Source organism: Pezoporus wallicus, unplaced genomic scaffold, assembly GCF_028554395.1.
Source record: "Pezoporus wallicus isolate ANWC-B61680 ecotype Strahan unplaced genomic scaffold, APGP_CSIRO_Pwel_v1 contig_593, whole genome shotgun sequence".
Taxonomy (NCBI): Eukaryota; Metazoa; Chordata; class Aves; order Psittaciformes; family Psittacidae; genus Pezoporus; species Pezoporus wallicus.
This window is the reverse complement of record NW_026642342.1, coordinates 2,043,323-2,187,003: the sequence shown is the minus strand read 5'-3', so window position 1 is coordinate 2,187,003 and position 143,681 is coordinate 2,043,323. Positions and strand designations below refer to the sequence as shown.

Below are 143,681 nucleotides of genomic sequence, written 5' to 3'. Positions count from 1 at the left end.
CCAAGAGCAGTGGGTGAATCACTCCCGTGAGGAATTTTAACTGTGAATCTGACAATTTAAAGAAAACATGAAACCACACCTTGTGAACAAAAACCTGTGGCTGCACGGCAACACCAAGCCGAAACCATTTGGGAACAATGGAAATACTCAGGTAGTGGGGCTGACTGTGAGAAACTGTTGTTTTTACCAAAATAGGGATATCTAAGACTGAGGGATAGTGTTCCTATGATGAACAAAGAAAGACAAATGGGTGTCAAATGATCATGGAATGGAAATGCAATGAGATAAGTCCGATACAAAAGAGCGAGGCAAACTGGGACTCTGGTGGCCTGTGGCCATTTTATCTCCATTTGAATACATGGCTAAGGCACCTTGGTGTTTTATTTGGGGTGGAACAACTTTTGCAACCTGGCCAAATGTAAAGGATAGGAGTAGTTCATGGTGAGAAAAGGAAAACTGAGTGTCTTGGTGGAAGTGTAAAAAGGTATCTAATTGTAATAGCACTGATATGGCGATCCAGGCTAGTCCTCCTTTAGCTGGTGCTTTAAAATATGGATGCTTGTGTAGGGGCCTTAGGAATGACTTCAAAGTGGCTGACACATACATACCCAAAAGAGAAGCAATACTTAGTTGCAAAGAAATCTGCACTCCAGAGCCCAGGACGCTTAGTGTGTACAATGAGTGATGGGACCTGGACAACTCATTTCCTTTAGATGGTAAAGGAAGACAAATAACATGAGGCATGACAACTCCATGTTCAATCTGGAAAAGAACTCCGCTTAGAAGAGCATTATGAAACTCAAATTGGAACGGGTGAAGAGGTCAGAAACAGATGAAGAATGGAATGAACCTTTAACTGGAGTGAAAGCTGGTTGGGCTCTGGAGTCTTTGTTGACTCCTTTAGCAATATAGGAGAACAGAGAATGCATCTGTCAACTAACAGGACAAGTAGAAAGGCTAGCAAATGCAACCAGTAAAGATTTAAGGACTTGAATTTACAATTACAGGCAACTTCAAGGATGTTACAAAATAGAATGGCTTTGGATATGCTCTTAAAGAGCATGGGGTTGTATAGAAAGACAGAAATGATCACTGCTGTGTACACATTCCGAATGTGACTCAAGTTGTGCAGCATGACTTAGACTTCTTGGAAAAGGTAGAAGAGAATACTAAAAGCTTCAATAGGACATACAAGAAAGTTGGAGAGATAAAATCTTCAAGGGGTTAGGATGGAATTTGAGCTCATGGATAAAATCACTGATGAGCACTGCATTAGCCATGTTGATAATCTTTTTAGTGATTACTTTGATCTATTGTGTAAAAACGCAAATATAGAGCAACACTGCATTTAATGGTATGACAATCCAAGCAGTGGCCAGGCAACATGACAAACAAGAAAAAATTTCAAAGACCCCTGCTAACATACAATGAATGATTCCCACCAGGTAATGAAAATAAATATTATGTTAGAATAAAAGTATAAATATATAATAAATAATTATAAAAAATATATAAATGCTAGAATGAAAGCACTGAAATTATTTTAGAAACTTTACAAGGGGGGAAACGCCAAGCAGGGTCGGGCTCGGGCTCGGTTAGCACTTGGATGGGAGACCGCCTGGGAATCCCGGGTGCTGCAGGCTTTTGCCAGCCCATAGGGGACCCTGCGAGCAATGTCAGCCTCGGTTTTGTTGGCGGCGTGGTGCAGAGGGTGAGGTTCGCGGGGGTCCGCCTTGCCTCGCCCAGCTTTGCCTTCCCATTTCTTCTTCAATCTCAACACATCCCGGCTCTCCAGCCCCTGCCGGTTTTGCTTGCTCTGAGCCTGAAACAGGGAGTCCGAAACAGGCAGCCCAAAACCACACCGAGTACCTAGATGTGACCAAGCACCTCAAGGTTCTTAGAGTCCCAAACCAAATTTGAGGGGGGGATTCGCCTTCTGGACCTCCCCGCTCTCGAGATGTGACAGCTGCGCAGCGCCTTCCCGTGCATGAACCCTCGTTATGCTGTAAAGGCAACGCGCTCCCTGACTGCCAGGGCCAGCCCGACACGCAGAGCCCTGCGCCTGCTCCCAACCTTCCTCCCGCTCCCCTCCTCCCCCTCTTCAGCACACCGTACCCACACAGTTACACCTCCCATGCTCCCGCGCGCCCCCCGGCAGCCCTCGCGCGGGGCAGGAAGCGGAAGCGGGGCGGCCAAGGCGACGTGTGAGCCATGGCGGGGACGCTGGAGCCGCATCTGGAGGCGCTGCGGCGGGAGCTGCTGGCGCCCGACCCCACCGTGCTCTCCGTCCTCCTGGCGCTGATCGCCGTTATCGTCACACTCCGTGAGTGACGGACCCCGCGGGTCTGTGTATCCCCCTCCCCGCCCTGATCGCGCCCTGTGGGCCTGCCCGGGAGCGCCCGACTGAGGCGGCGGCGGTGCCCGCGGCGGGCTGAGGTGCTCTGTGCTCTCTCCTGCAGTGATCTGGAGGCTGGTGCAGGGCAGGAGGAGCAGCCGGAAGGCGGTGCTGCTGCTGGGCCTCTGCGACGCGGGGAAGACGCTGCTTTTCGCGAGGGTGAGCGGGGAATGGGGTGCGGGGAGCTGCTGCGGATGGAGCCCCAGGCGGGGAACTGCCCACCTGGAGGAGGCGGAGCTGAAAGACTGGGAGGCACAGTCTTCCTTCTGGGCTTAGCAGTCATAGATTGGTTTGGATTGGAAAGGACCTCAAGATCATGCAGTTCCAACCCCCTGCCATGGGCAGGTACACCTTCCGCCAGACCATGTCACCCAAGGCTCTGTCAAGCCCAGTCTTGAACACAGCCAGGAATGGAGCATTTGCCACTTCTTTGGGCAACCTGTGCCACTGTTTTGCCATCCTTGCAGTAAAGAACTTCTTCCTTACATCTAACTTGAATTTCCTCTGTTTGAGTTTGAAACCATCACCCCTTATCCTGTGACTGCCGTCCCTGATGAGTCCCTGTCCAGTGTCCTTATAGGCCCCCTTCAGATACTGGAAGGCTGCTATGAGGTCTCCACACAGCCTTCTCTTCTCCATGTCTGACAGACCCAAATCTTAACAGCCTGTGTTCATATGGGAGTTGCTCCAGTCCCCTGATCATCCTCCTAGCCCTCCTCTGGACTTACTTCAACAGCTCCATGTCTTATGTTGAGGACACCAGAACTGTACACAATATACTTTATGTTTTTCTTTTAATTAGTGTTTTTTAGGAAAAAAAAAACCAAACAAACCCAAACCTGAAACTGTTTCATGCACATAAATTGAAATGGATGTCTCAAGTCTTGAGATATCAATGGATATCTCAAGCCCCTTACAGGTCATTTCAGTTTCTGAGTGGATGGAATGCGGTGCCAGTGTTCCTCCGGCCTCCTTCTCCTGAAAATGACTTTTTTTTTCCCCACAGCTGTTGACAGGCAGATACCGGGATACCCAGACTTCGATAACCGACAGCTCTGCAGTTTACAGAGTCAGCAACGACAAGGTGAGCAGGCAGGTTTCTGGCTGTAACTTGTGAAGGGTTGCTGCAGCAACTGGTGTCTGTCTTTTTCTGGTCTCTGTGCTAAACCTGGCTTGATGGGTTTTGTGCTGCTCAGGCTTCCCAGCTCGAAATCAGTCTCAGGTTTGGTCTGAGTGTAGGATAGGATTTTTCTGGGTGATCAGAACTGACAAGGCAGGAAAATACCAGGAGGTATTAGGGGCTCCTCAGCTCTGCAGGTGCTTTTTAATTTGCCAAATTGTGAAATTTAACTGAAAACCAGATCTGTGTATCATGTTTTGAAAGGGGGGCAGTGTGTGGTGGGTTTTCCTGTAGAAGAGCAAAAGGAGCTACTTTTATAAGTGGAATGAAACACGCAGCACTGTGGGGACAGTGTTGTGCTTTGGAGCAGAAGGGAGATGCATGAGGGAGCATTGTTCTGTCATATTTGGTTGGTTTACTTGGCAGTAATTTCAGTTTCTCCCAAGAAAATCTGAAATTAAAAGCAGGCTTAAAAAGAACCTTCCAGTTGAACTTCATGTGGTCTCAAAATTTCAGGTGATGGACTGCTACAGACCTAATCAGTTTCAGTTTATGGCAGTTTCTTTCATTTCAGAAGTGTTTCTTGTGCTGGGTGCACATGTGGCAGTGAAAGCAGCAAGCTGGCAGCACGATATGTGCTGGGGAATTGAAGTAGAGGATGGTTTTGTGGCTTCTCTATGGCAATCTTCAGTAACAGTGTTGATAATAAGAGGCTAAAAATTTAGTGAAGGGAAGTACAGGGTAATTTTTGTGTCTCTAAGATTGAGCAGAGGAGTATTTAGAGGGGGAGAGAAAGGGGAATGCTGCAAGGTGGACTCCTGCTTTTCTGATTATTAGTATTTTTTAAATAGTAGACAAGGTTTCCGTTACAGTCTGAGAGCAGTGGGTAGGTGGGCTCTTGGGTAGTGTTCTCTTCCCCTCTTGAGAACGATGAGCATCATCTTGAGAATAGTGACATGATCCTACTTGGCCCCATCTTGATCAGGAGTGTGAGAGAGGCATTTGTGCTCATAAATGTCCTTGCTGTGGCTGACATGCTGTGGAAAGGGAACCATTTGCAGCTTTCAATTTAAACAATCTCTTGCAAGGGCATTTTTGTGTTATTCCCATTAAAGTTTTGTGTGTTTAGGTAGACTTGCGGTAGGGTAGGTGGTGTGCATGAACAGATAACTTGATTAAGAGGCTGTAAGATCAGTATTCTGTACTGGGGACTTGCAGGACAGGAGTTCATGATTTTGCTGCACAAAGATCTACATGCTGTCACTCCACGGATGGTGTAAATCTGCTGGTGTACTGATGAAGCTTTGGCACTTGCACTGCATGCATTATAGTTGTAGTGGGATTGAGCATTATCTTTTCTCTGCAGTCGTGCTCTGTCCTCTCAGGAACTGTGAATGGTTTGCTGGTATTGGTGCCGTCCTTACTGAGTCCTGGCTGTGAATGTTGTTCCTCAGCATCTTTTTTGCCTGTCAGAATTGGGCTGGCTGTGTGTGTATGTGAACCATACATGGGCTCATAATGGGAAGAGTTACATGCTTCTGCCTGATATAGGGATTCACTCACCCCCTGCTGCCTCAACACCAGGCTAACTGGAATCCACTAGCAGACTGGTTTTCCCCAGTCTGCGATCACTGGGGATGTAGGTGCCCCTAGATTAGGTGTTGTTAATGCCTTCTTGCTTTTGTCCTCAGAGTGCTAACGTCACCTTAATAGACCTTCCAGGCCATGAGAGTTTGCGGCTTCAGTTCTTGGAGAGATTCAAGGCTGCAGCCAGGTAACTTGGAGGAGATTGGCAGGGAAGGAGGGAGCAGGTAATGTTTTGGAAAGGGATGGAAAATGATGGTGCAGGGTATGCTGTGAGCTGGACGGGATTCCCTCTGTGTGGTGGTGCCCTGAGGGACAGAGCTTTGTGATGGGGTAGCAAGGCTTAGTTATTGTTCTGCTTTCCCACTTACCTGTGTCTGTAGTGAATCAGGAGGCAGAGCAACTGCAGTGGGGAGTTTAGGGGATGTGGTATATTCCTGGGGCAGAGAGGAGAAGATTTTCTGCTGGGGCTGGACATCGGGTGCATTTCAAGACAGCACATGCTAACCTGCTCTTGACTTGGATGAGATCATGTGTGGAAACACATACCTTAGCTCAGGCTGGAATACTTGTAGGGGAAGATGGTTGCAGAACTTCACACCCAGCACATGTTCTTCCCTCTTTCTTCCAGAGCCATCGTGTTTGTGGTGGATAGTGTGGCCTTTCAGCGGGAGGTGAAGGATGTGGCAGAGTTCCTGTACCAGGTCCTAGTTGATAGCACTGTGCTCAAAAATGCACCCGCGCTCCTGATCGCTTGCAATAAGCAAGGTATGTGTGCTGCCTTGTAGGCTGGATATTGAATTCAGGCCTTGAATTGAATGAACCTTAGGGGTTCGTGCCATAGATGCTGAATTTCTGAGGAGTTGGGATTTCAGCAAAATGAAGGCTGGAATTTAGTTTTAAACTTGGACTGCTCAGTAGGAACGTTTCTACCAACCACTGGAAGAATTCGTAGGCCGGGTATATCTTAATAGCTTTGCAGAGAAGCATCACTTGGGAGAGCTGCAGCTTTTTAGATGAGCTGAAATAAGGCAGGTGGCTTTCTGCTTGTACAGAATTTACTGTCTTCCTGAATCAGCAGGCAGCTGAAAATGGGATTAATTTGCACATAATGAATTATTTATACACACTTCATATTTTCAGTGTTAAAATCATACAGCCATTTAGCTGGTGAGATCACGTATTATTTTCTTTTGACTGGGCGATTCTAAGTGATTCTTATAGATTCTAAGAGAATCTAAGAGAAGAGAATGTAAGGTAATACAAGTCCTGGTAGCTCTTAGGACTGCACAGTGTAAGTGTGCCTTACTGTGCCTTTAGGAAGAGGTACCAGGTACTGATTCCACACATAAAACCAAAGAGCTGATTTCCTTTTCTTTTCTCTGTCTAGATGTCACAATGGCAAAATCAGCAAAACTTATTCAGCAGCAGCTGGAAAAAGAGCTGTAAGTATGAAACTGGATCTTAAACCATGTGATTCTTTCTGTTTCTTACCTCAGGGCTCAGTGAGCTCCCTTTTAAGCTGCATCTAACTTCATTGTAGAAAATGAGCAGTCTATTTTGTCTGTTTAGGCATAACCAGGATGAGAGAAGATTGCTTCTTGTTAAATCATGCAAAAAAAAGCAGTAGGCATAGACAGTGTATGGCCTCCTAAAAGCTGTGGGTTGGGGAAACAACATCCCAGTCCTTTCCTAAAAGCTGCCATACCTAATTCAGCAATACCTTCCTTGCCTCAGGCACTGTCCTCTCTCCGGTACAGCCAGAGTTGGCTTCCAGATGTCAGACTTTCTGTGAGTGGTGTGACGATCTCAGTAGCTCTGCTCAGCTGTACTGGCATGGGTTGGATTTTTTTCAAGGCTGCTCTGACTCAAAAGGGCTTGGCATGCAAAGCAGAAAGCTGGGGAGAGAACCTCTAGTTTTCCTGTTGTAACAGGCATTGCAGGAGTCTGGGACCCCATATTGGTTCTGTATCCATCCTCTAGGAAGGACGTTAACCTGGGAAGAATGATATATGATCTATTGCTAATTTCAAGTTCTAAGAAGAAGTGGAAGGAGGAGAAAGTGGCTTATAGACTGTGCTATATTGTAAGCTGCCACTCTGCAGCTGTACTTTCTAGCAGGTACTTAAAAGAAGTGGCTACAGTGCCTGCCTCTGCCTGTGCCTCACAGGATAGAACCACGAGACCATCTACCCTTGGTGTAACTGGCGTCCTGCTGACAGAGCTGGGTACAAAACACCTCAGCAGCCATGGTGTAGGTAATGTTTCCCTGGTCCACAGTTCTTGACACTTTTTCCTTCTCTGTCTGCAGCAACACTTTACGAGTGACCCGCTCTGCAGCTCCCACAAGTCTGGATGGCTCAGCCATTGGGGGCCCTTCCCAGCTGGGGAAGAAGGGCAAGGACTTCGACTTCTCACAGCTACCCATGAAGGTGGAATTCGTGGAGTGCAGTGCTCGGGGCAGCAAGGGAGAGGAGGGAGATGCTGACTTTGAGGGTCTGGAGAAATGGCTGGCCAAGATCGCCTAAACAGAGAAGAGCAAGGCTGGAGGGGAGAGTCTTGGAGAGGCAGGACACTTGAGCACTGAAAGGAAAAAGAGGGCCTGAAGGACTCAAATCTGGTCTTGCTTTAGAAAGAGGAAACTTAACCTGGAAATCAGCATTGTGGTAACTTCCTCTGCTGCTCAAGGGCTTGTGAGCAACATGACACAATTGCTGGTGTGATTTCCTCTGTCTCCATACTGCACCATTGTTTTTTTCTCCCCTCTTCCTTTGTCTTGCTCTTGGGATGCTGACTGTCTGGGCTTCTGTGTTTCTTTAATCTTTCATTTGGTAGTTGCCAAGCAAATTAGGAAGGAGTGCATTGCCAAATGAGTTTTACAGATTGGAGTCTGCTTATTTTCTTCTTACTTGGTTTAGCATTGCGACCCTGCTACCTCTTGGAACTGCCAATAACCTCCTGATTCGGAATTCCTTCCCCAGCCTCTCACTCCTTAGAAGCACTGTTCACATTGCCTGTGCTGTCCTGGCAAAGGCACAGACTCTCAGTTAGGCAATCATTGAGTATAAAATGGTGTTTTCCTCTGTGTCTCCTACCTTGCTGTTCTTCCAAAATGGTGCAGTTCCATTTCTGTGGGACTGGAGTGGCCTGTCAGATACCACAGCGAGGCTGGCAGCTCTGCCTTTGTCACTGTGTTCTGCCTGTGTCCAGCTGTGGTGTCCATATCTTCAGGTGATTTCCACTGTTGGACAGTTCTTGGGAGTTTTTATTTAATGAGGGCTATGTCCTAAAAGCTTGTTTCACTCTGCTTCTCCTCCTCTTACTTCAGACATGTATGCACACCCTCCAAGTGGCAGAGTTTATAGTAAGGTGTTAGCTTGTAATCATGAGATGGGCAAGTTTTCACATTCATACCTACAGTATGTGTGAGATGTGGCATGACAGGCGTTTGCTGTGCAGTCCCCTGCCTGTCTGCTGCTCCAGTGACTGTAGCAAGATCTTTTCTTGTGTGTAATTAGTCAGTAGTCATGGCAAAGAGAGGGAAAGTCAAGGAGCTGCTAGTGAGGTAGTGTGATTCTTTCTCCTGAGGAAGATGCTCAATAAAGAGGGGAAAGAAATGTTTTTCCCAGTTAATTTTCATTTGTCTCTGGTGTTTAAAACCAAAGTGGCTGCTGAGTGTATGTGATCTCAGTCTTGCAGGGAAGATTCATGGAATGCCTGTAGCTGTCTTGATGGCTCTGGAGGCTGCTTGGAGCATTGGAGGGCTCTCATCCAGCATGCTTCTGAACTGTCCAAGAGACATTTGCACTCCTACTTCCTATGCTTCTGTGAGGAACATTGACTATCCAAAGGGAGATCTTCCCACAGCAGTGGTGGTAGTCAGATGTGAGACAAGAGCCTGGTGCTGTTAATTCAATTTCCCCTTCTTGATCAGCCTTAAAACACAGTTGCCTTGCTCAGCAGCTTCACAGAGCTTTCTGCTCTGATGGGGTATCATTTCTGTGCTGCACCTATGTGAGGATGATTGCTCTCCACACTGTGAGGTCCTATGGCATTGACACATCCCCTTTGTTCTTGATGCATCCCCTTTTGTTTTAGGGTAGGAAAGAGTGGCTGGCTCCTGGTAGATTCTTTTTGTCCTTTGCAGGTTCCTCTGCTCTGTTTTGGTGCTCCCTTCATCGCTCAACTGATCTATTGTGTTCATTTGCTTTCCGGGGAATTCTCTGCCTCACTGTAGCATTGCCAAGTGTTAGGAGTGTTTGGAAGAGCAAAGACAGTCTTCAGCAAAGACTTGTACTTGTAACAAAGCATTTCTAGTCTTTTGAACCCAGTGACTCTTCTACTATCCTTGCAGGAGGTGGGGAGGGTTATATTTACAAATGGGTTATATTTACAAACTGTTGTATTTCCTGCAGCCAGAATATTGTTGGAACATGTCATGCTTTGAATGCCTTTAGCTGGAGATCCTTTTTAGACTGCCTGCTTTGAATTCATGATGCTGAAGTGGCAGTATTGCTGTTTCTTTGAGTAGTTACTTTGCTTGCAAAGAAAGACCTGCATCCTTGAAAAGCAGAGGCCAAGCACCAGCCTCTGCTTGAGTGAAGTGGGAAGGTAGCATGAGGCCGTGGTTGCTTTTAAGTTATTAAAAATATTCCTTAAACTTTTTTGTTCTTAAGTGTTTGTTCTCAAGACTTGTTTTTGTCTGTATTTGCCTTGATTCTTCTGAGCTGTGTCAAATCTGCATGGATTGGGGCTTTCCTTCTGCTCAGCATTGATGATATTAGAGATCAACCTCCTGCTTGGTAGCCAGGTCTGTGTTATCAAAAAGCAATGTGTTATCCACATGCAGAGCTTTAGGTTTGTTTTGTTTTGGGGTGTGTATTTAATCCTTAGTCTGAATGTTAGATAGTTGATCTGTGTGGTGGTGTCAGCGTGCTGGAGGGCAAGGATGGGATCCAGCGGGACATTGACAGGCTGGAGAGGTGGGACCATGTGAATCTCATGGAGTTCAACAAGGCCAAGTGCAAAGTCCTGCACCTGTGTCAGGGTAATCCCAAACGCAGACTCAGGCTGGGTGGAGCAGCCCTGAGGAGAAGGACTTGGGGTATGGGTTGAGAAACTCCCCATGTCGCCTCTTGCCTGCAAATGGTGTAGGCAGGGTGCAGAGACCTGGGGGCTGGCACAGCCTGCCTGCTCTCTACAGCCCCTCATCACTTGTGGAGTTATGTGGAGGAACACATGCCGCATCTGCTATCGTTTCTTCACCTTGGCCAGTGAGGAATGCACTTAGCATCTGTCAGGATGTGACCAGCAAAGCACCACAGTTGGAAAAGTGACCTTTATTTAGAAAAAAAAATACAATAAAGAGCAACAACCCCCCCCTCCCCCCCCCCCCCCCCCCCCCCCCCGTAAACCCCTGGTGATAATTTCACATAACTTCACATGTGCACTGTCCACGTTGACCTCTGCGAGGGGTGTGGGCAGGGAGAGACATGGGGTACACTCAGGGTTGGCAGTTGTCTCCCCTGCTCCCATCCCAGCCAGGAGGGCATTACCTGGCTGGAAAACATCACACCGGAGCAGGGATCGTCGCCCACAGCAGGCACTTCTCTGAGTATATAGAATGGGGCTGTGATCCAGTCCCCATCTGCCTCCTGTTCCAAAGTGATGGGCAAGGTGCAGCTGAAGAGCCTGGGAGAAGCTGGTCCCAGGATGGGGCTGGGATAGAGCATCCCTCGCTGGGAGGATGGCCCTGTCACGGGCTGCAGGAGAGGAGCTCAGAGCTGCTAAGGTGAAGTTGCTCCCTTAGGAGGAAAAACAAACCCAAAAGAGACAAAGAAGTGGCAGTGGGTAATGGGAGGTGTACAGTCAGTCCTCGGGTGGGTTACACCAGCCCTGCTGCCTTCTCCTGCACGTTGTACTCCTTACTCCTCTTCACCTTCCAGCTGATGAGGGCCAGGAGGATAGTGCCCACCACCTTGTAGCCTATCTGCAAGCCCAGGTATCTGTTGGAAGAAGAGCAGGGAGACACCATGTCTGGAGGTGGCACCACCCAGCTGGCACCAGGCTGAGCTGGGGATCATCCCCGTGGCCATCCCTGCTGGGGACATGACATGTGGCAGGGGTACCTGTTGCGGAGGAAGTCGTTGTTGTAGTAGGCACAGAACCGGCGCTGGGTGCACTGCTTCTGCCAGTAGATGCAGGAGGAGTCGATAAGGGCACCGAACATGGCCGGAGCTGGCAGCCAGGCTTTGGAGAAGAGAGGATGGAGTCAGGCTGCCCATGCTGCCCCTGCCTGTGTGCTTTGCTTGCTGTCACCAAGAGGGTTCAACACCTCCTGGGGCTCAAGCAAGCCTCCGAGCATGCTGCTGCCTTCCCCCAGCTTCCTTAGGCTACGGACACTCACCCAGCAGTCTCATTAGTAAGAACTGGACTCCAATGGCAAATGACTTCTCGTCCTGGTTCACCACCCTGGAGGAGAGAAGCCATGGGAGGTCAGATCAGGCGGTGTATCTGCATTTAGTGAAGCATCTTTCTTTGCCTGTTGCATGTTAAAGAGGCCCCACTGATTGCAGCATGGGGAACCCATTACAGCATGGGCTCCCCCTGTGCCTTATGACTTCTCTGCCCATTGCTTACCTTAAAACCATCATGTAGAGGGGGTTGTGGGACAGGCAGGCTACCAGGGCAGCAAAGGAGATGAGGAATATGGCAGGAAGGAGCATGTGAGAGCAGCTGAGCGGACAGGAGCCTGTCTTGGCAGAGGACAGCCCACTCGCTGCAGGGATCAGGGAACAGTTCCTGTAGATCTGTTGGAAACATTTGGAAAAAAACAAAACATAGAACTCCCAAAGCCAAGAGCAAGAGTTTTAGTGATGCACCAGACCCCATCACTTTGCAGAACACTGACAAGAGCGTCAGATCCAATTTTAAGGCATGGCCATGGGATCCTGCAATGGGGTGTGTCTCCATCCCTATTTCTCCAAGCAGAACCCCAAGGCATGACAGCAATTCTCTATCGTGCCTTCTCAAGACCACAGCTCCTCTGGTAGACCTCCCTGCCTACTAGACTTTACCCTGTTACTGCTTTAGTCAGGTTCCTACAGCATTGCTGCAGCTTCCATTGCCACCAGCGAGCAAGACGTGCTCTGCTTTGCAAACCACTTATTTTACTCACCACTTGTTTGGGAGTGGAGGAATAAGCGGTGCTGTTTGTGCAGCCAGCAAAGCAGGGAGAGATGTACTCCACATTGTTTTCTCCACACACTGGGTGAAAGATGTGCTCAGAGCAGTGGCACCCTGTTGGCGTCTTAACCTGCTGGTGGGAACTCAATGTACTGCCAAAAAAGAGGAGAAAAAGAAGATCATAAAAAAAATGAAGAAATAGGACGTAAAGGATGTAAAATCCCCCTCACTGGCTGACCAGGTTCCCTGATCCTATTTGCGCTGGGACACTGCCAGCAGCAGGCTGGCCTTCTGCCAGGCCCTGATCCCCTGCAGGTACCTCTGCAAGTTTACATTGAACTTCTTAGCAGTAATTATGTTATGTCTGCAAACAAGCACTCACACACTTCTTATTTCCCCCCTTCCCAGCTGAAAACCAAACGTCCAAATGCCTGGAGAAATACATCTGGGCTCCATCCAGAACTGCACAAACAGATGTGCAAGCAGCCCCAGCTGGAAACACCATTCAGACAGAAACTGGAAGCGGGCTCATTTCCAAACAAGCCTGACAACAGCGTGAAAGTCAAGAGGACAAACTGAATTATCTGTCCTGTCTTGCCTTACTAGCTAAGGGAACGCATCCGCTGGAGCAGCACAGTCTGTCTTCTACAGGAAGCTGGCATCAGGGACCTGCCCTTGGGCATGGAGGAATGGGGCAGAACTTATGTTAACCCATCCACGTAGTCCTCAGCTACCTGGCAATTTATGCACTGCTGCCATTGTGGGGTGGAGGTTTCCAAAATAATATAAGGAACCAACCTTTTTCCATGCAATTGCCTTCTTGTTACTCCAGCAAAACCTATTCAGACTACTGCGTCCCAGAGGAGCTAAGGCACTGACACTGGTGGCAAGAGGTGAACACTGTAAGGCCAACATGCCTCCCAGAATTCATCATCTGCAGCACCTGATCTTGAGCTGAGGGTTCTCCTCACATTTGAAGCCCTGCTCTCTCATGGAAAGCTTGGGATGCCAGCGCCTCAGGGTCTTCCATATACTCCTGAGTTCATGGGGCATGCTGTGCGGATCTCAGAGCACGTATGCATTTGCAGAGTGCTTTGCTTTCCTTCACCATGGCTATTTAAGTGTTTTTTAAGTGGGAGAAGCACAGACTGCCCTGTTCCTTACCCCTCCACTGTGCCCCTGGGACAGGAGGCTTATTGCTGGCAAAGGGAAACATCTATACAAAATCCCCTTGCTGGCAGTGCATTGGGAAATGAGCGTGATGCACTTGGTGGAGTGGAGTCTAATTCTGGGGTGGAGCCTAAATGCAATATTTATCTTAAAAAAAGACATGGTAAGAGCCAAGTTTCCACCCTGGTGAGGAGAAAGATGATGTCCAGCTGGAACAAAGGGAGTGCACAAGATGCCAATGCGGACATAAGCACTAATACTACTTATTTCTCCCTAGAAATACAGAGTGAAAAATAAAACTTGTTTGGTCAGTACAGAAAATCAGGAATAACTTTCCTCCCAGTCTTTTGGTGCTGTATAGCACTTAGATCTCCTCCAGGCAGTGCAATCGAGGAGCAAGCAGTAAGTAGCATGGTTATGTCTACTGCTTCTTCCCATCCACTGGCATGTATCCCACCCCATGGATAAACAGGTCAAGAGCTGGAGGAACAATGAGCTAAGAACAACTGAATCACCCGCAGTCACCTGAGGGGATAGATCCCATCGATGCGCCCTGTGGAGCAGCCCATGAAGAAAATGGGCAGGCAGATGAGGATGGAGAAGACAAGCACCACCACAGCAAACCGGGGAATGGCCCGGAGGGAGAAGGCAAAGCGCTTCATGATGATTCCTCCTAAAAGCATCCCGAGTGCTGCTGCTGGCAGGTTCACAGCTCCTGCCGAAGAACAAAGGCATTAGCGGAGGGTCCTGCCTGCCAAGCACCTCTCTGTGGGCAGTGGGTGGCAGTAGAGGCTTTGTGGACATCGTGGTGGTTGGGAGAACTCGCAGACCCACCTTTACCCACAACAGACCAAACCCCAAGGCGGCTGGCACCGCCAGAAACCTCAGCCTCAGGAACTTGGCTAATCAAGCTGGGTGCATAATCGCTTGCTCTTGCAACATCAATGCCTAAAGGGGGCCTACAAGAAGTCTGGAGAGAGACTTTTACAAAGGCCTGTCATGACAGGACAAGGGGGAATGGCTGTAAACTGAAAGAGGAGAGATTCAGGTTAGATATGAGGAAGAAGCTTTTCCCTATGAGGGTGCTGAGGCACTGTCACAAGGTGCCCAGAGAAGCTGTGGCTGCCCCATCCCTGGCAGTGTTCAAGGCCAGGTTGGACGGGGCTTGGAGCAACCTGGTCTAGTGGAAGGTGTCCCTGCCCATGGCAGGGGGCTGGAACTGGATGAGGTTTAAGGTCCCTTCAACCCAAACCAGTCTGGGATTCTACAGGCTTTTAAGCATCTGAGTGATCCAGAGCTGCTTCACCATGTGAACTACAACTGTGGAGGGTCTTTGAGAGTTGCAAGATAGCCTGGCCTGCTGCAGACAGATCAGGAAAGTCATCAACCACCTTGAGGTGATCCCTAGGTCTCATCTGAGAATGAGTTTCCAGTGACTTCCTCCCGCAGGGTTTGGAAAGCCTGGGGAATACGGGGAGGTGGCTCACTGCTGATGGGTGTCCTCTACTGTGCAGCAGCTGCTCACCAATGAGGAAGTTGGCGTACGAGGAGGAGGCACCGTACTGCTTCTCCAGGAACTTGTTGAGGAAGGTGGCCAGACCTGCGATGACCGAGGAGAAGCTGCACTGCGCCAGCACCAGCAGGATGAAGAGGGGATTGAGGAGCAGCCTGAAAAAGATCTTTGGGAATCCTACAGGGAATCAGGAGGTAAAATGTATTTCAGCCATATGATCCTCACATCAGCCATTCATACTGTGAAAAAACACACACCCTTAGACTGTTCCCAGTGAGCTCATGGGGATGAATTTAGACAAGGGATGTCTAAGGCCATCCTAATGCGGCCCAGAGTATGGCCAAAGTGCCCTGAGAAGCGAGGTGGAAAATAGCTCTGCCAGCTGCCTTCCTCCCATGCTTTCCAAATGCACAAGCATCTGGAGCACTTAGCAGCCACAATGCCCTTGTTTGTCTGGAGCAGGGCCCATACCCTCAGGTGGTTCAAACAGACAAAGCCTCAAGGGTTTTGGCAGAGCTCTGCTGGCTGTGTAAGGGCAGGGTCTGGCTCCTGCTGCTGCTGCCGAACAGCGTGTTTTCCTGGTGGGACATTATGTCCCCCTGCCCTTTCAGCAGAGGCAGGCTGACTCCAGGCTCCCCAGGAGCAGTTCTGTTTATTTGGTCTCTAATTAGCCTTCCCCTCCTAGCAAAGACGGGATCGTCTTTGTTCATCAAAGCCCAGTGAGGCAGAGGGAGCTGACAGCTCCAGGATATGACTTCGGCGGATGGAGAGGGAAGGAGGGAGGGGCTTTAGCTGGAAAGAAACCATCATGGAGCTAAAAAAAGTCATTAAACTGGTCTCATTAGTGACATCCCTATGCAAGCCTGTTCCAGCTATGCATAAACAAACCAGTGTAAGCTGCAGTGCAATGACCTTCCCAAAGCAGCAGCTGGTGGTGCCAGCAGTCCCATGTCCTCTCCTGAAGCTGTGGGTTAAACCTAGTGTTTTCATGCCATTTTAAGAGCCTCAAACCAATTTTCAGGAATAATTCAGGCCCCACTGTCTTATGGCAAGAGGGAGGCTGTGTCCATCTTCCCATAGTCCTTAGGGAAGGGAATCATACAGCCCTCCTGGCACCAGAGCTGGCCCTGGAATCTCCACAGGACATGATGGATGGGCTCAGGGGCCCCTAAGAAGCACCCTCAGCTTGAAAACAACAGTGTGGTGATCTCCACCCACCCAGCATGGCCTGAGGCCCTGTTCACCCTCGCCTTTATGAGCCAGTCCTTTACTTTTTATGAACTCTAGCAGGGAGGTTTCTTCTGCCATCCCCTTCTCCATCTTCCTGAGCATGCCGGCCTCCATGTTCGAGTCCTGGGGAGGGAGCAAAGAGCAGCAACCCATGGTGAGAAGACGTGCATGGGTGGCACCATCCGGGAACGCAGCAAGGCTCAAGAGGAGCAGGGTCTGTCCCAGATGCATTTGACCCCCATTAGACCAAAGGGGTGAATTAGCTCAAAAATCACTGCAGCTCCTGAGCAGAGCTGAAAGGCAAAAGCTTGTCCTGATCCAAGACGTTTTAAGGACTTGAAAAGCTTTTCTCTCCTTAACCCTGATGAGATAGCTGCAAAAAGTCTAAAAATGAAGGCTGGACACAGGTCAGCTCAAGCCTGGAAAGTCGTCTACCTATAGTCATGAAATATTTTGGCTTTGATTTTGACCTTTAAAGAACTGATGATTAAACAATTTCAAAACAGAACAATTTTGAAACTGAACCAGTGGGACTTGGCATTGAAAACACTGAAATGAAACATTTTAATAATTTTGCATCTTTTAAAATGTGGTTTAATGGGAAATTTGTCCTTTTTCTGCAATTTGTTCCTAAAGGAAAACCCCGTTTGTCACACACACATGCCAGTTCTCCACCCAGCTTTAACCCAGTGCTGCTCCCATGTATGCCGCACTTCAGGATGCTCTGCTCTGAGCAGGGACTGTCACTGATGATGATGCTGGCATCAGGGGTGTGTGACCTTGCCAGGGGTGTTGCAGTGGATACAGCCATCACCAGCAGAACCAGACTTTTCCCTTGTGAGAATTTGTAACCACATCTGAGAAGGACTGAATGCTCCCTTTTCTCCCTCCCACACCTCTCCTCTGGGGACAGGTATTCTGTCCATGGGCACAGCCCAGCCATCAAGATGTTCTGGCCCTCTGGAGATGAGGTCTCACCTGTCCTTTCAGCATGTACCGAGGGAAAAAGAAATAAGGAATGGATGTGAGCACCAAGCAGCCTGAGGAGATCAGCAGCCCCAGCCACCAGGCTCCAATCCACCGCTGATCCCCTGGTGTCAGGGCCACAGTAGCTGCAAGACACAAGGACCTACCATAAGACTTTTGCTCCTGAACATCTAACGATGAAAGGGGCAAACATCCATAGCATATGGACTGGTGGGGCACAGAGACCATGTGGGCACAGTCCAAGGGTCTGTCCAGTGGCAAGGAAGAGCAAATGGATGGAGGTTGGAGCTCCCACCAGTGTTGGTAGCAAGCCCAGCCTTGGTTGCATTTTGCCACCTTCCCCCTGGCTAGGATCCTTCCCCACCACCCCCCCATCTGAACCGTGCTGAGCCTCCTGGATGACTGTAGGATGGATTTAGTCAGCACTGCCATATGCTCATGGCACATGCTCAACTCTTGCCCATTGAGCCAGCCAGCAAGGCGGCGACTATGGGAGCCTGATTCCATCCTCTTCTGCCTGGGGCCTATGGTAGGTTTCGACCATGCTGCCTGCCAGGGATGCTGAGCTAAGACAGTGGCCGGGAAAGGGCACAGCTACATTCCTGGAACAAACTGCACTCCCATTGTTCCAGGCTTGGTCACTCTCTGCTTGCAGAGATCAAGGGAAAGACCCATGCCGGCAGAAGAGTGCTGTTAATGAGCCTGGTTTCCGAGTGGATGAAACTCTAGGCGCCTTCTCCGGAAAAAGGAGGAGAAGGTGAGAGCCGCTCCGTCTCCAGTGCAGACATCCTTCAGCTGGGCCAAGCGATGCTCACGGGAGCTTGATGGATTGCTTGGCTTGGCATGGGGACTGCATCGCCCCATCGTCAGGACGTTAAGGCTGGGAAAGGAACCAGCAGCAGCCTCCGGGTGGGAGCCCTGTGCCAGGGTGCGGCAGGAGAGGAGCCCACACCCCACTGAAACAATCGCTCCACTTCCCCAAACAGGACCACTCCACTCTGCAGCTTGGACGTCATCATGGAGCGACCAGGCAGAGGCTGCTAAATCTGTCTGCCGCTGCAGGGAGCGAGCCAAGGCTTTTTGCTGTTTCCTGCCCCAGGTTCATTTATTATTCTTATCAGGCAGCGGACAAAAATGTCAGGCGAGCTCTGATCTCTCTAAGGAAACACAGGAAAAAGCCATGTTAATGATGGAGCTGGGGAGAATTCTTTAGTGATTAAGTTACCAGAAATAATAAGCACGCACCACAGATAAAGAAAATAAGCCTTGTGGTGGGGTTGGCTTGATCCCTCTCTTTGCAGATACCGGTGGGGAGGAGGAGAAGTAGACTCGAGCCTTCCTGTGTACCCACAGGGCAGTGGTTGCCCTGTGATTGCCTTCTCCATCCTTGAATGCTTCAGATGTCCCTACGCTTCTCCACCACCATGTTGGAGTAGTGTGATACTTCCTCAGCATGGTGGCAGTAGGTAGACCTCAGCAATGCTCACCAGTGTTTCAGTTCAGCCCCATGAGTAGGACACTGAAATGTCCCTACCACAGGGCTCTGCTTCAGGACCATCTGTAGCCTTCCTCATGGGGAGATGGAGTGGAGAAATGTACGAGGGCTCTTTCCAGGGGAGCCATTCTGGGGCTCATGGGACTGGTGGCTGAAGCTATCTCTCAGAGTGACCTTCTGCCTCACAGAGGACTTTTAGGAGGGCAATCGCTCCTTGAGAAATAAATACTCACCAATGTCAACTCTCCCAATATCCACAAAGAGCCGCAGCACCACAGATCCCAGCAAGTATCCAAAAGCAGGGCCAAACACAGCAATTGCAAAGAGAATGGCTGAAAAGAGGGAGCAGAGCCAGTGTGAGAAGGGAACAATAACTTCCGTGTGTTTTTTGTCTTCCCATGTGAGGCATGAATGGTGTTACAATATGGAGAGGAGAGAAACCCATCTTTTATCAAGCAACAGATGATGGGAAGATTCCCATTGCTCAGATACTAAACATGGTGTTTATCCAAAAGGATTAGGAGGAGGGCAGGCAGCTGCCTGCAGAAGTCCCTCTGCTCTGCTGTAATCAAGGCTTTGCTGATGTGCTAGAAGCTGTCAGCTACACCATGAATATCCATGATTCACTGTGACAAAAGGGGGAGCCACAGAGAGAGGCAGGATGCTTGCATCCTGGGCTCCAGCAGGTAACAGAGACCTTCATCTCCTGCAGGAGTCCAAGGAAACAAAGCCTTCTCAGTCCTTAGATCCAAGCAAAGACTCTTGGTGCAAACTTCAGGGGAGGTGGAAAATGCTGAGAGCAAGAAGGCTGGCAGATCCACCTTGGTTCAGCTGAACTATCCCTTTCAAAAAATAGATGACATGGACCTAACTTGTGAGGTCAAAATATTTCCTTTTGACTTCTTTGGAATGAAAGGATTTAAGATCCCTCCCTGAAAGAAACTCTCTGCACAATCTTCTTATGATCAAAGAGAGATAGTTTGCTTGAACTTCACTGACTATTCCTGTGTACTTTGGTGGTCAGGAGCCTTTGAGTATACTGGGTATGAAAGCACCTGATCCCATTGCTGTGCCCCAGCTGTGCACCTGTTTAAAAAGCTTTCTTATTTTTCCCCCCAGTTGGGAAGGCAGTGCTTTTGTTTCTACAACATAAATTGACGTATTGAAGGGCAGGGTCACGAGAGAAGGAGTATTTAACCTCATACATAGACAGTAGTGTTCCCTTTCATAGGAAGATGTAAAGACCTAAACCAAAACAAGACTGACGCAATTCAGACTCAGTAGCCATATCACCTGACACTGACATTCCCAGAGCCCCAGCTGTGGAATATGTGCATAAATATATATAAAATATATTTTTATATATTTGGAATCATAGAATCATATATATCCATATATATTCATATATATGTATATTTAAATCTATATTTTATAATTTATATTTATATATTTACATATAATATATATATTTATATATAATATTCTATATTACAAAGAACAAACCAGTTCCATTTTCCTTCGTCTTCAGGACCTGCAGGTTTGGGATTCCAAAGTGTGCTCAGAGGTCCTGGGAACAGAGACCACTCATTGCAGAGGGAAGACAAGGATGCTCTGTCCCTCCTTTTGCCAGCCCAGACTACTATATTTGAGCTGAGAGGAGCGAGTACTACCCACATGGAAGGCTTTCTGTAGAGCTCTTAGGTGGAGCAGCAGCCTTTTCCAGCACGAGCCTGGAGCACAGCACGCCTGGGTGGGTCTGGAGACCCTGCCAAGCACTTCAGTGCTTGTCCAAAACCTGTCCTTGGGAGTCCAGTTCCAAAGGCTTTCCTTCTCCTTTAGTGCTTACCTTATTTTGGAACATCTGCTTTCGATTCCTAAATCACTCTGATGCCTTTGGCTGCTTTAAGGACATTGTTTGGCATCAGGAGGAATTGGTGTTTTAAATAACTGATGGACTGAGCTCAAAACTCACATAGGCAGGCCAGCACCAGATGGGTTTTGCCATTCACAGGGAAAAAAGAGCAATTTAACATGGAAGCCAGCACACATCTGCAGTCAGGAAGTCCTCCTGAGGCTGGGAGTCTCCATAGGCAGGCACTGATCCCATGGCAAAAATGTCAATTTTGAAGCCTTGACGCAAAAGCTGGGTTAATTGGCCTCTGCAGGCTGTCATATCTCTGCTTAAACCATGATCAACTGATGCTCAGAAAGAGCAGGAGATGGCCTCTAAGGAGGTTTCCCTTCTACTCTTTACCCCTATGGATGACATGAGTTCTCGCAGACACAACATAGAAGCCCCAGCGCATCCATCTCATCTCCTTGCCCTGATTCTTCAGCTTCCTAATATCCACACCACAAATACAACCCTACAGAAAACAGCTGACTATGAAAGGGAGGGGGACACAGCCCAGCCTTTTGATGGGGAGGATCTCATCTGAGTCCCACTGGCTGCTCAGCGCTTGTCTGCAGGTTCCTCTCCAGAAAAGCATTCCTACCTGTCATCTCTACATCTCGCCTTTAAGGTCCAGTGGAAACAAAACAATATACAGCAATGGTCTCACTTACCAACGTACAGTGGGGAGTTGTTTGCTTCTGCAAAGTCGTCTACATAGGATATCCCAAAGGGCTGGATGGGGACTGTCCCGATTCCAGCCAGCAGCTGTGCAATGACCATCATTGCCCATATGCTGCTGGCCTCCTTCTGGGGATCCTGGGTGGTGTTTGGACACACAAACTTATTCTCTGCATAGCAGAGTTCAGCTTGGACCTGGCTTTTGTTACCTGAAAGGGAGAAGAGTGAGCATTATAATCCTGAGCACATCCCCTGCCTCCTCCCACAATAAATCCCTTAAACACTGGGGGATCTCCCAGAGCTGCTGAGTCGGAACACACTGATGGATTCCAGATGGGTTGCTCATTTTATTTAGCAGTTCTTACCACTTTTCCCTTCCTTTGTGAAGGTATCAAGGCCAGTGGGAAAGCCTAAATATTCACGGATGAAAAAAAACTGGTTTTCATGCAAAAAGAAAGCATTATGGAGCAAACAGAGTAAGTCCTGGACTTTTGATGCTATCTCTTGCCACTCTGACTTTTCTCTTTTTCTCTTTATTATTTGTAATTAGCTCATCATTCCTATCACATTTTTCTTATTAAGGTAATAACTGTGGATTTTCTATGCTTCTGAGCAAACAGACACAAATTTTTCAGGTGATGGGTGGTTTCCATTGGCATAGTGCAGGAGCACATTCCTAATAGCAGGTCACCACAAAAATCCCTATGTGAGTCCATTCCAAGCTGCATTGCCTAAAGGGTTCACATTGCCCATCAGAAGTAGCCTCATTTTCTAATAAGGATTATACTGCAGCCAAAGCAAGAGCCACAGAAGCCTCACACCAGGTTGCGTGCTGTACAGTGGGGCTGCTCTTTGTTTAGTGAGGACAAACCTAATAACCCATGGCTGATTTTGGTCTTTGGTCCCTAGTGGTACCTGGGCAGGAACAGAAAGGGATGTTACCTGGGGCAACCTGGCTGCCCCGAGCAGGACACCTTGCCCGTGAATCTCCATTCAGCAGCCCACCTCCTTCCAAAGCAAGGGCCTCACATCTTCATACTGTCCAGACATGTCAGCCTGCTCAAGGCTTCCATCCAAACTCTAACCACAACTGGAATATCTTCATGGGCTGTAAATACTGGGCCAAGACACCTATGGCTTCAGGCAGGGAGCAGGATGATACCTGCTCCTTTGACTTGTTTCCTTTGTGCTAAGAGAAGCCCCTGTCCTGAATCCTGACCAGTTTCTACCCCTGCAAATAAATTTAAGTTGTCGGAAAACTTGGCTTCTGATGCATGATCCACTCTCCAAACTGGCTGATTTGGAAAACATGGAGATTTATGAGGCTGTGTAGCAGAGAGGTGGCTGCAAGCCAGCACAGAGCTGGTCTTCATATTCCTGTGTAAGCCCTGGCACACTCTCAGCCCCACGCTGGGCCATCATTTTTAATAACATTTTCATGGGGTCTGGGCTTGCACATCAGCCATGGCGGCACCAGATTTCCCTGAGCTGATGGGGGAGAGCAAAGCCAGAGGATCTCTAACCCTTTGGTGGGAGCAGAAGTTGTCAGGCACCTGTGAACCTGTCCTCACTGCAACTGGGGTTTGCATTCTGTTGAGGTGCATCAAGGTCAGGACCTAACTAAAGGCAGCAACTAGCTTAAGGCCATGCAGCAGCTTCCTGGCTCAGCCAAGGCTCCCTGAGCCCAGAGTATCAAGCTAGGATGCAGTGCATGAGGCTCAAAAGGAGGAAAAAGCATCTTCTAACTCAGAAGTGGAAGGCTTTCCCTGCTGGCACTGCTGCGACCACTGCCATTCCCCTCAGTGGCACAGGTATGGGGGGAACAACTTGGTGCAGAGCCAATATGTTTTAGGGTTTTCAGAGGTGCCAATCCCCAAGGAGGCTAAGGCTCCTGAGGCATTAGGAGCCTGAGGCATTGGCATCCTGAGGATTTAGGGGCTGATGTTGCTTTGGGAAGTCCAAAGCCAGCCTTGTGGCATGTGATGTAGGCTCTGCTGCGTATTGCATGCTGCACAGAAAATGAGCTGCTGTCATACACACTGGTTTGTTCGCAAAGTCTGCCCAGTTACACCAGTAAAAATCTTCTTAGGACAGATCATAACGCTTACTGGCTAGACAGAACTGGCCCTGGGGACAGGAGATCTTAATTCTGCTCTATCACCCACATACTGCTCAGCAGCCCAGAGACGACCTCACTTCTCATACTGCAGCACCTCTGTGACTGATCTGCAGTGCCACAGCTGTTAACTTCTTGAGCTATCCAAATGAGACAGATATGGCAAGAACTGTTTGGGTATGAATCCAGCTCAGCATTCAGAAAAGCACAAAGCCTCAGTAGCAAGGTACTACAGAGCCTCTGAGTCCCTTCAAGAAACAGAACAGTGCCCCAGAAGAAGCAGAAGTGAAATTATTTGTCCACAGTCACACAGGGTATCAGCAGCAGAACCAGCATCTCCTGCATCCCCGGGCTTCAGGGTATCCCAAAGTCACTGCCCCATCAGCAGCACTCTCTACTCACAGTTGTTTTCACACTCTCTCCTTGGCTGTTATTTTTTGATAGTTAAATGACATTTCATCATTAATAACAGTGCTGTCATCATGCCCCTTCCCCGGCAGTGCTCAAGGCCAGGTTGGATGGGGCTTTGAGCAGCCTGGAGAGGAGATCCTGCCTGCTGAACTTGAAACACAGACTGCTCCCTCTGGAGGCCTCCGGGAGCCTCTACGGGGAATTTAAGTACGTTACCATGATTACAGCCCTCCTCACCTGAAACAACGGCTGGAACGCGTGCCCTGAAGAGGCAGAAGGGATCCCGAAAGCAGTTACTGCATTCAGAAGGAGTTGCAAAGCTATGCTGAAGTCAGGCATGAAATAGCAAATCTCTGCCCTAAGTTTTCCTTCCAAACCTTGTGTGGATACAATCCCTCCTTTTGGGTAGGCACGGGTAACCCAGCCCAGGACAGCTGGAGATGGATTTGTGCTAGAACGGCTGATGGTGATAAGGGGGAGGCACTTACCGGTGCTGAGCGTGGTGTATTCATAGGGGCCTGATAGGAAGTGGGGCAGGGTAACCAGGAATGCTCCCAGCGCCAGCAGCAGCCCCCCAGCACCAATCACCCGGGGGCGATGAACTCGGCTGCCGAAGTAGCTGACGAAGATGATGAGGACCACATTGCCAATCTGGAGCGGGCAGAGTGAAACAGGGGGGATGTCAGAAGGCATCGTGGAGGAGGTCAAGACCCTATAACTGATTCCCCATTGCTGTGTAAGAGCTCTCCTACCAGGTGGTGTTTGACCCCCACAAGAGCATACCCACCCTGCACACTCACAGCACGTCAGTGCTTGCTTCTCATCAGAAGCCGGCGGGCCAGCTCTTCGGCTTCTGTCACCTGTGCGTACCCTTTGTTGTCATTGACAGTCATCCACATATCCTCCCTGTGATCTAGTTGGGGCTTTTTCAGCACCCACACCTGCCCTCCCCCCATAGAGTGTGCCATAAACTAATAATTCCCCCAAACAGAGTCAGAAATGAAGCATATTGCCTCCATTCCCATGATTCTAAACAGACACAAGGCCAGCTACAAAGTCCAGCTCATTGCAAATGTTTGTAACTCTGGACATTTTCAACTGCAGATATAATCAGCCTAAAAGCTACAAAAACATGCAGCTTACTCAGGCAAGTGGCTGAACAGCATAAAATGACCATTACATGGGCTTAGACAGCTTGGGACAAGCTGGACGTTATTTTACCCTCGACATGTATAGCTAAGAATACTTTTAATTTATGTTTACATAGGCTCCCTTGTTTGTCTGTCTGTGATTCCTGTTGCTGAAATTGCTGCACCCACCAAGCAAAAAGACTGTGGCCCTGGACAGGCAGAGCAGCTCACACAGAACTGGAATAAGGCACAGAAATTGCTCTTATAAAGCAAAGAAATTGAGATGTGTCTGTTGTCTGCAAGCTGTTATTCTTTAACAGATGGCATATGTCCTATTCCAGCCATTTTCCCTTTATATTCTTACAGTAACAGACTATTCTACATGATGTTTGCTCTGGTATTACTTCTCCAGGCATTAATTCCTGTAAGTATATGTAAGGTTTCTAGTGGATAAGGAGCACATGGGTTACAGCTTTGAGACACTCTGCAGAGCTTAATTATGCCAGTTCATCATTAGCAATGTTACAACTGCCCATACTGGGTGTCTTTCTTTGCATGGTTTGGACCTAGTCACAATCACTGGGAAATCCTTCACTGTTGTCACTAGGCTTTGAACCAGATGTAAGTAATGGTTGTGGAAAGACCTGGGCATCCACTTCCCCAAGGACCTGCGAGGATTCACAGTGGCCAGCCTCTTGGTGAAGGATCGCATGTGAAAAGACCAGCTGCATGGAAGGTGAGCTGCCCACAAGCAATTCTTTCTCTGTGCCATCGCAAGAAAGGCTCTGGCAGCAAGTCTTTTCCTAGTTGGCCTTGAAGAGCTACCAGAAAGGATGCAGTTCATGACAAAGTGAGCTAGAAAACCTATTCAAGAGGAGTAAGTGATTAGAAAGTGCTCATGAGAAAATACTCAGCCAGCTCAGCAATGTGCCAGTGAAAGTCAGTCCTTTGCCATAACGCCGTCAGGAGCTGGGAGCACTGGAGAAAAAGGCTAGATCTTGGAGAGACTGCTGAACCGGTCTCCTTTTAGAGAAAGCTTGGAATGGCTCGGGCCAGGTTCATTTCTAAAGCCAATGAGAAACCTATGAAAACTGATACTTCCACTTGAAATTGCTCACAGAGTTGTGTGGATACTACTCACAATAAAACACTCTTCACAAAAGCTGTAAGAACTGTAATGAACAGAGAAGAATCATGTTGCATGTATTCTGCCTCCCAGTCTTGTCTCTGCTGGAGATGTATGTGAAATGGTCTCCTCTGAAGCAACCTGCTCTCTGCTGCCATTCTCCAAGGCCATGTTCTCACCACACAACCTTATGCTCAACCTCACACCATATGGTACAGTAGAAGTGAAGTGTGAAGAGGTGTCCAAGTGCACAGCAATAGTTGCTTCATCCAGAACATGTAGGCATAACCAATGTGTGAAAAACTCTGAGACCCTATTCTGGGAAGGTACTGGCCACCCCTCAGGGCCCCCACATAAGCTTCTCACTCAGTTACCTCATGCAGGCTAGAGATGAAACCTGAAGAGAGACTGGAGAGCCCAAAGCGTTTCTCGATGGTGGTGAGGCTGCTCTTGAAGTTGGCACTGTAGAGGAGCTGGGAGAGCTGGAGAAGCCCATGGCACAGCACAAACACCTGTGGGCAAAGGAAAGTCCCATCCCAGTTAGTACACAGATAGTGCCCCACTGGTGTGTAACTGCTGGTGACCATGTCCCATGCAAGGGATTTGACAGTCACGCACAAGTGGACTCAAGCTGACCAACATGGCTGCATCTCTGACATGCAACAGATCTACTTGAAGGGCTCAGTCCCTGGTTAACTTTGCTTTGCAAAATGAGTGATGCAGTGTTCAGAAGACAGGACAATGAGTTCTGCTTTTGCTTTCCTCTGTTTTACTGCTATTAACGTTCATTGGTATTGGCACTGTGGCAACTGTTGTGCAAACTTCAAGAGCCCTAGGAGGACCCATTGTACTGCTCTACGGTCTCCCCAGAACCTTCTCTTCTCCAGGCTGAGCAAGCCCAGCTCTCTCAGCCTGTCCCCATAGCAGAGGAAAGCATCTTTGTGGCCTCCTCTGGACTCGCTCCAACAGCTTCATGTCCCTCCTGTGTCGTACAAAGATAAATGAGACAGGCTTGACTTTGCATTGACTCGGTTTGTGCTCCATGTTAGAGCCAAGCCTGTGGCTGCTGTGTGACAGCTGAAAGGGAGCTGTACTGGTTTAGACTACCTGTGATCCAGTATTTCCAGTTGGTCCCTTGGATCCACTCAGCTGTAAAGCCAATTAACAGAACCTGCTCCAAGGCATGTTGCAAGATTAAGCTGAAAAGGGGCTTTAAAAGCCCCAGAGGGAAAGCATGAAGTATGCATAATGCAGCCTCACTACTGGAAAACCTCTGTAGTAGTCTAAAAACAGCATCTTTCCCTTGAGTGAGGCTATGAGCTGGGCCAGAACCCAAGCTGGAGGGAGGCACAGCCTCCCCAGAGCAGAGGAGAGAATACAGAGAGTTTATAGGGCAGGGCAGGAGAGTGGTCGAAAGAGCCCCGGTGGCCTGGGAAAGGGAAGTGCTCTCAGCCAGGGATGCAAGAGGCAGTTCACAAGTGTCTTTTGATCTATATTTAGCCAGAACAGTTCTCCTTTATTTTTCTTGGAATGGAATGCATCCACATGGTGCCAAAGGTATTTTAAAGTCATTTAAAAAAAAAAGGGGGGGGGGGGGGAGAAGATCTTTTAATTTTAATCTACAGGAAATCAAATATTTGCTGAATACCGGAAGCATGTCCCACAAAGATAACGGCTGGAAGCCCAAGATGATGAATGTAGGATCAAAGGTACTGCAGGGCTGACAAATTCCTTACGTCCTTGGCTAGGAGAGCAGCAATCTTCTGTATTAGTATTTATGTGAAACGGTGGTAGTGCTCAGAGCCATGACCCATTGTATGAAAAAAAAATCCTCAACCCAGAATAAGAACTAAATTGTCCATCCAACACAAGGGATACAAATGCTGTAGGTGGGTGAAGTGGCTTTTTGGAGAGTAGAGAGGATGCAGAACCAGCTCCAGCAATAGCAAGAGAATTTGGTTCAAAAATAGGGAAGAAGAGAGCTTATGGGAAGCTTCTCCAGTAAGGCAGGATAGCACCAGGCAGAAGACACAGACGGATATCTAAAAGCATAAGAGATGGGAGAGATGCTGACAGGCAGTCGGGGAGAAGAGGATGGAGATGAAAGAGCAAATGGAGCCCTGGTAGTGTGAGGGCAGGCTGGGAACAACTTGGAGACAAAATAAGAGGGAAGAAGGGTCTCAGGGACAAGCTGACATCTTGAACTCCCCAGCCACATTCTGGAGGGGTGTCAGCAGATAGGATAGCATCAGGCAGGTATCTGCCACCACAGCAGCTGAGCAGGAGAGGACAAAGTCCCAGGCCGGGACTTTGCCCCAGTATAAAGCCGCAGAGCAATGACGTGGAGTGTAACATGGGAAACTCACCCAGACTGGGACAAAGTGGAAGTGAAACATCTGAGAGTAAACTCTTGAAGCAGAATGACCTCTACACCCTCCAGCTATCGACTCCTACATAAAAAATACCCATCCTAGCACGTAGTCCTACAGGTGAAAGCTGGATCTACCACCTTCTCCTTTTATCCTGACCTGGGATCACCATGTGATTAGTCCAGCCAGGCTGTATCTCTGGCCAGACCCTATTTAAGTCATTCAAATAAAGAGGCACTGGCTAAACAGTGGAGGGCCAGGACACCAGAGATGCAGAGCAGCTGGAGGAAGAGTTCTCCCGTTATGAGGCATTAGCTGGAGAAGCAAAGCTGTTTACCAATGGGGAGGGAAGGAGATGGATCACTGCGACTGAATTTAGTGCATCAAATGGCAGCCGAATCCCAGGGCAGATGGGGACACAAGAAGTGTTGGGGGGAGAGGATGCTCTCAGGGAAGGAAGATGAGGAGAAGCAGCCTGACTCCCTGAAATGCTGGTGTTGGCAGGGGATGGGGAGAAGGTAGAGGCATCGAAGGAGCATGGGGAACCAGCACTGTCTGTGCTTTATGAGAGGATGGAGGGCAGGAGATGAGAGGAACAAGCTGTGGTCAAAGGAGCCAGGAGATGGCCTAGTGATACGCATTGGTGAGAACGTGGGGATGGACAAACAGGGCCACGGATTCCAAAATGCCTGGGAGCAAGCTGGGGCTGCCTGCTGTAAGGGTGGCATGGTGAGAGAAACAGCTGGAGAGTGGTGACGTGGGGAGAGAAAGACTTCAGGGGATGACTTTGCTGCAGGACTGTGCGACTGGAGCTTGGCTTTTCTAGATGTACTTTGTCTGCAGGTGAGAGATGTGCCTGACCTCAGACTTCCCCTGCATTCAGCAGATCCAACTCAAAGTACCAACTTCCCAAACCTTGGAGGCTCTGAGTACAAATAGCTGGGAGAGGGGCTTGCTTGGAGGCCCCCCCAAAAGGAGCCCCTGTGTTCATGCTGACCACCCACAGCCTGCTGGTGCATGGAAAGCAGCACTGACCTGGTCTGTTCCAGCTGCACAGAGCACCAGATGTGCTGCTCTGGCTGCATGTACTCACTGAGCAACACCAGGAGGGGATGGAGCTGCTATCATTCATCTTCCATAACACTTAACGAAGAAGGGGTTTTTAAACAAGAGCCAAGCTCATGTGAAGAGAGGTTTCGCTGATGCAAAGCCAAAATAACTGCACTGAACACGAAGGTTAAGGAGTCAGGGACACTCTCACAAAGTGCCGACCCTCCAGATCAGATGCCCCCATCAGACCCTGGTGTATTTTTGGAGCTGCAGGCAAGCAGCAATCACAGGGAGCAGCACAGAGAGGCCCGAGGCGTGCACCCACATGCACCCACACACACACATACGTACAAAATCCCCTCTTAATCATCCCCACGTTTCCTTTGGAGCGCCTGACCGATCCTGACTTCAGGCTGTTTATACAAGACACTTGACTTCTTTCCAAGATGTACTTCATTTAAAAGGGAAGCAAACACACGGGGGAAGGTCCCTCACAGACACGCAGTTCATGGGGCACCTCCCAGGCCATGCATTTTGGTAAGAAAGAGAGGGGACTGTTCCCTCCAGTCTGGACAACACTTCTCAGAGTTCAAAGCAAAGATTTGGCAACTATCCAGTCAATCCCAACAAAAACCTCCTCCAGAGGAGACATGTTCAACAAGTACTCGACCTGGTGGGGCTAAGAGGTGTGCAGGCTGGGCTGCCAGCAGCCCCCAGGTATGAGGATGCAGCAGCAAGGCTGAGGTCCAATGCTGACATCAAAGCATCCCTGTGAAATGTCGGGTATGGCCACAGTGGCTGGTGTGCACATGGGAGATGTCCGAGGTGATGTTTCAGCCCTTGCATCAGCCTCAAAGACCCACTTGCACATTTTGCACTTCCCTCAAGCTAGCAGGGAATAAAGTAAGGCTCTGGGAGGAGAAAGGGGGTCTCCCAGCCTTGTGCTGAACTTATAAAGCAGACAAGGGTGAGGAAGCGAGAGCCAGGGGGTAAACCATCTTTGAGGTGGGTGTTCTTGGGATCAGAAGCTTGTAGGGTCAGAGGGAGGTTGCTGCTCCGGGGGCTGGATGCGTGCTCTAGGAGGAGGCACTGTTGCTGGCAGTGCTGGTAGGCAGCAGGCACTCGCACTACCCCATGCCACATACTGGGGCAAGTGAGCTGTATTCCCTTATCTTGTGGCTCCCTCTTTCCCTATTGCTTACTTAAGATAATGCACTGTCAACACTGTCACTGGCATTACCAAACAGGCACACACAGACTGGATTTCAGAAAAGCCTATTCTGAAAGGTGGGCTGTTTCAAAAGAGGGTTTTAGGGGGGCATGCTGGAGGAGCATCCCTTGGTCACTGAGTCAGCCAGCAAAATGCTTGGCAAGTTGGGTTAAATAAGAAAGAAGCCCACAAAACAAACAAGAAATGCTTGATAACCCCAGCATGCATGTGCTGGCCTCAGGTCAGACCCAAGGTCAGGTAAAAAAAATCAGGTTTGTTTTTATTTCAAAGCAGTGAATTGCCTCTATGGAGCCTCCAGGATCTAGGACACTCCTCTAGGTGGGAGCCTGGCTTTGCTTTGCAGGAACCAGGGGCTTGGGAAGGTGCTACTATGCGTGATATGGTCACTTTCCCTTCCTCTCTGCCACCTGGAGGAGTGACTTGAGGGTTAACTCCTTGCTCTGCTTCCACAGCTTCATGCTGAGGTGGTGGCACTCATGTCCAAAGTCATCCCTACCTCGCTTTTCAATGTCTTCTACTTGGCAGCCCTGCTTGGAGATAGGGACGGCAAAAACATTGATGGTGCTGCTCACCTTTGAGGAGAAAGCACTGGCAGCTCCTGGCTCTGGCTTTCATGTACATGCATCTATGCTAACCCCTGCGCCCAACAGCCTTCCCATAGCAACACCACTGCTATGATGAATGGAAAGGCAGGGATGGAAAGAGACAGGGCTTAATTCCTGGAGTTCTTAATTAAACCCGCAGTCCTGCATCCAGCTGTGGGGGCAACAACCAATGGAAGGTATCCTTGCCCATGGCAGGGGGTTGGAACTGGATGAGCTTTAAGGCCCTTTCAAACCCAAACCAGTCTGTGACTTTATGATTAATTCATTAGATGGTCACAAGAGCTGCCTGGGGAACTGTAAAGAGGAGTGGAGATCCTCACAGAACCTGTCAAACAGCTCCTGTGTGACTGATGACAGTGAGGTAGGATGGGGCCAAGAGCAGTCACTGCAGGAAGGTGCAAAATGAATCTGTCTGGAGTAAATGTTTGGAGAGGCCTAGGAGTAAGGTCTCTATGTTAGCTCTTTCCCTCCACACAGTACTGTTACAGTTACATTTTGGGCTCCAGAGGGCCAAAGCAATATTGTTTGCCCATAGTGGAAAGTCATGGCCCCTAGCAGGAGACCCCAACCTGCCCACCTCTGAAGGCTTCTTCCACTTTACTCTCCTGAGCTTCCAAGGGGGGGGGGGGGAAGACAGGAGGGTGGAACTTTGGGAAGTAATAAGAATATCCCCAAAATCTTAATAGTCAGTGGAAGACAGGCTATTTATTTTAGAGCTTGTATATGACCAACACTCACTACACGAAGAGATCTTCCTGCAGGAGAATGGCTGAGATCACTCAGTCCAAAAGAAATACATAAGCTGGAAAAGTATACAGATGTGTATAGGGAAACACACCCCTCCTTCGCATCTCTTTCCTACATGCAGCTGCCTGGATTTATAGATCAAAAAACACTGTGAAAGATGTAAAAACCCCCAACATTTCCACAGGAGTAACCAAATCCTCTGCCACACAGTACATCCCTGAGCCCAGAACATGGTCCAGTGGCAGGAATTGGCTCCTAAATTATATTTCTACTAGAAAAAGAAAGAAAAGAAGGCATAAAAATGTTACAATAGTTGGGGATTGCCTGAAGCATGCCGCTGCCCAGGTTATGGGCTGCAATGATGACTGTCTGCTGCCAAGTAATCCACGCTTTACAACCCTCAATTGTCAAATGCAAAGACAATATTTGCTCTTTTTGCAACAAATGTACACAAGGGATTTCCCTACGCTGTATCCCGATGCCCTTGCAAGGTCCGTGCAAGCCCTGCTTTGCTCAGCTGTTGTAGAGGGAATGCTCCAGGACTTAATGTCCCTGCCTTAACATGCAGGTGTACATTGCAGATGTCAGACAGAACTGAGGGGTTTGGCTGTGGAGGACAGCTGAGACCAGACCCACAGCATGTGGGGTGCAAGGGTTTGCTGCTTCCCAAGCTGCTGATGAGAAAACTCTCCTGCCTGCAAACTACGAGGTGTGCTGTTAAGCAGCCTTCCCTCTTCCTGCCACCAGACCGAGCGTGCAGGTCAGTTCTGTGGTTGGGTCTTTGCTCTTTCAGTTTTTCCCCAAAGCTCTCTCTTCCTTATGGTACATCAGGATCCACCCGTGATTTCCTTGAAGGCAGCTTCAGCTTGACTGTGTTTTCCCTGACCCACAAGTGTATGCAAACACTCCTCCCGCACACCCGCAGCCCTGGCCATGCCTCCTGCTCCCTATCAGCGACACTCCTCTCCCACTTTGCTCATGGTAATCTTATCTATGCTGACCACTCCTTGGTTGTATTTGGGCACCGAACCACCTCGCCCCTCATAAAATTATCTTGTTTGATGTCTCCTAGACCTTGATCCCACTAAACTTTCCAACCCGTTTTACCGTCTGACTCTTCCCCATCTTTTTCCTTATCCCGCTGCTGGTGTTGGAGGTGAAGGACAAGCAGTTCTTCCTTCTTGAAACCCAGTTCCACCAAAACCAAACAAAAACACAGAGTCAGATCCATCCAAACCCAACCTTTGCTTTCTGATACCAGCACCATCACCAGGAATGCTGGAAGACCCTGGTCATAGCAGGTCCTTCTCCCCGTGCAACCCCATTTGTCCTAATGACCCAGCTTGCTTTTTTGCTACTTACAAATACTCATCCAGCTTTCCTTGCACAGTGCCCAGTATTGGAATAGTCTTTGAGTTTTGTGCTTTAGCCAATGGCCCTAATCAACAATGACTTTCTCCTCTTGATGATTCCCTCTCCAAATCTACAGCCATACCGTCTTCAGACAAATGACGAATCTCCTGTTCTTGCTAACAGCTAAGAAAAGCAATTCACACTCTTTTCCAACAGGACATGAGATCACAACTATTATATCTCCAGGCTTCTGAAATACACTCATCTCAGCAAATTCCTTTAGTCCCTTTAAAGGCAGGGACAAAAAACTTGCCCTGGTGCTGTTGGGACCTCAGAACCCAAGGCAAGGCTCCTGTTTCTTCTGCAGAAGGAATTTAGCCTCCCCAGTGAGGGGAGAGCTCCCCACTCATGGCCATTACACACCACATGCCCCAGCATCTTCACCCTGCGATGATTTAAAGCCTTAACACACTCTGAGAGTCCACAGTTCCCTCCTGATCTTGCTGTCCCCCCTCCCTGCACTTTTCCATACCATTCCTCTCCCTATCCCAATATAACACCCAATTTAAGTCTGCCCCTAAGGCTTTTAAATCTCTCCCTGGACTCCATCCAGCTGACATAAGTGACAAAAACTTTCTGTTATCCTCCTGTTTCCTCTTCCATGTTGGGCAGTCACAGGGTAAAAGCCTCTCCCTGCCTGCGCTCCCAACCACTTCGCACTGCTCCCCTGCACTCTCCAGCTAACAGGCTTCCAGCTAAAACCAGTCCAACTCCACTAAGCAGCAAGATATTTATAAAGCTCTCCTCCTTTTCATGTTTCTGGGGATCCTGAACAAGCAATTTGCTATCAATAAAAACAGCGCAAAACCATGGGAGAGACAATAAAGGTGAGGAAGCCAAAATATCTGAGGCCCTATAGATAGATAACAGCTTTGATATAATCCTTTTTCACTGGAAGTCTGAAAGGGCAAGATGATTGGAGACAGCGGTTAGGACTCTGGACCCAGGGACATTGATGGGCCATGCATGGGTATCAAAAAGACTAACTATGCACTTCACCTTTTGAATCTGTTTTGTTCCTTTAGGCTCTGAGGTCTTCAATGTCCCCAGTGCCACTGGGTGTTGGCATCCACCTGAAGGTTGGCTTCATCCTGCATTTGCCAAGCGGCACAGCTGCAACCTCCTAAAATCCTAATGCCAGTCAGCACAAGCCTAGAAGCTCTGGTGAACTTCAAAGTTCAATTCTCTGTTCAGTTCAAAGAATGATGTCCCTGCTCATCAGCACCCACATCCACCACTGCTGTAGGATTACTGAGATGCTCTAGACTTCTTCTAGGGGACAGTGCTCAGCAGCAACCTCCCAGCTCCAAAACCTGGAGTCCTTTTGCATTCTGCTTTCTCTCTTTAACATGATTCAAGATAAACAGCCAGCTTCTAGCAGAGTTCAAGCAACATCTGAGAGAGCACTCAAAAACATAAGCACAATGACCAGGTTTATTCCAGCTACAAGATACGGTGCAGACAGCAAACACGCTGCTGGCTGAGCCAGGCGGTGCCCTTAAATATCAGTGTAGACAGAGCCTTGGTGCCACTTGGAGTAATTGCAGTATTAGCTACAGTCATTAATACCCACATGTAACAGGGAGTAACTTCCACAGCAGCAACAACGAACTGCCACCAACCCTATTCCCATAGGGTACAGAGATCAGCTGTAAATGCCTGCTGTGTCAGAGCACAGATATGAGCCAGTGGCCACATCCACAGGACATTGCCTGCTCCCCAGGCACCTGCTTCTGCACCACTGCTGCATCCCCAGCAGCGAACCCCGGCACACCATCCATCCCCAGAGCTGCCATCTCCATCCTGCTCTTCTCTGTGAGGGTGCTGAGGAGCTGGCACAGGGTGCCCAAAGCAGCTGTGGCTGCCCCATCCCTGGCAGTGCTCAAGGCCAGGTTGGATGGACCTTGGGGCATCCTGGTCTAGTGGAAGGTGTCCCTGCCCATGGCAAGGGGTTAAACTGGATGAACTGTAAGGTCCTTTCTGATCTGAACCAGGATTCTGTAATTCTGCTGCTTTCCACCAGGACCTTTCCCTTTCTGATGCCCATCTTGAGCATCATCATGCTCCCATGCCTCTGAATATCAGCAGCAATGGGGCTAGGGCTGATATTCACCCCAAGAGCAACGGGAAACAGTGCAGGGAGGCGGTGGTCCCCATTGTTTGGAGCAAGGAAAAGCAGGACGGTTAACATAGCAAAGCAATTCATTATTTTTGGCACCAGCCATGCAAAAGGAGCTCCAAAAATGATCCTGGCATGTGAGCTTTATGGATTAAATACGAACTTCTTGATCAAAACTTGGAGCCTGCTACAACTGGCGGATTTTGTTGTGCTGGAAACACTGTCTCTGTCAGAAACTGCTATTGTTTCTATGAGGATGCTGCGTCTTATTAATTTTAATTCCTTTATAGAGTACCTGTCTCTGGATGAAGACTTTAGATAATACGGTATGTGCAGCACCAATGGCTTCTCATAACAAGCAAGTGCTATAAAGCCATATAAACCAAGATGCTTACTGTATGCCTTGTCTTCTGATGACCCATTCACAACAAAAGAACTTGCCAAACCTGGAAATTCATTAGTGAGACGTAGATTCTCTATTACTCCAGAGGGGCTGAGAGGATGGATTGACAACTGTGCACAGGCCAGTGCTTTCCTACCTTGAAGCAGTTATTTTTTAAATGTGTATAGACTTTTAACACAAATATCACAGCAGAGGAAGAATGAACAGCTCAGGAAAGGGTGGGGGACATCACTGCCTGTCAATTATATACATTTGCTCTTAAAAGGAAGAACTTTTCTCCAAGGGATGGATGTCCTGATTCCCCACCATTCCAGATGGTACACATCATCGGGTGCCAACAAGCATGTTTTGGTAGAGCTCAAACTGTTTCTTAACACACTTGCACAATGCCAGTGTTGGGCTGTTGACTTTTTAAACTAGAAGTGGTTTTCTTCTCACATGCTGGTGTTCCCTTAGGGGCACCCATAGCCTGCATCCTGCCTATAAGATGTGGAAATGGATTAACGTGTATTTGCTGGGGCTTTTTTTCAAACCCTGAAGTTTTACATCCTGAAAAAGGCATCAAGTTTGGGGATGTTTTTTGCAGATCCAGGATATTTTTGCATGCTGCCCTGTGAGCACACAGCTGAAAGAAGCTGTGCACATTTCCAGGAAACAGCATGAACTGCAAGAAGGGCTTGGTTTGGGGGTGACTTTACTCACTCCAAGCCATGGTAATTACTGGAGCAGCCGATGGGCTTTAGAGCCACCTTCTGCACCTCCAGCAGAGGAGGTCACCAGTCCCTTCCAGAGTAGGCTGGAGGCAGCCCTAAATTACACAGGGTAACTCTTCCTCCTGGAGCTCACAGCCAAAAGGGGCCATCAAGTCACCTGCTGGAACAGCACAGTGGGATGTAGGGCTGGACGACATCAGCTGGGATGATGCCTCCAGCCCTGGGAGCCCAGAGGACGAGGAGCAGCCTGTTGAGAGCAGCCTGATGATACCTTACAGCATTCCCACAGCACCCCAACAGAACTGTTTGGCTCCCCCCACCATGATTTGGTGAAAGTTTTGCTGCCCAGAAATCAGCCGCAAACAAGCATAGCCCAAAGAGCAGCGGGCAGTGCCACCCTTCATGGAAGGCGAGGAAAGATGGGTGGAAAATAAACCCCAAACCCATCCCAGACCACAATGCCCTACCCATGGCTGCACACTCCTTGGAACACAGCTGGGAAGTGCTGACAAACCCCTCCTCGCAGCAAACAACACACTCATAGTCAAGAACACCAGTGGGAAATCGCACCCCCGCCCTGGGCACAATTGGCAGCAGCAGCAGCAGCAGGAAGGGGTCCTGGAGAGGATGTCCCCTCTCTCATGTACCCAAAGCTGCAAAACCCCTGGGAGCTGCCATTCCAAGACCTGCACCCAGCTGCTTTGAATGCCGATGTGTGCAGGTGCTGCCAAGAGAGGCATGAACATCACCCCCCCACCCCAAGGGAAATCCTGGCTGGCAGGCGGATATCCCAGGGACAGGAATCAGCACATGCAGCAGTCCCGGTGCCCATCCAAAATGAGCCAAAATGTGCTGCATGGGTCAAAAAAAGACAGGGTGAGGGATGGTGTAAAAGCAGGGTTTAAAACGCAAGAGGTGGCCATAGGCTGGTGTTTTCTCATGCAGGCAGTGAGCTTAAGATCCTGAAGTTCAGGCAAGAACCGGCTTTCAGATGACAGCTTTTGTTAATAGGGGCAGGTGAGTAACCAGGCAGCCAGCACCAGAAAACCCACTTCAACCTGCCGAGATTTTGCTTCTGTCACTCCAAAAGCCCTCCTCACCAAGGTTTTTAAAGCAAGTCAGCATTATGATAGGGCAGCGTTTTCTTTTCGCACCAGGATGTGGTTAATCATTCCCTAAGCAGCAGCACACAGCGTACCGGACACTCTGGGTAAACCCCACCGCTCACGGAGAGCTGCCCACGCCGCTTCCACGCGGCACAACACCCGCACGCCGTGCCAGGTACCACTGAAACACAGCCAGGCCCCCCAGCCCTTCCTGTGCCGAGCAGGACTCACCTCAGCAGTGTTAGTTATCCAGTACTGCCCAAGGAGCTGGCTTCCAAATTCTGCATCTTAGCAAACACCCTTGGTTTTACTGTCAGTTTGCATTGGGAATGTGGGGACCCGTGGGATGGGCTGGGGCTGCTCTCAGTGCAAGTGTTCTCCTCCCTCGCCACCAGGGAAGCAGGCGCATCCCTGCCCGGCACTGCTGCTTACCTTGATATTGCAGAAGATACTCCGGGAGCAGGTGCCGGAGCTTTTGGGGACGTCAGCTGGGGACTTGCTGGCTTCGGGGTGGACTCCCATCATGGGGGCTTCCAGGGGAGCCCCAAATAGCAATGCTGTGTGTGGGGTCCCGTCCCTCTCTGGCCTGTCCTGCTCCTCGCAGCACGCACAGTCAGTGCCGAAAACCCTGTGAGCCTGTGAGTGAGGCAGGCAGCGTGAGCGCAAAGTTTTTATAAGTCTGCTCTGGGGAGTGATGATGAAACCCTTTCTCCTCCCTCTTTTCCTTTGTGCACCGAGGGAACTTTAAAGTCGCAGGAAGCCAAAGCCAGCACGCATGGAGCAGGTGGGAGCAAGGGCTCCTTGGGAATGGGGACCACAGCGCTGAGACAATGCGTGCCCACCTCTGGGGAACACCCAGCGCCCTGACCCTGCAGCTCCCCTCTGTCCTGCTCATTGCCCAAGGGTGCAGGACGTGGCTGGACAAGGCACTGGCACCAGCAGTGCAGCACTTCTGCAGGGAAAACAACTGGGGGATTAGTATTGAGGGGGCGAGAGGAAGGGGAGGCACCTTTTAGCAAGCTGAGATTTGGCTCCCGGGTGGTGGGAGGGGGGAAACTGGGTGGCCATAGAAATCCCTCCCTGGGTTAAAGGGTTACGGAGCTAAAAAACCTGCTTTTCTCTCGTGTTGAAAGTCCCATCAGTGAAGCTCCTGAGCGCTGGTGTTTTAGCAATACCTTCCCAGGGCTCTGCTTATGCAAAGCACTGATTCATTTTGCAGGCTCCTCACAGGGAGGAAAAGAGCAGGTTCCTCCCGGCTGGGGGAAAGCCAGCTTGGAGTATTTTCTATGAATTCTTACTTTTCCCTGCATAAAGCAGGAGGAGAGGGAGGTGGGGACACCCCACGGGAAATGGTGGAGCATGCTTTGGTGTGTCCTGAGCCTAGAGAAACCAGCTCCCTGAACCATTCCATGGGATGGCTGGCAGGTCACTGTGCACACCCCGGGTATGATGCCAAGGAGCCGAGCCCCAGACAGCGAGCACCCACAGACACCTAGACCCTGCCCAGGCACCCGCCATGGCTGCTCGCCACGAGAGGGTGCATTGAACCTGTGGGAGAGTCTCCATGGTTGCTCCCTTCCTCCTCATCCTGCAAGAGGACCCCAGCTCAGGGTCTTTGGGCTCCAGCACCAGTCGGACCAGGCGCAGGGCTTGAAAGCAGCATGAAAATGAGCATCGCTAAGATATAAAAAGCTCATTTGGGCTTCTCAGCTTCCCTGCTTCTGAACCCTGTCCCAGGAGCACCACTTGCAGGGACAGGCAGGTGTCACTGGCCTGCGGATGGCAAAAGAAAAAAAAGGCATCCTGTTTTCCCATCTTTTTCCACTTACATCCCCAAATTCACCAGATGTAGGGTCAAGACATGATGTGAAGAGAACCTTTACCCCTATCAGAGTTAGCCAAGCCCTTTTTTCTGCCACTCAGTGGCAAGAGACAAAGTTTCAGCCTCACCAATAGAAAAGTTCAAGCAAATCAGCAAGTCCTCTGCTCACCTCTCATCCTCCCCATGAGCCCAACATGCTGCTGAGCTCATTTTTCAGGCACTGCCTGCCCCGCTCACTAATGGCCCTGTCTTCTCAGTTTATTCTGCAGAGATCCGTGATGCTCACTCTGTTGTAACAATCACCTCCACACAGCAGCTGTTTCAGCCACCAGCCTCAGCTTTTCAATAGAGATCTGTCTCCATGCAGAAAAACATACCAGGGAAGAGGTGTGATGCCCAATAAGCCTCTGCCCTGCCTGGCAATGGGGCTATTGGAGAGCACTACTGACATCTCCCAAGCTTTTATCCTGCTGGAATCGAAATTCCAGCCCTTGGACACGAATTCAGCTCTAGCTTTCCTCTACCAATATTGCTTTTAAATTACAGACCTTAGAAAACGGATAGTACAACAGGAGTAACAAAATGAGATGCACATGAGAAAACAGGGGACTCTTACCTCTTTTTAAGGACTCTCCTCTGTTTCCATCCCCGCAGGGTTATAGCCTTGGCAAGGAACAGTTTGGTCTGCAGACAAGTGCAGAGCATGAAAGTGATTTATGGCGGCGCTGACAGGAAGAGGAGAGTTTGATTTCAGATTCTTCTTATGATGCTTTGTTAGTGTGATACGGTTGATGTTAAGTGCCTGGCAGGAAACATCACACCTTGACAGGGTTTGGTTCATTTTACATGGCTCCTGGGGCAGCATTTCTTTCTCAGCCTTTGAAACGCATTCCTCCTACAACAGTCACACTGCCCTGGCCAAGACATTGGCTAAAAGGAGAAGACCTCGCTGATGCTAAGTGGGACCCAGCTACTTCAACTAGCAAAGGTGAAACAGGCCCACAGCTATTCATGCACGCCACTAGCTCATTCTGTACCCTGCCATCTCCCATCATCCAAAACAAGCCATCAACTGAAATCTGCCCACTGGGCACATTTCCCATGGGCAGATCAAACTCACACTGGTGTAGCTCTGCAGGAACTGAGGCAGGTCCCTCTGATACCAGGCAAAGCCCACCTTGTTCACTGAGCATCAGAACCCTCAAAAGCCACTTTTCTTCTGCTGGGAGGAGATTGGGTCAAACTCTTTCAACATGACCAAAGCTCTTCTCTTTCCCTGCATCATCCTCCTTACTCCTTTCTACCAAGCAGTGGGTTGAAGCTTTCATGAGGTGAGTACCACACTAGCTCTGCTTCACCAGCTGGTTTCAATCTGTCAAGTACTGAAGCATCTCAGTTTTCCTTCACAGTATCCCTATTCTTCTCAAAGATTATATGGCCTTTGGGCTTTGGAAGGCAGTATATACCCACCAACACTGAATCATAGAACACCTGGAGTTGGAAAGGGACCTTTAAGCATTATCAAATCCAACTGAGACTCAACTGAGAAGATATTCCTGGCCTTAGGAAGATTAGATGAAGAGACACTGCATCCCAGCATGGAAGATGATTTCCCCCTGTGCTGCGCATGCACAGTAGGACAGTCCCTGCTACATTTGAAGCTGGACCAGAAGATATTTCTTAAAGGAAAGTGTTTCTTTCCAAGCAGCCTCCCTGTCAGTGACTTAGGACAATGAAATACTGCTGCAATCAGTATTTCATTTTACACAGACCTGCTTAAGCATCCATAGTGTGGAGCCAGACACCCCCAGCCACAAGGGAATGATGGACCAAGGAATTCTTTTTCCTATCTCGAGCTATCAAAATGTGAACTGAGTGGTTAGACATTCTAATGAATCTGGTTCCTGCTAGGCCAGAAGTTATTTTGCTTGCTCCAATGGTATGGATCCAGAAGACTCAGCTGCCTTCCATACTCTTTGGTAGCTTCATATGATCCAGCAGTAACAGGGAAGCCCATAGCAAGCCTGTATGCTTCCCCCAGCCTGGGAAATCCTCTGCTGTTGGATAAAACTAGAAGCTGGAGAAAGGACTGGACCTCAGGACTCCCTGGCTCAATAGAAGAAGAAAGTGCGATCTGATCCAAGTGAACTTCTGGTCTTTTCAGACACAGCAGCAATGAAGCTCCTACCACCAAGGACAACCATGAGACATGAGGATGGACAGACATAGATTCTCTACTTAGAGAATCACATTATGCTGGGAAGACCTGGGAAGGCTCTGCAAGAGAGAGGAAAGAACAAAAGCAGGATCAGAGCCCTACATTCAGCTCATAAAAGGCACAGACCTAGAGGTTGTCGCTGGAGATGTGCAGGTTCTCCTGCTTTGTGGGTAGTGCTGTCACAAGCAGGGCTAAGAAGAGAGTGAAAGGTGATCTCCCTGTTTACTTGGGAACCTCACACAGCTGGAACACAAACTTCCTGGAGCCATGTAACCTCCAGTTTACTCACTGCACACCAGTACCAGAACACCACAAGCCTCTGCAGAAGCAAACACGAAGGCCTCAGGCTCCCGGAGGGTTTCAGACTCACAAATACCAGAGCCAGACCTTGGGGTCGCAGACCAGCATGCCAAACCCACCTCCTAGAAACCCCGTTTATTCTGCATAGCTGGTGGTGTGGCTGGTGGGGGATGAGGACCGAAGGGGATGGAGTGGGCAGCATGCACCAGCGGTTCCTGCCAGTGCCTGTGGTTGCAATGGAAATTACAGACCATAACAGGCTGGGTTTAATTTCCAGCAATGTATATTTGATCTGGAGCAGAAATACTGGTCAAAGGGAGGTATGCAGCCATACCTGAAGAACAGGCTTGGCTGGCTCACAGCCTGACCTGCTCCTGGGCATGAGGGGAAGGTGATTTAGCAGCAGCTAAGGCGGTGGTCCAGCCTTCAGGGAGGGATCACCACAGTCCCCATGGTGGAGAGGCATGTACCAAGGAGCCTTCTGGACAAGCAAAAGTGAAGCTGCAAGAGCAGGACGTGATGCTGCTTACCCTCTGGCCAAGGCCACCACCAAAGATTAGGAGTGAAGTCAAGGTGGGATGGGAGAGCAGATAATTTATACTAAAGATGGTAGCAGAGGTGCACGTCAGCATTAAACCACCCCCCCTATGGCTGGCTGCCCACAATCACCTAACCTGAAGCAGAAGATACCTGTCTGCACTGGTGACCAATAAATACATTATGCACCTCTGTTGTGCTCTCCATCCCCTATGCAAACCTAGCCAGTAAAACCTCTTGCAGGTCAATGGCAAGAGAAAGGTCCCTTATCGAAGAACAAATGGGAAGACAAGCTTTGCACAGTTGCAACTGCACCTTGAGAGTGATTGCAGAGCCTGAAAACTAGGAGGCTGTTGATTTTGGCAGGATGAGTCTTTAAAAGCAGCAGAGAAGAAAGCAGAAATCTCCTCCACTTGTAAGAGTGCTATACGTGGTCTTATAGTGAACTCCTCCAGTCTATAGGAGTGGAGGAAATGCTTTTAAATGAACCCTGCTGGTACTTGGTGTCATATCTCTTAAACAGCCCTTTGTTTTTTCCTCTGCCTTTTCTAAGTGAGACTGGCTTATAATTAGACCATTTGAGTCTCACCATCAATTGAATCCCTGCTCTAATATATTAAAGGCTCTTCAGTTATACTGGAGATGACCTGGCGTGTGGATTATTTTGGTGGGTCCCTGTTGGCCCAGCCTACTCTTCTTTCTCTGCAGTACCTTTTCCACCTCTCCTTTCTCTGCAGCAGCTTTTGGAGATGCCAGCCCCGAGATTTGGGGATGCTGGGACCTTTTGCTCAGCACATTCCAGAGGAGAAACTCTGATGGTTAGTATAAGGAGGAGCTGGAAGATTGGAATTAAGATTATTAATTCCACACCGTCCCCAGCTAGCCATTTGCATGACATTTGCATGTGCAATAAGTTCTGCCCCACCATAAACAAGAACAATTGCAGGGATGGAAGATGATGTGCATCACTCCATGCAACATGATTATTGTGAATACCATGGGTCAGCATTCAGCAGGGATGTGCCAGCAAGGACTCCACAACTCTTACACCCTCCAGCCACCAGTATAAAGACCTCCTGGCACTCTGAGTACAGTATGCAAAATAACCAGATGTTTGTAGTCTGGCCAGATCCCTGGTCTTCGCTGCAGGATGTGTTCTGCAAACCCAGAACAAAGAGACAAGTCCTTGCCTTGAAGGATTTGCAATCTAAAGCATCAGTATCCTGTAGTAAAGCAATTAAGAGAGGCAGACAAGGATCTGTCTGTGCCATTCAAAGCAGGATTGCATTTCCTTGAAATTGCTTCAAGTGATCATGATGAGGCAGCCTAATTTAGCTCTGCCCACTGCCAATAAACTTCACAGTTGGTAAACACTTCAGAACAGTGCCCCAAAGCAAGGTTCTCCAGCCTAGAAAGGTAAAGTCTCAAATATATTTGTAAAATTTCTTAACCCTGATTCCTCCACAGACCTCCATACCTGAGAGAGACTGCCTTTCCCAGGTTCTCCTGTGCCTTGAAATCAGTTGCAGGGAAAATCTGTTACTTCACACCAAGAAAACTGCATCTGGCTGCACCAAAACCTGCTGCTGCTCATAGGTGTGGTGTTAAATACCTGGTAGGAGGTCTACAAAGGTGCCGTCCTAGGTGGCGAGGGGGAGATGTGTGACCAAATCAGACCTTGAGTAGCTCAAGGGCAGTCCTATCCAGAAGGCTGATGGTGGGGAAAGAAAGAAGCACAGGGAAGGTGGTGGTGACATCTGAGCATCACCTACCTCAACAACTGCTCTCAGTTGGGTGCAGTCCAGAAGCACTGGCCTCCCCAGGAACAGAGCTGATGGAGAGCTCATGCTTCAGCCTCCTCCTGTTGTGAAGGTCTGGCAGGCGATGTGGAAGATGCCTCACTATGAGTGATGTGGCATCCTCTTATCTTATTCACTCCTGGTGATGAATCTCTGCTCCCTGACAAGGGATCAGTATGACTACAAGAGTCTTCACAAAAGCCCCAGAAGGGGCAGAAGGGCTGAGATGGTCTTCATGGTTTCAGAGCTTCAGAGACCCATGTGCCTACATCTGTCACATCCCACTGGAAATCTTCACCTCCTCAAAGAGCTGATGCTTGTTGATTATATTGACCTTTTACCTTGGAAATGACTTTATTTAGCTGTTCTGCCACCTCTGAAAGACCTCAGACTGCTCTGGCAGCCATCATGTGAATTGTCATTTTAAATAAATAAATAAATAAATACTAAATTAAATACACAAAACCTTTCATGAATATTACTCCAGTGCATGAAAGGAGGTAGACCAAACGTTGTGCAGCGATCACAGCTCTGATTCAATACCCTCTTGAGGTTGTGGTAAGAACAGTTAAGCCACAAAGTTTGGATGTTTGTCTACTTCTGTCTTGAAAAAAAAAAAAAGATTAAATTCAATAAAAAGAGGATAAAAGAGTGAAATCAGCACATCTCATTCCTAATATCTGGCCACAAGACTCTGCTCATACTGCTACAAGTCCTGAAGCTCTGGGCACTATTAAATACAGAATGAGAGTTCTGTGTTTGCAAGGAAAATGGTTCAGTCTCCACTAATATGGAGCAAACCATTTTTATTATCCTATATATTGGATGCTGGGGAGGGACTCTTCATTAGGGACATCTTCATGTAGTGACAGGACAAGGGGTAACGGGTTAAAACTTAAACAGGGGAAGTTTAGATTGGATAGAAGGAGGAAATTCTTTCCTGTTAGGGTGGTGAGGCACTGGAATGGGTTGCCAAGGGAGGTTGTGAATGCTCTGTCCCTGGAAGTGTTCAAGACCAGGTTGGATGGGGCCTTGGGTGAGATGGTTTAGTGTGAGGTGTCCCTGCCCACGGCAGGGGGGTTGGAACTAGATGATCTTAAGGTCCTTTCCAACCCTAACGATTCTGTGATTCTATGATGGCAACAAGAGTGCCAACAAAATTGCATAATCATCTAATTTTAATTTTTTCCAATTACTTAGATGTTTCATAAAGGCTCCTTGTTTAATTTGAAGTCTTCCAAACTTCCTGATACTATGAGAGCGTGTGCGTGTGGTTTGGCTGCCACTGTGCAAGGGCCAACCCACTAAATAAAACCAGCCTGAATTTCAATAAGCAGCTGTCATGGTTTAAACCCTAGCCAGACATCTTGTTCACTCACTCCCAGTGAGTGGTGCTGAGCTGACAGCAATTGAGGCACCCCTCCATCACCGGGGCTCTCCACTTCCCCGCTCCCGCAGGAACGGGGAGGAGGATCGAAAGAGTGCAACTCCTACGGGTTGAGACAAGAACAGTCCAGCAACCAATGTACAACACAAATCACCACCGCTACCACCAACGACAACAACGATAAGAGAAAATAACAAGGGAAGAGAATACGATACCACCGGCCAAGAAACGAGTCCCACCCGGAAGCCCATGTCCTTCCGGGTAACTCCCAGTTACCCCCCACCCTGGGCATGACGTGCTGTGGTATGGAATACCTCCTTGGCTAGCCTGGGTCAGGCACCCCGTCTCTGCTTCCTCCTGGCTTCCCCTCTCCCTGGCAGAGCATGAGCCTCACAAAGTCCTTGGTCAGGGTAAACATCACTTAGCAACAACTGAAAACATCGGTATCACCAGCACTGTTCCCAGGCTGGAAGTCAAAACACAGCACTGCATCAGCTACCATGAAGGAGAAACATGACTGCTACTGCTGAACCCAGGACAGCAGCGAACCAAAACCAAGCTAATAAAACCTGTCCTTCTCATGCTGAATGCAAGGCAGGGGCGGTTGTGAGATTTGGCAGCCACCACCCCCTGCTGACATGTGTTTTGTACAGCTCTACTAGAAATTGGTTTTGACAGACCCATTTTTGCATGCCCAAAGCAGTTTGGATCACTTAATATGTTTTTGTAGGGTGCCTCTTCCCCATGGGGCTGCCTCCAGTGTTATTTAGCATCTAGAAGCTCAACATTCAGGTTTATGCTTGGGCAACACCTTGCTGCTGTCAGCTCTGTCTTCCATCCAAGAGATGACCTGGGCATCACCCAGGGCAGGAGGGAAAGCAACAATGCCAATTGTACAAAAAGTGCTGGAAACTTTCTGTTTGGAGAAGCTGGAATGAAAACAGCAAGAAGGGTTTGGATCACAATGAGATCCTCTCCTAACTCTTGAGCGCATGGTAGGGAAGGGCTGATTCTGAGCTGGTATCAGTGTTAGCCATTTCAAGTCAAAATGTATTTGTTTTCCTTGGAACAGAGAAGTCAAACTGGAACAATGGCTGGAACTGACATTTTGCAAGGGAAGATTTTGTTTCATCTTGAAAGGCTGAAACACCTTGAAATATTTTCCAATGGAAATGACATTTTGTTTCTGCTGATGCACATGGGAGCCATCTCATCACAGTTTCCATCCTCCTCTAATCACTCCCACTTCAGCAGGAGGGACCCAATCTGCCACCAGCACACAGGGACTGAGGGTGATGGGCAGCCATCAAACTACTATGGAGCAATCCAAGTACTCACCATGGGCACAGCTCATGAAAACGCCCTTTTTAATGGGGAAAATGGAGGGGCAAGACATCCAGTGAGATCCATTTTGGTCTGCACGAGCAAATTATGAGAGAAGGTGTAAGACCTCAAGGGAAGGTGAATAAATAAATAATCTACCTATAATCTCAATGGGCTATGAGCAAGGAAAAACCTGCTACTAAAATGTGACAAGACCTCTCAATACATAAAATAGGCAAACAGCAGGCCTGGGAATAGATTTTAAAGTTCTTGATTTCTATCTGACAGGAGGACATTGCCTCTTTACACATCCTCCACAGGCTACTGGAGGAGACAAGCATGAGAGAAAAGTCCCTATGAGGGCTGTGTTCAAGGGCACTGGTGTAGGATTGCTAAAGGTGAAGAGATCCTGTTGTAATTTTTGTGCAGCTACCAGCGGAGCACTGGAATGAAGAGAAGTAAAAAATCCTGTCAGATTTCTATAAAGAAGGGGAGTAAAAGATGACAATTCGGGAATTGGAGTCCTGCTTTGCTGTAGTCTCAGATTTCCTGTACCTGGAGGGTTTGAGAAGCCTCAAACCATTCCTATCTCAAATCCAGACAAAAAGCCCTATTCTTGAGAAGCATCATCAACAGAAGAATGTCCCAGTCTCAGGTTGACAGCAGCATTTCCCTTCCACAGTTTTAAAACATTTCCTTTAGATCATGGCTTTTTTAGTACTATGGGATTTGCTCACATTAATAAACCATCATTTCAGAGCAAAGTAATCTGCCGCTATTTCCTTTCAAATACGGGCTGACAACTCTGAAACCATTTTTTCCCAACATTCTAAATGAATACGAAAATTCTGGGGTTTGAACCAAAATGTGCCTTTTTCTTTTTTTCTTAATATGAGAAAATAAAAAAAAAAACCCTTCCACAGTCAAATCTTTTGGAAACAGGATCTTTCTCTCCTGTTCTCCTTTATTTTGCATGGACAAACCAAGGGGTTCCCAGGCTGGGGAGATGCTTGGGGTCTATTTGTAACAGGCTCAAACCCATCCAGTTCACACAGCCAGCACTTTTCTCACTTCAGCGACCACTTCTCTCAGTCTGGATGCTACAAATGAACATCAATGGCAGGATACAGTCCACTGAGCATGGTGTGACCCCACAGAAAGAGGATCATAGAATCCTAGAATGGTTTGGGTTGAAGGAACCTTAAAGCTCATCCAGTTCCAACCCCCTGCCGTGAGCAGAGACACCTTCCACTATATTGGGCTGCTCCAAGCCCTGTCCAGCCTTTAAGCAACCCCTCATCAGAGCAGGGGTTTGTAGGAATGAGCCTTGGCATGCTGCTGTCCCTCCCAAGTGTACTCATGAAGAACCAGAGACGTAAGACACAGAAGGGTTTCTTTTCCTGGTTTCATTTTCCTTTTCTAACTACAGGGCTGAGGCTTTAGCCAGCATGTGAAGCTCTTATTAGGCCGAAGAAGAATCTGCACCGGGTCCTCCCTGAAGAACACACCAGTTGTGGTGAGTGCAGTCACACTCTAACATCTATCTGAGAACAGACTGACAGAGAAAATGCTTTTGCTTCCAGACTGCCTTGTGGACCACTGTCTCTGCTGCGGCAGGGCTGGTGGGGGGACTGACTCATGCACCACATCCTTGGACCAAGTCCAGCCAACACAGTCCTCTACCCCATGGGTTTCAACATTACCAGGCCAGCTTAGATTTAAATCAGTGGAGAAACCTGACTACTTACAGCTGCTCCAAGAAGAGTAATGATCATTGATTGACTTACAAACAAGAAAGCAGAGCACCAAGAAATAAACACATCTGATGAAGAGCTGTCAGCTCTGATGATACTCACAGCATGCCTTCACACTTCACTGGTGCTTGCTTCAGGGCCACCCCACAGATGACTGATTGACTTCTTAGCCAGGTATGCCTCTGCTATGGCTGCTTAATTTCACACTAGAAAATGAGACAAATATTTATTGTTTTTACAGGGAAATCAGTAAATTGTTCTGACAGCCATGGTAGAGCACTCCCACCTGAAAGAACTCCTTAGACCAAGAGATACATCATGTTCCTGATGGGGCTGAATTGTCTCAGCTTGGAAATTAGTCATTTTGAATCAGGAACATTGTGTTCCTAGTCTGTATTTTACATCTGTAGCTGAACATTAGGTAAAGGACCTGCCACAAGGTTTGAATCCCAGAGTGAAAGGCATGGCTGAGATTCAACTAATAGGAGCCACACTGGTTGGCTGCACAGAGACATTGCAAACGCAGAGCTGGAAGCCTGAGAAACCGTAGGAGGAGGTAGTATGCTCCAGCATAAAAAGGGATGTTGTCAAAGTTGTTCCACTGAAGATGACACAAAGTCAATCATTTCAAGAGTGAGCTGACAGCTCAGGGACCTGTTTTCCCTTGGAAGTGGCATTTTAAATGGCTTTTCTGCACCTTAGGCAAAAAGAGAGGTACAGGAGCTGCTGTTCTTTAGAGAAGAGACTTTGAGCTTCTCACCTGAAGGGAGGGCCACACACCATCACCATATGGGTGGAATGGCAGAGGCCAATGCCTGCACTAGTGGGGCTCGATCAGCATTTAGAATTTCACAGTACTTCTGCAGTTCCCTTCTTTTATCACATCTCCTCATGGAGCTGGCATTTAGGAGGAGCAGCTTCATCTGGCAAGATTAGTCAATGCCTGGCAAGAATGATGGAAATCTACGTGGGCACCAATGCACTTTTTGGAGGCCAGCTGTTGAGCCCTCCGCAAACAGCCTTTGGGGTGCTGTCATTGGGGGCTGTCAAGCCATTACTTCTTGAGTCTTTCTTTTGGTGAGGAACCACTGAAATCCTCATCCCATTTGGCACAGACCCCCTCTTCCATGATGCCCTGAAACCCCACAGCCTCGTGCTCCCCTCAGCACCATGAAAGGAAAAGCAGTGACTCACCCTGAACAGCATGTTATCCTGCGAGTTCATTAATTTTTGTGATGGATAGTTTCCTCAATGCCTGTTCCTGTTGTTTGACCCCTGGCTTCACTTCTCTTTCTTTTGCAAGGACAGCAGTTGGCCCAGGTCACAGCAGTGTCAAGCCAGTTCTGGGAACCGCTTCCTGAAACATGTCTGTGTTATCTGTGCACTGGCACACTTCTCAAAGAGCCTCTTGACTGGAAACATTCAACTGGGAAGAGAAACATGTCATCCCATCCCACTCCTGCCTCCTTCCCTGCTCCTTTGGGAAACTGCTGTAGGAAAGAAAAACCTGTCCCTTGCAGAGAGGCTGACCAACAGTAGAACAGGGCTGCTCTGGCACAAGGTCTTCTTCACACAATAGCGCATCTTATCATGGCACCAAATATCAGACAACAGCTTTCCTCATGTGACTTTTTCTATTCCTAATTTATAACAGAACACAATGAAACCACAAAGACAGAAAAGGAAACCCCTTTACAAAGGTTTAAAATTAGGTAGAATAGACTGAGAGGCACCATCAACACTTCCCCTTCCAGCGACAGCACTTCGCGACTAGGCGGCTGCAAACAAAACAGGAGGAGAAGCTGCCAGGCCAGCTGAAAGATGAAGTTGCTGAGAAGATAGCCAAGGAAAGAAGATGTGATGATGTTTGTCCCGTGGAGACTCTCTGGACAATGGCTGACTCATCACTTGTAGGCTGGATCTCTGGGATTGAGCTGTCTTCCCTGCTAGACCAAGGGAGGAATAGGTGGAGTAGCAGTTCCTCTCTCATGACTCAGGCTACCTCCTCCCATCCCCAGAGGCCCTTGTATTGAGGGTCTTACAAGCACCTGGAGACTCAACTACTTTTCCAGTCCCACCAGGAGATTTGCTCTCAGATGGACAGCACCGACTCAGACTCAGTCTGGGCACAAATGAGGCAGAAGCAGTGGGAGAGGAAGATGCCATGAGGAATTAAGACTAAGCCAGAACCCCTCTGCTTCCACAGACCACAGTGCAGATGTCATTTGGTCCATCCAAGCAGCAGAAAGCGGGTTCCTTGCTCACTTTCCCGCAGAGGTTGTTGGCACTGGCTGTTGGCAGGGAGCACAAGTTCAGATTAACATCCCTGCTGAAAGAGAAGGGGAAAGTGTTTGCTGTTTCTGGCCACCACGTGCATGGTCCCAGCAGGTCCTGGTGTATGCAGCACTCCGGCTGAGTCCCAAGCACCTGCTGTTCTGTTCCTGCCCTCCAGTGAGGAGAGTAGGGCTGTGCAGGCAAGCTCAGAGCCAGAAAACAGAATCCCATTAAAAAACAGCAACTCTTCTCCAGCCTTCATCACCCCCACTACCTGTCAAAGGCTCTCTGTGATTTTTCAGGACAGCAATGGACCACATGGTCAGCACTAATGCTGACTTACCCCTGGGATGCTGCAAAATCAAATGCCTTTCAGACGAACCCATACCTGACCCTCTACGCCTGCCTCCATCCCTGCTATGTTTAGCATGAGATCCTGATCCCACCCAGCAGAAGAGCAATGGCCTTCAGGGCTGGCAGAGAGCCCAGGCATGGGCAGATGCAGATACCGCAGTGCAAAGAGCTGCGGCATGTGAAAGGACTGTCGCTCAGTGCCTGAACCTGGGAGGCACAGTCTTCAGTTAGGATTCAATACCCTGTCTTGAATGCTGCTGCCCCCTCCAAGAGGTGGGGGAAGATGCAAGGACAGGCACATAAACCAGTCTAGCTATTGACTTGTCCTTCAGCCAGGAAACCTCTCAGAGGAGACACCAAGGGTACAATACAAAGCTGGAGATAAGTAGAAACTCCAGAGGTTTTAACAGTTTGTGATATCTGGGAGAAAGAGGGGGAAGGTTACAGCCTGGTGTGAACACAACCCATTGAATAAGCATCTGGGATGGGTACAGGCAGCAGGTTCCCTGCACTGCAGATGGTGCCATCCAGATGGACAAAGCAGCTGGGTTTTTGTGCTGGGTGCAGAGTGGTGGTGTCCCCTGCTCTGCTGTGCTATGGTCCAGAGACAGAGGTTTGGGAAAGGGAGTATTATATGCCTGAAAGAAGAAACTGGCATCCTCCTCACAGGTCATCAGCACAAGGGGATTTGAAAGGGCTGCGCTTCCAGCTGTTTTCCTGTTCCTGCAGAGGACTTTGCCCCCCAGGCAACAAGACCACAGCGTTTCCCTGCCTCCTCCAGCCTGGAGGAGCACAAGATATCTCTGATGGGTTCCCCATGCCAACATTTTCCTCTGCAGCATGGAGTACCTTTCCACTTACTGGACTACAGCTATTCACAGAACACTACTATTCACATACTCTTATGGCACAGAGTAAACCCAACATATACAGACGGAGAAGAGAGAAAGAAGAGCCATAGCTCATTACAGTAGAGCCTTCCCCACCACACACTGCCAAGTCTCATATGTTTTTTACCTTCTTTTGCTGCCCCCATCCCAGGAAGCCTCACCTGTGCTGCTGGCATCCTCTTGACTCAGCAAAGTGCCAGGACAGGGTCTTCCTTCAAACATTTCCAGAGTAATTCCCCTTTTTCTCAGGCCAGCTGATGCCAGGACATCTCCCACCTTCTCCTGCAGCCTGCAGAGCCCATGAGGAAAGGTAAACAGGACACTCAGAGGGCGTGTGCCCTTCATTAAAAATACTTTGGAAAGTCTGCCTGGAATGCTGGGATGGTTTCCTCTGTCTGATGGGGAATTTCCCCTTATCACTGACAGGGTTTGGACCAGGACCAGACCAAGAGGGGGCTGTATGCAGAAATAGCAGAAATGAGACCAAAAAAAACCCAGAACTTCAGGAAATCAGTGTGAAAACACATCATTGGGAAACAAGCAGTGCAGATTCAAGGTGGAAATGGAAACCCATGACACAGTAGTAGGTAGAGCAAGTGAGGACCAAGGATCTACAACAGTCGTGTTCATGCCAGCTTGATGGTGCAGACAGCATAACACAGACACCAGAGGGAAAGCCCTTCTGTCTCCCCAGCATGACATCTGGTGGCTTTCTATGACCAGGGTGGGTACCTTCCATGCCTACATGCCATGGTGCTTTCTGGTCCCACCTCTCAGTGTCTGCTGGTGCTGGCCCTATCCAGAAATGTGATCCTGGACCTGGTCTGGCCCGATCCTGCCTGTATCCTACCCAGCTGGTGGAGAATGTGCAAGGAGGTGCACGTGCACTCCTGAGGTGGAGATGGAGCAATACAGATGTGTTTTGGTTAAGCACTGTGCACCAGGCAATTACACCCCGCTGTTCGAAATGCTCACCTCACCTACGTATTGAGCTTTGTGTGCCAGAGCCAAAAACCTGATAATGCCAGGCTGTTATCTGTGCTGGCACTCAGCACAGACCACAGGCAATCACCTCCCCATCCTTCCTCTGCTTACGGAGCAGGTCAGGGCCAGGAAGACACACAGGGATGTGATAAGAACTGCCTGCACACTGTTAGCACAGGAGGAGATGCAGACTCCCCTGCTGCTGCCCCAGGCTCGCCTCTGCCACTGTGGTGGTCCTGATGGCCACAGGCCACCGTGGGCATGCGGCCCAGGAGAAAACATCACTGAAGGACTGGGGTTATGATGCTGTTGCCTCTAGGTAGTTAAGAACAGGGAGCAATCCCAGCATTAGCTTTTGCCTTGGAAGTGAAAAGGAAAACGAATCACAGAGACAGACTATTTTAAACTCACTCCAGCCTCCTTTGCAAAGTCTGGAAACTCACTGCACAGCCCATAGGGTCTGGTGGTCCCTTTCTTTCCTATGGTGGACAGAAATGAGTGAAGCAGGAGCAGGGTATTTTCCCTGCTTCATCGTTTTCAAGCCATTTCAGGAGCTAAGCAAGTTTCCAAACAGAGGGGTGGATTTGCATCACCCTAATGAAAACTAATTAAAGATAATTATTTAGCCTGTTGAAAATATTTGTGCTGTACCAGGAACACCCTGCAGTTGGCTGTTAAAAGGCAGGAAGAAAGCACTTTTTCCAGAAGCAACTTTTCACGTTGGCTACGCTGGTGATTAGAGCTTCTCAAAGGGGCTTTTCACGTACTGTCCACTTACAGAAACTGGCTGGCACAGTCGGCACAACCAAACTGATCCTTAAATTTCTGGGGTAGGGAACTCCCTTCCCTACCCAGTTTCATGGGCTTAGGAAACACAAAGGGAGGTGGGTAGAGCAAGGGGTGCAGCTTCATCCCCACCTTTTGTTTTTTTCCTGAAAGCTGCTGGATTTGGGGGTGAAGAGGAGGGTTGTTTGGGTTTTTTAGAGAAAGTAGATTCCTCCCAAAACACGTTCTCTGCTAGAAAAAACTCCCCAGAACAGGCAAGCAAGCGCACAACAAGCTGCAAGGGAGTAATCTGTATTAAATCAGTAAGTTCTATCAGATGATCTCAGTTCACATGGAAAGCCGTTTCTCATAAGCAAAGGGCCAGCCCCTGGTCTGCAGAAATGGATGAGCACCAAGCTAAGCTGTCAGTCACTACGAAGATTCTCACATCTCAGGCTTTTCACAACCACCTTCTGTGGAAAACATGCAATTTTTAATCAAAAGAAGCCCAAATGTGCCACCCTCTGACACGTGGCTGGTTTGGGGCAGAACCTGCTGCAGCTCCACCTTCTCCAGAGGTCTCCAGCTGCACCATTCCTCCTTCCCCACAAGGCCACCTATACCCCATCCCACTGTCCTTACAGCCACTGCTTCCTCATAGAACCACAGAATGGTTTGGGTTGAAGGGACCTTAAAGCTCATCCAGTTCCAACCCCCTGCCATGGGCAGGGACACCTTCCACTAGACCAGGTTGCTCCAAGCCCCTGTGTCCAAGCTGGCCTTGAACGCTGCCAGGGATGGGGCAGCCACAGCTCCTCTGGGCACCCTGTGCCAGGGCCTCAGCACCCTCACAGGGAAGATCTGATCTCACCCAAGCCACAAAACCCCAATCTAGGAAATAGAAACCATGCAAACTGTGGCTGATGCCTTGTGGTTTCCTCCTTGTCTATTCCTGGAGGCTTCACAGCAGCCATGCGCATGTGAAGCATTATCTTCCCCAACAGTTGCTTGTAGCAAAAAAGCAAAGCATGCCTGCAGAGGGAAGGAGCCAGTGCTCCAGCTCAGCACATCCATTCTTCTCTCTTCTGGTTTCCCTCCCTGATTACTGCTCCAAGATCCTTCTACCGCCTGACTTGCTTACCAACTGCTGGATGAACTTATGCAAGACTTTATGCTGACTTGCTTCTGATCAAAGCCCTGTTAAATCTGGGTGAAAATAGCAAAAAATCATCAGGTTTCTAGCGCTATTACAGAAGACAACAACTTCCATCTGGCAGTCAAAAACCTTCAGTCCCTTATCTGGGCCAGCCACCATGTCCTTGAAAGTCACAAACCAGGTCCTCCATCAGCTGCACACTGACTGAGGAAGCCTCTCCCAAGGCAAGAGGGGCTTGGCTGGACACCACGTGTTGCAGGGCTCAGTGGCTTGCCTGCTCTAGCAAAAACCCTCCATGCCAGTGTTCTGAATCCCAGCTACTCAACCCACTCTCAGCCAGACATTCCCTCTCTCCTGGGGCCAGTGAAGAGAGGGGAGTTCCTCTGGGAGTGAATCTGAGGGCATCTCAGAGAGGTTTGGGCAGCCAGTGTTTCAAAGAGGGGTTTGGACCCCCAGTCCCCAGCTTCCAGGGAAATAACATCTTCCCCTGTGACTTGGAGATAAAGCCAAATCATAAGACCCCACTATTCAGCAGTGGAAGTGATTAAATGATCCCTTGTGGTGATCAAGCCAAGACTGGCAGCCCTCCTGGGGAAGGTGTAGGTTCAGCCCAAACCCAGGCTTGGGGGTGTTTTGGAGAGGGAACAGTCCAGGATCACCTTAGCTTCTGCAAACCTGACTGCAACAGCAGCTTAACCCCTACAATGTTCAAGAGGATTTCAAAATGTGAGCCAAAAAGACCCAAAACCTGAAGCACAGATAGATCCCACTTCTGAATGGGCTCACAAGGATTCCAGTGAAGACCATACAAGTTTACAGCAGAAGAGGCAATTGCAGTAGGAAGAGAACCATAGCCCCTGGTTGTCTGTGAAGAAAAGCATCTTGGAAAGGACTGAAACAGGCAGGACGACCTGGACTGACCTTCAACAGTTTCCCCCATGGGTAACATCAGGGTCTCATGAGGTTGCAGTCAGGAAAACAGGAGCAAGCTGTCACTGCCGTGCCAAGGCCAAGCATGCATATACCACAACCTTGCCCCTAAAATCCAAGAAAAAGGATTCAAAAGAAAGCCAAACCAGCTGATCTCCTAGTGGTGTGGTTTTGAAAACACCTCTCTGGTCCCATTCTCACCCTTCAGTCTTATGCCATGAAACTGGCTGCATCTTTTCAATGTGATTGCTCAGTTCCTTATACCAGCTTCCCTGAAGCTTCAGGTGAGTGCAAATTTAATAAGTAATAGATAAAACAACAGCACTTACCAACACCGGTATCATTAGAGCAGTGAAGTCAGGTCTGCAGAAGAGAGCAACACCTTCTATTAATATTCCTAAGCGAAACATCACCTCGTAAGCATTGTCTTGCTACAGGTTTGCACGTAACATCCTGTAAATTTTCCCAGTTTAGTTTCTAGCAAAGCTTCTGTTAATTATGCAGAGATACTCATCAAACTGCTTTCTGAATGATTAGAACCGGTCATGTCTCCAAAGCCCAGGCTGGGCAGCTGGAGCATGTCCTACACCCAGCATTCATTCCCTGGCTACAGAAACGTGCACACGTGAAGCCTCAGCTGGAATACTAACTAGAAGAGATTGCTAAAACATTAGCTACTGGGTTTTCCACTAATCCTTGGGGTGCCAGATAATTCACAGGGGTTGGACGAGAAGACAACATGATGAACAAGAGGATGCCATGGGCTCCTGCTATCTTTATCAGGGCTAGGCACTTGCAAACTATTTGCCTTAATATCTCCCTGTTTTAAGAAAAGTGATCAGATGAGTTGTTTCAGTGATCAAGTGCAGGTTTGCATCTAAAAAGAATCTCAAAATAAGTTATACAGCCCAAATGTACCCTCTGGACCAGAATTTCAAGCAAGAGAAACTTCCACATGCTTCCGGATGCTTCATTTGTTGCGGGAGGGCTGAATCACGGCATTTGACTCATCACACTGACGAATTCAGCTTTCTCCAGAAAAACTCACCATGGCACAACCTCTGATGTTTCCCCTTCTCTGGATCAAGAAATAGTCAATCTATTTCCCCAGAGATGTCAAAACTCAAATGCTTTGTTGAAACTCTTGCCTGGTGGATATCATCCAAGTTCAGTTTCCAAGGCCTCAAAACTGTTAGTCAGGAAGGAACACAGACCAATGCCAGTGGTGCAAACATAGCAAAAAGGCAACCTAAGTCAAGGTGTTAAGTAATGTGCCCCAACGGTTACTTACATGATTTCTCACTATCCTATAGGGCTGTGGGGCAAAAGGAAAGAAAACAACGTAGCTCGAGAGCCAAGCCAAATCAGCAGATTGATAGAGTCCTTTGACCCTCCTGGCCATGGGCTTTCAGCAATATGCACAGACCCAAAACGGCTTGAAGGGTTTCCACTTCCCAGGCATGACCCAGATTGAGCTTCAAGACAGTTTCCACCAAGTTGCTTTCTAAGCCAGGAAATAAATGAATTTAAAACAACCCCCCGCTTCAAAGCTACTTATGGCAATTCCTGGCTTCCTCCTCTTTTGTCTCCTCACACCCCAGTTGGCTTTATTTTTTTTAATGAGGAATATTTAAGGACATTAAAGCTACTGCTGCCAAGCAGCCAAGCCCAGGGAGTGGAGCCAGAGAGGTGGCTGCCACTGAGAAGTAGGGCAAGAGTGACTTCCCTTGCGGGAAGGCTTGACTACATTGACCACAGACCTCAAGCTGCTTGGGAGCACAAGTCCTGCAGCCGGGCAGACAGGATTTCCAGCACAGAGAACAATTGCCATCAGGATGTGTTGTTAAGGTCACAGGTGGAAGCAGAAGTGCCGGCGACTTCGCCTGGAAGCCGTGGTCTCCATGCCAAGATTCCCCAGAGAGCCTTTTCCAGGCTCCAAAGCTAAGTAAGGCTTTGAAAGAGACACATAGGACCTGGAGCCAGACCCTTCCTGCAAGCAGCAACAACGGATGCTCAGCCTTCCCCAGAGCAGCAAGCGCACCCTTTATATCTGCTGATGCATGGAGGAAGGATCGGCCCACAGGAGTCCAAGGGTGTTGCTCCCAAAACTTATTCTCTGGGAGAAAAGCAGCAAAGCTGAGCACAAGTTGGCCAATGCTATGTGATAACCTGGGCACAGCTTCCAGGGAGCACCCTGAAATGGTCCCTTGAGGCAGAACAGTGCTGCCCAGAGCTGGTGCAATCCAGACAGGACTGAACAGCTTCTTTAATGATGTATAATACAGGAAGGGACAAAATCGCACCTCTGCTGTGAGACAAGCTGACAGAGCTAGGATGGTTCAGCCTGGAGAAGAGAAGGCTGCTGGGTGACCTTAGAGCAACTCCCAGTGCGTAAAGGGGTTACAAGAAACCTGGAGAGGGGCTTTGGAAAACGGCCTGTAGGGACAGGACAAGGGGAATGGCTTTAACCTGACAGAGGGGGCATTATTTAGATTAAACATAAGGAAGAAGTTCTTTAGCAAGCCAGATGAGGCCTTGGCACAGGATGCCCAGAGAAGCTCCCTGGCAGTGTTCAAGGCCAGGCTGGACAGGGCTTGGAGTAACCTGGTCTGGTGGAACGTGTCCCTGCCCATGGCAGGGGGTTGGGACTGGTTGAGCTTTGAGGTCCCTTCCAACCTAAACCTTTCTGTGACACTACCCTAGGCCTTGAGACTATGACCGGAGAACGAGGGGAGAGAGCAGCAGTCATCCAGCAGGTAGGGAGTACAGCCGCCCATGTCAGCGGTCTCAGCTGGCTGGAGGGGATCAGGACAGGAACTGGAAAACCAGATGAGATGCTCATTGAGCACACACAGACCCTCAGCATTAACAGGGGAAGGGAACCGAGCAGCACTTCCCAGCAAGCTGGCTGCGTAAGGTGGCATTTTTCTTTTCATCAAGGGATGCTGCCCAACCAGGCAGAGCTGGGCATGAGTCAACCAGCAGCTGCCAAGGCTGGGCCATGCAGCAGAGGATCTGCATCCCTGGGAGCTGCACCCTGCTCTTCCTTTCTTCTCCTCTCCCCTCTCTCTCTCTCTGTGGTTTCAGCATAATGTTTTCGCGCTAAGCCTGCAAGCACGCGTATGCGGAGACTTGCCCATTCCTCCTCCAAAAGCCCCCTGAGCCATGGGATTGACGTCAGCAGAGCACCAGCTGTCAAACAATGGAGATTAAGGCTTGGCAGGCTGTGCCAAGCCATGGGAGCGTGTGTGCCTCCCCGGGCAGGTGAGCAACATTCCCCACCGAGCAGGAACAGGCACATTGCATCAACCCGGCCGCCTGCACCTGGACACAAGACCTAACCTGATCCCATGGCAGGGGCCAAGTCATGCCCAGGCAGCCAGCGGGGCTCGGCAGCCCCCACTGTGCATGCCCAGCAGTCCCCCCCCTGGGGCTAGGGCAGCCCTGCCCTTATGCAGGGTTGGGAAGAGGCAGAGCCCTGGTGTTGGCTGCTCACGGCTCCAGCCCACATAAGAGGTTATCCTGCATGCCAAGAGATGCGCGGTGCCGGGAACAGGCCCGCGGCACCATCCCTCCCTGTTCTGCCCAGCGCAGGGACAGAGACGATGACATGCTGCCTCTTGCAGAGGTGCGTGTGCGCTCAAGCCAAGGCCTCAAGGTGCTCAGCCCACAGGGTCTGGACCAGGGCAGATGGACAGCTGCAGGATGCACAGTCCTCACCTGTGGCGAGAGCCTAGGCATCAGGGAAAGCATGGGACGTGGTGGGGCTGGCACCAGCTTTGGAGAGAGCTGCTCCTAGTCCTGCGGTGCTGGCTTTGCACAATAACACTCCCATTCCTGACAGCAGGGGTAGCGGGACCTGTCTTTTACCAAAACAAAGATGGGAGAACTGCAAACACAGAGGTCACCCAGCACTGCCTATCATAACTCTTTTCCTCACCCCTCCCAGGCTGGGCTTGACTGTAGCTGGGAGCCCTCAGTGGCTGAGAGAGTGGACAGGCAGAAACATCCTTGTAACCAAAGCTGAACCCAAACCAAAGAGCAGAGCAGCAGCCTTCCTCCTGATCTCAACTCCAAACAAGCAAACCCAGGAGGACACCTGAGGTTAAAGAGATACAATCTACAGCGCCCAGAAATATGAATAAACCAGGATTTGATAGTTCCAGCATGAACTGTAAATCCTGTTGGGCTCCTGCCCTGCTTACTGGGAAGATCTCCCACCTCGGTGTGCCTACAGATTCTCACTGGATTCACAAGCAGAGCACTTGGCTCACCCAGGCACAGCATGTCCATCAACATGGATAGGCAGTGCCCATGTCCTGCCCCCTCCCTCTGCACCAGGGTGGAACCCCAGACCCTTGGGAGAGCAGCAGGAGAGCCAGGCTGCAGTGTTTCTCTCCTTGTTCCCACTGGCCAGGGCTCCCATAACTCACGCTTCCCATGGGAACACCCTTTGATGAGGTCCTGCCACTAATGACGGTGACAGTGCACAGTGACGCAGGTTGGCCCACGCTGCCCTGAGGAGGAGAAGGGCAGGGCAGAGCCCAAAGCAGCTCAGCTGGACTAAACCCAGAGCACCCTGCCCCAGAGACCCTAAGCTTAGAAGGAAGGAAGGCACAGTGTTCAAGAAGCAGCTCTGAACACCATAGTGCCCTCAGGGCTGAACAAGGCATGCAGAACTTCTGGTCCCCAGGATCAGTCCCTGCTCTCGGGAGATTCAACCCTGCATCTTGCACCTTCTCATGCCCTTCAAGCCAAACCTCCTGGCACACACTGCCTTTCACCCAACCTTATCACAGGGCCTGGCCCAGCATGGCCGGATGGGAGGGGAACAGATGGCCTGTTAGTCCTTCCCATTTGTCCTCCCTCAAGACACTCTCAAAGGAAAACCCTTGAGGTCACTGTTCTATTTTCATCAAGCAAGGGCATCCATCACATCAGTGTTAGGAGGGCCTGTGCTGAAGGCAACTACTCAAGGAGAAAGCTCTGACCAGAAAGGCTCATACAGAACAAGCAACCCAAAGTCCACACCATAACAACCACATCTTGCCTACGGCTGATGGGACACCTTAAATGCTTCACATCACCCCCACCAAGAAGAGAGAAACAAGCACCAAGCAACTGCAAAACCCTGTATTATCCTTTGTGACCCACCCCAGCAGACCACTCATCATGCTTTGCAAGTGTCAGTGTTCAGTGCGGGTGGTGCTGGGGTGACTCACATACGGATGGCCTTGCAAAGAGCTCTGCTGTGCCCCAGGCACATCAGGCTTGGTGCGCACCAGTAAGTCAGGCTGGCTTTGGCATCTCACACACACAGTGACCCCTGGCATCAGTGTGCACAGGCAGGAGATGGCCAAGCCTCTGCCAGCTCCACTCACAGCGGCTTTTCACCACCCTCCCTGAAGAAAGGGCTCGGACAAGACTGTTCTGCATATCATTAGTGACAGGACAGAGGGGAAATTGACATGAGATTTTAGGCAGAAGCTCTTCCCTGTGAGGGTGCTGAGGCGCTGGCACAGGGTGCCCAGAGAAGCTGTGGCTGCCCCATCCCTGGCAGTGTTCAAGGCCAGGTTGGACAGGGCTTGAGCACCCTGCTCTAGTGGAAGGTGTCCCTGCCCATGGCAGGGGGTTGGAACCAGATGAGCTTTAAGGTCCCCTCCAACCCAAACCAGTCTGGGATACTATAATTGAGATGGCACCATGTTTTTTTTGCCCCGTGCTTCTCAGTCAAGAAGTTTCCAACCTAAGCCAGAAATATCCTGAGGGTTTTGCTGGCACAATCAACCTGAAGTGCCAATATCCAACCACAGCTTTTTTAACGACTTGGCACTGTGCTACTCCATCCCATCACGCTTCCCCCTGGAACTGGGATGGCAACAGGGATGGACAACGCTGACGCAACAGCCAGTAAGACACACTGTGCCCACAGAGCCACCACGTAAAGCCTAACTCTGCCCTCCTGGCTGGGCTTTGGGTCATTGCAAGGACCTCAGCACCCCAGGAGACCAACTTCCACCACTACCAGTGCTGGGAGAGGACTTCTGGTTCCCACAGGCCTCCCTGGCTGGAGACCCCTCCCTGTATAGAGGCAGTACAGGGAGGGGCTAGAGAACTCATCCTAACACAGCAGCTCAGTAAACACCAGGTTCCGTCCCAACCCAGTGAGGACAGATGGCAAAGAGCCACCACAGCCGTAGTGCCATGTCACTGCAGCTGGACATCTGCTGCTCCCCAGCCTACCCTGCATGGCCTCAGTGTGTTCTGAGTTTCTTCTGGGTCCAACTCCTTGTGTTTCCCACTGGGTTTGCTGTCTTTTCAAGAAATACAGGTGGTTTGTGCTCATTCAAGCTGTCCTCCATCTGAAGGCTGAAGTTTTCCTGATGGCCCCAGGAGGTGGACCTATTTCAGCCCTGATCAGTACATGCCACTGCTACCTCCACTGAAGCACACGCGCAGAGCTGATGCCTTTGTGCCTTTCAGTACTTAAAAGGGGCTCATAAGAAAGATGGGAGAGACATTTTAGCAGGGCCTGTTGTGATAGGATGAGGAATGATGGTTTTAAACTAAAAGAGGGAGATTCAGGCTGGATGTGAGGGAAAAACTCTTTACAATGAGGGTGGTAAAACACTGGCACACAGGTTGCCCAGAGAGGTGGTGGATGCACCATTCCTGGCAGTGTTCAAGGCCAGGCTGGATGTGGTTCTGGGCAACCTGATCTAGATGAAGATATCCCTGCTCATTGCAGGGGCTTGGACTAGATGAGCTTTGAAGGTCTCTTCCAACCCTAACTATCTACAGTTCTATTCTACCCTGTTTCACTGGGCTGCCCTCCTCTTCCAAGGGTGCAGCTTTCCAGGAAAAAGCTTAACCAGAAGTCTGTGGTCAAAACTGATTTTGGCCCCCCAGAAATTAATAAAAATAATATAAAAACACCAGTGTTTCCACTAAACTGTGCAGGCAGGGATGAAGGGAAGAGGAAGGAACACAGTTTGCTTTCATTCACCTGGGAGTTGAGCAACAGCCTGATGTCCTCTGCACAGTTGTAAAAACCCCATGTGCACAGCAATGTCTCCACTCTGGTGAGCTCACTCCGGGCTTATCTTAGTCAACAAATAAATGAAGCAGTCACCAAACAATTTAATGGGCAGGGTGTTCTGCAGCTCTCCCTCCAGCAGAGAGTGAAACCATCCTGCTGACGTGGGCCCCATCTCCCTCCCACGGTGACGTCAGGAGAGTACCGCATCTCATGCACTACCTAACTTGTGCAGGATCAGGCTGCTGTGACGCATCAGGGAGGTCCCTGGGCCTGGACCGCTGATGCAGTTGACATCTGCCAGCTCTTCTGAGTCCAGATAGGGCTTCCCATAAAGCTGCCAGGCGGGAACATCCCTCTGACAGGGGGAACACTGACGACCTCTCTGCATGGTGGGAGAGCATGGGGCAGCTTAGGGAGGTGCTGGGAGGGCACAGCTTCGCAAACTGCCCCACTGACCCCTCTTCTCCCACAGAGGTTTCTCAGGTTGCATTCACAGCACAGGCGACTGCACCCAGCTCTTAGCCTGACATGAGGAGAGCTACAGGATGGTCCAGGAACTGACATAAAGAAAGTGCTGCTGCATCCTTACTGCTCTGATCCTGAGAGCAGATTTAGATTAGAGATGAGGAAGAAGTTCTTCCCTGTGAGGGTGGTGAGGCACTCACACAGGGTGCCCAGAGAGGCTGTGGCTTCAACCCAAACCAGTTTATGATGGTCCTAGAGCAGCAGATGAGCCCTGGATGCAGCAGCAGGGTCAGGTTCCCCAGTGCTGTGCTGGGACATTAAGGAAGCAAAGCAAGATGATCTCTGGTGACTCCCACACCTGCTGGGGGCAAACATGGAATGATGCAAGACTTTGTTCCTGGTCATGGCAATCCTGGGAGCATAGGAATGAGGTGCCGTCAGCCTGCAAGCCCTCTTGTCCCCACGTCACCCTCCAGTGGGCTGTTATCTCAGATGCTGCCACAGTGACGGTGCTCTGTTTGGCCAGGGCACACAGCATCATCCTCGGGGTGTGTGGGACTGCTTTGTGGGTCACTGCTCCAGCCCCTCCCTAGAACCTGCCCAAGCTCCATCCTGGTGAGCAAGCTGGTGTGTTTCGGGAGGCCCTCACCATACAGGTGACAGCTCCCACTCCTGTATTTCTTCCAGCTGACTGCTAAGCACTGCTAGAATTTCCTTCACTGACCACATCAGCCACCTGCCTTTGTTTAAGTAAGCAAGGCGGCTTTGCAGGGCTGGAGCCTGACAGACTCTGGGTACAGAGGGACAGCTGCTTGGCACAGACTGCAAAGGGAATGCAAACTGAGAAGATGTCAAGCAAGTTCAAGTGCCTTTGGTGGCACTAATCCCTCTGCAGCAGGACCAGGATGCAGCCAGCGGGGTAACAGTGCCCTGCATGGTGTGGCCTCAAGGTACATGAGGACATCCCCTGCTCCTGCCCTCTCCAAAGGGCTTCAAAAAGTTTGGATCTGTCTGGGACAGGAGGGTGAATCAAGGGCCCACACAAGCAAAAAGCATTTACAACTAATTTGACAGCTTTGCATGGCTCAATTACAAAGTTATTTGCCCTAAAGATCCTTGGTGAAGCAAATCCCAGGGTGGGTGGTAGGATTCCCACAGAGGATTTACAGGTCAGGGAGACACTGCTTTGTATCATCTCCCATCAGCCCAGCAGGACTCACATGTGGGCACTGCACATGCCAGCTCCTCACTGTACTGGGTAATGTGCTTTCACAGGGAAGAAAGGGAAACCCTTTTCCAGCCTTTTTCTCCTCCTCCTCATTTAACTTAAGGGATCACTTGGATCATCACCCACTCACAGTTCCAGGCACAGCGGGGGAACATGGGCTTTGCTCTACAAGGCATAGTGATGGTGAGCTGCTGCAGGGCTTCCCTTTCCCATGGGATGGGCTCAGCTTGGCCCTCACTGCTGGTAGTGGTACAGGAAGCCTGAAGCATCCTAGGGGTGGATTCCCCAAAGGAGGAACTCAAAGTAGCTCTGAACCTTTCCTGACAGCAGAAACCCTCTGAGCAAAGAGCCCCAGCAGAAGCTCCCCCCATCCCAGGACATGCAGCCCTCAAGCATTGCCTGCTGCACGCAAGGAGACACAGATACTTCTCCTGTGACTTGTGAGTTGTACCGTGCAGCTCCTGTGGGATTTCCCAACAACTGACAGACACATCACCTGAGCAAAGTGGGTGACCTGAGCAAGCATCTTCTATGGGCAAAGAATGAAAACCTGAGATTGTGAAATTAAAATGTTCAAGACCAAAATAACACAAACACAACACCAAGGCTGAGCAATAAATCAACACTGAAAACCACTTCCTCCACTACATGGTATCAAAAAGTTACAGAATTCTTGCTGTCAAACACTGAGCAGGAACAATTTCCTGATTTCCTGTGCTAGCGCTGTCCAAGCAACCAGGGTGATCCTGAAGGATTTACGTGTTACCAGTAGCTGCTCCACAAGTCACTGAGAACATGGAACATGCTTCCTCCAACATGGAAAAACCTCCCATAAATTGAAGCATTTTTATGTCAGGGTGGAATTAAGGTTCTCCCTCATTAGAGCCCATTTGCTTCCCAGTTTTAGGTTCTTCAGAGCTAGAAACTTGCTGCAGCTCTTTGATGTTCACATAAGGACAGGACTCCAGACCTAGGGATTTGTAAGAAAGCAGATTTGAAAAGATGCTAAAATAATTTTGCAGTTTTATGCTTCGTAGCTTCCATTTTGCTGTTTGCAGAGCTCACATCAACACTGTGGTGGACTGTCATAGCAGTAACACCAGATCACCAAAGTGGGGCTCTGTCCCTGCAGTGACCTGATCACACAGCGACCAGAGAGCCAGGAAACCTTTCTTATCCATAGAAACCTCCCAGGCATCAATGTCTCAAATTAACTTTCAAAGTGGTAAGGGAGAAGCTGCTCCTGGCTGAGGAACAAGGTTTCCGCCCACGAGCGCACAGCCAGGATGAACATAAGAGGAGGTGGTATATACGTACCAGCCAGATTTCAGCTTTGGGCATGGTCCATCCATGAACTCTTGGCTGCCACATACAGGGAGCACGGGGTCTGCACCAGGCACAGGGCGAGCTGTACAGCTGCTCCACACCATTGCTAAACCGTGGGGGTGCAACCAGCAAGGTTCCTGTTGTACCCAGACCAGCTGGAGACACGTCTTCACCGCAAGGGAAGGAACAGTTTCTGCTTCAGGGAGCTGGAGGAAAACACAAGCCTGTCACCCATTCATGTCAGATGAACTTTGCCAGGACACAGGAACAAGATAAAGGAAGAAGCAGCAGCCCTCAAGCTTCCTGTAACTGTGCAGCACCTCATCAATGACTTGCAAAGAGGAAATATATTCATGGGAGGGACAGCTGCTTAAATGTGTTCTCCCACCCACCTCTCCTTCCTATGGCTCCAGATTTCCCCGCTGGGATTCAGCATCTATTGAGCAGACGTTAAAAAAAATAGGATATTAATCCACTAAAAGCTAAACACCAGAGTTTCAGACTGCTCTGGTCCAAAGCAAGCAGAGACTTAGGGAGGGGATAATAGTAAAAAGACTTATGCTTTTCCAGTGATCACTACAGGACAGAAATCAGGGCTCCTGTAGCCAGCCATGTAGTCTGGTACCACACTCAGAAGCACCACGTAAGAATACATGTAAAAAATGTTTTAATTAACTTAATTTTTTTCCTTAAAGCTCAGAGATTTCAAGATTAGAGAAGCACACCCAGAATGGTTCTTGGTATCCAAAGGAACAAAGAAGTTGGAAAGAGGTGTGTGTTTCTATAGACTCATAGACAATATCCACAAGTCCCTTCTTGTAGCAAAACTCTGAGCTCTGCATGTACAACCAAGGTCATTAAGCTTTTTATTATTATTATTAAATGGTTTTGGCTTTATTTTTTTAAAAACTTGTTTGGGAGTCATACTTAAGCTTTCCAGTGTAGATAATTGTTCCTGATGAGGTGCACTCCTCATTACATGAGTGTTACACAAGGAAAAACGGCAACCCTATTGCAGCGCTGCGACCAGGTGTTAGAAAACAGCATTTTAATTTATCCCTGAAGACTTAGTGTACTTTCAATACTCCCTGAAAACAATAGCTCACCCCTTAGCGGGCACCAGAGTGTGAAGTGTTGTGCAGAAAGGGATTAGAGGGGGGAAAAGACAATGACAAATTTCATTACACTGCTAGGCAAATCCACAGTTGACCCACACCAGGAATTGTGTGCATACTTATGGCCCCCTGGGCCTTGTGAAATGGGTGACTTACATTGGATATCCACAGCTCTTCACACGCAAGGGCACTGTGTCCACAGCCACAACGACAATGATAAGATGGATCTTTGCTCAACAGCTGAATGGCAGAGTTCCTCACTACAGGGTGCTGGGGATGTTATACACACACAGGGTTTCAAGGGAAGACTGGACAAGGGACATTCATGCCTTAGTAAATGAAAGAATCATTTGGCTTGGAAAAATCATCCAAGCTGGAAAGGGCTGAAGGCTGCAAGAGGACTCAAAAGGATGTGCTGAACAAGCCTGCCCTGCTCTTTCTCCTCTCCATGCATCTGCTTTGACCAGGGCTGGGTGGGGAAAAGACCAGGCCCCTCGATCTGCCCCAGGATGGCTGTTCTGAAATCTTTAATGTGGGCAGTAATTCTTAACATACTAGGGAATGGGACTGTATTTGGTTAAGTTAATACAAGGAGCAGAACAACAACCTGAACTTCAACATTCACCCAAGACAAATATCTAAACTGTAACAGGTCAAGAGGGGAAAGGCGAATTCTTATCACTGAGTTCTCACAAAAGAATTAGCTTACTCTTTTGCCAGGACTCCTTGCGTATCCTTGTAGGGTTGATACAGTTTGCTCACTAAAGCCAAACAATAAAAAGAAGATATTCCAGGGAAGGCATCAAAGCACCTAAAAAGTTGAGCTGGCATAACCCCCACTTGGGGTGGAAAACATGCAGCCCCACCATTGAATTCAAATCCAAATTCATGCAGAAGATACAGCACTGAGCATCTCTTCTGCAGGTCTATGAATCATACTGAGGCGCCACTGTCACAAAAAGTCATCTATAGAGATGGTCCTAGACTAAGTGAGCACACATTTTAAGATGTGTGATGCTAACACGAGGGCAGTTTGTTCTGGCCCAGGGAAGTCCTGCTGGTTCTAGGAAGCCACATCCACACTGCTCCCAAGTACATTCTTCTGGCCAAGAGTCTTCAGAGATGACAACCAAAAAGGCAAGACTCAAGTTGCATGTGCAGTCACATGCTCTGCAAAATTGGCACCACAGAGAGGGAGAGAGGCTGGCTAGCAGCCAACATCATCTCAAGCTGCATCAGTACGGAGGAGTAGAGTACACATCAGTATGGATTCCCCGAGGCACAAGAACTCCCTGCAGAAACACACAACTGGCTCTGACGTACAATCACAGTTTTCCCCAAATGCCGAGCGGAGCTGGAGCTCACAGCTTTTCTCAGAACTCACATTCTTTGTTGTATCCCAAGACTGCCAAAACAAAGCCAGGAACAGTCTTTGCAGATAGGACCAAGATATCCTCATTTAAAATAACATTGGGGAAGGAAGAGTGACTGACCTGAAGTTTAACTTGTCCCCCAAGAAAAACAGCTACAAGCAGCTGGGATTTCTGCTGGACGTACTGACACTGAGAAAGCCTTTTCTGATGGAGATGGCCTTGATTCCCACCCACATTTCCGCCACCATGCAGACCAGATATGGTGTTTTCTGAGACAACCTGGACCCATAACTCAACATCACCCTGCTTGAAGACAGGACAAACTTGGATGAAAAGAGAAACTAGCAAGTTTCTCATTGGGTTTTCATCATCTCAGTGTGTTGTAAGAGCTCAAGGCCATTGGTCACTGTCTCCTCGGTCCCTTTAATCACCTCCTGCTTTACTTTGGAGACAAAATTTGGCAGTTCATTTATAATGGCACCTTACAGAAGGGCCGCCCAGAGATGCAGTGCAGTTTTCCCTCCTCCCACTGATCCCAAAGAAGCCATCAGCAATTCCTCTTCATGTTTTTTATTTACCCTGTGCTAGCACTAAGTAACTGAATACTCCTCCTGATCAGAAGCTGGGAGCAACTACCAGTTTTCTCCCATTTCTCCTTTGCACAACTCCCCTGCAACACCTTCTGAAGGGCAAACCAAGGTCTCAGGAATTTGAGTGAGCTATTTAATGTGGCAGGAGAAGCTTCGAGCAGAGCAGCTAAATGAATCTATATCTCTAAATCAAAAGTTAAGCTAGTTTTAACCCCCTCTGCCCTTTTGCCTGTAGCAGACACAAACATTTCCACTGTTACACCTCCCCGAGTAACTGATGCACTTCGCTGTGTCAGCTCTTCCCTTAGACTTTGGCTGTATGGTCCAGATTGCCTTGCTACTGCACCATTCCTTCCTGCTCCTCTCCTATAAATACTTCAGTGAGGCCTCAGCCACATCTTTCTCTCTTATTATGTAAAATATTTTTTAAAAACAATCAGTTTTACACAACCTTGCCCTTAGTGATTACTCCTTCTTGGGAGCCTGAATATTGCAACACAGGGTACAGCTTGTCCATCATCAGCCACTTTGTTCCTTCTTGAAATCCCCCTCTTCAAAGAAAACACAAGTTTTAAAGCAAATGAAAGTAAAACTATTTCATCTGTCTGAAACCCTCCCCTCAGCCTTCCAAAGCAGACATCACCAGTCTGAGCATGATGAAGCACACAAACAAGACAAGCTTTTTACAAGAAAAGTGGAAACAAGGGGTGCTGCTCACCACAACTTTGCTGTGCTCCCCTCCCAGGCAGCCGCAGCACTGCCTTACCCTCCTGCTTGCATTTCCCAGCTGCCTGAATCTCATGGCACTCCAGCAGGGGTATCATCCACACAGTAGCATGAACGGCCCCTAAACTTCAGGAGTATTTCCTCTGTGCTTTTATCTGTTGACAGGTAAAAACTGCCAGCTGAAAGGGGGCATTTAAAGCTTGGATTTTAGCTCTCTGGCAAGCATTTAAACCAGGAGCTAAGTCCTGCAGGCACAACCTCAGAGAACATGACCCTTTTGACAGCCTGCTCTTTCTTTCCTTGAACTGCTTTTATTTTGACACAGTTCCCCTATTCAAATTAAATGCCAGTTTAGCTGGGGTTTTTTTGTTGTTGTGGGATTTTCTTATGGGTTGTTTCTTCTGCCGTTTTCTACTTTGCTTTTACTTTGCATATCTAAGCAAGTTTGGTCATTGGTACAGAGCTGCTCTCAGGTAATTTTACAGCTGGTCCCATGCATCACCCAAGACCAAGCAGAATCGATTTCTTTCTGAGAGGTGTCCTGTCCAGCTGCTTCTGCATCAAAGAAACTCCAAACATTTACCCAGCATGAAAGACTGAAGTCGCCCATCAGGCCAATGTACCTGCTCTCATGTGGTATTCGACTACATCACTGCTTGTGTCATCCTTCTCTCATGCTCATCCTATCAATATTCCCTTCCAAAGCCAGCTTGCCGTCTTCCCACCTCCAGGCTCACTCCTGAAGACTTCTGACATTTCTGAAAGACAAGTTTAGTCAGTCCACTTCCATATTCCTTCAAGCCCCGCTGCAATCGCAAACCATTATTCAGTCTGTTCCTCAGCATTTCCTATGGAGATGTTGCCAGTGTCTGTCCCGTTTGCATCACTAAAGACAATTTCTTTTTCCTCCTAGAGCATGGGTCATCCCCAGCTTTCCCTGTCTGTGGGTTTCTCTTAGCTCAAAAACAAAGCTTGGAGGACAGCTGTAAAACCTCACCAGCTCAGCTCCATTTTAACTGAGAAACAGCCAGCTCCTCTGCAGGCAAGGGGGCTTGAAGACACAAGAAATGCTCACAGCAGCTTTAGACCAAGGCTGCCTGGTCTATGTGAGATGTGAGACACAGAGGGTCTGGGCATGTGTCTGAGCACCCATAAGCAGGACCTTAAGGACCTGGGTAAGCTTGAAGACAGATTTCACGCATTAGCTACAGCACTTGATTTACATTCTGCACAGGCTATAACATCTCAAGCACATCCAGAAGACTCCTACTTGCTTTCACCCAAGTTTCTCAGCAGAAACACACTTAACTTCAGCTTCCAGCCTTCCCTGAAACTAATCCAGTCTGGAACATCACAAACATAACGGAGCCACCTCCCCTAACCTTCGTCCGTAACCCGCCCCCTTAGAGAGTCATCAGCTTTTGATGGGCAAGCAAGCCTGGGGCCTGCACAAAACTTGGGTTTAAAAAAAACACATACTGAAAATGCTGGTTTTGAAGGTGTTGGACAGCTCCAGAAGATGGTCCCCAAGTGGCCACACTTGGCTGCAGGTCCTTCCCACACAAGCTGCACAACACAGTAGTTCCCAGCCTGCTGGATCAGAGGCAGCCCCTGACTTAGGTGCCAGAGAGCTATGAAATGCATGGGAAGAGGAGCCATTCTTATGTCTTCAAGCAATGATTCCATTACAAGCAGGCACTCCTGCTGGAGGACAGGATGGGATACAGGACACATGGCTGCAGACCAAGTGACTTCCAACAGGGAGCCATTGTATATATCCCCACCACATTTAGTGTATGTCTCTGGATATAAATCCAAGTGCCTCTGGACACAGGTCCAAGCCATTTTCATTGTCATTTACAGGATGAAATGAACTACACCACATAGGTCCTTCTGTTACAAACTAGTTTCAGAAAGATGAATCTTGTCTCACTAATGAGCCCAAGTGCTCAGGTTTCTGCTTACTTGCGAAGTGCTGTGGCTTCAATAAACTAAAATGAAGTGCATCTTGTCTGAGCAGGAAAAAACAAGGTAGAAGCTGAAACTACAGAGCTGGAGAAGAGGCTGGGGGGCAGGAGGGAGGGAGAGGAGGAGATGGGGTTATTTGATGCATTCAGCCACTCCCACCCTAGGAATGCACAGAAGCTGACAGCTGAATCAGAAATGCACTTGGGGCAGTTATTTTGTTTAACTTTGCATAATTCCTGGGTTTATTAGTGGAAAAAGGTTCCAAGTTGAAGCTTTTATAAAGCTGCTATGTTTGGCTGCTTCAGCTGCCATGCAGCCGTGAAAAGGGGATTTGCTCTCTGGAACATCAGCCTTGGAATGAGAGCTGGGCCTAGTTACAGTGAGCCACACTTGTTTATGTGACTGAGAACAGTTTCTGTGCCATGAAAGGAAGGAGACAGACCCAACATTATTATTGCCTTTTCCAGCCAAGGGAAGCGTGACAGCAGATGGCTCAAACACAGGCAGCACTATCAAAGGTGCATTCAGCCATTGCAGTTCTGGTGGAGCTGTAGGACTCCAATATAAGCCAGCACATGAGAACACACACCAGGCTTTCCCTGAGTTTTAAGCCCAGTATAATCAACCCAAATCAGGCTAATAACTGACCTTGAAAAACGGTGAATTTTACATTCAGACCTTGCCTTCTGCTACAGAGCTACTGCATGGTAATACAAGCCTCCTCTTTTTAATCAAACACACAAGCCTTATCAAGTGCTTACTTAGCAGGACTATACAAGAGATGCTGCTCCAGGGCAAGATACAGTTAAGAGGTCAGGATAGGCAAGGTTCACTCCTTACAGGAATGAGATGAGCCATCAGAAATACACATGTTCCCTTTACCCCCCAAAAATGCCCTCCCTGCAATGCCATTTCAAACAGATATTTGCAAGGCAGCACCCCAGAGAGAAGGTATGTTCTCCACATCCTTACCAGGGAGGAAGCAGCAATTAGCAAGCACATCACTGGTGAAGCACATGAATGGCTGCAGGAATGTCCTTATCTGGTTGCAAGAACCTGTATGTGTGAGGGTGTAAAAGCCTCCCTTCCCAGCAACAGCACCACAGATTTCAGCTGCCAGACTGGCTCCTTATCTGAAGGCTCCAGGAAGCTATCTGGATCAAACCTCACTCACATCAGTCCTCAAGCAGGCTGCCAGCCTCAGGAGGCTGCCTGCCCTTTTTCTTATTTTAATTAGATTTATTTCTCCTAATGCCTTCTCATTAAAACTCCTGTTTTGAGATCAAAGGCTATGGCTGGACTCACATTGAATCCTGTGATAACAATAAAATCCCAGACTGGTTTGGGTTGGAAGGGATCTTAAAGCTCATCTAGATCCAACCCCCTGCCACATGCAGGGACACCTTTCACTAGACCAGGTTGCTCCAAGCCTTGTCCAGCCTGCTCTAAGGTCTCCCCCCAAGCCTTCTCTTCTCCAGGCTGAACAAGTCCAGCTCTCTCCGCCTGTCTCCATAGCAGAGATGCTCCAGCCCCCTCCTTATCACAGTCTGGTCCATCCATCAAATCCATGCCTTTCCAGTTCAGAGACAAGGATGTCATGAGGGACACTGTCAAATGCTTTGCACAAGTCCAGGTAGATGACATCAGTTGCTCTACCTCTATCCACCAATGTTGTGGCTGCCTCACAGGAGGCCACCAACTTTGTCAGGCACAATTTGCACTTAGTGAAGCCATGTTGGCTGTCACCAACCACCTTCTTATTGTCCATGTGCCTTAGCATAGTTTCCAGGAGGATCTGTTCCTGGAAAAAGATCTTGCTGGGCACTGAAGACTGGTCTGTAGTTCCCCAGGTCTTTTTACCTTTTTAAAAATGAGGATTGCATATCCCTTTTTCCAGTCAGCAGGAACTTCATTGGACTGCCATGACTTCTCAAATATGATGCATAATGGCTTGGCAACCTCATCTGACAGTTCCCTCAAGACCCACAGATACATCTCCTCAGGCCCCATGGCCTCGTGTACCTTCAGGTCTCCTGGATGACTTCAAACCTGAGCTCCTACAGCAGGCAGTTCTTCTTTCTCCTGGTCTCTGCCTTTGCCTTGTGCAAACTGTGTGGTGTGGTTGGAGCTCTTGCAAGTGAATACCAAGACAAGAAAGTCACTGAGTAGCTTGGCCTTCTCTGAGTCCTAGCTAACCAAGCCTCCCCTTTCCTTCTGGAGAAGGCCTAAATTTTCCCTTGCCTTCCTTTTATCCCCAATGTATCTACAGAACCTTTTCTTGATGCCTTTTAATGTCCCTGGCCAGATTTAATTATCACGGCTTTAGCTTTCCTAACCTGATCCCTGACTGCTTAGAAAATTTCTCTGTATTCCCCCTGGGCTACCTGTCCTTGTTTCCACCTTCAGCAGGCCTCCTTTTTGTGCTGGAATTTGTCCAGGAGCTCCTTGTTCACCCAGGCAGGCCTCCTGGCATTCTTGCCTGACTTCCTCTTTGTCAGGATGCATCACTCCCGAGCTTGGAGGAGATGATCCTTGAATATTAACCAGCTTCCTTGGGCCCTTCTTCCCTCCAGTACTTTAGGTACAATGAACTCATACAAGGCATCTACTCAAGGTAGTTCTGCTATCAGCAAAATGCATATTTTAGCTTTAAACCCTGTAGGTGAAGCATGTTTAATTGACAAGTAGATTTTCCAAAATGGATAGGTGCATCTCTACCTTACTGCCACACTAAACCACTTCTCAGTCTCTAATGATGTGCACACTCATCTGGGAATAGATAAGAAATAGTCTGGCAAAGGGAAAGCTGACATAGTTACTATTGCCACAGCTTGTGCTGATGAAGTGGAGCAGCTTCCCCAACCCATCAGAAGACCCCAGCAGTTAGATGTCACTGCAGATACCTATCAGATGTGAACAGATCTTGCAATATATGTGTGCAGGTGACTCTACGCTATGAAGCACATATAATATGCATACCATTTTCAACCTGGGCTGTTTTCCAATCTCAGGTAAATCTTACTGCTATGACCCCTGTAGATTCCATCATAACACAGGTCTGGGTACGAATAACACTGACACCGAGAGTTTTAACAACCAAGTCATCGTAAACAGGTACTGCCATTAGGTAGTTTCCTTGAGTCAGAATGGAAAAAGACCATGAAAGTCCACACAGTCGAAGCCTTACTGCTATCCCCAACAAACTCAGTGTCTCCAAAGCCAGTCAAATGAAACCAGTTTGAATTCTTTCAAGCAAACACAGCCCATCATAACATGCCCAAACTTGAGCCAGCAGGAAAAGTTCCTTCTAGGATACAGCAAGCCTTGGTTCACTAGCCACAGGTAACTAACACCAAAGTACAGAAGTACAAAATTCTCCTGCATTGTGTAGGACACTCCTGTTTAGCTTAGCAATGCAAAGGGGCAGCCTGTAAGACAGAGAAGAGCCCATGCAAAGTTCTGCCTCACAAGACGCCAATTAGAAAGTAGTATTTCAGCAAGGTTCAGGACTCTGGAAAGGAAAAAACCTCTGTGCATCTGTGCATCTGCATGACACAGCCAAATCCAGCTGACCAACATGGCCAGATCCAGCTGCTTGTACTTGCAGACCAAAGTGGCCTAAAATGCTACAACTGCTACAGAGCCTGTCAGGGCAATGCTCCCAACCATGCAGCTGCACAAACACTTGAGGCTACGGGCGCGTTACTCTGAAGGTGGAGTGAGACAAAAGTGAGACAATTTTCCCTGTTTCACATTGTGCTAAAGCTCAACCTGCCTCATGCCACCATGTAGAGGATGCAACCTACAGTTCACTTGGAACACTAAGTTATTCTACAAATATCTTTGTTACATATATAGAATATTAAAATTCCTGAGGCCCAGTCAATGGGCCACCACATACTTTCCCTGTTCAGTCCTACTAAGTAACATTCAACTCGAAATAACCTGGAGTGGAACGGATACTTGAAGAAGGCTGCAGGACAATCTACTAAATCTCAGGGACTAGGTTCTGCAAGGAGGGAGGCAGGCAATCCACCCTGACTTCATGCCAACTCCAGTGCAACCACCACCACTACACCACCCCACACAGTCAAACACACGGGGCAATGTGAGGGACCAATCTTTCACATTAGATGTAATAGAAAAACATTCTTTACTCTGCAAGTGTCTTTACAAATATATATTTATATATTTAAGCCCATTTCAGGCCATAAAAGCCCATAAAAAACAATCAGTACCTTTTTGAACAAGAGAAACTCCGATTCAGAAGTCTGAGGTGAAAGACTACCACACAAGGGCTGCTTTGGCGCTTCTCTGAAGGCCACTATTTAGCACATAAAATCATCCTAAAAAGAAATCACATCAGCCTTTTATCTGAAAGGAGGGACAACATTTTTACACCTCCTTTACTGCTCTTTGTATGAGGTAAACTGGAATCACTTTTACATGATCATTTACTGCTTTAAAAAGGAGATATTGTATCCTGAAGACCAGCTTTTCCAAAAAGTATTTGTGAATGGGTTAATAAAGTAAGATGCCGCTTGTGGATCCAACCACAATGTGCTGTTGTCTCAAAATAGAAGTTGATACTAAAAAGCTATTCCAGATACATACAAGTACAAACACTAGAGCTGGTCAGAAAAATCCAGTTTCAACATTTTTAAGAAGCAGGGAACGTTTTCTGCAGTGTGTTTTTTGCATTGATTTCCCATGCTTCACTTTTCTACCTGTTCAATATACCCTTCAAAAAATAATCACGTCTGTTGTAAGAGTGCAAAGTCCATCCCGATCTTGTGTTTAAATTCACTATCACTACATTTTAAAAATCCTGATGGCAAACAAAACTGTGTCGATTTAACTTAGCAAAAGTGATACCTATAAAATATTCAACATCAAGAGGTCTTATAAAAAAACTTCAGACTACTAAGGCATTCTAAGGCACAGTGTTTTGGAAGAAGTGCTTTCTTCCTTTAGTGTTGCTTTATACACATCACGTGTGTGAGTCCGAGTGATGCATGGAGCTGCAGATGTATGCCATGCCTTCTCCCAGTCAGTGAATTGAATCTTCTTCTGCAGTTTCAGACGTAGGCTCCCAATGCTGCATGAAATTCAGTTAGACATTGCACCAGCTGCTGAAACTTGGGTCTTTCTTCAGGATCTAGGGCCCAACAGCAGGCCATCACAGCAAACCTGCATGGCAAAGACAAACAGAAGATATGAGAATGTAAGGCAGGTGACTACTGTCCCGACCTGAATGTGAAAAACAGCATTTGCCACTGAAAACCCTGCTGAATGGAGACAGAAAAGGAACCTGTATCTTCTGATACACCATGCTGAACAACTGCTTCAGAAAAAAAAGACACCTGGAATGATCAATAAACATGCTGTGACTGGAAGTACATGGACAGGATACAAATCAGAGGCAGTCCATGAGGAAGAAATACATAATTCATGGAAAATTGCTCAACTATTGTAAAAGCAAAGTTTAAAGTGTTTCTGTGGTAGGTTTACAGGAAGGGGATTTGGAAGAACATGCAAGGCCGAAGGTAGTACCTGTGCATCTGCATTCTCCTATACCATTAGGATTATGAAAAAACACCTCAAGCACTGCCATTTAACACCAATAAACACAGTACTTCTCCACAGTCCTGCTGACAGAACAGAGATTCCCTCTACCTAGTGGCTTCCTACACTGCAGCCCTAAAAACCCCTGCCCCTTTGCCTCCCTCCGCCCACCCTGCTGATCAACCCCATTTCTCCCATGTGTCACAGTAAGTAAAAGAGTTGGGTCAGGATTAAATGAAACTCAACACCACCAACAAAAAGCATTTAATTTTAGCCCAAGTTCCTTGATGTATGCCATGCAAATACTTGCACGAGGGTTTGTCTAAAAGGCAGGGGAAGGCAAACTCGTCTCTGTCATTGATAAGGTTAGCTTAATATGACAGTTACAAAACAGACTTTTTATCTTCCCTCCAAAAACATGATGACTTACAGTTCATCAGGGCAGTTGATGGGCTGAGCTATTCGATAGCCATCCTTTAAATACGCAGCCATCTCAAATGGGTCGATATCAACATATGGAGTCTGTCCTAAAGTCATCAGCTCCCACAGCGTTACTCCAAAGGCCCACTAAGAAGAAATAGCATGGAGCATTAACATAACATGCCAAGTTTTGGTGTTCCACCAGAATCAGTCATAAATAAGACTATACAAATCAAGACAGCTTTACATAAAGATTTCATTACCAAGGACTGTTGAATCACAGAACGGTTTGGGTTGGAAGGGACCTTAAAAGCTCATCTATTTCCAACCCCTTCCCACAGACAGGGACACCTTGTTAGCATGAGTATAGCTACTAGGTCAAGGGAAGCAATTCTTCCTCTCATTTCTCTATCTGTGAGACTGCAACTGAAATACTCTGTTGTGGACTCTAGACCACGTTAATTCAAATAGCAGACAAGTCCCAAAACAGACTACTTCCTGAATTTAACTGCCTTTCCTGCTAATACTACCAAGGAAAACAGGGTAAAAGGGAATATTCTGCCATGCAAGAAGGGCCTGCTTGACCTTTGAACTATCTGCTACGAACAGCAAATGTAGGAAGCAGGTGTATAGATGCTGTTCTGGGCAAATCACTGTTGTCGATTCAGTACAGCTGAAAAAGGGGAAGAATGTCAAGAAAATGTATTTACAAAGTGTAAGAGGGAGCAAAAAAATAAACAACCAAGCAAAAATAAACTCCCAAACACTTACCACATCACTAGCACTGGAAAATTCATTGTTAACCAGGCTTTCAAGAGCCATCCATCGAACTGGCCTGTTTTCATTATCTCCCAGGCAATGGTAGTCCATAGGAAATAGATCTCGAGAGAGAGCATTGTCTGTAATCTTAACCTGAAGTGCGTCATCAATGCTAATTTAAAAAAAAAAAAAGAAATAGTTAGCAAACTTGGCATTAGAGTTTTACAGAAAATATTTATGCTCAGTCTTCAGTTTCAGACTTGGGATTTAATTGGGGAACACTAATCATACTATCAACACTTCAAAGGACTAGCATTCTTCTAGAGCAAGACACACTTATTCTATGGTAATCAAACATTATCAAAGAACATATTTATCCTGCATTAACAGATAAGCACTAAAAAAAAAAATTAGCAGTCTTAGATGACATAAAAATCAAACATTTACAAGTGAAAAGAAAAACAAAACAACACCCACAGTTAAAGCAAACAAACAACTCCCTAAAATTATTCCTGCTCACTTGGAGATCCTCTTTCAAATCAATTAAATTTCAGCTATAGTACCTCTGTACCAATAAAGAGCCACAGATTTAAGAAAAATAAGATCTAGTAATATCTTGGTAAAGCAACTGAGATGATTTGTGGCCTGAAAGCTTGTTTATGGTAAAGCAGAGCTCATCAAATCTCAAAATCACCTCTAATAGGCAATTCCAGGTTAAAGACTATATTCATCAGTAGTTCAGTTACCTCATTAGAAGGTGCATCACTGACAATTTGTACACAACCCTGAGGTATAAACCTGAGGTTGCTTCTTTGTCCTTTTCTTTCATTACTACCTCATTAACTGATCAGTGTGTAGCCAGGAGGAAGAGGGGGTATCTTTAATTCTGAAAAGTAACTGTATTATGATTTGAATTATTACCTTATTTGCAGGTATCGTGAAATTATGCTCAGGGACTAACTGCCCTCTGTGATATTTTCAGTTCAGTGAACTTTAGGCAGAATGCTAATTTTCTGTTTCTCTTTATTAGGTATTAAAGCAGATGAAGAATGAGCACAACTGGCAGTCTCCAAGTGATTGGTTTAGCTGAAAGCCACCAAACACCTCAGTCTCTACATTTTGAGCATAGTCCAGTCAGAAGATTATCTCAAAACTCCTGGCATGTCATTCCTACCATTATGAAGCACATCCCTATCTGTTCATCATCTGACAACTAAGAAATCTGCAAATTATCAAAGCCATTAAGCCATTCTTTAAGGAAAAGAGAAAAAAAAAAGAAGAAAAGCAACTTCATACAAAAATCTATCCATTGATAAACTGCCAAAGATATTCCAAGTTTTTATTAAAGCTTAAGGGAAGCTTTAATATTTTTCAAGCCTTTGAAAAAGTGATAGACAAAAACTAGCAAAAGTATTTAAGATGAGGTTGCTCTGCTTCCTTGAAAATCACAATTTCTGGTTCACCTCATGGTTGGAGGAAAACAATTTCACTAACAGAACTATTTGCCCAAAAGTTGGAAAACCTGAACAGTTGCATATTGTGAAGCAGAGAATCAAGTCAATTGAAGAAAGCCATCACAGAATGGTTTGGATTGGAAGGGACCTTAGTTCTAACTTTACTTCCGTGGGCTCTAGCTACTGACATAACATTGTCTGCAAAATGACTCTAACTCACTGAGTACTTACACACAGTTTCTAGCAGCCAGGTCCCTGTGAATGACCTCCCGTCTGGCCAAATAACTCATTCCACAGGCAATCTGAATAGCCATATGTACAAGATCCTGCTGGGATATTGCCTGCAAAAGCAGAGAACAACCATCACTGTTAGGCCAGTGCCCCCTAAGTGTTTTTTGTTGTATTCTAGTGCCCCTGACTCTTCCCCACACCTTTAACAGCACAAGCAACAGTCAATATCTACTGCTGAAAACAAGTATCAAAGACTGTTGCTCCATCTACTTTTACAACTTCACAGTCCTATATAAATTAAACCTTTGCACATATTTACACCCTGGACTTCTTTTTCCATTTCTACAGTGTTTCAGAACTTCAGTACGCAGATGTACACACTGAGGTTGCAAGACTGGGATCAAAATAAACCAAATGCTAAATTAAAACAATAATAAGCTGGCTTCTGCATGAACAGTTTTATAAGAACAGAAGCTATGCATCACTGCTGAAAACTCAAGGAGTTTGCTTTAGGTATTTGTCAAAAAGTTTCTTCTTAAAATAAGACACCAAATGTCACATTATTTTATAGTTAAGTACAGTCTTACCTACTTGCTAAAAGACAACTCCTGTTTGACAGAATATAGATTTTAAATACAATTTCTGCTGAAATTCTTGGAAAGGGATAGCAGTGCATTGCATATGGATTTATAACTTGGATTAAGCAGCAAAACAAGTAAAATCCAAGTTGAAAGAATCTAGCACCTTATCACACTTTGCAGATTAACAGAGGTAGGTGGCCCTTGCTACTTTGAAATCTGGTACATAACAGGGACAAATGCTGACCTCAGGAAACAAGATTTCATTTTGTGCTTGATTCAGTCTAAAGACAAGCCAAACCAAGCTGAAGTTGAAGACAAGATAATTCTAACAAGAGGGATTACACATACATCACTTATTCAGACTATTAAAGATAAGCAAAATACGTTCTCATCCAAGAATATTTTCTCACTTCTCATGAAATGTATTCAACAGGTTCCACTGAAACACAGTAAAATTACGAATGCTGAAGAGCACACACAGCAGTAAAACCAGCAGATTGCTTCCTTTACCATGTAGTTAACTAAATCCAATTACTTTACTTATTAACAAATCTACAGCAGCACAGAAGTGCTTTACGCTTACTATGAAATCAAGAACTACAGTAATTAAAGGGATAATCTATTAATTACATCAAAAATAAAATCAGTAAATCTCGTATTTCCCCATACACCATTTCCCCCGGGCATTCTAACTTAAACCCACAACCATATACATCTTTTAATTTATTTTTTTAAGATGGGTTGATACACCAGGCACTTCCCAAACCAGAGTTTACCTCAGCTTCATGCTCTCTGAACATCCGTGATAAACACAGCCAAGAATGTTTTCCTTGTATAAATCAAGACAAACACTTGCTGGGGAACCCACTTGTCAATTCTCTCATTGTCACCAGCTAATAAGTGAATACTACAACTATTTTTTGTCATACACTGATGACAATATAAGTCCAAGTGTAACAGGCAAGAAGTCACAGATTTCAGATTGTACCTGAGGATTGTTGGCCTCTACCAGCTTGCACTGTCTCAAAAATAGTTTAAGGTTCCCCCAGTTCATGTATGGCAGCAGCACCATTGGTTTCTCTCCCTCTTCTATACAGACATGAGTGATGGGCAGCAGATTCCTGGAAGGCAGGCAGAGAAATTCCCAAGTTCATGAAACTGAAATTTGAGAAAAATCTCGTGATCCCTAAACACAGTGAAAACAACTCAACACTGAAGAAAAGCATTTAATCTTGCATTATGAATTGCAGAGGACAAGATCTCCAAATAACTGAAGCCCTTGATAATTTATTTAATAAGATTATATGAGTATTTTCCCATCAGGAAGAACTCCCCAAAAGTCTTGGTCCAAAAGGGCTGAAATAAGTTTCTGTTAATACAGGTTATAGTTTATATTAAGAAGCGATATATCCTCAGCTTTGAAGTATAAATGCAGCCACAGATACAAGAACATATAGCTCCAATACAGTGGTTTAAAAAAAAAACGAAGTCAAAACCACCATGTTTGATCCACCTCAAAATGCCAGAACAGATAAATGTAGTTTTCAATTAACTAAGCATTAAACTGCACTCTAAATGCAGAAGTACCTCAGGAGTTTTAACATGGGTGTTTCAGAATCATAGAATCATTCAGGTTGGAAAAGACCTTTAAGATCATCCAGTACAACCATAAGCCTAGCACTGACACATCCCCCACTGACTCACTTTAAAGCACTCCTTCTGGCTCAGATAACCCCTATGCTGCATTGTTTCTAAATATCTTATTATAGTTTCAACATATCAATTGGTAGACACCTGAAGCAAACCATATATAGTTCCAATTTTCCACAAAAGGTTTTTAAAAAAAGTTGTATCTTCTCCTGAAAACAGTAAGTCTCCAAAAGTTATTTTTCAAAGGGAATTGGGAAATCTCCTGTTCTTACTTGAAGATGTCTGATAGGCAGGTGTCACACCCATGCACTCTACATACCATCTACCTTTGATCAAGATAAAGGTCCCAGCTCTATAGGCAGTGTACAGAAGAAAAGCTTTTTGGACTTTTTAAAGAGCTGGACTTGTAAAAGGGAGGATAGCAGCTGATTTTGAGCTATGAGAGGGGGGTGTTTAATTTTGTTTCAATTTAATGTATGTTTCCCCAAGAGCCTGCTACTCCTCTTAACATAACCTTCATTTTAGGTAAGGCCTTAAGGAGAACACCTCTTAAAAAAGGAACTTCTACATGTACTATAGAATTAATCATTGTGCATGAAATATTCTAATTTCCTTCACAGTACCAATAAAAAAAAAAAAAAGATAAATTAAAGGTCTAAGAAAATTGACAGTGAGTGTGGGTTTCTTCTTATCTGCACCCTTGCCAGTAATGAAGATCCTTAAAGTCAATCTCAGCCTTTAATCCAAGCTGCAAAACTGCCCCTAATTCAAGCTGTTTGAGGACTCAATTTAAAAAACTTAAGCCATCACCCCCCAAAAAACATGTCATTAATTCTTCCAGAACACATCCCATCAGTGATGCTACAATGCCATACTAGGACAACACACATGCAAGAGTCCAAAAAAAGCATTTCCTTGTGTCCAGGTGGGACAGTATCTAAACACAGTAATTTTCTGTGTCATGCAGAAAATTATGAACAATACAAACCAGAGTAGTAAATTAGCTAAACTGACAATCAACCTGCACATTTACTTACTCTTATCATAGACTGGTTTGGGTTGGAAAGAGCCTTAAAGCTCATCCAGTTCCAATCCCCTGACACAGGAAGGGACACCTTCCACTAGACCAGGTTGCTGCAAGCCCCGTTCAACCTGGCCTTGAACACTGCCAGGGATGGGGCAGCCACAGCTTCTCTGGGCATCCTGGACCAGTGTCTCACCACCCTCATAGTGAAGAGCTTCTTCCTAGTATTAATCTAATTCTATCCTCTGTCAGTTTAAAGCCATTCCCCCTTGTCCTGTCACCACAGGCCCTTGTCAAGAGTCCCTCTTCAGATCAAGCCGGCCCCTTAGGTATTGGAAGGTATCATCATGAAGATCCACCACTTTTAACAACTAGGCTTGTGCAAGAAACAGCAGAAACCAACATGTGCCTGCAACATGTTTTTCTGTAAAAACTAAGGATATATAAAAGGAGTAACTACCCATATTTTACTGAGAGGTTTGAAACACTAAAGACTTTCCCCATTTCCCCATACACTGCTACAGACCATGCAGCTAAGAAAAAAGCTTATAAGCACTTTCTGCAATAAGAAGTGCTTCAAGAATTCAGTATTTTAAAGTGACGCAAATACAGTTTTAGCTCTTTTTGGCTTAAAAATCTGAAACATACAAAACATTGCCTAATTCTGGAAGGAAAAAAAAAAAAAAAAAAAGAGTAGTTTCCTCTCCCCTAGGGTACATTAAGCAAAAGTATTTTCAGCTCACATAGATACAGTTTTGTTTAGAAACACTAATAGCTTACCTGTGATGAAGTCCTCTGAGTTTACAGCTTTCAGTCAGCATCATTGTCACCTGTACCTCTGAAGCCTGATCTAATAAAAAGAAATAAAAATAAAGGAACCATAGATATAACTTTGGGAACAAAACAACATACTGATATTTAGTCCAGATTTACAAGTCAGTTGAGGTCATTTGAGCACAAACAGAACTTGTTTGCCTACTTTTGTAAAATGGAATTTAAAAAAAAAAAAACAAACTAGCAAGCCAAGTTCTAGGGCATATTTCTGCTTAAACAAATGGGGTAGAGCTGAAAAAGGAAATCAAACACTCCAGGTGCTGACAGACAGTATTTTTGCCACTTCCTGACAGCTTCTGGGCAGGCATGAACTGCCTCCTCTAGGCAGCATGGTCATATCCTGCACACGGGGCTGGTGCTGCTGGAAGAAGGGGAGCATGCCACAAGTTTCCCTAAGCCACAGATGTACTCAGAAGACACCGCTTCACTGTGCTGTTGAATTACCAGCATAGGCTTCTGCAGTTTAGTGCCACATTGATGGAGACCATTTATTTCTAGATATACTTATTTATTTGCTCTCTACTTTAAGCACCTGACTCTTGCTAACCTTGCTGTTCTCTTCCCCACCTTTCAAAAAACATAAAAACCACTGCTGCCAACTAGAATTCAAGCATGTTGTAACCTCAGTAGCCCTCAGCAATCAGAACATCTACTGGACAGAAGCAGAAGTATTGCCTGTAGCCCCTTCCCCACAAATATTTTTGTGGTTTGTTTTGGTTGTCTTTTTCTCCCCTCAGGGAATCTTAATGGGATGTAAATCAGAGCTCTGGCAATCCCACCCTCCTCATACCTGGCTGCATTTTCTGTCCCTCCTTCATGCTAGAACTAGCATCAGTGTGCATAGGCAGCAAGCTGGCACAGGAGAGAGCCCATCTAGGGCCAATCAGTTTTCCTTGCTGAATTAGGATGAATTTACATATTACAGATGAGTCAAACGAACATTTTATTGACCTGGGAGGAAGAAGAAGAGAGAACTCATCTGCTCTTTTCCCTTCCTCATAGTCGTACCCTCCTACCAGCACCAGCCCTGATACCCTTTCCTAACTGCACTTTAACCCTGAAAAAAAAAAAAAAAGGATGGCTTTTGGCTGAGTTGAGTGGCGAATGTGGTCAGTGCAGATGAGCATAAAGTAAGCACGAAGCCCAGAGAGAAGCACGGCTTCCCCCTCATGGCAATAGCAAGCTAAATGGATAGGCTGTAGTTAGGCTGTAACCGTAACTGGCACACAAATTGGCATTTAGCTTTCCAGACCTGCTGGAAATGGAGACAGCTCCAGACACAACACAGCTCCTGTCTAAGAAGGGTTCATCAGAAATCGTGCAACTCAAGAACCAGCAAGCCACATAATATCAGCTGGATTGAGAAAGTTCCCCTAAGTCAGGGAAAGGAATGGTATCCCAAGGCAAGCTACTTCAAAGGCTGCTTTACCAGATTGGCTCAGGAGAGATTAAGAAGGAGGCATGCCTTCCCAAAAGCATACAGGCACTAAGGAAGAAGATGATGAGGTTATAAATGCAGATACAAGTCCCAGGCCAGAGGCACTGAAGCCTGAAAGTGCTTGGAAAGCCCTAAAGAGTATCACTGCCTGGACCCTGTGCAGGCTGGAAGCACTGAGACCACCAAAAGCCAAACCACAGCACTCTAGAGAAGTCCAGACACAAAGGTACCATTAGATCAGTAACAATTACAGCTGTGGTGTATTATGGGACACATCAAGACAGTGCATTTCTTTGTATTTGATAACAAGTTACATATGGGGGGACAGTATGAACAGGTTCTTGCACTGCTGGAGACATGTAAGTAATGGTCAGTTGAAGCCTCTAGTTTGCACTCAAACACACAGAAGCATGAGAAAGGTCAGGTCCTACCTACCGTGCAGCAAGAGTACTGAAGTGTTTTCTATGTGATGAATTTGACATGTAGGAGAGAGACTTCAAAAGGCTTGTAAACAAACAAAAAAACCCAAGATACTATATTAAAATTAGGTTATAGAGGCATGAGATTTAGGTTAGGTATTGGGAAAAAATTCTTCGCCGTGAGAGGGGTGAGACACTGGTACAGGGTGCTGAGAGAAGCTGTGGCTGCCCCATTCCTGGCAGTGTTCAAGGCCAGCCTGGACAGAGCTTGGAAGAACCTGATCTAGTGGAAGGTGTCCCTGCCTGAGGCAAGGGGTTGGAACTGGATGACCTTTAAAGTCCCTTCCAACTCTAACCAGTCTGTGACTCTATAAATGGCTGAATCATCCAAATATGATACAGGGCAAAAAGCATTAACAAATAGAGGTGTAGCAGCATACTATAAGAAGTTAGAGGAACTGCCAGAAGGCTACTAGTACACAGCTTCAGGTTGAAGTGCATTAATTACTGGAACTCAAAGGCCACAAATCTCTTCAACCCAGCATATGACAAAGGGAAGAAAGAGATTACTGGGCGTGAGTTTAAGCCAGTTAACTTATACACTTTTTGACTCTCTGCTTGCTTAACTGGTTTGCTTTTAATTATAAGAGCCACCATGCACTAATTTGAAGCTCTAAATTAGAGATTATTTAAGACTGGCTTTAAAATCTACAGAACAAGTTCATCCGGTTCAGACAATGCACCTATCATCTCCTCATGCTAACACTAAGAGACAAAACTCACTGACGCCTTTCCCTTTCCACCACACAGGGTGTTTTTCAGCAGGACACTGTTACATTTCATGTTCTTTCAGCTTGCTGACAGTACACTGTAGCTGTTGAGCACCCAAAACGACAACTAACTCCCATTCAAGTATATACGGAAATCTAAATCTTATCTACTGAAACAGTCCCAGCATCCGTATTGTGCTCTCTTATCAATATTATTTCCTTGTTTTCTGTATAGAAAAAACTTACAGAACACCAACAAATTCAACACACTCAGAACAAACAATAGCAGTACAAGTTTAATACTCCTCCAGCTTAGACCAGTGCCAATTTAGAACCGCCACGCAATTTGATTATTGTGGTTTTGTACTAGATACAATTTGAAACAGACTATAAATCACTACTCTGAGTGATTCTAGTCAAAAGGGTGTAAAATCCCACCCAAATAATGCTACTGCAATAGTCCCAATTGCAATTAAGCTTTTTAAGGACATTTTCTTTAGTTATACAAGAAAAACATTTAAACTCTGCCACATTTAATACATTGTAAGCACTTTGAGCATTCAACAGATGAGTCTTCATGGATAAGGAAGAAGACGATTTTGGTAATGACACATTTTGTTGTGGAAGACCTTGTGCATCTGACCATCTTGCACTGAAAACCCTTAAAAGCGATCCAGAAAATCTGAAGCACTTCTGGCTTTTCATACAGAGCTCAGCCATGGACAACTCCAGCTTGTTTCATAGAATCACAGAATCGTTAGGGTTGGAAAGGACCTTAAGATCATCTAGTTCCAGCCCCCCTGGCGTGGGCGGGGACACCTTACGCTAAACCATATCATCCAAGGCCTCGTCCAACCTGGTCTTGAACACGGCCAGGGACGGAGCATTCACAACCTCCCTGGACAACCTATTCCAGTGCCTCATCACCCTAACAGGAAAGAATTTCCTTCTTATACCCAATCTAAACTTCCCCTGTTTAAGTTTTAATCCGTTACCCCTTGTCCTGTCACTACAGTCTCTAATGAAGAGTCCCTCCCCAGCATCCCTATAGGCCCCCTCCAGAGACTGGAGAGCTGCTATGAGGTCTCCACGCAGCCTTCTCTTCTCCAGGCTGAACAGCCCCAACTTCCTCAGCCTGTCTTCATACGGGAGGTGCTCCAGTCCCCTGATCATCCTCATGGCCCTTCTCTGGACTTGTTCCAACAGTTCCATGTCCTTTTTATGTTGAGGACACCAGAACTGCACACAATACTCCAGGTGAGGTCTCACAAGAGCAGAGTAGAGGGGCAGGATCACCTCCTTCGACCTGCTGGTTACCCTCCTTTTGATGCAGCCCAGGATACGGTTGGCTTTCTGGGCTGCAAGCGCACACTGCCGGCTCATGTTCATTTTCTCATCAACCAACACTCCCAAGTCCTTCTCCACAGGGCTGCTCTGAATCTCTTCTTTGCCCAACCTGTAGTTGTGCCTGGGATTGCCCCGACCCAGGTGCAGGACCTTGCAGTTGGCATGGTTAAACTTCATGAGGTTGGCATCAGCCCACCTCACAATTGTGTCAAGGTCCCTCTGGATGGCATTCCTTCCCTCCAGCGTATGAACCGAACCACACAGCTTGGTGTCATCGGCAAACTCGCTGAGGGTGCACTCAATCCCACTGTCCATGTCAACGACAAAGATGTTGAAAAGAGCGGTCCCAACACCGATCTCTGAGGGACATCACTCATTACTGGTCTCCAGCTGGGCATTGAGCCATTGACCACAACTCTTTGTGTGCGGCCATCCAGCCAGTTCTTTATCCACCGAGTGGTCCATCCATCAAATTGATGTCTCTCCAATTTAGAGACAAGGATGTCATGTGGAACAGTGTCGAATGCTTTGCACAAGTCCAGGTAGATGACATCAACTGCTCTACCCCTGTCCATCAGTTCCGTAGCCCCATTGTAGAAGGCCACCAAATTGGTCAGGCAGGATTTCCCCTTAGTGAAGCCATGCTGGCTGTCACCAAGCACCTTGTTGTTTTTCATGTGCCTTAGCATGCCTTCCAGGAGAATCTGCTCCAAGATTTTGCCAGGCACAGAGGTGAGACTGACTGGTCTGTAATTCCCCGGGTCATCCATTTTCCCCTTCTTGAAAATGGGGGTTATATTTCCCTTTTTCCAGTCATCGGGAACTTCACCTGACTACCATGATTTCTCAAGGCAGTTTTACAAGGACACACTAAGGTGAATCCTAGAGATTTGCCTGGGCCAAAGTGCAATTCTGTACCAAAAATGCGTATCAAATCTCTAAGCATTACATGTAAGCACACACACGTGGACCTTTTATTCACAGAGTTGTTTGTGTAGCCACACAAACCAAAACCTGGGGACTGATCCTATCAAACATGAGATTGCCCACAGGCTTCTGTGGCTCCTTTTTTCTGTACCCATGAAGTCATTTGATATGAACACAGCGGCACATACAGCTAAAGAGGAGGGGAAAAGTCTGCCAGAGGGCCAGAAATCTCTTAAATTAGAGTAACAACTTAAAACCATGACTGAGTAGGCCACAGTCTCCATATATTAAATCTGTGCATCAGGAAACAGCCCTGAGTTTAAGTCAAACACTCCAGGGCAAGGCAACAAGGGCTTGCTACACAACTTCTTCAAAGCCTTAAAAAAAAGTTAAACTTCCCTCTGAGATAGAAACACTATTCGTGATTAAGAGTATGTCAGTGCTTAACAATTCATGCAATTGAAGCCTGCTGATCATAAGATGTAGCCAGGTCAGTGCTTCTTAGCCCTGAAAGAGCATCATCTATTTTATTTTCACAAGGATATCACATACAAACACCTCAGCAACTCAATAGCAGACGCTTCAGGTCACACGAGTTAAGAGAAGGATTTAATACCCAGTATGAATCCTAGATGCTCAACTTGGACCAAAAAGATCCAACTTTTGGAAGGTGCCTAAAAACAAGACTATCTGATATAGACGTAAATGCATTCTGGAACTAGGAAGATGCTTTAAAGCGCTTGATTTTACCCTTCCTGTGCCAAGAGCCTGGCTGAGAAAGCATACCCGAAGGCGCAGAGCAAGATAAAGCATTTCAAGACGCTTTAATATAGCTGCAAGTTTATCTCATGATATTCTGTTATATGTATAGAGCCAGGCACAACAGGGCTCTTGGCACTACTTTAAGAGGTTAATCTCTCCACACAATTCTGGCAAGTGTTCTACGTGCTGAGGCCCTTCCTGGTTCATGGGGAGAAAGAGCACCCAGTCGAATTTTACCAACTTCTCCAAGCCCATCTGCAAAACTGCATTTTAAAATCTTTGTTCATCATCAGTCAGTCACATGAATCATTGTAACACCCATGTGGAAAAACATCTCTCTGAAGTTTTGCAATGACATTGACATTACAGCAATTTGCTTCCTCCAAGACTGGGCACTGATAACAACTGCAGAGCATCCAGCTCTGCATTCACTAGGTGGTAGTGTATCAGAAAAGACTCACTCCACACCTCAAATTACCTACCAGAGATGAAAAGCAGCAATTACCTGGCTATGCAGTGGGTTACCTGATGAACTGGATGGCTTTCAAGAATACCATTTAACATCAGACCTCCTAGAATCTCAAAATAGCAAAGCACAGCATTACAGCTTAAAGACTTCAGACCATCGCATGGTCACTGAAATCTCTTTCTTCAGGGAGAAGACAATCTTAAAAGCAATATAACCAAGGGTTATGTGGGCAGTAACACAGAACAATTTCTTTCAGCACTCCCGTCAGAAGCAGCTCTGCAAACACTACAGCCAGGAAGCCCAAGACTTCTGATAAGCGCATTTTCTGACCACAATATTTAAAAAGATATTTTACCTGAAGCTTCTCTCACCTTTGGACCATTTGTAAAGTCTTGTTCATGTGCATGCTTCCTTCTGTCTCAAACTGAAAGCTAATACTCCTCAACATCAGAACACTTATACCATCCGTGTTCTATACAGCCACCTGTTTTCACAAAGCTTTTATTACCCTTACTATCTTTCAGACCTGCGGGCTTTTCCAAATATACAGTGACAAAGTTCACAAGCTCAGGTCACTGAAGGGTGAAAAGCATGTAGGCAGGCACAATGGTCACAGACTGTGTCCACAGGAGTTGAGAATCAGTACTGGAACTGCCCTAAACGTTCAGCTTCAGTTAAGAAAGGTTCCTAGTATCAACACATCCTTTTTAATTACTGCTCCTTCTGCACAGCAATTAATTATGTAAAATTTCTCCCAAGGCAGAATTCAATCCCAGTTCAAAGGGAATGCACGCCTGAATCCTGCTTTAATCCTTCTACGTAAGTCTGGCTTCTGGACAAACTTCAACACTCAGACTATCCTGAGTTTGCTTCTGTTTTTTTAATGCTGCTAGCAGTCGTTTTCAGAACGTTCCTTCAACAGAAAGATGAACTGCTTAAGGAATGCAAGTAGTCATGATCCAATCTGCTTTTTCATAGGTAGAAAAAAAAGCAAACACAAATATTTATGCTTTATAAATTCAAGAGGCCCTAACAGTCTGACAGTGACAAGTTACCATGGAAGCCAGTGTTAATCTGATGGCTTTCTGCCTGCCATAGAAGTGAAGGAAAAACACCTTGCTGCTATTTGGCATATCTACTGCACATGCAAGTCCAGATGCTTACAGAGGCATTCAGGTAACAGCTATACTCTCACACATCAACATCCATCTGGTCTACAAGACTGCCATGCATCCTACAGAACCCAAATCTCTAGTACGTAAAGACATACAGACACAAATAACAACATAAGGAGGTTACATCATGGGACACGATGCCTCCTCTTGTTCAAATTTCAATAGAGCAAGATTTCTCCTCTCATCTTGGTATCAAGGGTATTTATCTTGAAATGTTTGTTTCCACATCACAACCATACAAGCTTACTTTCCAAAGCAATGCAGTTCACAGTTTTCCAAGCCTAATTTTAGTAAGTTCTGCAAGTGATTCACCATGACACTGCTAAAACAGGGAATGCTGTTTTGGTTTTCCTATATTACAAATACACACACTATTTTAAACCACAGAGAAGTGCAGAGAGAAGAATGATTTACTATTCCCCTTCATAACAATAATACCAGAGCCCAAGCAGCTGCAGAAAATAGCAACAAGTAAAAGGCTCTTTGTTCAGTAATCCATTTAACTTCAAATGAAGCTGAAAGCTTAAGCCAACGTTAAGTGAAACTGGGGAACAGAGACATAACTGATTTGATGTTTCGAAGTCTATTAAATGCTAAAGGGCAGCAGATAACACTGACATACAAGTAGTGATTTTAACTGGATGTATATTAAATTGTACTAGAGATTATGATTTTTTTCACCCTGCAGAAGCATATGGAATAGCAAATCTTTAAGTTAAGAAGTACAGTACTTTGGACACCAACCTCAGAGCTGCCACTCAATTTTTTTTTTTTGGTGTATTTTGTACTATTTTAGGTCTCTGGGTTTTTTTGTAGTGAATTGGGATTACACGACAAATACAGGGCATTTTTAAGATTATATTCAGGAATTTGCTACTTTTCCCTAATTCTTTAAATTCAAGTATCTTCCTTTACAAAGACTCTTGAGAATTTAGTTCCGACTAGAAGCAACTCTTTTCTCAATTTATTTTTTTTTTGTTGTTAGAAACTTTCTTCTATAGAAACAGGATCCCATACTCTGATTTTGGAAGGTTAAATACTTTTAACAATTAACTTAAATACTGTATATTTAAGGCAGGAACTTAAAATAATATGTTTTCACAAGGCAGGGATTTTAAGAATGTACCACTCAGAACAGAAAATGCAATGCAATTCAAGAATGGTACCTTGGGTACAACTGTGTATGCTTGAGGTTGTGGTATACTATTGATTATGTCTATTATGAACAAGAAACCCTTCAACTTAGTTTAACACAAAGGTTATACTAACTCATGTCACTTAAGGATTGCTTTCCCCTTGCTTTGCATAGACAAAGTTCTCAGGATCTCTATTTCTACACCTCCTAACTTACTGGAGAAGTCATAAAGGGTCACCAACTTGCCTTCAGCTAGGTCATAAGCAGGCCAAAATGGACATCACTGAGCAGTAACAGACTTAAACACTATGGTCAGTTAAGTTCCACTTGTTCTAACATACAACATTTAACATCTAACAGGTTTCCTCACATTTATAATTCAACAACCAACTTGAACTGCAAAGTGCAGGTTTTGTGTCATAATAGAAAACTCTTGTGTACTACAAATACTCCAAAGGCAGTTGCAGTCCTTAGCTGTACCAGATGAATTCATGGGTAAGGTCCTTCCCCAAAACTTCCATTACAGCATCATGATCTGTACTGACTCTATGGGGGCACTTTGAGCATCTCCTCTGAACTAGATTAACAATGAAAGTTTTTTAAAAGTATAATGTTGCAGGTAGCCAAGAATGCTGAAAGAGTCCTTCAGTGACCTATGACGGCATGAACAAATCTTTGTTAAGGCGGTAAAACAATAAAGTCTTAAAGAGTTAGGCACACTCATACTATGACTTTGTTTCCAGGGCTTATCATGGGTAGTTTGTTTTCAAACACTCTTTTCTTGTATATAAGAATAGCTTTAAGTGGCTAGAAAATGAAGTGGAAGCAGTTGAGTTATCTGGAAGAGCACAAGCAGTTGTTTTTAACAAAAGTGTACCTTGGCTAGAATGTATTAAATGAGTCAGGGTTCTGCACCACTCAAACTCACTTCATATGTTCCTGGAATAATACAATTCCATTTGTTCTACAAAGAATTTTCTCATTCACAGGAAAAACACCATTTAACAATGTGTTCTTTAAATCAATGGTGAAAACTGTGTTGTCTTCCTCTTCTGACATAAGATGAACTATAAGATTCACAAGAAAGTCTGTTTCATGCCATATAAAGGCAGAAGAGATCTGTTAATCACTGGCAAGAGATGCAATGCCAGCTTTTGAGAAACATGCCAACTAAGACACTTCCAAAAATTAAGAGTAATTGGAAACCTCCTATTACAAAGTCAAGCATTACAACCTCATAAAACAATTCTACTGTAGAGCAAGAAACACAATGAAGACAGCAAATGCCAGCGAAGTTTTTCATCTTTCTAACAAAGAACTTATTCAGGTTGTGTTGATCCACAAATTTCAATACTCAAATACAGTAGAGGTTAACAGATTCTTTTTCTTACTGGTAATAAGACATACAACCTCCATCTTCACAAATGTCCATTTAAAGAAAGAACAAAAGCAAATTATCCATAGAAAAGTCTAAATGTAAAAGAAGCTAAAACTTCTATGATGACAACTAGCAAATTAATGCACAGTGAAACTGTAAACTGCAAATAGGAAAGAACAACGGGACAGACAACATGAAGGCTCCAGTGAAAGTATGAACAAGTCATACCTTTTGCTTACAGCTTGTGATCTTTGTACTCCCAAAGTTATCAGACCTTCCAGAAAGCTACCTCTAATTTTGCCAACTGATACCCATTTTTTTCTTTTGAGCTCTCCTCCTTGGCACAGAACGCTGCACATAATGGAAGACTCAGGCATCCAGACACACTCTAAAGTGTTAGATGATATAGCATTAAAAAAACCCTATTATAAATTAATGTATGTCATGAAAACACAGGTAGAAGCTTTGTCACTACCCAGGGCGTGCGTGTTGCAACTCTTCTCTAGAGCACACTACAGTTAGGTGGAAGAAAAACTCTAAGGGATCTGGAGTGAACTTCTGGCACTCAGGGATGAATTCTGCCTTCATACTGTATTTTTATAATAAAAGATGTGACAGATTTCAAAAGCAGCTGTCTCACTCTCCAAGTGGCCTCTTCGACTTAAAAGTTTCCCAGGACAAAGGGAGGCAGATCCAGGCTTTCTCAGTTTTTATGTATTACTGATTCCTTTAAAAGCAGATCACTTCTAATGGGAGAATACGTACCAAGTTCAGAAAAATCAAGGCTACTTGATTTCAGTTTGCACTCTTCTGGTTTACAGTAATGCTCAACACCTTACCATGGTGCTAGAAAACATAAGTGAAGAAAAGCGGGAAAGGCTGCTGCAGCTACTGCCACAACTAGTCAATTGTTCTTGCTTTTTGATACACTTGGGGAAAAGGAGATAGGAAAGAAGCCAACTGAGGACTCATCTTAAGAGTGGGAAATACAGATCTAACTATTGTCTGATGAGCATGTCAGCCACATCATTCTTCTTTCCTTGGATACGAAATGAGAAAACTGACAGTGCATTCTTCTTTGTCCACAATACTGGAAATAACCCATCTTGAAAGATTATGGATCCTGTAACACACTAACAAATGAAGGAGGAACAGAAAAAGAGATCCATTATGACAGGAACCTGCTGCTCTATCTATGGCATGACCTTTTTTCACAGGTTCTCCTAATGAGCATTATTCAGAAACCATCACTTTAACGGTACAATATCCTTCTTTGACACCTTTCCTAGTACATCAGAAGTCTTCTCCTAAAAGCCAACATACATGGGCTGCCCATAGCACAAGAAAGCCTTCCAGTCCCATCTACACTAATTGTTGAGCTTCCCTGGGCATGACCAGTGGTTAAAGCGGACTTACTCCATTACCTTTACCACTCTACACAATTTACTGGGATCAATATAGCTTCAAACGGTAACACCTAACACAAAGCCTCTTGCATGCCAGTACACTGGAGTTATTCTGCAGGGGTGAAGGTGTCACTTATATCCAGTGACACAGTAGACAACTGCACCAAAGGTCATGCCTACACCAAATTCCAAGGTTGAGGAAGGCGATTCTCCACCTCTACTCTGCCCTTGTGGGACCTCACCTGAAGTTCTGCATCGAGCTCTGGGGCCCCCAGCATAAGTAAAACACTGAGCTGCTGGAGCACATCCAGAAGAGGGCCATGGAAATTATCCACAGGTGGAACTCCTCTGGCACAGAGAAAGGCTGACAGACTTTCAGTTCACATCTTCCAGAAGATCCAGCCCCTTCCCCATTAATTCGGGTTATTTGGGGTAGCACTGGACTTAATCCACAGTGCACCACTCGGTAAAACAAGACAGTTTTGGAGCACTTGGCTACACAAAGGCTTTTTTCCTTGTTTCTTTTCCATGACCCTCAGGCTCCTTTCTTGCCTTCAGCAACAGAGATACTTAAGTCAGTTTAATAGTTCTCATACCCATCTTCTCACTTTTGTGGTCCTGCCCTACTCCTGTGTTTGTGCCAAAACAGCAGTGTGTGTGTGGTCACAGAATGAATGAGATCAAGGAAAAAGTCTGGTTAAGAGAGCATTTTTACTTTTTTTTTTTTCCATAAGCAGATCAGATTCCCAAGTTATTACATGACCCAGCTGCACACACAACTATCACAGCCAGGGTATGAAGACAAAGCTGCTTAATATTAGCATCACAAATGAGCTGCTATAAGGAAAGTGGGGATGTTTATAGTTATTTTCCTAGCAACGTTGTGCTGCCCAAAACAGTATTGTTTCACAGACAAGTATCAGCAAAATTTATTATAAACTTTGCCCATATAGATCGTTTTTAGAACTGACAAATTCCCTACAGACAACAATTATGTGAATACCATTACTCCCTGAAGACCATGCTCCAGTTCACCGCAGCCAGAAAATCTTTCACTGCAAAAGGAAGGGCTATTGAAATCAGGACATGTGCTGTGTCAAAGATACAAGTCACTGTAAGGGAAAAATATGGTGTTAAGTGTGAATTGGAAGTCCCATTTTGGTAAAGTAATAAGATAAATAGCGATGAGAGGCAGCTAAATTAAGATGCTCTCACAAATCTTGTCATTTAATCCAATGCTATAAAAAGTAATCAGACTTGAGTGGTGCTGTAGAGATGTTAAACTGCCCTAGCTCAAAACAGGTTTGGGGCTCACAAGAGCTGTAGTATTTGTTGACTCTGAATAAGGACAGAGAACAACCAAATAACACAGTGAAGGGGATCACAGATTAAGGTGATGCTCGTGAATGATGCTCCACATCAGACTGCCTCATCAAACACAGAGAAGCACCATGCTCAGTCTAAGAATTAGGGGCTAACTTTTTTGGAAACTATATTACAGAAAAATAATAGTCAGAAATGTTTGGCAGGAAGGGACAATAGAAGAGGGCAGAACTCAGGAAAAGTTCCCAAAACACTGAAAAGATCCATACTTTTTTTATTTCTTTAAATAGGGGACACTCCTTTGCTTCTTGCTGGAAGTCACTACAGGAAAATACTTGCCTTTATATAAGAGGACTATTACTTTTGTTAAAGATATGACAACTTCAGTAGACACAGTTCTAACTACCACCAACATCCTAAATGGCATCTTACCAACATCTTCCAAAGGGGCAGCATATCTACTCTTCAGAAATCCTCTCTGGACTTTACAGGGAGGAAAAGTGCTACAGAGTGAAAGTATACCACCTTAGAGGCACTCCTGAAGAAATAATGGAAGCATCTTGTGACTACAAGAGTAACTGACACTCTGATTATAGGAATGCCCATGAGGACATGCAAGAGACAAGAACAGAAAATGTGACATTGGCAAATCCCCACTATCCAGCCTTCCATGAGTCGCATCAGGAGAAATACAAACAGTTGCTGCAGAGGACAGAGCAAGTTCTGCTGTCTGACTCAATGCTGAGACAGATTTACTCACAGTTTACCCTCCTGCTGCCCATTAAGCAATACTTCCCTGCTGGTACCCATCCCACCTTACAGTTCAGCCATACCACACTGATTCAGAGGTAAGGATTTGTTAGGCAGGAAAGGAAGCCGATTTCACACTGCTTGTGTTCATAGAATCACAGAAAGGTCTGGGTTGGAAGGGATCTTAAAGTTCATCAAGGACAGTGACACCTTCCACTAGACCAGGCTGCTCCAAGGCCCATCCAACCCGGCCTTGAACACTGCCAGGGATGGGGCAGCCACAGCTTCTCTGGGCAACCTGTGCCAGTGCCTCACCACCCTCACAGGGAATAACTTCTTCCCAGTATCTGATCTAACTCTATCCTCTGTCAGTTTAAAGCCATTCCCCCTTGTCCTGTCACTGCAACAGCATCCATCACAAAAACTGCCACTTCACATTGTTTCAAGAACTAAGAACCTCTTCTTTAGCTACTTTTATTCCAAATGAGGTTGACTTCAAGAAACTCCTCCCCTTAAAGTGAACACAAATATTTTTCTAAGTGGCTCTCCAAATAAGCTTTCTTTTATTATTATCACAAGCATCTGACTGTGTGAGAAACACACCAACTATAGGAGGTTGCTTCTTTTAAAGAATGTATTTTTCTTAAAAATGGCACAGAATGGGTAGAAGAAAGATTCAACACCAACAAAAAATTCAGCAGCTTCACCAATTCCCACCTTCCTCTTCAAAATGAGTCTCTTTAAAAACTCCTAGCCAGGCCAAAAAAAAAAAAAAAAAAAAAAAGTTGAAAAACTTATAGAAGCCTAATTGTTTGGTTTAGGGATTGTTTGGAGGTTTGGAGGTTGTTTTAAAGAGTTAAAGAACTTGTAAAATGAAAACCAAAAGGCAACGCACCCAATTGAAATGACAAAAGTAACTGGTGAAGCAACTTACTGCATGAGGAATTCAGCAAAGCTGTTTTGAAGTACTAGAAAACTCTGATAATGTGTGTAAAGGAAAGGATGTATGTGGACTCTATGTAATATATATGTAGGCTATCTGTAATACAGTTTTCACCTATACTTACCTTGTTGTTTCTTACATCTGTCCATCATGACTTAAACCACTCCAACAACATATTTCTTGAACAAGGATGGTATATTTTTATAAATTATGTTCTAAATATTAATTTTTATGCTTCAGTAGCAAAATTTAGGGATAGCAGAAACTATGCCCTATCTTCTGTACAACCACATATCTTCATAAAAGGTTTTAAAAATGCACTGCAGGTGCCTTTTTCAGCAGTTTGCAGGGAAAAAGATTGTGGATGGATAGAACAGTGACATGCTAGAGGAAAAGAAAAACACACATTCTTCTTCCATATAAGATTTCTATTCTCTCTGGCTGAAGGCAGCATCCAAATTGCTTTTGCTTTTTAAGCAGTAGTAATTTGCATATTTTAGGGAGGAGGGGGTTGGTTTTAAAGACAGATTTGATGCAGTCAGCACGCACCACAATCCACACAACTGGACACAAAAACACTCCTTAATGCAAATGTACCTTTAACAGTTTTGACAAAAACTTGTTTCTCTTTACTGGGGTCTTTTTCCTCTATTAGAATCCCGTGAAAAATGCGCCCAAATGTTCCTGTGAAGAGAACATACAGTAAGTATGATGTGATTAACATACACTGATAACATTAACAGAACTTCAGATTAAGAAAACTCTACCTTAAAACATATCAGCCAAAGCAAAACCTTAGAAACAGCTGCAGCTGAAGCCTAAGTTCCAAGTGCCCTATATTAAGTCAGCAATATATAACCCAACCACTTCTCCAGCAAGAGGTGGATTCAGAACTATATCCAGTAATTGCTGAAAATTTTAGGTAACTAGAACTTAAGGGGACAACTGTGAAAGTGGACCCATAACACCAGCAGAACAGAGTTAAATTAAGTATCAATACCAATGATGGGGTTATTTTTGGTAGTTCAGTCTTTGACAACTGCACTAAACACCAGCTCCAACCTTTTCTCACACAGCCAGTCTGGAATTCTCCAACATTTCTCAAAAACACGAATTTTGGTTTGGTTTTGGTTTTTTTCTTTAAATCTTCACAGGGCAATACTGGTTTCAGCCAATCTGTACCCATGGAACAGTTTGAAACAAACAGTAGCCCACTATTCAAATGTTTCACCTCAGCTGGAAGGTTTTGGGTTCATTTGGGTTATTTTTTCAGTCTCTCCAACATTTTTGCATTCACAAAATTTTAATGATGCTATTGCAGGAAGAGGAGCTACAGCTGGGAAAAGAACAACTACAGCGTGGTAACACTTTGAACTGAGTTTTTATACAACTCAGGTTGGCAACACTTTTCTGTCACTCTATCACCATGGCACCAATGTGCCATGCAGTCTAACCACAAATATACAGGATGAATTATTGAACAGTAAACTAAAACCTTCCTATCTCAGCTCTTGAAGACATCAAGTGCCTTAAGTATGTATTTCCAATACACAGGTGTAAGTCAAAGGGAAGAGAGCATCTTGTACTGAAATGTGTGCTGGTATGAAGCTATCTGTAAATGCTGAAATTAAAGAGGATGAGGAAGTATGTAAGAGCAGGTATGACTAGAAAGTAGTTTTCATGCAATCTAATATCTAGACACAGTAAGACTGTAACAGGGTTTTGTTGTTTTGGTTGTTTGCTTCTTTTAAGCAAAAAAACAGTAACCTGAAAGACTGGTGGTATGTTAGCAGGAATCAGATGTCACTGGTGTGCTGTAACATTTAGAGACAGCACTGTGAACATGCTACTTCTGTCTTGCTCTCCCAAGGCTTTTCCCAGGTTATGCTGTTTGTATTCCAGACTGACATCAAAGCCATTTCTCTTCTTCACCAGAAAACAGTAAAAGGTCCATGTACTGTGAACATCCATTTGCTAAAGCACACCTATTTCATAAGAAGCTTTTGTTGTTTTTTCTTAAGACACCTACATTTTTGTCTTACATCTAGTATAATATGAGCTTGAGGCAGGTTCAGAATCAAATGCTGCGCAAGCCCAGCAATACAAAAGGCCTGTACAGACCCATCTTCCTTTGCGCTCTCTCAAGACCTGGTGCTTTACACCACAGCAGAACCATAACACTCTAAATTATCTGCATGTTAAGGTAGGTTATATTATGGAAGCTACTTTGATGTTTATACTGAATCTCTAACTAAGATCTGCAAAACATGTTCAAGTTCCACTGGCAGCACTTAGGAATTCTTAAAAATTTTATGCAGACATTTCTATTATTCACTTTTTCGCCTCTGAATCTGTTTTGTTCTTAGATGACAGGGACTCAATTCCGTTACAGTCCTGAATTAAAATTGATAATTGTTCATTAGGACCTGTCTTTAAGTTCTCTAACTTTTGATGGGTTTGACAGGCTAAAATAAGAGCTGGAAGCCAAGAAACAAGATCCCAGTGTTAACTGGGTCCATATCACATTCAACAGCCATTTAAGCTATATCTGGTGGACTAGGGCAGCTTTACTACTTGGTGCTAAGCATCTGAAGCATAGCTGCAGCACTGAGTCACTTCTGGTCATAGGATGACTCTTGAACATTACAGCTACAAGCAGCAGACAGTACAAAGGAAAACAAAGCACAACCTGCATGCAAAGGAAGCTTTTTGCAGAACCACCATTGGAGTGGAGCACAAAGATACCTCCATAGAGATTTAGAGGCATACATTAAACAGGGAGCATAGCATCCTCCCATTGTTTTCAAGGCAGCAATGCAACACATTTAGCAGTTCTGCCTCCAAAGGATGAGCATCTCAGATCTCCAGCTTCAGAAGTTTGATTTCTCATGAGGCTCAGGGAACACAGACTCGAAGGTTCAGCAGTAAAGAATAATGACTATTATTTAAATATTTAAGCCTATTTCCCAAATTCAGTCTCAACAAGAACCAATTAATGTTGTGCATGAACACTTCCAAAGTAAACATTAAACTAAATCAGGTAATCTCTGTATTCTTCATATCGGAGCTGTAAATGTTGCATCTGCTGACCAGATTTCCAATAGGAAGCTATCAAATTGAGACAGTGAGATTTGTCAGCTGAGGTTTCTGTGGGCGTCAGGGTTTTTTTTGTTTTCCATTTTTCGTTGTTGGAGAATCTCTCCTGTAGTAACTTACAAAAGTGAGTTACTTTGCCGCTGACAACTGATTTCCTCATTCCCTAACCATCTAACCCTTTCCTTTAAATAAAGGACCTTTACATAAAGGACCAGATTATTATTACAACAGACAAGCTGAATGATTTACTGAGAATGATTCGTCGCTTCCCATTCTAATGAATTCTGGAAACTGCTTTCCCCACCCAACCCCCCCAAACGCAAAGACAGGTCTTCCTGCAAAAATTCTTCTCCTTCACCACAGTTATAAAGATCAGCAATGTCATCCATGATTAATTTCTGAAAAATCCAGCTATTAAAAAATATACAGACATATATATACACACACACACATTGTAGCCTACAAGTGTCCTATTAATACCTTCTTGAAGCACATCTTTTAGAGTGATCCTCTCCCTGGAGATGGCTATGTCCTTCACTTTAGCTTTTGCTTCCATTAGAGTGACACTTTTAAGATCATTCTTCTCTATCCGTAATGTAGGATAACCTGAGGAGCCAGCAGAGCCAAACAAACCAATATAAATACCCTTATAGTAAGAACACAATCACATTGCTTCACCTCAGCACCACCTACAGGTAAAAAGACATGGAAGCAGCATGTATTTAAAAATAGTTTGTTAGTCTTTAAAAGAATAGTAATGTTTAATAGTATTAAACAACAACAAAAAAAAACCAAGCCATGTGAATGTAATCATCTGCAGGGAAAAAGATACCACCCAGGAATTTTATGTACAGTCATGCAATCAACTCATTATTAACAGCAAGTAAACTCCTTATATACTGAAGTCGATTAACATGACACTGTTTCCTTGTTGTCAGGGAAGTGCAAAGACCACAGTCAAGAGACTTGGCGAGGAAGATGCCTTTCACCAGCAGAATATAACGAGAACTATCAGTGCCCTCTTCTGGCACTTCTAGACATCTAGATACAATACAGACAGGCCTTCATATTTCTGTACACATTTATGAATTATCATGGAAATCTTGAAAATTACTTTATTTACTTGTTACTGAAAAAAAGTTAACTCAAGTGTGGAAGAACTGTTCTTCCTGTTGATCTCATGCATGTAGTCTGGTTTTGCTCAATCTAATCTGGCTTGCTCAGCATGGACAAGGCCCTGGGGAGACCTTAGAGCAGCTTCCAGCATCCAAAAAGACTACAGGAAATCTGGAGAAGAATTTTTTATATGAGCACGTAGTAACTGGACAAGGGGGAATGGCTTTAAACTGACAGAGGACAGAGTTAGATTAGATGCTAGGAAGAAGCTCTTCACTATGAGGGTGGTAAGGCTCTGGCCCTGGATGCCCAGAGAAGCTGTGGCTGCCCCATCCCTGGCAGTGCTCAAAGCCAGGTTGGATGGGGCTTGAAGCAACCTGGTCTAGTGGAAGGTATCCCTGACCATGGCAGCCGGTTGGAACTAGATGAGCCTTAAGGCCCTTTCCAACTCAAATCAGTCTGTGATTCTGTGAATCTTTTTTCTTCTTATACTTGTTTTTACTGTTTCCTATGCTACTGGGGATGTCTCAAAACAAGTAAGACACATTCTGAAATAAGGACTAAACACAGCAAACAAGTGCCATTTAGGCACAGTGGCTACCATGCGCATCAAGGTGAAGAGGGTTTCATCATCACTATGGTCTTGGTCCTCCCACCTTTTGCCAGAGGGTCAGTTATAAGTTTTTAGGGATCATATTCACTTAGAAGGCCATACCCTCTGAAAACCCATCTTAGTGCTCTTACAACTATGCTATAAGCCAGTTCAGAGACCCAAGTCAAACAAAAACCCCATCATTCTACAGAAGAAGTCAAGGTTGGGCTGGCTCAGCTCCCCACATTCTCTTGCAACCTAGCAGCATAAGTGCCAGCACAAGGGAAAGGCCCACAGCCAGTCAAATGAGACTGAACGGCCAAGGAACAGCACAACAAATGTGGCCCCACGCCATCCAGCTTCCCTACAGTCTGAACAGTCCTTGCAGTGATGCAACGTGGAACATCCCTCCACTAGAGGGGACAGAAAACACCTGGAAGAGTAAACACCTCACAGATAATAAATACCTTCAGGAATTGCAGAATTAACACAGAACATGGCTAGTATCAGTCACCCAATCAGTCTGTCAAGGACCATACAAATCATTGCCAACCTTCCTTTTAATTTACTGCTCTATTTCATGTTTTCAAGCAAAGCTGTAAACTAAAAGAGATCATGAATATATCACCTTTGTAAAGCTTTCTTCCTATGCATTTCCACTGCAGGTTGCAGAAACAAGATGAGAACAACATAATCATCAGTAATACATGCTGATGACATCAGCTGCTTTGGTCTCCATGCATGAACTCATCCTAGAGCTAGGTGGATACTTCCACTTTCTATTCTCTCTTCCAGCTCTACACCACCCTCTGTGAGAGCTGCATAAGGCAGCTTCTTTCCAGTGTTAAGAAAACAAACTTCACAGATACCGGTGAAGTCTTTCTGGCTGACTGATGTATGTGCAGGGAGAATATCATGTTGGACAAAACACGGGATCATGATCATGTGATGACTCCTGGGCTCCACTACTTAAGGACGCCTCAATTACCATGGCATGGGTGGGTAAAACCACACACCACGTGAACTTGAGAGGCAAACTGACAGCCAGAAGATTCTCTTCTACTTGATACTAAACCAGTGTGACTCCTACCACCAAATATTCCAGCTGTGCACAACAGGGTCTGTAATTAGATTAACACTTACTGGTTACTGGCGTTGCATTGTTCGGTGTGTCAGCTCGCAAGTACTGTGTTGTCTGTGTGGAAGGCTGGGATAAACCTTGTGAGCTACTGCTGTCACTAATGCTGTTTTAAAACAAAAATGGACATGAACATGACTGCTTGACACTGGAATAAATAAAAACTTTATTTACCAACGTTAAATCCATTAAATCCAGAAGATTTTCTAGGCTTGATTTTTAAAGAATGGCATTTTTAAAGTCTCTCATACATTAAAATGCATTTTGGGAAACTCAAAAGTCTTAACACTTCTGTCCTTTGAGTGTGAACAACTTCTTACTGTTTTGTAGAATTTGCTGTTTTCCAGTACTTTTCCCCCACTTTTGGAAAATCAAGCTGACAAAACATTTACTGCAAGAACCTCCCATCATCCCAGAAACAACAACAATACTACATTCCAAAGACTTGTATGCATTAATTTCATTGTACAGATACCCCACTGAGACTCAATGAATACACTTGTTTGGAAGGAATAGCCTGAGCAAAAAAACATGAAGCACCCATAACACCCTGCAAACCTTAACCAGCTTTTTGCAGCCAGAGTGATCTCCTCTTGCTCACTTTGGGCATGTTAGTTGCTCTTTAGTTCCTGTGCTGGAGCAAAGATCAAAAACATATTCCCTACAGTTCACTGCTGTAAACAGTTGTTTGCCTTATACAGAAGGCTGTTTTCTGTCTTATCCTCACAGACAAAAACCCTAAAGAAAGAGCTGTTGCAGCTGTAATGGCCTAAGAACAGGCGAGCAAGTCCTGGCAGGCAAAGGCAGTACCTGTTACTAGCTCAGATGGCGGGGCTGGAATAAACTTTTTTGATGTCCCTCCCAAACACAAACATCCCCCCTTTTTTTTGAAACTTAAAAGCTTCTTCACTTCTGCTGACTGTATCAGGAGAACAAAGAGACTGGTTTGAGGAAAAACCCTCTGCCTTACCAAATAATCAAGATTCCATTTGCTTCTTGGGCTGCTACTGAGCACTGACCAAGCAGTGCTAGCCATCCTCACAGGATTTTTTAGACATACTTAGTGATGCCCTAAAGGACCACGGTTAGCTTTGAAGCAAGACTTCCTTTAAAAAAAAATAAGAAAGCCAGTCAACTGTTCTCCACTATACCATAATCACAGATGAACCTGCTGAATTTTTTCTTTAGAACTAATTCTCAATACAAACATCAGGCTTACTGATTAATAGCTGGCCTCAAGCTCTCCCTAGAAAACCCTTTTTAAAGTCATTCCCACACTCACTGCCTTCCAGGTGTAGGGGTCCAGCATAGTTTTCAGCACAAGGTTAAAAGCCACTGTTGGTGGCCCCCACTTCAACTTCCTTTAAAGTTTCTGAATGAATATTCTCTGGTGCTGGCAACTTACTACTGTTTATTTAACTGTTCGCACTGCTGCGACTACAAGATGTCTCAATATGATCCACTCTCAGAGAGCTGCTCAGAAAGATGCGCCCTGGCACGGTCACTGCACTAAACACTTATGTGGAACTTGCATTTATGGCTGAAAACTGCTTTTGTAACTTGATCATCCAAGAACCCTATAGATTTCTTTGGCTGGCTTCCTGCTGCAGGCAACCCTGAAAAAGGAATTACTCTTTTTATGCCTGTTGCAGGTTTGAAAAACTACCTTTTTGCTTGGCTTCAATCTGGTTTTCAGGTTTTACTTGCTCATGTTCATACACTCTCAGTTTTCTCACTTGCACACTACATCAGCTTTTTGAAGGATGCCTTCTAGCTTTTAATAACCTCCACTATCCTGCTGTTAAGCCATGCCAGCTTTCTCTGGCACTTTGTCAAGTGCCTGTGATAGGCATGCAAGCATTTATTCTGAACTTTCAATACAAGGTTCTTACATAGTCCATGTGCAGCCTGTAAACTCAGCGGCCTGGCTTCAGTTTCTACTTAACAACCTTCCTCATTTTAATTTAGCTGTAGTTTTCAAAATTAAGAGTATCAGGAGTGGGGTTTTCAGCCTCTGTTGCTCCTGGAAGGTCGTTAACCCTAATGATGGTATCATCTTTGAGTCAGAACCCCTTCACAGCAATGTTCTGAGCTTGCAATTCAAAACCAGATCAAAAGTTGTTTCTTCTATCACAAGTTCCTTGACTAAATACTACAACAAGCAGTCACTGATGATATGAAATGCTAGGGCATTAACACTAAGGCTAAATTTTAACACCGAACCAGCTTCTCAAGCAAGCACTGAACCATCCCCTCGGTTTCTTTCCTGGTTCCTGTGAGTGCTGTCTGCTCTGAAAAACAAAACTCCAGATCCTGATTTTCAGGCACATTTTGCCTGTGCTGCACCTCTGCTATGAAACTAGCTGACCACAGCTCTTACCCAGAAGCCCATCCAAGCTTTTGTCAGGTCAGGAAATTTTGGGCTCAAAAAACCCCAAGTCATCACATTGCTCTCTGAAGAACTAAATCCCACTATCTGCACAAACCTCACAGAAATTATCAGAAAGCCATACACCAATTTAGAGCAAATTCTCTAATACCTGCAAACCACACAGCATTAACAATAGATGAATTTTTAGCTTGTATCTCCACAGAAATCAAGTACAATGGAGTGGATGAAAGGACATTTGATTACACTAGGCTGAGACAAGTCTCTCAAAACCTCATAAATGACACTATTCACACTCTACAAATGTAATACTTTTCCTTTCTGAATTAAAGCAAGCTGCACATCCTTGTACTTGGGCTCGTGCTACAAGTCCTCTTCAGATGCATGTGCCAATTCGGCTTTTCAGAGTTGAAAATACATTTGGGAGAACACCACATTTTCAGCTTTATAACCAACCAATTGTAATCCCCACACTTTACCCCAAGTCCAAAGTGAATATTGGTAAATCAATCAGAATAGAGAAAACTGAAACTCAGAAAACTGAAACTCAATCTCCTGTAAAAGTCAGTAAAAATCAACTATTTTCAGTGTGCCCAGTTATCTGTCGAATTTTCCTTCAATCCTGACAGTCCCTGCAGATCTGCTTCCATCCAAACTTCCCCACTGTGTGCCATACACACAACTACTCTGGAGAAAACCCAGCAGCCACAAACCTCCCACCCCATAAGCAGCAAAGAACACGCAACTGCTGCCATTCTGCTGTATGGCACTTACCACAGCTCTACACAAGTCGTAACTGCTACCGCTCGACATCAAGAGTGGAAAATGCAAGCTACTACAGAGTGCTCATTCTGAGACCAGAACTCCCACAAACCTGAGTAAACGTGCCCCAGGAAAGTATCTGAAAAGTCCGAATACATACCTGTCATCCAACTCTATCCTTTTCATGCTGTGAAGATGCAAGACAGCCAATATTATTGCCACCAGGAATATAACAGCACAGCACACGCCAACACTGATATAAAATACACGGGTAGAAGTCGTGGGAGCTGCATTTACAGGATCAACTGAAAGAGAAAGGTGAAAGTTACTGAACCTTTCTCAAAAATAAGGAAACAAAAAGAAAACAAACATTTTGTTAGTTCCAGCAAGCTGACACTTCAGGAGGGCAGTGTTGCTGTCCCTAGACTCACCCCCAGTGCCCTGCCACCCAGGTCCGCTAGGAGCCAGTCTGCAGAGGAAGACAGTGATATACCCCCAAAAGACTGGCCACCACGGTTGCTGATGCAGCAAAGCAGGGCAGGGCACAGCAAGGCACTCAACACCTGTATTTATTTTTTGGGTCAAAAGGAGGGTTCCTACTGAAGGATAAAAGCTACCCAAGAACCTCCTAAAATAGTCTTGTTGGCCCTGCTGGTTCTATCTCACACAATCCCTTGACCTTCCTCCATGGCTCCCATGATGCAAACACAGTAGAAGCATGGACAAACCAAGTCTGCAGCTCAGATGAGCCCGAACAGAGCATGTGGCATGCATATGCTAATTAAGCCTGGAAGAACAGGAGTCACCTGCACACCAGCACACACACCAATACATTAAATAAAATCAGAATAATACCTAAGTACACCAAAATAAGTTGTGCACTCAGAAGTACTCACAGATAGCCTTGCTGCTGTTTTTATCAGATGCTGGAGATTTTACTTCTGGTTCAAGCTCTAAACAGATGAGAGAAAACCATTAAGTTCGGTATACATTTATTATTGCAGCCCTTCACAGGAAGTCAACTGCCTTATTTATGGAAAAACAAACCTGCTTTTCCAAACAGGTGAGCCGACTTCAGGACTACAATTATCTCCCGATTTCCATTTTAAAAACCTAACCACTGTACAATAAAAATCACACTTAAGATGCATGGGTCAGGTATTTCACCACTGATACACATGTCCATTAAGGCCATGCTTGAACCCACTGAATCTACCTACCTCAAAAAACCTTCCGGCTTGTCCACCAAAGTCCAAAGCAGCAACAGTAGAAAGAGGAGGTGCAGAGTATATGAGTGTATGCTAAGACACTAAATAACAAAGACCTCACAGAATCAGTTACTACTGGATAGAAAATAATATCTGAAATGTTTAATCAATACTACCCTGACCTTTTGGGAAGAAATTCTGGCTTGAGTCTAAGGCTACTCATCCTAGGAAAAAGTAAGAGATGCAGCCATGGGCACTGTGCCTTCTCAGCTGATGCTACAGTCATGAGTATTTTAAAACTGAAGAATGAAAAAGGTTATGCCTATTTTAATGCTCATAAATATGGAAAAAAAGTAACCAGGACGATCACTGTCATTGAAATTCTTACGAACCCACAGAAACATAATCTTTGCAAGAATTCTCTGCTTAATTTAGGAAGTGGTTCTATCTCACACACCCAGGTAACTGTGAAGTACCTACGGAAACCTCCTCTGCACATTCAGTGGCTCAACAAGCTATGAATGCATAAGCAGTGCTGACTTCCCCCACCTAGAATCTTTGAAAAAATACCTAGGTTAAAAAAAATTGCAAATTATCAGCCAGACCTCCATTTTCACTAGAGATACACTTTAAATTATGAATGATCTTCCTATAGCATCAGCACAGCATGAGTGTCACACTATTATGTGCTAAAATGCCATGCTAGCCCTTTCACCCACGCCTTCCAGAAGTTCATCCTTAGGCATTCATACTGAACAGAAGTGACAAACACACCTCTGAAAAGCCAACTACTGTCCTCAAAGGCTTCAAGTAAACCGAACAGAGCCACAGTGAGCACATAGATAGAAAAGTGGTCATCGTCCAAAGTTGCCTGAGAACAGGCCACCATAGCCATTTTTAAGGAGAGGACAGTTCTTGAGTCTTTACAAGATAATTTCCTTCTGATGCCTATGAAGCTACATATAGGAAGTTGCAACAGGAGACAGAAACAATCCAAGAACAAATTGTGCCTGCAGATTCCCAAGTCAAAACCCAAGAGTCGATCCGGGATTTCTGAAGTCTGCATTATCTACCAATATCATTTTGTACTCCAAGTCTTAAAGACTAACACCTGCTTATAATCACTAAACAGCCAATTTTAAGTTTATCACAATTTATAGATTAAGTAGATTTTGTTGGTAATTCTTAGAACAATCCAAATACTCAGAGTGCTGCAGTTTTGAAGAATTTGTTTCTTCCTTCTAAGCACAACAGAGAAAATGCTTTTTGTTATATATGTAAAAAGGTCTGTCAGCACAGCAGAACACTGGTGGAATTTTTTCATCCATCAGATTCTCCTTTTAAGAAAAGTCTCCATTCATCCCTGAAAAGCAGAATTTTACCTGGTTTCTTCCTATCCTCTTCAACATTCATTTTCAGGAACTGTCACTTGTGTCCTGGTTCATATACCTTCCCACTCCTTTTTCCTATCATACTTTAAACACTAAAAGCTTTTTGGTATTTGAAACTTGATGCCTTACTTTTGTAGCACATTTTCCTTCGCTTGAAATTTAATACTGTGATGTTTTTTGATGAATTTATTGTCAAGTTGAGCTGCATTAGTATTGTGACCTCAGAGTCAAGTCTGCCAGTGCAGGAGAGTTCAACACGAAACACTGCAAACAGACAACACAACTGCATTACAATTCAGTCTGAGCACTTTTCAGACATCCTAGTGAAAGAACGTTTAAATGATAAGGGTCTTTTAAAATTATGTTTATAATACACATTTTTAAAGAACGTGCTACTAAGAAATGCTGTTTTAGTCTTCATGCTTTGTAATTTCAGACAACTATTAAAGCAGGAAAGGGCACAGATTTGTAATTAATTTATGCAAATTGCATTAAACATTTACTGATTACTAAAATTGTATTTGTGGATAAATGACCATTAGCCATCCATTAGCTCTGGAGTTCAAGTGCTGTCACAAGAAACCTCCATTACTACAGAAAACCAGAAGATTTAATTTTCCTTGTTGCTTTTTCAAGTGCTATGAAGGTTAGCGTTTTTTCCACCACCAGTAAGCTTAAATATTCTGGTCTCTGCAAATCTGACTGGAATCAAAGCTTAAACTAATATGGCACTTTTTATTTTCTAGTTTATAGGCCAGTATTATTTATGCCAACAGAGCAAACACAATAAGCCTAATTCCCCAGTGTCTGCTTTCATAAAGTAGTGGTACGCAACCAAAGCATCTACATATATATATATATTTTATTGCCCCTTGAGTATCTAACAGAGCACAAGACAGTGAGAAACCATACCTGAACAAGCTTCAGTAATGATAATTTGCACATTTCCCGAAACCAATGCTAGTGTCTATAGTATAAAATCTACGGAAGAGCTAGCATATATTCAAAATGGTTTTCTCAGTTTTAAACTTACCAAAACCACTTCAATATATTAACAACTCCCACACACCTTGAAATGCCATCTCTATAGGCTAGAGAAATTAAAAGGTGTGGATTTTAAAATTCATGCACATGTTAATTATTATTATTGAAAGAGAACAGGAACCTTGCCTTGTGTGTGTATGTATACATAGGAAAATATCTATCCTCCACTGAACAAGGGTGAAAAAATATTACTCCCAGATTAATAGTTTCAATCTATTTAGCAATACCCTTTTAGCAATATCAGAATTGTTGCAGAAGCATGTAAACATATGTTTAACAGAGGAAAATTACTCTTACACAAGACTACACACATTTGGAAAGAAATTAAGTACCACCTGAAAGCATCGTTAGTATCAGCACTAGCTGTGCACTTCTGGGGTGTTACGGGTTTACCTGAAAGGGTGCGAGGAACTTCTCCTTGGAGAGAAATGTTGGCCTGGGGCATGGCCATCGCCATGGGATTATCTACCTGAAATCCCAGTTTATACTCAACCTGTAGCAACAATTGGGAAACAGAAAACATGTAAGAAATATCTATAGTAGTAAAAAGAAACGCTACATAGTCATAATTATTCTTGAAATTAAAAAACTATCTTTAAAACAAACAAAACAAAAAAAAACACCATCCGGCAGAGACTAAACAAATCATTTCAGAAAAAGAAAAAAAATCGTTAAGTAACTGGAAATCCTTCAAAATGTAAGAGCATACATAATCTTTATCACAGTTATTGCTGCACATTCTAGCCATAGTGATTAAGTGAAATAAAAATCCCTTTCCATTTAATCAAGGCCTGGTGATAACATACTAGATGCTAGTTTTATAGATTCTTGACTCCAAACATAGGTTTCTAGAAATCTCTAAAATGCAATTGCTCTGCATTTGATTTCCAGAGGCTTCAGTTCATGGATGCTCCTTCTGTGTGTTCAATGAGCCCCTGGAAGAGATTCCACAGCCAGTAGCTTGGATATATACATATATGGTCTGCCAGAAGCAAGAAGTAGAAAATACTTCAAAAGAAGTGGTTAACATTTATAAACCAAGAAAGGAACAGTTCAGATACATATTCTCTAACTTACTGCCTGCAACCATAGAAATAATTCTTTTTCCCCTAGTATAATTTTTGCAAAGAAAAAAGCCATTACATTACAACAGTGGGTATTCCCTAAGCAACACAGATCATGTATCAAGCACTCCAACACAGATGTTATGTCTGCTTACCTTAGATTTCGCATGCCAGCTGAAGTGAAGATTGTTGGTCTCGCTGGGTATTAAGAGATTGAATGACAATGCATAATGATTAACCACATCATTCCTCACATAAGACAACTCTGCATCAAGACCTGTAATGAGAAAGAAGAGTAAGACAGGGAAGAACCAGAAGTAACACACTGGAAGAAGCAACTCTCAGTACCACCAACTCCACTTATATTTGAATGTTTAAGCAACTACTTCCTCAAGTTTATAAATTCAATTGCAAGTTTGGAGATGAATGCTCATGCAGGTCAGCATTAACAAAAGTGCTTCGAATTCTTACAATTCAACAATTTCAGAGATGCTGCAGCCTAATGAACAGGTAAAAGTTGGAATGGGAAGGAAAGAAACATAACTTTTCATACAATCTTCCAAAAGAGTCATTACAGACTCTCCTGAATGTAGCCCTGTCTGCTTCTGGGAATCACAGGCCCAATTTTGGTCTTATCTACAACCGCCTACACTCAAAACAAACTGCTTTGGATCATCAGCTTGTTAACTGCAGGTAATTCTTCCTGGAATAGCACATTTCTTGAGACACATAAGTACTATGGAATTAACTTCAAGGTAATTAGATCATAACACAAAACATAGTGAGAGAAGGAATGTCCATTTGTACACCAAGTACCTTTCCCTTTCTGGACATTTTAATAAACCTACAGAATTGAAAGACCCACAAAACTATTTATTACAGAGCACTAAGGTGCATTTTTCTAATTAAGACACATAATCTGATATTAAAAATACCAAAGCTGCTGTTACCTTTTGCGGCACATATTCCAAGGTCACAAAGAATGTAAGAACACAGGGTACAACTCTAAAGCTTGCCCTGGGTACTATTAGCAATTAGTGATAAAATAAGCACTACAAGTTAACTCACTTCCCCGCAGCTGTAAAATTAATCCCAGATCTATATCCTCAGGACAAAACCATAATGTATTTGTAATCAGTACTATTTTGTCTTGTGTCATACTGCTCTTCCTCCTTTGCTGCCACTGAAATGCTATTCTGGCTCAGCAATATAGTGACATGCTAAGAGAACAATTAGGCAAACCAGACACAGGTGCATGCTCCAAGCATAATCCATGCAGAGGAAATAGAGTTCAATTAAGGTATCCTGAAGTTATTCCAAGAATATAGAGAATCATGAAAGGGTTGTGGGCTTTTAAGTAAAAAAAAAAGGTAACAACTGAACTGTGTAGACAAGCTGCATTTAAACAAAGCTTAGCTTGAGAGAAACAGTTCCTCCTGTTTAGTGCAAAAACTGAGCATAGAGCACTGCAAAGTGATAAGCTTTCTCTTATTCCAGAACTTTATTTAATCCACCTTGTTTTCCACAAGATACAGAAATGCAGCCAAGATATTCCTCTTCACTCTGGTTGCTGTTAACCACTGCTGGCTCATTAGTGTCCTGAAACTTAATCAAAACCCAAGAGTATGTAACCACAGATACTGGGACGTGGCTAAGAGGGAGAACCCTAGAGACTGGATGCGTGAATCAACAGACCAGAGTAATCCCAGGGACAACTACTCAAGATCTTGAACAGAAAAAGATGCAGGTGAAGCCTTATGTGCTGAATATAATCAGCCTGAGACAGTATCTAAAAAAAAAAAAGGTTAAACTTTTCTTGTCCGATTTGTACATTTTTCTACTCAATAATAAATGGCAAATGCAAAAATACATCCACCAGCAAGATAGGGAGGAGAGGAAAGCACAAACAAACCTTGAAACAAAATAAAGCTTGGAAAACACATTAAAGAAACAGTTTTAAAACATCAGCTGTAGTTCTGCTTTGGCAAGCCTCCTTAAACAATCTATGTGCAGACAAGGCACAATGCTAAAGGATCTGGTTTCTCATTACTTGGAATTGACTAACCTACACCAACCCATGTGAAAACAGCAAAACCAATGCGCTGCTCCGATTTCCAGGCAAAACCACCACCCTTTTACCCAGGCAACCCCTAAATCTCATTAGCTTTCACATCTTTGTACCTCCCAGTCTTGAGCGCAAACCTGAAAGAATAAATTAAACTTGAACACAAACAAAAAGGTAAATTTAAGCAGCACCACAGAGAAAGTCTGTCATTCTTTGCACTGTTTAACATAACAAAACATCTGAAGAAGCTCAGAAAGGAAGGGGAGAGGCCAATTTTCATTCCCAAATGCAAAGGATGCTGGGCAGCCCTTGTGTTCATGACAAAATTGAATCATTTCAGTCTAGCTGCCTAACAAAACACCTCTTTGCAAATGTCCTTGGGCAAATGCAGCCTAGCTTCAACTATTTTTTTCCTCTCATTTTAAGCACACTATACAAAAGAAACTTTCCTCTATCAGCATGTGAAGAACTAGATTTTATTCTTACAAAGCAAATCTATCCTACAACATGCACTAGTAATAACACATCCTTATTAAGGACAACAACAGTGTTCAGGAGTCTGTTACCTGGGGTTCTACTTCATTACTTACTTGTTTCAAGCTATCATAACATTATTCTGGCAGACTTTGCCTATAATCAAGAGACAGAAAACAAACATGCAATGTAAGAGTTAAATGAGATTGCTGTTAGACTAGAGCTAATGTTCTTAAGGCAAAAAGTAGTATTTCATGAAGAACAGACTGGTAACACTAGTTGGCATCATCAGCTCTCCCAGCTGCTTATCAAACCCTGTGGTAGATTCCTGCCAGCATACAGAAGTGAATGAAATTAGTGCCTGTCTTCTTAGTATGCTAGTCTAATTTGAAAGAGTTTCTTCTGAAGCAGCTGAAAAATCTCTTGCAGTGTGACATCAAACCCCTACAGTTCTCATGCAGAAGCCGCTCCTGCTCCTGACTCACAATGAAATCAACTGAGTTATACAGTTAAACAAGTTACTATCTTTTATATAAATATTCTAGTTGTTCAGAGGCTTACATGCTCTAGATAACCATGTCCCCACTCCTGAGCAGCTCATCCAGGTTAGCTCTCTGGCCAGACCAGAAATTTCCACTCCCTGGTGAACATCCACATGAAGGAGCATGAACCTCAAGCTTCAACATCCCTTCACCACCATCCACTCCCCAAGTCTGTGTGTCCCAGCCCATAAACACACAGGATTCTCCTAGCAATGGACAATTCACCTTGTTGAAGAAGGATACAATTTTTCTTCTCCTTCCATTTTCCTTTCATTGAAAGCTCACCCTAAGTGCAAAACACTGACTAAATCCTCAGCTTTCCTTTTTTTTAGCAACAGGTTTACTGGAAAAATTCTACTATTTTCATACCATTAGCCTGAGTACAAGAAAATGGGGCAGAAGAATTAAAAAAATCAGCTCTGAACTACTGAAATTTTTCTTTTTTTCAGAGTAAAAATTTTTCCAAAGCAAGCCTTCTTAGTTTGAATGTATTTAATCAGTTCACTTCAACAATCAGCTACACAGGACTGAAACTACAACTTAAAAAAAAAAAAATAAAAGAGGAAATCAAATACAAACTGACCCACATGGATCAATTTCATTTAGAAAAAGCAAACTATTGGAAATATAATACTAAGATCTGAATATACATACACACACTTCCAATATCCTTGTATATATATATTTAGCATATACAATGAAAAAAGTGAACTTTCCTTTAATAGAGTAAGTAACAGGTTATATAGTTTTCTACTTGCTTTTCTACTTAAGTTTTCCACAATGCTACAGTCTGCCAGTTATAGGTGTTAGTCAGGAATTCAGGCTGAAATACTTGCTTTTAAAAGTCTTACATCCCAGACTCTCTGGAAAAGATGACTGACTACAGAATCACAGACTGGTTTGGGTTGGAAGAGACTTTAAAGCTCATCCAGTTCCAATCCCCTGCCATGGGCAGGGACACCTTCCACTAGACCAGGCTGCTCCAAGCCCCATCCAGCCTGGCCCTGAGCACTGCCAGGGATGGGGCAGCAGCCACAGCACCTCAGCACCCTCACAGGGAAGAATTTCTTCCTAATGTCGGTGACCTACACAACAGGCATGGAGAAATGGGATAGATGGGAATAGGAATGGTACAGATACAGGGTTGGAGGTGACTGAAAGGGAAGTCTATAATATAAAAAAATAAAATGAGCTTTGAGCAATTAAGCAACTTTATTCTTAGCTCACACAATAGGCATATTTATGAAATAAAAACTTAACTTCTCAGTAATGGCAAACGTCTCAATTATTGTAACATGAAGTTTGATGCTCCTTTTGAATTAGAATGAAAGTAAACACTGAGACTAGAAAATAAAAAGAATGGTCCCATTCATGTCAACTGCAGATGCCCAAGAGTACACACCCTGAAATTAAATCACTTCAGATCACATGCTCTTGAACTGAACTGCTGTTATTTTCCCAGCCAAAACCTAATCATCTAACAAAGATACATCAGACATCATCTGGACTTGTGAATAACATGCATTTGCAATATTTTAATGTCATCTACCCACAGAAGTTGTGCCACTTTATGTTTGTTTTGTTTTTTTTTTAAGTTACAGCACTGCACCCACATGTTCATTCAGTCAGCCCTGTAGGCAACAGCATAAGGTACAACAGCATCAGTTACCTGCACTTTATGTTATGGAGAAACTTGAACGTATGCAAGTCAACCTACAGGGGCTTTTAGAAGCCCTACCAAATGCCTCTGGCTCAAGATCAGAGGGGTCATCTCCAAGAGGACCTTATAGTAGGCATCTGCTACTGACCTCCAAACCAAGACAAGAAGGCCAACGAAGCAGTATTTGCGTCAGTTAAGTAAGCTTCAAGTCAACAGAATGTGGTTCTTCTGAGTGACTTCAACTGCCCAGACATTTGTTGGAAGAACAATACAGCAGCTCACGTGTCTCAGGCGTCATCTATCAAGATCTTGGAATGCATGGAGGACTGTTTCCTCAGACAAACGTTAGATGGGCAAACCAGGAATTGAGGGACTGCTGGACTTGCTACTCATAAACCAAGAAAACCTGCTCTCTAGTGCCTCAGTTAGTGATAGCCTCAGCTGCAGTGATCACAACCCTGTGGAGTCTGGGATCCAGCTGAGTGTGCTGAAGGTTAGTAAAAAGGGTTTTGATTTTAGAAGAGCAAACTTCAGCTCACTCAGAGCTCAGCTGAAAGATATTCCATGGAGGATAAAGGAGTTAGCAAGTGGTGGGAGATGTTTCAAGCACATTCTCTTGGAAGGAGAAACACTGTTCATTCTTTAAAAGTAAGGTAAATGGGTGAAGCAGGAGACCCCCCTGGCTTAACTGCAAGTGTTTGAGTCTGCTCAGAATCAAAAAGGAAAGCATACCAGAGATGGAAAAGCAGACAAATAACCATTGAGAACTACAACAGCAGTGTCAGGGTGTGCCAAGATGCAGTTAAAAAAGCACAATCTCAGCTCAAATTGAAATTGACCAGAGATGTCAAAAGTTACAAGAAAGAGTTCTTCAGGTACATGAACAACAAGCAGAAATAGAAGGAAAATACTGGCCACCAAAAACACTGAAAAGGCAGAGGTTCTCGACACTTTCTTCTCCTCTCTCTTTACCAGCACTGTTGAGCCCCAGGCCTTAGGAACAAAAAGCCAGGTTGATGCAAACACAGACCCACCACCAGTGAAGGAAGAGCTGGTATGTGAACTTAAGAGGTCCTCCAGGGATCAATATTGGGCACAACACTGTTCAACGTCTTCCTAAGTGATTCTGATGATGGGATCAAGTGTACTCTGATGAAGTTTGATGATAAGAGCAAACTGAGTGGGGAAACAGGCACTTTGGAAGGGAGAGACACTCTACAGGAAGACCTGGATAGACAGGAAGAGCAGGCTAACAAGAACCTTACAAAGCAGGCTGGGATCTGCCTGGCTGGGGAGCAGCTCTGCAGAACGGGATCTGGGGGGCCTGGTGGACATCAAGACCAGTATGAGTGAACACTGTGCAGCTGTGGCAAAGAAAGCCAACAGGATGCTGGGAAACATCAACAAGGGCATCCCAGTAGAGATAATGGAGTCATTTTCCCATTCAGTGCTTGTCAGGCCACACCTGGAATACTGCGTTCAGTTTTGGTCCCCACTATGCAAAAAAGATGTGGACAGGCTGGAGAGGGTCCAGAGAAGGGCCACAGAGATGAGCAAAGGCTGGGCAAGTCATGCTGAGAGAACTGGTTTTGTTTAGCCTTGAGAAAATAAGGCTCACGGAAAACCTTATCACCATGCTCCAGCATTTAAAGGGTAGCTACAAAGAAGATGAAGACTCCCTTTCTACAAGAAGTCACATGGAAAAGATGTGGGGTAATGGGCAGAAGTTAATCCTGGAAAGATTCCAAGTTGGACACAAAAGGAAGAATTTTCAGTGAGAACAATGAGCCACTGGTAAAAATGCCTCCAAGGAAGCAGTGAATTCCACAGCACTGGACACTAAACGTTCAGCTGGACAGGGTGCCAGCCCAGCTTGCGTAGACCATGCTTTTGCCATGATGATCGAGGTCCCCTTCCAACCTGGTGTTCTACGATTCTGTGACTGCTGAACGGATAACATACCATTGAGACACTTTGAAAGCTTTCCATCACAGTGACATTAATTAACGATAAACGCAAGTTCCACATGAACTAAACCATATCTGTTTGTTTCTGTGGCAAGCTCTACACTCAGGAAAGCCATGGCGCTTTGTACTGGTTTTATTAGGAATTACTCTGCAAGGCCATCAGCTAACTTCATAAAGGCCAAAGGAGTTTTGAGAGAATAACCAACCACATCAGCCTTGCTGGTATCATTGGCATTACGTATTCTGAGTGGCTGCAGCTTTTCAGGCCTGCTAAGCAGCAGCTCCAACGCTCATGTTACTGCTCTGATCTTTCCCAAACAGCATGGTGAAATCAATACACTGGTTAATTTAATTATGGCTATTCAACACTCCATAACTAGCAGCAGAATTCTAAAGCATCACATTAGTTTCATGCTGTTGCTTCTACTCCCAGCTCTCCAAAGCAGTCAGTGCAAATATGCAAGTTATCCACTTGAAAGAAGGACAAAGGCAGAGATGGAAGCGAAATAATGGATTTGAAGCCTCTACCACTGCACCCTTTGTACCACCACAAGGCGTTTTCAGAGAGTGTTAGTATTCATTCTTGCATGGAAGCTGCGGGTGCTGCTGCCATTCAGAGGTGGGTGAAAAACGGGGGGGGGGGGGGGGGAAATCAATTCATCAGGCACAACTCATTAAATGCGCTTCACCCTTTACACACACCCAGTTTTCACAGTACCATTTTAACACTGCACACTGAGTCACTACAGGAATAGTCTCTAAGTAAAGACCCACTGCAAGTAAAATACAAGCCTCAGTTATATCTCAGTCTGGATAACTCCAGGAAAGAAATACTCATCAAGCAATCCCATTCCACCAGAACAACTGTGAACCAAGATATATTTGGAATTAGTCTCAGTTATTTAGCTTTTCCAGTATCCAAACACAACTCTGAACAGCAGAAGGGGAGGAGAAAAAACATTTCCCGCTCTCAGGAAAATGCTACCCTGGGATTTTTCATTCTGCGAGCATGATTCTGATCTCTTGTATTTCCTGCTGCCCAAGTGGTGTTAAGAAGCAGTTTCAGTCCCTGTCTTCCTCCCAGTACTGCAAGCCCTTCTTGCTGGCTTTTCTCATGCATGCAGAGTTCTTTGCCTCCATTTCCTCTCTCTTGTTCCCATTCCATCCATGCACTGGAGGGAGAAGGAGAGAATGTATTCAAAGATACCAAACAATCAACAGTGATAAAGAAGATGCTGCCAAACAGAACACAGGTGTAAAATCACAGCAGTGAAGAATGAAGCTTTGGCATATCCCCTCCCTCCTCGCCCCACATCAGACCAGCCTTCAGTCTCAGAGGTCAGATTTCTTCGAAGTCCCTGATACAGAAATGTTACAAGAGCCACACACATTTATCACTAGACAGACCTTGGCCTATTGGAAGCTGAAATGACTGCTTCCTCTCCAAGCTATCTGCTGCCTGTGCAGTCCCTCCTCAATAGCCAATCTGCAGAAACAAACTGCTTTCTCCAAGAAGAATTCAGATGGAGCCCCTGGTATTTTGAAATCCCAACACATCAGCTGATGTGATAAAGCAGGGTGCAGAAATCAACCACTCATCTCAACATGCACGAGGACTTTGGTATTTCCCGGATTTCCCTTTCAGTAGCAGTCACACAGAATAAATTATTTCAAAGCAATCCTAACCCAGGCTAGAAGCTGCCCCCACTAGCGTCACTTCTGACAGCCTTCACAGGCCATTTCCAACTCCTAGAATCATACTCTCCTGCCAGTTTGCAAGCATTACAAATATTGCAGTGGGTTTACATGACTGTATATATGCGTCTCCAAAGCAACACCTATATGCACTTTGCTATTTGAACTTCGCAAATTTCAAGTGAGGTAACAGAATGAAAAGGGCACAGGAACCCTAAATGCAGCTTGGTCTCACATGAACCTCAAAATACTGACATGAACAGTGGTACTCAGTAAATAAGAGAGACAAGTATCCCCGTGCACTGAAAGGCTCCAAAACAAAGAGATTTGCTTACTCCAGGATGCAAGTAACTTGTCACAACCTGCTGCAGCTTGCAAGCAGCCAGATGTTGCTGCATGCACCCTCTAAATACCCTACCAGACTTAATCCCTCCATTTCTCCAAAACAGACATAAGTGCCATTTACCTGCAACACTGAAAAGCCCATCTAGTAAGCACCACTCACAGACTATCATTAGGTTAAAAAGCTTTACAGGGCAAGGTACTAAAATATTTACCCTAAAAATAACACAATTAAGTGGAGTATAGCAAAATACATCAGCAGCAATACAGATTAGTTATAGTGCACAGCATCTGTCAACATCAGAAGCTTTCTTCCCATCCAGCAGTGTGCACTTACAGTAGTCTTTATTTTTAAGTCCCTTTCAAATGGTAAATGAAGCAGGTTTCTGCACTGCTGCAAAGACAGGCAAGTGGACCACAGCCTATATTACTTATTTTTGCATACACCATGCAAGAAGTTACCATTCTTCAGGGAGAAGCACTTAAAAGCTAGAAAATTAAGACTTACAAACATGTAGACAGCAGAATCAGATTCTGAACTGTCGGTCATGTACCACAGACACTTGCTTCAAGACCTTCGAGTACTCAAACATCTCACCTTCAGCCAATGTCTTACTCATACTTCTGCAACTACACAGAGGCTCTGAACTGTATTTTTTCCATCTTAAAGAGGCACCTGTACAAGCAGCCATAATCTACCCATCTCACATGGAAATTTATCTTGGATGCTATTAACAAAACTCAGAGCACAGCACTAGCTCCCTGTTGGTGCTCTAGGCTGTAATGCTTTCACAGGCAGGCATGAGTAGGTTTTTAACAAGGCCCGGACACATTTCAAGAATCAGAAGAAAAAAAAATACTTCAACATTTTGGACATCCAGCTCATCCCAGCACACTGATTTTCAGCTCCCTTTCATAACAGGGACAACTAACCAGGCAACAGATAAAGGAGCAAGAGAATGTCCAGTCACTATAAACTCAGTGCAAGCACAATTAGGCACTTTTGCTGTGAACCCCAAAATAGTGATACTGAGAAAGCTGTTTCACAATATAAAATTAAGACGTGTTATTTAAGATCAACTGCTGCAGTAAGTAGATGTTTAGTCTCCATCTAATACATACAAAACTGCATTTGGCCTGTAATAAGGCTCTGTTCAGTTCTGGTGAAGCCATGTGGGGTTCAGTGCTGGGATCCCAAATACAAGAGACATGGAACTACTGAAGAGAAGCCAGCAAAGGACCACACAGATGATTAAAGGGATTGGAGCATCTCTCCTACGAAGAGGCCGAAAGAGCTGGAGCTGTTCAGCCAGGAGAAGGCTCAGGGAGATCTCATTAATGTATGTAAAACACCTGAAGGTGTATTCACAGAGGATTGAGCCATGCTCTTCTCAGTGGTACTCAATGACAAGATCAGAGGCAATGGGCACAAACTGAAACATAGGAGAGTCTGTCTGAACATCAGGAAAAACTCACAGACTGTGAGGATGACCAAGCACTGACACAGGCTGCCCACAGAGGTGGGTAGTGGAGTCTCCATCCCTGGTGATGTTCAAAAGGCTTCTGGACACAGTGCTGGACAAGCAGCCCTAGGTGTCCCTGCCTGAGCAGGGCGTTGGACCAGATGAGCTCCAGAGGTCCCTACCAACCTCAACCACTCTGTGAGTCAGCAGTGCAATTTAAAACACAAACAACCACCCTCTACTATAATAGATCCTCATTAACTTTGCATCTTTCAACCAGACAACTCATTTTAGTAAGCTGCACGCTGGCTTCAATGAAATTCTAGAACATGGAAGGAAGTCACATAAGTGTTAAATTAATTTAACCCTGTAATTAAGTAAGTGCAAATATAAAACCAACAGAAGATGGCATTCAGTATGATTACTCAGAAGAAACTAGACCAAAAATTACTAGGTTTGCAAACTCAAAGCAAGCATTGTAGGACTTCTGGACTTCACAATTCTCCTGCAACTCTAATTTAGGCCCCTCCTCCACACTAATGTATTCTGATAGCCCTCAGTTACATGGTAACATACTGTTTTTTACCCCATGGGACTAAAGTCTTATTCAGTGTTTAAGCTATACCTGTCTCTAAAAAGAATTGGAGCCATGTGCTGAGGAGGGCTATCCACAAGACCAATTTCACAATTGAAAGGTATGAGGTCCACCAAAAAAAACCAAAATCTGCAAGAACAAAAAGGACTGTCCTTGCTGCTTAAGCATCTCATTGCTGCTGTGAACCATTAGGAACCCCCAAAATCCGCAAGAACAAAAAGGACTGTCCTTGCTGCTTAAACATCTCATTGCTGCTGTGAACCATGAGGTACCACCTAATGAATGCTGCAAAAGAACTGCCTGCAATGCAAGAAAAATGGCTTCAGCCAAGTTTTCACAGGCAGCTACTGATTCTGGTCCTTGTACTCAGAGGGTATAATGCAAGGTCTGTGAGGCTGAGCTGCAGAACCACCAGGAACTCAAAGCTGAAGGTCTAAGAGATAGACTATGAATGCATTAAGTGCTAAATAATGCTATGTACTTTAAACAGACCAGATCAAATCCTTAATTATTAAAGCTACCTACCTAATATTAATGGATATTTTTTACCTTATTCTCTAAACCTCAGTTCATTATCTGCAAAGCAGGGATACATGTGCCTTTATATCACAGGATCCTGTGAAAGCCAGATCAATCGAGCATTTCAATAGTAGACAGACACCACATTCGGATTTCACAAGATAATCTGAATGAAAGTCACTAAATCAAGTACAGACCTGCTACTGAGCAACTCATCACTAGTTTCACACCAACTGCCCTCTGTATTTAGCATCACAGGGGAAGAAGTAACCCGATCAAATGGTGTTACCATACCTATACAGTTAGATACTCCATAAAACTAATATTACTTTCGTTAGGTTTATGCAAAAGCCCAAAAAAGATTCTCTATGAACCATCTACAAAAAGCTGCAGCTCACAGCGCCAAGAGAGTTCACAGAGACCCCTAAAAAGGGCTGTGGTGCTCTGGATGTCTCTTGACAGCAAGCAGCACTTCTCTTCCTCGTTCCTGACTCTCCATCACCCCTTACCTCAATGCTGCTCTCACACACCTCTAGACCCCACTGCCATCACTAAAGTTGCCTCAACCAAGTCTTCTGGACTAACTCCTCTTTGTACCTTTATTCCATCTATTGTTGAATCCTGGCTGGTGCAAGTTGAATCTGACACATTCAAACATGTGAAAACCAGTTTCTTTTTTTTGTTCCCTCACAAAGGCTTATAGTTTGGATGGCTGCGAATGTTTTCCATGGGAACGGGAAGAGATGTTTCTGACAGAGACACCATCTGCCTGCCATATAGCAAGCCCTGCTTTCATACCATGGGAACACTGCAGCTTTTCAAAATAAAAAAATCAGTCTCGCACAAGACAAGCCAGTTTTCTCTAGTTTTCTTCTCTGTGAAGTTCTGAAGATTTCAAAACAATTCCTCTTAAGGCAGACACATGGTCAGAATCACATAGCCTAACGGTGGAAACCTGGCACAGCATGCATGAAAGTAGCGGGCAGTTTGCACTATAAATCATAGTATCTGTCCTGTCTCCATACCACAGAAAGAACAGCACCCACAAATAATCTTAAGCAAGTCAATATTTCATTTACAAGAGCCACAACCTAATTAAAAACATAGACCACGGTTCCGTACGACACCGAACTCTGGTTTTGAGGAGAGCAGAAGCGTGGCAATGCTCCACTGAGCTGGTTCAGCCTCGCTGGTGGTAAGACCATGCATGGGTATGGCCCCACAGACTTTACACCAGACCCTGCAGATGCTCCAGCTTTGCATGGAGGATGCACTGCATCACTCTCTGTGGCTGATTCAAAAGACACACGGTTGTGTGCTTACATTTGTTCCAAATCAAATTTGTGATCTAAAGATCACAGATGATATTAAGCGTGAAAACACACCACAGGCTGTAGTATTTCCACAGAACATTTGGGGTTATGAGCACTTCAGAAAGTCTTCAGAATTTTCTGTTCAACCACAGCAAGACAGTAGCAAAGACAGAATTTGTTTAGAAACAAAAGGTGACGAAACTAGATTCTAGGCTTGTATTAGCATCTTCCCTGAAGTTCACTTCACAAGCAACATCATTTTCCTATGAGCTATGAAGGACTGTTCTAGCATCCACTAAACCATGGCTTTTCTCAAAGTTACAGAAGCTGAAACACCTCCCTGCTCTTTGAAAGTTCATGTACACCCATATGAGCACTCAAACCATAAACTTGATTGTATGTAAACACAATACACATGCTGCAAAACTGAATGTTCTGAAATAGCTTGGCTTGTTTTCAGAAGTGTGAAGAACTGGAACAAACCTGTCTATCCTTTTGGACTTCCTTCTGCCAGAGGAATGCATAAAGTCACCAGAGATTTGATTGCCTATGCCTCTAGATGCCTCAAACCTCACCCTACCTACAACAGTTAGCAGGTGTAAAGGATATCCCTAAAATTAAATCTGCTGGTGCCAACAACACAAGGTAGATCCTGATAGTTTACACTGCAACAGATTTCTAGCAATCTGAATCCCACTAACTGAAAAAAGTGACAGTTTATCTCCCCATTAGACTCCAGTTTACCAAAGCCTTTGGGTTGCAGAAGCAGAACAGATCATTACGTGTCAGTTTCTTGATGTGACTGGTATAAATCAGCTACAGACAGCTTGAGTAACAAGTGGTTTTGGACTCATAAGCAATAGACACCTATAAGAGAGCTTTTGGGATGCAATTTAACCTAAAAAACAGTAACAGCAGCTTTTCTCTCCCCAGTTGATGCTTAAAGATGAATACTTGTGCTAGTTGTCCATGGAAGCCTGGGCAAATCCAGCTAATAAGAGTTCTGGCACTAGACTCAGGGGAGCTCAAACCTCACCACTGAGTATTTCCAAGATTAACTACTTGTTTAGAAACTCAGCTAAACAGCAATTCTGACATTGTTATCCTCTATCTGCAACAGAGCATCTGGCAGCAAGCACATACAATGTAAAAATGATAGCAACAGAAAGCTAATCACCAGAGCAAACCATAAGGGAGAAATATTTACACTGTTATGCAGTCCCTGGGTCCCCTGACTTCAGTCAGCTCCATGCTTAGAGAGTTCAAATTAACCAACCATGGTCTTATTTTGTCCATTTTATGTAAATAAGTTCTTCCACTGCTCTTTTTTTCGTCTTACAGAGATACAGGACACTTGCTGAAACACAAGTCACTAGGGATACCAACATATTTGTTTTGAGACCCCAGCCACCAACTCTAAACAAGAGCTTAAGCAAGCTAAAACCTACAGAAAACAAATCTTTGCTTAAATCAGAGACTTTCCAAGCACAAAACTACTGCAAAAGCCCTCCACAGCAGGCCAGATGGGGGACTTCAGGAACTGTCTCCAAGTACTCACACAATTGTCAGCCTGCCTAGAAATTCAGATTCCTTTCACACACACACACAATTATTGCCAGGTCTCCTCTCTGCCCTCTGAATGTCACTTGCCTCGCTAAATCACAGGCCTGAACTAACCTCCTCTTCCAGAGCTTACCCTACTCCCATGGGGTACCAGCCTCAGTCCCCTGAACCCCAGAAACCCCTCACCATTAGGGTAAAGCCCAGTATTCTTTTCTTCCTCCAGCCACACAGACACGAGGCAGCAGAGACCCTGTCCCCGAGTTCCTCAGATCGCTCCATTCTCCCCATGGCCCCTGCTCCCACAGTCCTATAGAACAGCACACTGATCCCCAGATTCACCCAACCCCACACCAGTCCCATCACGCTTCCATCCTCTCCTGAGATCCAGCTCCTTCATCCCTGTTCTCAGCCCTCCTCCATCCTCCCCTGCACCCCCAGACCTCACAGCAGTCCCACAGACCTCACAGCAGTCCCACAGACATGCCCATCGCTTCCTGGACCCCCACAGCCCAGTCCTCTGCTCCCGCTGATTCCCACCCCAGTCCAACAGACAACCCCACACACATTTCCTGAACCCTCCACTGCCGCTCCAAACCCAGAGATACCCCCTCATTCACCTCCTTTAGAGCGCCCAGATCCCCAACAGCTTCTCAGTCACACAGACACCACTCCCCCAGCCCCACAGACCGCCGTGTGCCCCTCCGGCGGGCCCGGCGCGGCCCCGGCCCGCACTCACCGATCAGCCGGCGCACCTCCTCCTCGCTCAGGTAGAGACTGAGGCTGGGCCCGGGGCCGGCAGGGGGCCAGTCCGGGGGCCCTGCGCTGTGTGGGCCGGAGCTGGGGCCGGCCTGGCCCTCGGCTCCGGCGGGCAGGAGCAGCAGCAGTGGCAGAAGGCGGAGGAGATGGCGGCGCGGGCCCCGCACCCGGCACCACGACGGCCACGGCAGCCGCCGCCCCGCACCCGCCTCCCCCGGCGCCGAAAGGGGCCGGGCTCTCCGCCACCGCCCCGGCTCACGGCCTCCCGGCACCATGGCTCCGCGGAGCAGGCCGGCAGGGCCGGGGGGTGTAAGGCAGGGAGGGACCCCCCCGGCCCGGCCCGGCCCGCCGAACCCCCTCACACGCCGCCGCGGCCACCGCTCGCCGCCCCGCCCCTCATGGCTGCGCGAGACCGACGCCACCGAGCGCCGCGCGCGCACCGCACGCCCCGCCCCGCGCACGCGCGGACCCGCCCGTCTTTCCGTCTAGCCGTGCCTTTCCGTCGCCCCTCAGCGCCGCTTCAGTCACACCCGGATAAGGGGAGCGGGTTTCCCATCCTGCCTCTCGCAGGGTGATGGGCAAGAACAGTGAGGCCCTGCCTAGCCCCTGCCTCTTGCCGGTGCTCCACAGTCTTAATGCGTGTCTCTCGAGGGGGGCCCTGTGCCCGTCCTAAGGGAAGGCAGGAAGGGGGTGACCTCACCGCCGCCCTCTGCTGTCATTTCCTCCATCTCGCACCGTTCCAGTCCCACGGTCTGTACTGGTCACCTACAGCAGCTTACCGTAGAGTTAGTTTGGTTTGGAAGGGACCTTCGAAGGTCGTCTGGTCCAACCCCTGCAATGAGCAGGGGCATCTTCAACTAGATCAGCCCGCCCAGAGTCACATCCAGCCTAACCTTAAATCACAGCAATGGCTTGTGTTGGAAGGAACCTTAAAGCTCATCTATTTCAAGTCCCACTGACACAGGCAGGGACACCTTCCACTAGACCAGGTTGCTCCAAGCCTTATCCAGCCTGGCCTTGTACGTTGGCAGGGAAGCAGCATTCACAGCTCTCTGGGCAGCTTGTGCCAGCACCTCACCAGGGATATTCCAGTGTCTCCAGGGATGCCACATCCACCACCTCTCTGGGCAACCTGTGCCAGTGTTTTATCACCCTCACATCCAGCCTGAATCTCCCCTCTTTTAGCTTAAAAACTAGAGGCAGACCCAGCTTGTGTGGGCTCTTCCACTTGGCAAAAAAAAAACCCAAGCAAAAGATATCCTGAGTAACTGACACTGCACAGAAAGTTACCCAACTAGAAATACTTCTGGAATACCAGCATTTTGGTTTAAGACTATTTCCTTTTTTGGTAATTTTTTAAAAACTTCACATACTGGTGTAATATTTAATGTGTTAATTTGCTCTCTTATCTTGCATTTAACACTCCTTTCAGAGTGCAGAGCAGCAGCATTTCATTTCACTATAACAAAGGGGGCCTCTGATCTTGAAAGGATGCTTATTTCAGTCCCAGCCAAGCCACTGCTGCCTATAATGATCCTGAAGTAAAATCTAAACTGTAAACACGTCTGCTGTTTTGTTGTAGTATGAAATGCCAGCAGCAGTGCTGCGTGACAGCTGATGTACTTTGAAAGAATGCAGTAAGTCAAATGACAAAAACAATGCTAAATTCCCGTATGAGACTTTCAATCTTCTATACAAACATTCCCGACCTCTTCCCAAAATCCTCTTCTGCACAGAATTTCAGAAGTAAGTATTTCTGTTGCAGTTTTGGCACAAAACTCCATTTCAAGATGTCCACTTTTCCCCTGAAATGCAAAATCTCTTGTCACCACTGGCTCTGCAAGTGGATCTATTTTTTGGGAACTGACGTCAGACCAAATGCGCCTGTTCCCTCCCCCTCCCGGGGCTGATGATGGAAGAGCCGTCTCCATCATCACCTTCCTACCTGCTTTCAGACCTGGCTGCTTTCCAGCTCCTCTGGACTCCCCAAAGAACAGTAACAGCCTTAGGAAATTTATCACTGGTAGCTGCCTGCTTGATTGAGATTTTCAGCAGATGTGTCACAATATTCTTTTATGACCATTAAATCAATTAATAGCTTTGAATTCTACGCTCCCTTCTGGCCTGCCAGGAGAATTTCATACCTACATGGGACACCCTGACAGAAGAATAATGCAGGCTAATTGGCCACGGAGGAGTTTTAATCAGCGGGTCTTTCATAACCACGAGAGTGGAAAGAATATAGTAAGTCCTGCTTTTGTAATCACTGTGGTGAAAGGGAAATCACTCACACACCTTCCCACAGCAAACATCGCTTACTTAGCAGCTTGAGGCATAAAAAGATAAAATGGCAAACTGAAAATGGAGTTGCAAATTGCATGCAGGTCTTTAGGTGGGTGGATGTGGACCAGCCCAAACAGCACTCGCTGCTGGAAGATAGCCCTCCATACTACAGGTTCTCCACAGACCATTTGTCAGCCTCTAAACCCTGGGCATGTGTGTTTATTTGCCATTCAGACATACTCTAAATTTCAGGCTCTGGATATTTTCCAATATATCTCAATTAGGGATTCATGGACAGACAGGCAACTTGTGGTGTCTGACATGACCAGAACCAAAACTGAGGCTCATCTTTGGCTTAGGAATCCTGAACTGCCTGACAAAAATCATCTCAAAAGCATTCACAAAACTGATGTGCTAAATGAACATGAATTTGCACCAAGCTCTGCTTGAGAAATGTAGAGGATCAGAATGTAGCAAATCAGCCTGTTTCAGCAACTGTTTTAGCCTGTTTAGTCTCTTAAACTAAAGCCTATTTATGGTAGCAATAACAAGCCATGCTTCAAGTTCTGAGAACGTAAGGCTGTTAATATCCTAATAGTGTATCACTCAAAGGTAACTGGTGCAGTGTTACCTCTGGCACTTAGGGTCCTATTTCCTCAGGCTGAGCCACTCTTGCTTCGGTTTCATCAATTGTGCTTCCTGAAAGGCTTGCCTACAGATCAAGCAAACTTCTGTCAGGCTTCTCTGGTGAAGGTAGCAGACAGCTTACATGATGAGATGCTGCCAAAGCCGCCTGAGCATAGGCATGGATTTATCACTTTGAGAGATCCCTGCTTCACTCGCAGTCTTTTATAGTGCAAAGAGGTAACAGCAAGGCATTGGTGCTGCTCTCTGGAGGTAAGATGAGCGCAGCAAGGTTGAAGAATGTGGTGTAGGCACCCGGCAGGAGACAGCTCTTTTATTTCCTTGGGCTTGTCTAAGACTTGGCAGGACAGACAGGAAAATGCAGGCACTCCTCCTCTATTAAAACAGCCTGTAATGGAGACAGGACCCATAGGAAGCCCCAGAAGGTCACTGTGCCCCAGTTTGCCTGCAGTCCATTTCTGGGCTGCCATTTTCAATAGGATCAAGGGGGGAATACCATACAGCCATCCTGTCCACTGATAACATTACTTTAACCTTAAGCTCAGTTATGTCTGCCTTGGACACAGGGATATGAAATTCAGCAGGAATGTGATATTCAGCAGAAGGACCCATGCTAGGGTTATTGGACTGCGTTTCTTTTCAGTGTGTAACTTGCCTCCTGGAAGTCACTGGACGATTTTAACAAAAGGTCACCAAAACCGCATAAACCAAATGCAAACAAACACATTCTTAGGCTGCATCTGCCAGCCTGCACACAGACACTTTTAGGGCGAAAGTCCCTGCTGGTGTGTCTGTTCTGCTGTGCCTGTGAAGCTGATTGCTTGCTGAGCCCTGAAGTTATAACTAAAATGCAGTCTGCTACGCTAAGAATAATCGGGAGTATTAGAAGTTGAATGAGGGTTTCATGGATGTCACGAAACATATCCTTTGGAAAAGGTGAAAAACGCAATTCAGAGGCCAGCTCAAATGCTAAAGATCTCCTGTTGATTTTTTTTTGGCTGCACAGACTATTTTTGGCAGGATTGAGTTCACAGTCTTTCAAAACCATTCTGGGTAAGATTATATTACAAGGGGATACACAAAGTCTCTCCATGGAAAACTGCTAGCAATAGCTGTGAATTCACAGCACTCGTATGGAAAAGTTTTGCTTGGCTACGCAGTGGGATGCATCATTGCTTGTGCTCTGAGCATGATTGTATCAGCACTTACCACTACCGTGTCCTGAGGGGCATAGAAGAGCTGGTATTAATTTCTGGATGTAAAACAAATCTGGAAGTGGAAATAGCTGACAATTCATGGCACTGATGAGAATTTGAAACGTTAGGACCTCATGGAAGACATACAATACAGGAATATTCACTTGTGTGCTGGAAGATGGGAGAAAGGATTTTGGTTATGACTGCTTCATGTCCAGACTTGCTTCCACCCGCTGCTGCTGCTGTGATAAAGGATGGCTTTTCCCACCTCCTCTTTATGACTGTAAATGACTGTATAACATGCCCTGTAGAACTGGCCCCTTCATGTAGACGCAGGAATGAGGTCCTTCTGCCTCTTTCACTTCAGTCAGTCTTCCAACATTTTTGCCTTCAAAGAGTTTCTCTTCTTTATGAGTACCAGGTGACCTCAGCATTTGGATGGCTTCCAGCAAAGCTGCACATTGGCTGTGTGGCCAAGGAGCCTTCATCTCATTGCTTGCACAAAGACCTCTGCCAGGTAGGCTTCTCCACAGAAATGCTGTGGAGCAGATTTAGGAAACCTAGAAGATGTCACAGCTGCGGCTGTGTAAGCACTGGGCTTCCTAAGCTGTTCGGTATTTATCTTCTCAGGCAACTTCTAAAGGGCTCTGTCATGGCAGAAAGAACCCCTTTCATGAGCAAGGATGTGTTTGTACACTTCCAAGTAGCAATAAAACCCATTCATTTGCTCTGCTTCACCTGCTGACATTTGTTGAGGGGTGTCCCACTTTCTGTCTTCCACAGAGCAAAGTGTCCCAAGTTTTCCAGTTCTCCTCTCTTACTTGGGTGGAACAGACTGAAGACTTTCTGATTTTTTCTTCCACATCTCCAAATTTGCCATCCCTTTTCCCACAGCCAAAGGACAACCAAGAATAAGGGAATGGACTATATATTGAATTGTATGAACAGATGCATAGTATACATACATAAATTATACATATGTATTATAGATACATAAATAGTCTGTATAGATGCAGACAGACCCATGAAGTCTTCCAGGGTAGGAAAGAGCTGAAATTTCAAAGTTGAAAACATACAGACACACACACATCCCTCCAAACTGTTTTTATCCCATCAAATCAACCATAAACATGAGGCACTAGCTGGGAAGCCTTTTGTGCCCTGTTTCTGGAATAGCAGAGACAGCACAGAGGCAAAGATAAAAAGCCTCAGACTTCCAGACTGCTTCCCTTTCCAAAACACTTGTACTTTTTCTTATACTAATTTCAAATTGTCCATATTATGGACACAAAAATGTTATGGACACAGGTCCATAAAGCCACCCTTGAGAAGGAAGGGCTGGCTGATCCATCACTGCAAGAGCTGGACCTCTTGGGCTGGAATATATAAAGAGAGGAAAAGCTGCTCACAGCACAGAGCAGCAGAGGGAAATGCTGCATGCAAGTTCCTGGAAATGTAACATTTAATGGGAAAAACATCCTGGGAAAATTAAGCTAACTGAGACCTATATGGCATTAGGCAAGCAGAAGCTGGAAGAAAGCAATGCATCGGAATACAATTTCAGCATGTGGTTGCTAAGGCACATGCCATTCCTTTGTTTGCCTTATAAGGGGAGTGTTGGATGCCATGATATTGCTAAATATAAAATAAATAGCTTCTGTATGGGGGGCTGGTCGTCTCACCTCTTTCCTCCCCAGGGCACCCGTGGGATGCTGGCTGGGGTGTGTGTCATCTGAAGTGCTTTCCTTGCCAATAGATGCCAGGATCTGGGGCCAGTTTAAGGCATAGATTGCCATTACAAGGCTTGTAATGCTGTTATATTTTGTTTTGCACTCAGACAATCACAGCTTAATGCTCACATGAGAGCTGGTATCATGATAGGACAGAAAATCACGAATAAAACCATTTTGATGACAAAATGGAGAGAAAATTAGGAAGATGTCTGCTGGACAGAGAAGGAGGCAAGCAGACCTTGGGGGATCCCTCCAGACCTTGCACTGTAGTTCAGCACATCCAAATGAATCCAAATGAAGCACCCGTTCTCAGAGACCTGTCCTCTCCATGCCTTTCCCTTTTCCCTTGGGAAGTCAACTAAACAGCAGTTATAAACTAGTGTGGACATGGTTTACAGATCACTTATGTAAGTTTTCCCCTGTGCTCTGGAGGTTCAGGTTGTTTTATGGTTTAACAGGGTCTTTTGGAGCCCACACACAGTGTAGGAATGGAGAGCACTACTTGTAGGAGTCACTGTACCCCATCCTTCTTTCACGAAAGTACAACTGGAGCGTTTGCCCAGGAAGTGGAAAATTTTTATTTGACTTCCTTTCTGGGCAAGTATTAAAATCTCCATATTCACTGGGATAAAAGTTACCACACATGAGAGCCAGAAAGCAGGAATCACTGGCTCACCCAGTTCACTGAATCCCACACCCTCTACAGAAGAAGTTGCGGAACCCTTGGATCCATCACAGCTGGAAGCAAGAGGGAGCATGATTCTCACACTCCTGTCAGGGTTTAGATGGTTCTGGGGAGCAGCAAGCCTGAATTTCTTTAGGCTGCAGAGATCTATCTCATCTCTCATTCTCTGGGCTAGTGGTGTTACAATTCATGCAATGTCACCAGCAAAGCGTCTGAGGAAAAGCCAACCCTGCTCACACCTTGCATGCAGGGGATAAACAAGCGTTTTGGTCTCTGGATCCTACATGGATGAAACCTCTTGCTTGTGATCCCAGTTCAGATGTCCATGTTCTCCTGCATGCTCCAAATAAGCAGCTCCTGGATGACTCCTACTCAGCAGGAGGAACACTTGGGAGATTTTTGCCTCTGCATACACACCAGAGAGAAACCAGGGCTCCAGTTCCAAACCTCAGGCTGGGCACCTATGGTTAGATCTTGCACATTTGGCAGTGGTTAAGTTATTGGTGTAACCGAATATAGACTATGGTGAATGCTAGGTGATACTAATGGACTCACTGTGGGCAACAGGAATCTCCCCGTGGCTTGTGGTGGACTTTAGAGCAGAGCAGATGATGATCAAACCCACCAGAACCTGCCCATGGAGAGGAAGAAGAGTACTGGTATTGATTTCCTCAGCCACACATGCAATCTGAGTCGTTATTGTGGCCAAATGGAGGTACCTGCTTCTCTTCGCAACACTGGGCAATATTGTTACACCCTAAGCTCAAGTGGGCACCTTTTACTGAAGACAAATACATTTTACGTCTGAAAAATAGATTCCCATGGCTGATATAATCTCATATAGATAAAAATAGATCAATTTTGATTATGCTTACATTGCAGAGCCCATAAACTTTAACAGACTCTTTCCGAGCCCTAGTCTTTGGGCTTGGAACATACTCAGCACCAGTAAGCCAAAAGACTTAGTGGGATGCTTTGCCTCATTAAAACATGTTGTACTTCTGCCTGCATTCTGTTCTTTCAGGGCTGCTGTGTTTCCATAAAGCCTCATCTTGAAAATGAGATGAGGGTCAGGAAAAAGGCTGTGGAAAGACAACCTGACCCTCTCCCATCCAGCTGTTCCTGGGTGTTTCCATAGTCTCTGCCAGACCATTCATTCTCCAGCAGCTCATGCCAGTATTCCCACATAGATTTCAGTGCAGAAAAACACTTTAAAGCCCCAGAGTCAGTGAGGTGCGATCCTGTAAGCAGGTATTTGCTTGGGCCAGGTCTCGCCCCATCCTGGTCGACACATTTTCACTCTGCTGATTTCTCACTGTTGCGACAAAAAACCCAAGCCAGGCATTTTCTACACAAGGTGCTTCAGCAGCAAGTCACTGTCCTAATGGAAGCAGAAATAGGGAGAGTTTCTCTGCTGGATGCCTCTATTCTCCCCACAGGCTGGATTTTAGTCCAGCTGTGGGCTGTCCCCAGCTGCATGTCTCAGAGGTTATTTCCACTCCTGGTCCAGCATCTACCCTTGATAGCTGGGCAGAGATTTATGGAAAATGGGAGAAGGACCAGGGGCCTCAAAAGGGCTGTGTCCCATAGGGAGCAGGGATGGGCAGCTGAGGGCTCTCCCAAGCCCAGACAGAGCAGAGCAGCCCCTCACCTTGATGCATTTTGTGTCAGTTTCCCCCGGCACCAGCTTTTGTTGCCTTTAAAAGTCATCCACTACTGGGAACTTTCTTGCTTCATGATCACCGTGATCAACCATTTCTCTTGCTTAAGCAAAATAAGCTATATTTCCTTGGCCTTTCGCTGCAAAGTGGAAGCCTGACCTTGAACGGATTCCACAGGTCTTATTTCATCATTTTCCTTTTTGTCCAGTTTCTGTCAGGACTGGACACAGCAACCAGGGATGGATCACAGGAATTGATTCTATCTCCCATTTTCTACTGAAAGCATCTCCAGGAGGGTCAGGGTGAGGGTTGGGTCAGGGTGAGGGTTAGGTCAGGTGGAAATGAGCTTTCCAGCACTGTTCAACATCTTTGTCAGTGACATGGACAGTGGGTTTGAGTGCACCCTCAGCGATTTTGCTGTGTGGTGTGGTCAACATGCTGGAGGGAAAGGATGCCATCCAGAGGGACCTGGGCAGGCTGGATGAAGTTCAACAAGGCCAAATGCAAGGTCCTGCACCTTGGTCAGGGCAATCCCAAGCACAAACACAGGCTGGGCAGAGACTGGATTGATTGAAGCCCTGAGGAGAAGGACTTGGGGGTGTTCATTGACAAGAAGCTCCCCATGACCCAGCAGTGTGTGCTTGCAGCCCAGAAACCAACCGTGTGCTGGGCTGCATCCCCAGCAGCATGAGCAGCAGGTCAAGGAAGGGGATTCTCCCCCTTTACTGCACTCTGGTGAGGTATTCCCCCTGAAGTCCTGTGTCCAGCAATGGGGCTTGCTCAGCCTGGAGAAGAGAAGGCTCAGAGGAGACCTTAGAGCAGCTCCAGTGCTTAAAGGAGCTACAAGAAACCTGGAGAGCGGCTTTTGACAAGGGCCTGCTGGGACAGGACAAGGGGGAATGGCTTTAACCTGACAGAAGGGAAATTGAGATGAGACATTAGGAAGAAGTTCTTCCCTGTGAGGGTGCTGAGGCGCTGGCACAGGGTGCCCGGAGAAGCTGTGGCTGCCCCATCCCTGGCTGCACAAGAGCTTTAAGCTCCCTTCAACCCAAACCATTCCATCACCCTGTAACGCTCCCCGAAACCGGGCCCGCTGCCGAGCGCGGTGCGGTGCACGGAGCGGACGGTGGGTGTCGCTGCCCCCCCGGTCTGACCGTGCCTCTGCCCGTGCGGACCCGGGGCAGCGCTGCTCCGCCAGCGCGGTGCGCAGGAGTACCCCCGAGGGCTGGCAGCGCCTCTTGCATTCTTTGGGCATCCTGGGCCAGGGCGTCAGCACCCTCGCAGGGAAGGACTTCTTAATGTGTCATCTAAATCCTCCCCCTGTCAAGTTAAAGCCATTCCCCCTTGTCCTGTCCCTACAGGCCATTATCCAAAGCCTCTCTCATGTTTCTTGTAGCCTTTTTAGGCCCTGGAAGCTTTTCTAAGGTCTCCCTGGAGCCTTCTCTTCTCCAGGCTGAACAAGCCCAGCTCTCTCAGCCTATCTCACAGCAGAGGTGAAGAACTGCTGAGGTGAAAAATAAACATTGCTGCAGATCCAGATTCCTCCCATGAGATATGAAAGCCAAGGATGCCGTAATATTCCAGGATTTTAAAAGCAGCTGGGTTTTGGCATGCCTGTCACTCCCATGAAAACCCAAATTGGTACCACAGAGGCAGATGAGCCAGACTTGCATCATCGTGGCCAGAGTGGGAACTCCAGGCTCCTGATGCCCTGTATTTCCTCTGCACAAGGAAGGGATGCTTTGCTGAAGTGTCATAGGCACGAAGCACATGCTGAAACCTGCTCATAAAAAACTGCCCATGGAGTGGTTTTAAAGACCCGGTGCACTAATATAAACTACTCTCTTCAGGATCAGAGAACTAGGGGTACCTGCCTGCCTTCCCTTGATCGATAATGGAAAAGGTGTATAAGCAAGTCCTGCCCTGGCTCAGCTGCGTTCTCACACTGGAGCCAGACACCGGCCTGTTCTTGCTTAGCCTCTCCAAGGATTTTATCTTGCTCATAGTTTATATCCCATGCTACTCTGCTTGCCAGCTCTGCTCCAGGTCCTGCTTGCTAGATACACCCCACAGCCATCCTGCCAGCAGCTCATCTGGATTGGACTGCCTGCTGCAGCTAACATGGATGGGTTTCTTCCAGCACATCTCAAGTAGTCCTGGAACCCAGGACTTGCTTTGAATGATGCTCCTGAGCAGCACACAGTGCTGTTGAGCCCTGGCTGGTGCCAGGTTTAAACAACACATGATAAATACTAGAATAGCCTGAGCTACGGAGAACTCCTCAGACACCAGTTTCTAAGGATGATCTAATACGCCTCTTGGACGCTCCATTCCTCCTCATTACTCTGCTGCATTTTTTCCCCCTGCTATTTTTCTTCCCTCCCAATAAAATGTTTTGGTTTTCTTCTTTCTCTTTTTTTTCCCTGCTTGAGTCTAAGAAATGCGCAGCCATGGCAACAGGCTGGAGGAGAGAATTCCCTGGATCGGCCGGGTGTCCTTGGGGTCTGGCGGGGAACGAGGGGGGTGAATTCCATCCATTCCCCCTCGCCTGGAGCAGTGTTTAGTAAACACACTCTGAGCGAACACATGCTAACCCCTGTCCCGCTCTGCCACACACCCGCCGGCACGGGAAAGGCTTTTCCATGGGCTTAGCACGTCTCCTTCTGTCCCCCTGGACCAAGTGGCACCCCTCTCCCCAACACCCTTCTGGGATGGCATTTTCTAGGAGCAGTGTCGAGGAGGAATGCAAGCCGCTGGCGTCGGGACAGGAGCTGACATTCCCAGCCCGGGGCTGAAGAATGTGGACATAGTGTCCGCTCCAAACTCCAGCACTGGAGTTCATTCACCCTGCACCCCAGGCGAGGGGGGTACTAACATCCAAGCAATGCTTCTGTGACCTGGGGGCTGATGCACTCCCCCATCACCTCCAGGTGCTCCAAAGATATCCCCATGCAGGACATGTTATGCCAGGCCATTTGGGGAATCGCTTATCCTTGTTTTGGTGGCTCCACGGCCTCTATCCCTCAATCTGCAGATACAACAGCCTTTTCTTGGAAAAGCTGGGAGAGCAGGAGGTGCACTGCACGCTGCAGGGTGAGCTGGTTTCAATGCAGCAGGCAGCTCTAAACCTGGAGAAGACAAACCTGTCCTCAGTGGGACAGCAGCAGCAAAGTGGAGACTACCTTTTAGGAGTTGAGCACCTTGACTCAGTGGGTCTTACTTAAAGACCCCAAAGAGGCAGTGCAGGCTGAAGGTCTCATGAGGTTTTTAAGCAAAGCTGACCTGCTTTAGTGTCTGTATTGTGGCAGAAATCAGAACTGAATGTAGATTCAAGCCCTAAACCCATTGTAACTTTCAGCTCATCTTTCCAAGGCAAACATGGGTGTTCTAATTCCCCCTGCCCCTCTGACACACCCAGGCAAAGGACGATGAGGGCTATTTCTACACTTCATCATGTTACACACCGCTTGGATTACCGCATGGCATCCAGTTTGTTTGGAGTAGGGTCTCAGGAGCCAGAATAGTTTTGCATTAATACAGTTCTCAGCAGTCCATAGGTTTGAAACTGGATATGATGGAGCTACTTGCCATTTACTTAGACTGGATTGTATGGGGCTTTATGGCTTAAAATAGGAAAGCTTCAGCAATAACAATGATACAACATGGTTCAGGCAGAAAGATCCCCACTGATTCACCACCCTGTTATGCCAGCATTACGACACCAGGGAAATGCTGCTCATTCCACTGGTTTTCAAGGGCAGTGAAGCCCCAGGATTTCAGGGAAGCTGAGAAAGTTGGGGAGTTTTGAAAGGATTTGCAGAATTCTCATTGTTTAAGAGCAGCAGAATACGATAGGAGGGATCTCTGCAGACAATAAGAAACTGTGGTTCAACAACAGAATGGAATAAAGCAAGATATCACTAAATCCACCTTTGTCCCGCTCCTGGGGAGCAGGTGAGTGCAGGGATGGAGCGTGCTGGGGATGGAACTCAGCAGCAAACACCCCATGTGGGCCCGCAGACTGACCTGGCAGCATTCCCGGGAGGCTCAGCGACACAGGTTCCCATCCCTCCCCTACCTGCCCCAGCTTCTGGAAGGCCTCCAGGTGTTGCACAAAAGCAAAGCACCAGTGGTTTGTTGCAGAACCTGAAGGAAGAGGCAGCGCTTGCCTCGGCACGTTGGAGCCAGCCAACACTTTCTAGTCATACTCTTAAAGCAAAGCTCAGGGAGCATCCAGGGTTACCTGGCACATTCTTGTCTGAAGAAGGGAAGACTGTTGCTGAGCCCTTAACGTGTTCACTGATGTCTTTTGGCTGTCAGAGCCTGCTGTTGAAACACTGAAGAAGCTGACCCATGTCCTTGGCTGGGGGCAAGAGGAGAGCAGAGCTGAGCTGCAGACCCCTATTGTCCCAAAATGACATCTTCAAGGGAAAGAAAAGCCCTGAAGGCAGGTACAGCACAAAGGCCATCTGCTCCGTTCTTCCAGCAAAAAAGGGACTGAGGTTGCTTTGGACCAACAAGCAGAATATTCCAGCACAAATGGAGATGCTTGGGAATGCTCTGCCCATGTTGGCTCTCAAGGGTTAAGCCTCATATTTGTTTTATGGTGATAGAGCTCACTCTGTCACGCTGCTGCTTTGTCATCCTAAGGCTTTGTTCCCTGGCCCATGAGTGAGATTTGGCAGTCAGGGAGATGCACAGCTGTGCTCTGGTTGTGCAATGCAAGGCTGCGTGGGGAGGCAGCAAGAAGGATCCACAACACAGCAGGAGCCTCCACATTCATGATTCTGTTCTCAAGTATTTGTGCTGTGGTCATGTCAAGGGTCCCTAATTCTAGCACCAAGGATCCCCAGCACGGGAGCCAGGACAGGTTGTGGAGCTGGAGATGCTCCAGATTCAGAACAATTTTCAGTACTCATCCTGCCAGGGCATCAGCCTCCAAAGAGTGATGGGAATGGAGGTGGACCATGGAATGGAGATGGTGTTTGGACCATCTCCATGGGAGTGGAGATGGTATTTGGTAGAGCATGAAAAGCATGGAAGTGTTGGGGTTAGTTCTCCTGCCTTGAAGCAAGCAGAAGCCAAGGGGTGTGACGTGCTGTCTTACTTGCTTTACCACAGTGATGCTTTCCGCAGCCTCAGCCCCCGAGCAAGCCCTCCTGCTGTCCATGGAGCAGCAATCCCCAGGGCAATCTTCATTGTCCCCACTCCTGTTCTGCAGCACAAGTGCCCACAAAGCCACCAGCTGAGCTCAGCTGCATCTGTGGCACGCTTGTCCCTCTCTTGCATGGGCTGTCTTCTCTCTTACAGTCCCATTGAACCTTGCAAAGCCAAACTGGGCTCTCCTGTGTGTGCTGCCCAGCTTCCCTTGTACCCTCCTGGCTGCAGCTCCATGGCAGGGTGAGGACTCACTGCCAGCTTGGAGCTCACTCAGCAGCACTGCCAGCAAATGCCTGGCATGGAAGAGGAGGACAGCAGGGAATATGCCCTAGAAGCAGCGATAAACAAGAAAACAGCACAGAAAATGAATAAATGCCTGGGACTTGGAATCTGCCCTCCCCAACCTGCCGGTGAGCCCTGCGTGGGGAAGCTGGGTGCTGGTCAGAGCTGAGCCTTCCTCTCTGGTGAGACCCCCCTGCAGTCTGCACCCAGCTCTGGGGCAACAACACAAGAGGGATGTGGAGCTGTTGGGGCGAGTCCAAAGGAGGACAAGGAGATGCTGCTGGAGAAGAGAAGGTTCCGTGGAGACCTTGAAGCAGCTTCCAGTGCCTAAAGGATGAGCTTTAAGGTCCCTTCCAACCCAAACCAGGCTGTAATTCCATGAACTGGGGCAGAAGCAAGACGCATTTGGGCCCCAAGGTGCTGGAGACACACATTTAGCTCTGCAGGGGTACAACCCAAAATAGTGGCTGCAGGGCGATGTCTCCATGGTGGCTCTATTCCCAGATGGAGCCACATCAGGGGACACCAGCTTAGGAATAGCCACAACTGGCGAGGGAAGCCCTGGTGTGCTTCCCCATGTGGAGGTAACCTTGCCTGCACCACAAGCGTCTTTTCCCTGCCCATGTCCAGTCCAGTTAATCAGGGAGGGCCAGGGAGAGGGACCCATTTGCCAGTTTTCAGTCTGATTTCATCAGAATTTCCTCCATTGGTTCTTCTTCTTTTTCTTATGTTTTTGTTTTTTTTTTTTTTCTTTAATTCCACTTTTTTCTTTGGGCAGGGGGGAGGAGACAGCTGGAAAAACCCCGTGTGTTTTGGTTGCCCTGGAAACATGCTCCTAAACTTTTGGTGGATCCAAGACATGCCAGGAGTTCCAGGACGGCCACTCGTGGTGGCGGAGTCTTGCCCTTGCTTCCCAAAAGGGGCAGGGCACTGCTGTCTGTTGGGTCTGGGCACATCTGGCCCTGACCTACCCTCTGGACCGACTCCTGTTTACTCCTCAAATACGGCATTGCTTACAAATTGCTGGGGAATGCCATGGGATCGCTTTGCTGGTGTAGTGTTACTTCATGGTGGACCCTATGCAGGAGGAAAAGGAAAAAAAGCGGCCCAGGATTGTGCTTTAAGGCTGTAAAAATGCGGGTGGGAATATTTTCCAGCCTGTGTCATGTTCTGTCGAGGCCAAAATTCACATTCTGCCTCTCGCTGTTTGTGTTTTTCTCCCTGAAACTCTGAAGGGAAGTGATTCTTGCGAACACCCCCCTCCTCCTTTTCCCCCAGTGAAGAACTTCAGGGAAACCTTGAACATGTAAGATTCCAAGCACTGGGAGTTGAAACTTTCCCTTGGCCTGAAGCAAATGGTTTCCCTCAACTTTAAGTATTTCAGTGATTTTCCTAAGCAAGAGAGCAGTGAGGAATGGGCACCTTCTCTTCAGTTAACACAAGTTCATGCTTGGTGTTTTAGAAGAGTTTTAGCTGCAGAAAGGGAAGACAAATTCCTATGAACTGTTTGCCCCTCAGCGTGCAGGAAGGCCAAAAGTCCAAGCTTTTTCCTGGAAGGAAGAAGTTAGGGGGGTTAATATTTAAAGAAGGGAGGGATACAAATCCCAACCCCAAGCTACTTCCATATGGAAAGATGTTTCACTTGAAATTTCCTGAGCAGTGTTACTGAGCAGGGACTCAGTACTGCTTTAAGACCTGGGAAATGTACTTAAAAGGGGCCTATAAGAAAGATGGGAGAGACATTTTAGCAGGGCCTGTTGTGATGAGGAATGATGGTTTTAAACTAAAAGAGGGAGATTCAGGCTGGATGTGAGGAAAAAGTTCTTTACAATGAGGGTGGTAAAACACTGGCACAGGTTGCCCTGAGAGGTGGTGGATGCATCATTCCTGGCAGTGTTCAAGGCCAGGCTGGTTCTGAGCAACCTGATCTAGTTGAAGATGTCCCTGCTCATTGTAGGGGGTTGGAACTGAATGAGCTTTGCAGGTCTCTTCCAACCTAAACCATTCTATGATTCTTTGATTCTATTCTATGAATGAAGCTCTGTGTTTCTAAAGGCAATAGCTCCAACCTTCTCCATCCCATGTGGCTGGGCATCCTTTGACCATCCTGCTGGGGAAGTGCTGTGAGCCTAGTGTGAGCCTTTTTTCTTCTAAATGAGCTTCTAATGACCACAATTTTCCTCCATTCCAGTTAATTAATCCCTGTCTCCCTTTGCATATCTGGGCTAAGCACTTTGCAGGGCCCTGTAGTGGGACTTGGCACTTCAGTCTATTCTGTGTCAACCCAGCCCCGTGTGCTGATGCTGGTCCCACAGAGACAGTGTGCCGGGACCTGTCACAAACCTCTAACACTTCTCTGATGCAGCAAAACCAAATAACTAACCCCACATCAGTCCCTGCAGGATGCTG

At 46.1% G+C, this 143,681-nt stretch overlaps 3 protein-coding genes across 5 annotated transcripts; 1 reads left to right on the top strand and 2 right to left on the bottom strand.

Moving 5' to 3' along the window:
- Positions 1-2,151: 2,151 nt before the first annotated feature.
- SRPRB (SRP receptor subunit beta) lies at positions 2,152-7,822 on the top strand. Its single transcript, XM_057429032.1, has 7 exons — positions 2,152-2,323; positions 2,460-2,554; positions 3,402-3,479; positions 5,207-5,289; positions 5,731-5,867; positions 6,490-6,544; positions 7,411-7,822. Exons 1-7 carry the CDS (start codon positions 2,212-2,214, stop codon positions 7,625-7,627), a joined length of 777 nt encoding a protein of 258 aa, XP_057285015.1. The 5' UTR covers positions 2,152-2,211; the 3' UTR covers positions 7,628-7,822.
- Positions 7,823-10,531: 2,709 nt separating this feature from the next.
- On the bottom strand, positions 10,532-38,479 carry SLCO2A1 (solute carrier organic anion transporter family member 2A1). Of its 2 annotated transcripts, XM_057429121.1 has the most exons (14): positions 38,223-38,478; positions 26,409-26,546; positions 24,267-24,429; positions 21,245-21,460; positions 18,913-19,011; positions 17,176-17,309; positions 16,239-16,320; positions 14,980-15,144; positions 13,980-14,169; positions 12,277-12,436; positions 11,739-11,908; positions 11,506-11,570; positions 11,228-11,348; positions 10,533-11,104 (listed from the first exon to the last, which is right to left on the bottom strand). In XM_057429121.1, exons 1-14 carry the CDS (start codon positions 38,313-38,315, stop codon positions 10,984-10,986), a joined length of 1,917 nt encoding a protein of 638 aa, XP_057285104.1. In that variant the 5' UTR covers positions 38,316-38,478; the 3' UTR covers positions 10,533-10,983. The 2 variants fall into 2 exon arrangements, with proteins under 2 accessions (XP_057285106.1, XP_057285104.1); XM_057429123.1 differs by lacking the exon at positions 21,245-21,460 and having other exon boundaries at positions 10,532-11,104; positions 38,223-38,479.
- A 37,799-nt stretch (positions 38,480-76,278) lies between these two features.
- On the bottom strand, positions 76,279-128,023 carry RYK (receptor like tyrosine kinase). 2 transcript variants are annotated; one of them, XM_057429036.1, is made up of 15 exons: positions 127,608-128,023; positions 112,829-112,950; positions 112,003-112,102; positions 110,695-110,829; positions 108,863-108,919; positions 108,127-108,271; positions 104,821-104,921; positions 102,450-102,584; positions 99,471-99,557; positions 84,578-84,647; positions 82,112-82,244; positions 80,543-80,652; positions 78,870-79,029; positions 78,109-78,245; positions 76,279-77,303 (listed from the first exon to the last, which is right to left on the bottom strand). In XM_057429036.1, the coding sequence occupies exons 1-15, from the start codon at positions 127,900-127,902 to the stop codon at positions 77,192-77,194; spliced, it is 1,899 nt and encodes a 632-aa protein (XP_057285019.1). In that variant the 5' UTR covers positions 127,903-128,023; the 3' UTR covers positions 76,279-77,191. The 2 variants fall into 2 exon arrangements, with proteins under 2 accessions (XP_057285019.1, XP_057285020.1); XM_057429037.1 differs by having other exon boundaries at positions 102,450-102,575.
- Between the last annotated feature and the right edge of the window lie 15,658 nt (positions 128,024-143,681).

Bases quoted from the DNA above. Each gene is read 5' to 3' on its own strand.
- SRPRB (XM_057429032.1), top strand. From the start codon at position 2,212: ATGGCGGGGACGCTGGAGCCGCATCTGGAGGCGCTGCGGCGGGAGCTG. The intron at 2,324-2,459 runs GTGAGTGACGGA...TCTCTCCTGCAG, and splicing joins CGCCGTTATCGTCACACTCC to TGATCTGGAGGCTGGTGCAG. The intron at 6,545-7,410 runs GTAAGTATGAAA...CTCTGTCTGCAG, and splicing joins CAGCAGCTGGAAAAAGAGCT to CAACACTTTACGAGTGACCC.
- SLCO2A1 (XM_057429121.1), bottom strand. From the start codon at position 38,315: ATGATGGGAGTCCACCCCGAAGCCAGCAAGTCCCCAGCTGACGTCCCC. The intron at 15,145-16,238 runs GTAAAGGACTGG...GATTCCCTGTAG, and splicing joins CCTGCTAGAGTTCATAAAAA to GATTCCCAAAGATCTTTTTC. The intron at 14,170-14,979 runs GTGAGCAGCTGC...GTTCTTCGGCAG, and splicing joins GTACGCCAACTTCCTCATTG to GAGCTGTGAACCTGCCAGCA.
- RYK (XM_057429036.1), bottom strand. From the start codon at position 127,902: ATGGTGCCGGGAGGCCGTGAGCCGGGGCGGTGGCGGAGAGCCCGGCCC. The intron at 108,920-110,694 runs GTAAGGCATCAA...TCATCTGTTTAG, and splicing joins AAGGAAAATGTGCTACAAAA to AGCTTGAACCAGAAGTAAAA. The intron at 99,558-102,449 runs GTATTAATAGGA...TTCTCTTCACAG, and splicing joins AAAAGATGTGCTTCAAGAAG to GAACATTTGGGCGCATTTTT.